At 37.4% G+C, this 144,179-nt stretch overlaps 1 protein-coding gene across 2 annotated transcripts; it reads left to right on the top strand.

Annotated features, from left to right (window-relative positions):
- The first annotated feature begins 30,624 nt into the window (after positions 1–30,624).
- Positions 30,625–120,001, top strand: Macc1 (MET transcriptional regulator MACC1). Of its 2 annotated transcripts, none has more exons than XM_057783052.1 (6): positions 30,625–30,638; positions 61,416–61,480; positions 94,339–94,458; positions 98,205–100,243; positions 103,319–103,507; positions 119,525–120,001. In XM_057783052.1, exons 3-6 carry the CDS (start codon positions 94,347–94,349, stop codon positions 119,735–119,737), a joined length of 2,553 nt encoding a protein of 850 aa, XP_057639035.1. In that variant the 5' UTR covers positions 30,625–30,638; positions 61,416–61,480; positions 94,339–94,346; the 3' UTR covers positions 119,738–120,001. The 2 variants fall into 2 exon arrangements, with proteins under 2 accessions (XP_057639035.1, XP_057639036.1); XM_057783053.1 differs by lacking the exon at positions 30,625–30,638 and adding an exon at positions 46,250–46,263.
- Positions 120,002–144,179: the final 24,178 nt, after the last annotated feature.

Raw genomic sequence — 144,179 nt, 5'->3', positions numbered from 1 at the left:
AGGTGTACTAAGAAGTCTAAACTTACAGAAGTTCAAATTAGAAACTGACAACCAAGTTTTGAAAGACTTGAATTGTGAACAACTTCATTATTTCTTACAATTTCCTTTATATAATGCCCTGAGGTATTACCTGTTTTATTTTGCAGAAGGCGAATCAGAAGAGAAAAGTACCTTCGTTATGCTTTTCATAATTAGCAGTATCGCTCAGTTTCCTGAATACAGCATGTCACTCTAGTAAAGGGCTTTTGAGAAGGGACTGGATCTGGAGGCCTCTGATTTTATCAATGGATCGATCTCTTGGTGGATCACCACTGGAATTTGGTGAAATGTCGGTGGTGTGAACTAAATGGAGGCACTTGAGACATGCCCTGGAAAGACATACCTAGTCCTGCTTCTGATCTACCTTTTGCCTACTCTGATCTCCATGCTTCCTGGCAGCCATGAATTAAACAGCCTCTTCTAACACATGATGCTTCCACTCCATGCAACTTTGACTCACAAGTTCTTAGCAAGAAATCAAATAAATCAAGGACTGAGACCTTGAAAATCATGAGCCAGAAACCTTTCCACTCCGTAAACTGTTTCACTTAATGGCACTGCCCTGAAAAGTGCCATTACTTATCTCATTCCCTTTCCCCCAGAACCCTACCCACAAAACAATCCAAGTCTGATGAGTGTTGTTTTATTATGTGAGACTAATGCTGTTTCCCCCTAAAATTCCACAGTTATTTGCAGAACCTACATCTCCAGGCTAACTTGTACCACATAACTTTGTTATTTATACTGGATTCCACCAGTGCTTTTACTAGAGTCTGTGCTGTGTATATATTTGTATTCTACTTAAGTATTTCTACAGCTGTCAAATATTGTTTCATCCCATAAATATTAAGAAGTTACTATGTCCTAAATATATAGCTGTAAATAAAACAATCAATTTCTATGCTCTCACAGGACTTAAATTCTAGTAGGCGAGTCAGGCAACAATTAAGCTGACAGATCTATAATATGGTTGTACATATTCAAAGCAATGTAATGAAATAAAATATTTTGGATTATAACTATATGTAATATGTGTATTACACTTTAACATGAAGATTATACTGAGATATTAGATATACTGAGATATTAGAATGATGTCTGCATCTGGCTCATTTCACTTGTTATGTTTTCCAGGCACATACATGTTTTGGAAAATTGCAAGAGCTTGTATTTTTTTAAAAGAATGAATAACATTCTGTTGTAACTGTGTGTGTATGTCTGTATTTATACACTATACACATATCATTTTTCTTATTACTCATAAATTTATCTTTAAAAATAACACAAACTCAAAAACAGAGAATGAAACAATGCTTGCCTTGAGTTGGTGAGTCAGGCAGAGAAGAGACTGATAGGAGCTGCTGATGAGAGGAAGCTAAACAGTATGCCTGTAGGATGGACAGCCCCAGGATAGTAATGACATGTGCTGTCTTGATGAAATTTGGGTGTCTTGAGGGTTTTGTTTCATGGAAAGATTTTAGTGGTTCTTGTGGTGCAATGATAAATATGTTAGTTTGCCTCACTATAGAAATCACATTATTATCTCTATGTACCTCACAATGTTATATTACAGACATGAATTGTAGCATATATAATTTGTATTTTTACTTAAATAGTAAGTGTGCTACTTAGATCTCCTGAATGACTTCAGGAAACAATGTCAACATCCCTCTACCTACACCACAAGCTTCTTTAAAATAATTCAGAGTTTTGCCTATAGCTGAAAAAAAGAATTTGGTAATAATAGATAATAACCAAAAATAGGAAGGGTTTATTCTATTCTAGGCACCTGGCTAAGTACTTTGCATAAAAATATTAAATTTTATTTTATTGAATTTCAGTTAATAAAAATACAAATGTAGCTGAACATGTAAGAGGGGGTGAGGATGCAAGTCGAATAATCCCCAGATAACTCCAAAAGATTTCAGTTATTATTCTTTCTTGTAAGGGGAAAACTCACAGAACAGGAACATGAAGTTCAACCTCAGGTGTTTAACGCGGGAACAAGAGAAAGATAGCTGGGCAGGCCGGCGATTTTCTCTGGGTACCCAAAAGGTCACTCCCCAACCTGGTCCAGTTTCTTAAAGGTTATTGGCTGACGGAGGTTCCCCATCATTCAAATACAAACAAAAATATAATGTTTGTATTATGGACAGAAGCCCCAAAGCTGTTAGATGTGTTACTCATGTTTATGAATGTATCAAGGAAGTCAGGAATGGGCTCAGGTCTCATCGCTTAAGTATATCCATCTATGTAAAATGAATAACATTTACATCAGATTTTAAGTGGAAAGCGTGAATTTCAGGGTACAAATCATGAACTGTCCATGTGTGGTCACTGGGGAAGCATTAAATTTCAGGATACAAGTCATTAATTGTCTGAGTGTGCTCAGTGGTCTTAATTAGTTAGAGAGACTAATTGAAGTCCAATTTCTCAAAACCAGAGTTCTTGTGTCTTTCTGCTTTTCTTTGGGCTGTTATGAAAGATCACAACCGAGAAGCAATTGAACACAACAATGTGTGTTGCTACAAACAGTATCTGTGAGAAAGAAGAGATAACTTCTCTGCCAGAGTATTTTGACAGGACACTCAGTGCAATATCTGCCAGATGTTCCTAGAAAGACCAGAGAAAAGGCCTCTTAAATATTATAGACTCAAAAAAGTATTTGTGGTTGGTGGATACTTGGGCCTAAGTTATTAAGGCTTTCTAGTCCTCAATGCTTACCTGTCTTACAACTTTTTGTCTCCTGTGTATGTTAAAAGTAAAATTATTAATGTTTGCTGTTACCTTTGTGATCATCTCTTTATTCATCCAACCAGTATTGATTGAGAATGCCATTTCTGCCAAGTACTGGTTAGCAGGCTGGTATATTAGTCTAATTACCTAGTGCACTCTATTACTGTATGCTTTACTGCAGTTAATATAATCAAAGGCTGAGTAAATTTGTAAAGAAATTTGTTTAGTTCTACAGGCTTAAGGATGAGGTACTGCATCTGGCATTGACCTTGAAAACCAAGCTCTGAAGTGAAATGGGATACAGCATAGCAAGGGTGGAAGCTTGTATGTGCACACATGTGTATATGCACATGTGTCCTGCAGTCAATCTCTCTTCTCCTTTTTATGAATCTTTTCAATGATGGAGGCTACAGCCTGATGGCCTTATTCAGTTATGAGCACTCCCAACAGTCCCAGTTCTGAACACCATACTTAGGTTAAGCATCTATACCTTCTTAATTCCTCATAAGAGGGGTGAAACTTCAATGTTCATTTTGGAGGGAGCAAAACACATTTAAATTGGTATAAGTAAAAATTTTGTGCTTTAAAAGTACTTTCAGATATCCCTTTTTCTTTTCTATAGTTAATGCATATTGTTAGTTTGTGGTACTAAGAATGGAACCTAAGGCCTTACACGTGTCAGGCAAATGCCCTACCACTGAACTGTTTTCTTGCTTCAGTAAGTACGTATTATGATGGAAAATTCTATGTAACATTGTAGATTGTTGGTTTATAAACAAAAACAAGGGTTAATACCCACAGGAGCTTATACAGCCATCCTAAGGCAGACAGAGAGAGAGACAGAGAGACAGAGAGATGAGAGAGGAGAAGGAGAATCTTTGGTGGGTACAAGTACATAATATATATGTTGAGTTGAAAGATGAGATACAGACATTGTAGAAGAAAGGGGAAAAAAGATGAAAATCTGACCTGATAATAAGGGAAGGGAAGGAAAAAAGGAATTTATTATGTGATACTTATTTTAAAGGTATTATTTATAGGGTCAAGAATTAATTAGAGTCTTGAAGTTTTTTCTATGCTTTCTCTTTCTCTTTCTTTTTTTTTTTTGGTTATGATACAGTGAAGTGAACAGTAAGGTAACTGAAGAGCTGTAAGAGATGGACTGGGAATCTACAGAAATTGAGAAGCTCTTTAAGATTACAAAGAATGAATTTTAGTTCTAGGGAATTAATGACTTTCTGTAGAATAATGTAACAAGATAAACATCTTAGGCCATGAAATACAACTGAAAAGAGGGCAGTTTTCAACAGTAAATTAACACACTGGGCACAGATTTATCTGATTTACTCTGAATCTTCAATTAAAAGACTTTATTGAAAGTTTTTGGCATGACATTTATTGCTTTATAAAATTCACTGCTGAGGTCAACAATCAACAAAAAAATTATATGATTTTGTGTCAGGTCAAAAAATGCAGAAACATGCTTTCACTAATGAAAATTTACCTCCTCATTTTGACAAGGGTACTTTTTAAAAACTACTGTCAGTCTAGGGTGCTGACACGCTGACACGTTCTTACTTGGCAAATTTGTATGGTTTTCTGATCTCTGATTCATTCAGTGTAATTATTTCCAGGACTGCTTAAAAGTTAAGTTGTTAGGGAACCACTTCCATGTGACTAAAATTCTGTGGTTGGCAGCGAGGTGAACAGAGATGAGTCTAGCATCTTTTCCAAGACCTCCCCCCCACTTCCAGATCATGTTCTCATTAAAATGGCAATAGCAGAATATTCTTTAGCTATTTAGCCAAGTTTTGTGTCCCTTATTCTGAGCATGAGCATAGCTCCAGTAGGGGAGAAGGAGAGGAAGCCAGAAGCTTAATATCCCTGAATCATGATTATACCAAAAGGATTCTAGGTCAGAATATCATTCTTGGTCTTCAAAGAGCATGCTCCATCACTCTCTGTGGCTGCCTTGCACAGCTGTGCTCATTCCCAGAAGTTAAAGTTGAGTGTTATCTAGGATTTGTTTGTCTGCATCTCAACTCTATAACCCTACCTCTAGGTGAATCAGAATATGTGAATATGTGGGTTTTTTGTTTTTTCTTTTTCTTTTTTTTTTAAGACTTTTATTTATTTATTTTTACCAGAAGTGTAGAGCACCTTTGGTTCTGTGTTTTCCTTATCTTCGAAGGAAAGACTTTCATATGATTAGTATATTCCAATTAATTTTATACCACCCTGAAATATACCCAGAATTCTGGTTTCAGTTCCATCTAGAGGGTACATGTAGGGGCCATTGCCTCTCAGCATTCTTTCCTTTCTACCTTACTCAACAGCCTACCTCTTTTCCTTTTTCTGAGAGGGTGTTAACACTTTTCTGGGCAAGAGCTCATGACTAGGAGAAACCATATAGTCCATCACATTACTTCTGGCCATAGTGACTACTTTCCACAAAGAGATGAGCTTGTCATCACTTGGACAGAATGACAAACAACCAGATTGGTCTGGGATTTCAGGGGAAGAAGATGTTTACTTTTATTTTTAAGGGTTTCAAGATGATAGGTTGTTGGGTTCTGGAGTTCCTCTTGTACTCATTTCCACCTTTTGACCCGGCAGAAGTGACCTGCTGCTCAGTCGTCTCCTCTGGTCATTTTGCTTCTCATTGTTGAAGAACCACCATGGTCATGGGAACAGGTTAGGATGTGCACTTTCAGGCCTCTGTAGTGAACAGGGGAAATTTTAATGATTGTGTGTTCTAAGCTCAGACCTGTAGACTATGTAAGACCCCCTCATTATCCGGATATAACTGGGATGACAGAGAATCAGCCCCCACCCACTATTCATCTTAATAATAATTCAGTTAAAAATTGCCTGTTAGCCATGCCCTACCCACATACACTGAGTTGTTTCCTTCTTTGTGCTTCCTTTCCTTTCCACAAATGTCAATATCTAACCATTATGGTATATTTATTTATTTATTTATTTATTTATTTATTTATTTATTTATGTTTTTTCAAGACAGGGTTTCTCTATAGCTTTGGGACCTGTCCTGGAACTAGCTAGATCAGGCTAGTCTCAGACTCACAGAGATCCATCTGTCTCTGCCTCCTGAGTGCTGGGATTAAAGATATGTGCCACTACCACCCAGCCAGTATTTTGTTTATCCCTTTATTTGTTCATAGCTCCATCTACATTATCCACTCATCAACCCCATGGCACCTACAAAGGACTGATTCCATGATCTCTATAGATACCAAAGTCTGAATGTGGTGCTTATCTCTCATATAACATTCCAAAATATTTGTAGACACCTTGGAGCTATGCTGCTGCATACTTTAAATCATCTCAAAGTTTTTTATAGTACCTTGAAGAAAGTTAGTGATAGTAGTTATATTATTTAGGGGATGATAGTGAGAAATAGAAAAAAATCTTCACATGTTCAGTTAAAATGAAATAAAATGTGTGCTATCTTTGCCTAGTTGAATCCACAACTGAGGAATCCATGGGCAAGAAAGGCTATCTCACTACTGATAAATATTTAATACATACATGAAGGAAAGGCTTTTGAAAAGTTTCTTCCTTTTAATCTTCTACCTGACATTTTGTTCTTTTTGTTTTCTAAAACTCTTAGTTCTCTGAATGAACGGTTTTCCCTTTCCTTTTCTCATCTACTTTTTTGTATTTGCTATAAAATAAGATTTTTATCTTCCTATTTCAGAGATCACTTGAACTTCTAGAAGTTGGCCATTTATTCATTAATGATTTTAAGAATATTTGTCTTTACGAATAACTTAGTGCTTTTCTTGAAAGGGTTCACTAATGTTTAGTTAGTTGTTTTGGTTTCCTTGTCTGTTGGCTTTGTGGGAACCTTACACAACAACGAGAGAGGAAGTAAAGAGGATCAAAGTCTTTGTACATTTTCAAGTAAAGCCTGGTATTTAATTATAGGGAAATTTTCTAACAGCTATGAGTCAGACCTGCTAAATATTTCACTAACACTAGTCATTCCATCTTTTTTTTTTTTTTTTTTTTTTTTTGATTTTTTGAGGCAGGGTTTCTCTGTAGCTTTGGAGTCTGTCCTGGAAGTAGCTCTTGTAGATCAGGCTGGCCTCAAACTCACAGAAACCTGCCTGCCTCTGCCTCCCAAGTGCAGAGCTTAAAGGCGTGCGCCACCACCTGGCCTAGTCGTTCAATCTTAACAAGAGTCTTTCAAGGCAGGTAGATTTGAAATATGTTATCACTTTGCAGAAGAGTCTCATGTAGCTTGGAGAGAGAGAGAGAGAGAGAGAGAGAGAGAGAGAGAGAGAGAGAATTTTGTACTAGCTAGAACCAGACCCAGAGTTTTATCATGCACCCATATCCTTCAACATGAGTAAACCAGAAAGATACATTCATTATGTTTGGCTTTAATAATAAACATTTATTGAAAACTCTGCTTCCCCAACTTTTTCATCCAATTTTCTTCAAAAAAAGTGGGAACTGGAAAAGCCTTACCTTCCTACGTGTATTCAGTAACTGGGGCTTCTAGCATCTTGCATTGCCTCTTTAATAAACTTCTCATAAGAAAACTTTCCTCAAAATTTAGCAATAATACTTTTATTTTGGGGGGTACACTAAAGCATTTTATAAATATAAAGAACAAAAAGACAACTCAGCGAGTAGCACAGATAAAATTTTGTTATGTGACGTATATTGGTCTATATTGGGTTCCACAGCAGCCTTGAAAAGAGGAGAGTCAGAGATTACATCATCATCGTAATTCTTATAGAAGAGAAACCTATGACCTGAGAATAAGGCACACTCCTCTGAAAAAGGCAAAGCCAACTGTGTCTTCAAAGGTAAGTCATTCCATAGGCATTCCAAAGGTTTTCACCTCTGACTAGATAAGATAGTTTTGGTAACTTGTTTCCTTTTAATTTGTGAAAGAAAAATGTAACTGAATTCTTTAGTGAGTTATGACTGGAAATGTCAGGGTGTTTTGCACAATAACAGATTTGAGGGTGCCTGTGTAGGTCTTTGTTGACATATGCATTGTAGAGGAAGTTGTTAGATTGATTGTGCTTTACCAAATGCAAGCTATGCTCATTGCCAAATTTAGATCTGGCTTTCTTCTTCCAAAGAGTTATACATAACTTTTTTATGGATATTTTGGGAATTCTGGAAATTAAGATACTAGGAGTAGAATCTTGACTCCTTGACTAGATGTACCTTGGACAAACTTACTTTGTTCACATGTAGTGGAGGGGTGAGAAGTATTATTTTGTAGGATATGATGAGGATTAAATAAAAATATTCATGTCAAGTGGATAAAGGAATCTCTCCATTGTTTGAGCAGAATTTGTACCCCTGAGGTTGCACTGCCTATAAAATATGAGGTATTTAGGGCTTTGCCATGAGTCACATTTGATAATGGTGAATATATTGACTATTATAATCAATGTAGAGCAAGCCTTTATTAAATATTAACCTTACAATGGAGTAGAGTACAAAGAGAAAGTAACCTGAACCCCATTCATAAGTCCTCATTACATAATTTTGATCTGCATTTTCTTTCTAACTTATTCTTTTTCTGTAATCATAAAGGCTGCCATAATAATTCTCACATTTTTCTTTTAAAACCAGATTTCTATCTTTCCTTAGTGAGGTAAGGTTGTGGCTGAAGGGCTTTTGTGATTAACAGTAGAACCTGCACAACCACTTCATAACTCTCCTACATCAGCTGACTTTCATGGAGAGAGGGTAGAGAGTTCTTACTTCTGAAAAGCAAAGTTAACAGCTTAAACTCAAGCAAATCCTCAAAACAGTAAAGCCAGAATATAATCTAAGAACTGCCTTCTGTGTTGGGAGTTTTCTTTTGATCTGTATGATAACTGATTGCAGTGCTGCTAGGGCTAAAATTTTCCATTAAATGTCCTCCCTGGCTTACTAGGATAACGAACTTAATGGGAGGTATAGTGGTGGTGGAGACTGAGCTTCATGAGAAAGTCTGTATATCAATTCATCTGATGTCTGTTAAGACTTAACAGACAAAATCCCTTACAACCCATCGCCCTATATAATCTGTTTCACAGAATCTTCAAAATTTTTCTGCTATTATTCTAAGAAGATAGTCTTGGTTATTTGTTATAGAGACAAAAAGAAATAGCCATATTTTCCATAAAATGCATTTAATTAAGATCATATCCTTAATGACATTAAATGATTGTGAAAGACAAAGATTCATTCATTTCATTAAAAAAAATGTATCACCAGTAAATGGTTGTATTTAATAGAATGGGTTATGGAACTTAGACATGTTTCAAATTTTGCCTATTCTCTTGTTTAGTTTTGAGATGGATTAAGTCCCAGTTTCTATATCTGTAGCTTTTGGCTAGTAACAAATAGTATCTAAATCATGTATTGGGGTGACATATGTCATGGTCCAGCCTTGAGAGGTTTGTACATTCCAGGGTAGTGGTGTGTGGAATAGAAATGTTGGGCCCAATAAACAGAGTTACAAAAGAAACACAGAGACAGTACTGGGAGGGCAATACAATGACTACTGAATGTGCCCTTGTTTATTTCTTATGATCTTTAGATACCCTAATCCACAAGAGGGGAAGAAAGAAAAATACTTTTTTAATCATGATACAAGCAACAAACAAAGTGATTATCATTTTAATTCTCAAATCTGCAAGTAACCACACCCTAGGTCAAGACATCCTGTTAGTAGCCACACCTTAAGTCAAATCTCCTGTCAATAACTTTGAAGGAGCAAGATTAGGCCAGAACTCTCTGACCTCTAGTCAAGGTGAAACAGGTCCACTTCTGTGGTCTCCCACACAGAACCATGTTGAAGATAGATGCCTGGCACATAGGTGTTAATGTTAATATATTATTGATTGCCTACTGTGTGCCAGGCTGTGTCTTAAGGATGGAAAACAGAGCAATAAACAAAGCAGAAAAAGATTATAATATCATAGGGCCTGCCCTCAATCATTCTCGTGTGGAAGAAAAGTAACTAGTCATCATGACATTGCATACATTGTAGTTTTGTATTATGATATAAATTGTGTGGTAGCTGCATGTATTTATGTGTTCAATAATATAATATATAATTTTAAATGACACTCAACATTTTTCAATTTCATTCTTGTAGACAGGGTTTTACTATGTAGTTCTGGCTGGCCTAGAACTCACTATTCTCCTGCCTCAACCTCCTGGGCGTTGAGATTACAGAGATTACAGATATGTATTAACTATGCCCATCTACCTTCCATATTTCTTTCTTACTTACTTTAGATTTACATTTATGCATATGTGTAACCACATGAGGAAGTCAGAAGACAACTTGTGGGAGTCAGCCCTTTTTTTCCATCATGAAGATCAAATGATCCAATTTAGGTCAACAGACTTGGTAGCAGAAGCTATTACCTGTTAAGCCATCTCATTGGCTATACCATCCATAATATAGCCTGGTTATGAGTTTTTTTTCTATACTTCTCTCCCATCTCTGTACTCCCTCTCTGTCTCTCATTAAAAAAGAACAGGCTTCTAAGAGATAATGATAAAATATAACAAACTAAGCATGAGATAAAATGAAAACTATCATATAGAAGTTGGAGAAGACAAAAAAAAAAAAAAAACCAGAGGCAAAAGAGCCCAAGAGGTGGCAAAAGAAACAGAGACCCATTCATTCACGTATTCACGATCCCATAAAAACACTAAACTGGAAGCCGTAATAAATGTACAAAGGACCCAGTGCTGATCCTCACAGGCCCTATGAACGCTGCTTCTGACTCTATAAGTCCATATGAGCCTTGATCAATTTGACTTAGAGGGACTTGTTATCTTAGCACCATTCATCCCCTCTGACATCTAATTTAGGGCTGAGTGTTCCATGATCTCTCATTCTTTGTGTAAAGTCTGATTGTGCATTTGTTCCCGTGCGCTGCAGGCAGAAGCTTCTCTGGTGATGGCTGGACAAAGCACCAATCTATGAGATTAGCAGAATATAATTAGGAGTCATTTTAACATTTTTTATAATTGGGGCTTTTTATAAGACAAACAATACTAGGTATATATTACTTCAAACGTTCCTTCAAATTGTAAAAGGTTAGAAACAGACACAGAGATTCAATAATATACTGTTATCTAAGGCTATACTTGTTTCACTTTGAAGTTTAAGTCCTTTAACTGCTTGCTCTGTAAGCCTCATAGCCATTAGGTGTGACAAAGCAGATATACACACTGCCAGTCATGGAATGCTTAACTCAGATTAAATGTCATACATAAACATTATGTAGCTTAATATCTGGAAAAACTAGAGTAGGAATCTGGGTGTTTGAATTCTTGCTTCATTTGATTTTCTAACAATGCAATATTGAAAATATTCAAAAGCATTTGAAGAATTGTTAAAAGTATTGACTAAACCCTTAAACTATTTAAACTTTATTATTCATCTGATTATATGACTCAGGTTATATATACTTTTATCTCTATCACCTCTGTGTGTTGGTCGGTTCTTTTGGAAACTAAATGTTGCTTCCCAAAGAAACAGCTGAAGTAGAGATTGGATTCAAGAATAACTAACAAAATTTCCTTAACTCTCACGGCATAGAGATACAGTGCTCACACAAACCACTATATTTAGATACTAATGACCTTGGTTTTGTGGATTTATGTAAGGAAATTTTCTTTTTGGAGCAATCTCAACCAAAGCTCTGTAGAAGTGATGTTATTCTGGAGGAAGAATGAGGCAGGTAAATACAGAGAGGATCACCCTGCTGCTCAGTGGGTTATACATTAGTCCAGGAAGGTGTGATTTTTTTTTTAAATCCTCCTATAATAACGCCTCAGCAACATGAGCACTCAGGTTCCTGAACTTTGTGGGAAACAGTGGCCATATACCCTACTAGATTACCCAGGTACCAGTCTGAATCTAAATCCTGAACACTACAGAGAGTGATTACTTGGAAATCGTCTAATATTTCATTGCATCACTTACGCATAGAATGATGTTGGAAAAATCTGCCAAAAAATTTCACAGGATAAATCACTATCAACAGCATCAATATGAAAGGAAATTGTGTGGTAATACCACAAACTGCCTTTGTAAGAATCTTAAATTTGTGGAGAAATCTTTTATATTGTGTGGCTTGCCTTTTAGCAAAACAAGCACATCCAAACAAGTCCTGTGGCTCTTTTACATTTCAGAATTCTTGTTTTTATCAGCTCAGTAGTAAAAATAAAAGGGACTTTCTCTGTTGAATTTCTTCTTTGAAATCCTAAAACATTTTCTTAAAATATTTTAAATATTTTTATAGTTATACTCCCCACAGTAAGTGGTGTACTTAAGCTATTTTTAAAAATTATTTATTTTAAAATATACAGAATAATTTCTGGGGTGTTGGAATGTTGGGGATTCCGAAAGAAGGTGATATCAAAATCACTATGGTAAAGTAGACAAAATTAGGACTATGATAAACATGTGTCTAGTTCTTTTCATCTGCTGAAAAGATATATTGGGTCCTTTGAGTGGTTCCAGGACAGTGTTGCACATTGTCTCTTTCAGATCTCAGAATACCACACCTCAGGCCCTTGTTGTACTGAGAATGCTGATTGGCAGGAGAAGGAGAGTCTTAAAAGGCAGCTCTCATTGGCCTTCTCTCACCCCTGTTTTCTTTCAGTTTTCTCTCAAGCACACTATAGAAACTATAAGTTCACTCCTCTCATATGGATCACAAAAACTGAAATTCCCTTCCAAAGTTCAATCTATAAAAGCCAGAAAGTTCATGTTCTGACTTTCTCTGCCTTTAAGTGTTATGTATGGTTATAAGAGAATTCACTAACCTTCCCTGCCTGAAAGATTAGCTTCATTCCTGAAGAGTTTTGTATTAGGGAGCGAATGGTACACAGACTAGCCAGAAAGAATCTGAGCAGTAGGTACTGCAGAATTCCTCTGGATCATTACCATGAGGTCATACTTCAGTTGTGTTTAATCGCATTTCTGCATGACTGGATATTCTTTATGGAATTCAAGAAATGTTCTATGAATTTGGGTCTAGAGTTTGGAAAGATTCTGTATCACGCATAAATTTTGTTGTTGTTTTCCTCAATGACATGTGCCAGTCTTGACCTCTGTGATATGAGGAGACATTACTCTTCACTCCTAAATATCAACAAATATATGCTGTTTGGATTTCAAAGATACTCTTCAGTGAAAAAAAGTTCTAGATAACTATTCAATAATAATCTTCTCTTTAGAAAGGAGAAACGTTATGATTAAATCATAATCTCAAAAAGAAAAAATGATGGGCACCAAATAATTAGTTTAAAAATTAGTAATTAAAGGAAATGAATTTTAAAAAGTCTTCCCTTGAAGTCTTTATGTCAGTGTTTCTAAATATCTTCATGATCTTCATGGATATCTGAGAATCACTATGGCACCATTAATAATTCATGATCACAGCAATTCTCAAGAAATCAGTGTTATACAATTATATGGTTTTGTAAGAAAAAGATATGATAAGAGCAATTCTGTTTTCTAGATACAGATAGTGTCTATTTTATAGATACAGATAATGGGAACACATGATTTCCATGTAATAACAACAAAATTAATTCACTAGGTGTCTTCAAATATTTGTCTAACAAAAATTTTGCTACATTTATTAACCCAATATTATTGCAAAAATAAAATAAAAATATGAATTCAAAAAAAAAAGAAGTTAATGCCTTAAAAAGATATGGCATATTGAAAATAATTTGACTACTCAGAAAAATTAATGTGAATAGTACTCTTTTTAGTTTCAGAATTAGACTTTGAAATTGGATCTTTAATACAATGAAACTTTTAGTCAGTCACATTCCTTATAAAAAGCCCCAACTAATCAATATGTGCTTAAAGCATTGACTTTAATCTTTAAAATTTTAAATTGGTACTGGTGAGATGGCTTAGTGGGTAAGAGCACATGCTGCTCTTCCAGAGGATCAGAAGTTGGTTTCTTGCACCCATTTCCATTGACTTACAACCATGTGTAAGTCCAGGACTAAGAAATTGATACCTTTTTCTGGTCTCGTCATGTGCCCAGGTATAAGTGGCATTCACTCACACAGATACAGACAGAATGATCCCATACATGAGAGAAAACTATGTGATGATTTTCTTTCTAAGGTAATATAATTGGTTAATTTATCAAAGTATATTTAATATGCATGCTTTAAAAAGTCATAATTTAAAAAAAAACTCCTTATTTTATAAAACCACTCTAAAAAATTGTGATGGCTAATCTGATTGTCAACTTGATTGATTATATCTGGAATTAATGAAAACTCAAGCAATTGGGTACATCTGTGACAAATTGTTCTTGGTTGGCTTCTTTGGGGTGGGAAGACCTATCCTAAATCTAGGCCACATCTTCTGGTATCAGCTCATATGAAAAGCCTTTGTCTTCTTGCTCTCACTCTTGCTGGCAATTTCATCTATCCTTCTGCGGAAACAGTCCTTCACTGGTATTAGAATTGACTTCTTTAGGATCCCAACATATACTGAAGGCCAGTTGTGACATGTTCACTGAACAACTATCAGTTCTTGGCCTTTCTGTTAGGAGACAGCCATTGTTGGGAATAGCCAGACCACAGACTGTATGCTGTCAACCACTCTAATAAATCCCCACTAATTAGACATATGTTAACCCTATTTTGTTCCTTTAGAAAATCTTGACTGATTTTTAAAAAAAAGGAGACAATAATCAATTTTTCAAAATATGTTAAGAATGAGGCACATAGATAATAAAGTTTACTTGAGAGAAATTTAAAAGTTGACATATGTATAATGGAGGAGGCAGAAGCCATGTGGCAGGGAAGGACTCAGGTGAAAAGAAGATGTACAATGAAAACTGAGCATGTCTAACAAGATGGAAAGGAAACACCTGAGAAGTGCTAACAAAGTTTCTTGGCAATTTTGCCTTACATGTGACCCTTGGTTCTTTCTAAAGATAATCTATTTAGAAAATAAATGATATAAATAAACCTTATATCAAACAATAAAAAACAGTCACAGAGCTTTTATTGTATTTAGGCACAGGATGAACTTTCTTTGCTGTCCCCAACAGTACCTGAAAGCAAAGACAAACTCACTTCCTCTCCATCAGAATGAGAACCACTGCTAGTCAATACTCTGTATGACCACCCTTTTAGCTTTGACATCACCAGTTAAGTCTTACTTGCTACAAGAATCACAGTGTTGAAGATGTATAGAAAATACAAAACATGGAAGCACAGAGTGTTACCCACCATGTTGTGTAATCACTCCAGAAGAACTTCCCTGTGACTAAGGAAATAGCACCTTTTGTCAAAAGAAAGTCCCCTAAAGTCATGTGTTTGTATTTCTTTTCTCTGCTGCAGCAAGCTCCGCTCTTTGAACTGTCCCTGGTACACTGTCAACAGCCGAGAAGTTTTTGTTGAAAACAAAAGTGACAGTTCAGGTTCAATATGTTCTTCCCCTTATAAATAATTGTTCAGTTTTGTCATTCCTGTGACCAGACTATCTCCCATTCTGCTTCATTGCTTTTCTGTGTTGCTGCAAATCACTTATTCCTGCTCTATTTCTTTCTACTCCAACAGTTTCTGGGTATTACTGAAGCTTTTGATGAGTTTGTGGCTTCTTTCATCTTGTTAAGATTTAATCAGGGTTTTTCAGTATTCCCTTGCCTATACCTCTATTAGAATAAATTTATTTGTGTTCCAGAGAGAAGATTTTATTGTTTAATTAGTGGGTTATCACTTAGTAGGAAAACATCCTAACAGGGTATAGATCACATGTTTGATTATTTCATGATGGTACTATCTAACTGTATAGTTTTCCAGTTTCTCCATGAAAAGGCAATAATTATATAATTGATTTAAGATTCTTTTACAAAGTGTACTCAGAGAGTAACACACATGTGCTAACACTTCTGCATGTATTCTGAGATAAAGAGTCCACGGACCAAGACTGACTTTATCTAGGACAGAACAGGCCTGAGGCAGTGATCTCCATGGGAGCTAGACTGAACCATCTACCTAGGCCGAAGTGGGCCTAAGAAAGTGAGCTCCATGGGAATGGGAGTGGATCTAGTCCAGGGACATTTGAGGATGCAGTACTGAGCCAGTGACTTGGACCAGAGCAGACCTGAGACAGTGTACTCCATAGGAACAGGTACAGAGGAGTAACCACTGAGTGAGTAAGCCAGAGACAGAGACTGCTGCAGGTCCAAATGTGAATTTGGGACCTTCAAGGGAGTAGACCTAAGCCAGAACCCTTGTGGGTCTGGGTGTGAGTCTAGGACCTCCTAGGAACCAGGCCTGAGCCAGGACCTCTGTGAATCAGGGCATGAATCTGGCACCTCCAAGAGAGTAGGCATGAACCAGAGACATCTGCAGGTCCAGGAATTGGTCTCGGATATCACAGGGAATAGGAAGAAACCAGAAACATCTGCGGGTCTGAGCATGAGTCTGGGACTTCTGAGGGAGTAAGCCTGACCCAGGTCCTCTGCAGGTCTGGGTATACCCAAGCCTGGGAACTCCAAGGGAGTAGATCAGAGCCAGAGTCCTTTATAGGACCAGCATCAAACCAGGGACCTCTCCAGGAACAAATCCAGACCAGGGACATTTACAGAAACAGATCTGAGCTGACAACTTAGGATAAATCAGGCCTGAGACAGCAAACTCCAAGGGAGTCAAGCAAAGCCTAGGAACACAGAGCCACCTCCAGGAACACAGAGTGACAAAAGGGGTAACTAGAATCATGGCACTGACTGTACCATGAGGAAAAATATCTGTTTCTTGGATTCACTGTCACCTAGAAGATCAATCAACAGAATCACAGCCCCAATCACACCTATTAGAAGAAAAGATGAATAGAAAAGGTAAGAAAACATGCAACACCATAAAGAGCATCATGACACCAGTAAAACCTAAAGACCCTACAACAGTAAGAGTTGAACAACCAAATATAGATTAAACAGAAGAAAATGACCTAGAAAATAATTCCATGATAATGTTTGAAACTCTTAAAGAGGAAATGAGAAATTCCCTCAAAGAAATGAAGGAAAATACAAAAAATTGGGGGACATCAGCAAATACCTTAAAGAAAACCAAGAAAAAGCAAACAAATATATAAAAGAAACTTTTCAGGACTTGAAAACTGAAATAGAGATAATAAAGAAAATACAAGCCTATGGAATATTAGAAACAGAAATCATGAAAAAATGATCAGGAACCACAAACACAAGCATAAAAAGCAGAATACAAGAGATTGAAGAGAGAGTCTCAAGTGCTGAAGATACAATAGAGGAAATAGACTCATCAGTCAAAGAAAACATTAAATTTAACAAAATCTTAACCCAAAATATCCAGGAAGTATGGGACAAAATGAAAGGACCAAACCTAAAAATAATAGATATAGAACAAGTTCAACTCAAAATCACAGATAATATACTTAACAAAATCATAAAAGAAATGTTTCTGAACTTAAAGAAAGATAAGCCTATGAAGATATAAGAAGCTTACAGAACATCAAACATACTGGATAAAACAAAATAAGTTTCCTCACCACATAATCAAAACACTAAACATACAAAGTAAAGAAAGAATATTAAGAGCTGCAAAGGAAAAAAGACAAAGTAACATATAAAGGAAGACCTAACAGAATTATATTTGACTTTTCATTGGAGACAATGAAAGCCAGAAGGTCATGGTCAAGCATTCAAGCATTATGCAGACAGTAAGAGACCATGGATGCCAGCCCAGACTACTATACCCAGCAAAACTTTCGATCACCATAGAAAGACAAAGCAAGATATTCCATGACAAAACAAGATTTAACTAACAACTAGCCACAAACCCAGATCTATACAAAATACTAGAAAGAAAACTCCAACCCAAGAAAGTTGGCTACATCAACAAAAACACAGACAATTGATGATCTCATAGCAGCAAATCTCAAAGAAGGGGAAAATGCACAAATGAACATCACTGACAATAAAAACTAAATTAACAGGAGATAGCAATCACTGGTCATTAATATCCCTTAATATAAATAGACTCAACTCACCTATAAAAAGGCATAGGCTAACAGATTGAATACAAAAACAGAAACCATCCTTCTTCTGCAGACAAGATACATACACTTCAACCTTAAAGACAGACATCATCTCAGAGTAAAGGGTTGGGAAAAATATTCTAATCAAATGGACCTGAGAAACAAGTGGTTGTTGCTTTTCTAATATCTAACAAAATAGACTTCAAACTAAAACCAATCAAAAGAGACAAAAAAAAAATTTTACATTATTCACAGGAAAAATCCATCAAATGGAAATCTCAATACTGAACATCTATGCCCCAAATACAAGGGTAACCTTATATGTAAAAGAAACACTTCTAAAGCTTAAATCATACATTAAACCCCACATATTAATAGTGGGAGACTTCAACACTCTACTCTCACCACTGGATAGGCCAGTCATACAAAAAACGAACAGAGAAATAAGGGAACTAACAGATGTTATCACTCAAATGGACTTAGCAGATATCTACAGAATATTCCATCTAAACATAAAAAATATACCTACTTCTCAGCACCTTTTAGAGAAGGAACCATCTCAAAAATTGACCACATACTCAGTAACAAAACAAATCTCAATTTACAAAAAAAATTGGAATAAGCCCATGTATCTTCTCAGATCACCATTGGTTAAAACTAGAATTCAACAGCAATACTAATTCCAGAAAGCCCACAAACACATGGAAATTAAACAGTGCTCACCTGAATCATCAATGTGTCAAGGAAGAAATAAAGGGAGAAATGAAAGACTTCCTAAAATTCAATGAAAATGACCACACAACATACCCAAATTTATGGAATCCAATAAAAGTAATGTTAAGCGGAAAGTTCATAGCACTAAATGCCTACATAAAAAAGCTGGAAAAATTCCACAATAGAAACAAAGAAAACAATACAAAGAATCAATGACACAAAGAGTTGGTCCTTTGAGAAATCAACAAAATAGACAAACCTTTATCCAAACTAACAAAAAGGCTGAGAGAGAATATCCAAATTAACAAAATCAGAAATGAAAAGGGGGGCATAACAACAGACACGGAGTAAATACAGAAAATCATCAGGTCATATTTTAAAAACCTGTACTCCTCAAAATTGGAAAACTTGAAGAAAATTGACAACTTTCTGGATAAACATCACTTACCAAAATGAAATCAATTCCAGATAAGCAAGTTAAACAGACCTATAATTGCTAAAGAAATAGAAACAGTCAACAAAAGTCTCGTAACCAAAAAAGTACCTGGACCAGATGGTTTCATCTCAGAATTCTACAAGATTTTCAAAGAAGCACTAATACCAATACTCCTCAAATTATTTAACAATAGAAACAGAAGAAAGACTACTAAACTCTTTTGTGAGGCTACAATTACCCTGATATCCAAATCACATAAAGATATTACTAAAAAAGAGAATTGCAGTCCAATCTCACAGTGTAGAAGGTTCTTCTGTTCATGTGTTGCTTTCATTGGTTAATGAATAAAGAAAATACATTGGACCTGATAGGGCAGAACTTAGGTAGGAGGAGTAAGACAGAACTGAATGCTGGGGAAGAAGGGCAGAGAGAGAGAAGCCATGGATCCTCTGTCTGAGATGGATGCCAGTTAGAATCTCCAGTAAGACACAGCCACGTGGTGTACACAGATGAATGGAGATGGGTTAAATTAATATGTAAGAATTAGCCATAAGTAGTTAGAGCTAATGGCCAAGCAGTGTTTTAATTAATACAGTTTCTGTGTGGTTATTTCAGGTATAAGCTAGCTGGGTGGCTGGGATAAGCAAGGAACTCTGCTCCCTCCAACAATCTCCCTCATGAACACTGATGCAAAAATACTAAATAAAATAGTGGCAAATCAAATCCAAAAACACATCAGAACAATCATCCACCATGACCAAGTCAGCTTCATCCTAGAGATGCAGGGATGGTTCAACATATGAAAATTTATCAAAGTAATTGACCATATAAACAAACTGAAAGATAATAAACACATGATCATCTCATTTGATGTCAAAAAAGCTTTTGACAAAATACAACATCCCTTCATGATAAAGGTCTTAGAAGGAACAGGGATACTAGGAATATACTTAAACATAATAAAGACAATATACAGAAAACCAACAGCCAACATCAAACTAAATGGAGAGAAGCTCCCAGTGATGCCACTGAAATCAAGAACAAGACAAGGTTGTCCACTCTCTCTGTATCTATTCTATATAGTTCTTGAAGTCTTAGCTAGAGCAATAAGACAATAAAAGGAGATCAAGAGGATACAAATCAGGAAAGCAAAAGTCAAACTCTCACTATTTGTGATGATATGATAGTTTACATAAATGACCCCACAAATTCTACCAAGGAATTTCTACAACTCATAAACATTTTCAGTAATGTAACAGGATACAAGATTAACTCAAAAAAAAATCAGTAGTCCTCTTGTACACAGATGATAAAATGACTGGGAAATAAATCAGAGAAACAACACCTTTCACAATAGCCACAAATAGCATAAAATATCTCGGAGTAACTCTAACCAAACAAGTGGAAGACTTGTATCATAAGAACTTTAAATCTTTGAAGAAAGAAATTGAAGAAGTCACCAGAAAGTTGGAAAGATCTCCTATGTTCTTGGGTAAGTAAAATTAACATAGTAAACATGGCGATCTTGGTAAGATTTGCTTTTGGTAAAAGCAATCTACAGATTCAATGCAATGACCATCAAAATCTCAGCAAAATTCTTCACATACTTCGAAAAGAATGATACTCGACTTCATATGGAAAAGCAAAAAACCCAGAATAGCTGAAACAACACTGTATAATAAACTTCTGGTGGCATCACAGTCCCTGACTTCAAACTCTACTACAGAGTTACAGTACTGAAAACAGCCTGGTGTTGCCTAAGAACAGATAGGAGGACCAATGGAACAAAGTAAAAGACCCGGATATTAATCCACATACCTTCAAACACCTGATTTTTTTACAAAGAAGCAAAAAAATATCAAATGGAAAAAAGAAAGCATATTTAACAAATGGTGCTGGCATAACTGGATATCAGCATGTAGAAGAGTGAAAATAGTCCCATATCTATCACCATGCACAAAACTTGAGTCCAAATGGATCAAAGATCCCAACATAAAGCCAGCTACACTGAACCTCATAGAAGAGAAAATGGGAAGTACACTTGAGCGCATTGGCACAGAAGACCACTTCCTAAATATGATCCCAGTAGCACAGACAATGGGAGAAAGAATTAATAAATGGAACCTTCTGAAACTGAAAAGCTTCTGTAAAGCAAGGGACATGATCAGCAAGACAAAATGACAACATACAGAATGGGAAAAGATCTTCACTAGCTCCACATCAGACAGAGGTCTGATCTTCCAAATATGCAAAGAACTCAAAAAATTGGTCATCAGAAGAGCAAATAATATAATAAAAAATGAAGTACAGACCTAAACAGAGAACTCTCAACAGAGGAATCTAAAATGGCTGAAAGACATTTAAGGAAAGGTTCAACATCCTTAGTCATCAGAGAAATGCAAATCAAAACAACGCTGAGATTCCATCTTACACCTGTAAGAATGGCCAAGGTAAAAACACTGATGACAACTTATGCTGGAGTAAAGGGAACACTCCTGAATTACTGGTGGGAATACAAGGTGGTACAGCCCCTTTGGATGTCGGTGTGGTGATTTCTCAGAAAATTAGGAAACAACCTTTCTCAAGACCCACTTTTGGGTGTTTATTTGTGTATTAACCACTTTTGGGTATATATCCAAAGGATTCTCAATCATGCCACAAGGACATGTGATCAACTATGCTCATAGCTGCATTGTTTGTCATAGCCAGAACCCGGAAACAACCTACATACCCCTTGACTGAAGAATGGATAAAGAAAATATGGTACATTTACACAATGCAGTACTACAGAGCAGAAAAAAATAACATCTTGAACTTTGCAGGCAAATGGATGGAGCTAGAATATACCATTTTGAGTGTCGTAACCCAGACCCAGAAAAACAATTATCACATGTACTCACTCATAAGTGTTCTTTAAACATAAAACAAAGAAAACCAGCCCACAAATCATAATCCTAGAGTACCTAGACAACAATGAGGATCCTAAGAGAGACATACATACATTTAATCTACATCGGAAGTAGAAAAAGACAAGATCTCCTGAGTAAATGGGGAGCATGGGGATTTTGGGAGAGAGTGGAAGGGGAGGAGAGAGACAGGGAGGGGAGCAGAGGAAAATGCAGAGCTCAATAAAATTTTTTTTAAAAAAGACTGACCTTATTATAACAATAAATTCTCCTCCTAATCAATTTCTTTTATCATGTCTTTTCAGTTCCAAATTATTCATTTTATTTCATTTTATAAAGTTGATATATTGCTTTATATGCCATGCATTTTTTTCTAAAAAAAAAGGAATTTCAATCTAGTCTCTGTGGCCAGTCATGTGAGGAGTCAAGGAAGTAATGTCATATGTTACATGGTCTGAAAACTTTTGTCTGTGGCTAGGTTTTTTCAAATAAGGAAATTGTGGTGTGACAGACAATCCATATAGACTCTCAAGTACAGGCAAACTTCTCTAACTCCATTTAGCCTCACCCATCACCACCTCCAGCTTTGTGCTTTTCATAACCTTACCTCCACCGTAATTTTGCTGAGAATCTGGCAACGGGAACCTCTCTGAGACATATTTCTTTTCTAACATAATATATTTTTAAAAATTACTTTGCTTACTTTTGATAGAAATAACTTTGTGTCTGAATCACAAGTCTATCATGCTTAGATTGTCCAGAGGCAGGTAATACTTTAGATACCTGAAGTCTTTGCTCCTAACATTTCTCCTCTGTAAAAATCAAAATATTTTCTATTAGTGCAAGTGGGAAACCTGTGAAACACCCATCCCCAACCCAAGAGTGCTATGTGGAGAATTTCCCAATTCTAATATAAATAATCCAGTGTGCAAGCTGGAATAATGTCCCCCAAGAAGTTCTAGTCCTAAACCTGACATACAAATGTTTTCATGACACTGGAAAAGGGACTTTGTGGGTATGGCTAAGGGTCTATGCTTTGAGATGGGGGTAATAGGATTAGTCAGAATGTTTGAATGCAATCATAGACCATTTTAAGCCAGGCAGCTTTCCCTCTGGTAACAGAGACTTCATGACAGAAGACAGGCAGAGAAATTTCATAAAAGGCTCCGATCTGATTTTTCTGGCTTTGAAGACAACATACTCCCTTGAGTGAAGGACTGTGAATACATGAGTGGCCTCTAGAAGAGAGAGAGAAAGGAAGGACTCTCCCTTGCAGCATCCATAAATGATTGTGATCCTACAGAAATCTTGACTTTGAATCAATGAGACTTGTACTATTTTCTTGAATTTCAGAAATTATTTTTTAAAAAAATCACATATAGTGGTGTAGAAGGCACATGCATACAGAGGTCAGAGAACAACTTGCAAGATGTACTTCTTTCTTACCATGTGGTCCTCTTGATTGAACTCAGGTCTGCTGGCTTGGTGATAGTTGACTTTACCAGTTGAGCCATCTTACTGATCGAGAAGTTAAAAATTTTAGTTTAAGCCATTAATTTTGAAGTAATTTTATATTGTAATTATTGACAAGGAATATGCTACGGATGAGTATGTGATCACTAAGGGGAGGGACCCTGCTAAGTTAGGCATTCTGCATGGGAATCCTTCAGAGATCTGCATGGGAGATTTATGGCATCCATTGTCTTCTTTTCCACACAACTCTGGGATTTTTACTAGTAAATATGAGTATCTGTAGAGTTCTATCTTATGCCCTCAAATGATATTGTAGAGTTCATTGTGGCTTAATATTAATTAGGAACATGTAATATAAGCGATAGCATTCTAAGGGCATGACAACTTGTGAAAGATTTAAAAATCTGTAAGAAATATACTGTTTCCATTACTCTGGCAAACATCTGAGGTAGTCATCTTATAAAGACAAAAGACTTATGGTTACTCATAGCTTTGTAGATTTTAGTCCGCTATTGGTTGTCCTGTTACTTTTGTATCTACAGAGAGGCAATATATCATGACAGGGTACCAGTATAACATAATGCTCACCTTGTGAACCAGAAATCAAAAAAACGAAGTGTTCCCTTAAAGGGAATATTTCAATAGGCTTAGAACCTCCCACTAGACTACCTTTTAAAAATTCTACTATATCACCACACTGGAAAGTGAGCCTTTGGGGGACAGTTACACTCCGAACAATTGCAGATAGTACCTAAGCTATATACACATAGAAATTAGTGGTGTCCAAAGCGTCTTTCCCTATCTTCCGGACTGTGAGTTTTATAGAACACAATTCTAAGATAAGATGATATTCTCTCTCTCTCTCTCTAAAAAAAAAACAAAAACAAAAACAAACAAACACCTACTATTGATATGCCAGAGATTGAAATTTTCTCTCCCCAATAGTCTCTCTCTCCTCTCTCTTTCTCTCTCTCTATTTTTTTATGGAATGTACAAACTTGTTTTTTCTTAGAACTGACTGATAAAAACAAGCTTTGGAAATCCTACGAAAATCATAAACTCCAAGTTGATGTGAGAACACAGGAAGGACTCTCTCCAAATTGTGATGTTTGTCTGAGAGTGACAATTATTTGAATAAAATAGAGAAGAATCACCACATAAATTTTTACATCAAACATATGAGACAAGGAATCTATAGGCCTTCTAGTGAAAACTGCACAGAGCACTGCATGCTGGAGATTAGCAGCCAAAGAACAGCCTAAAAAGATCCTTTGGTGCAGTCAGTAGTTGACCTCTTTCCTTGAAGAAAATCCTGGAAGCAAATGAAAAGCTGTAGTGTGACTAACAAAACCCGGAGATGGAAATTGGGTTTCAACCTGAAGACCATAAAAGCCAAGCCATTGGAGTAATTTTACCTTTACCAAGGCTGGGTGATCCAGCCAGCAAAGCAAAGCCCCTCTCTCTTTCCATTTTATATTCCCTCTATTGCTGGCATTAAAGTCGTATGACTCCCTAGTACTGAGATTAAAGGTGTGAGCCACCACCACCTAGATCTCTTCCTGCATTGATCTTGTGTAGCCCAGTGTGGCCTTGAACTCACAGAGATCCATCTGACTCTGTCTCCCTAATCCTGGGATTACAGGTGTGTGTCACTATTGCCTGACCTGTAGTGGCTTTAGCTTTGCCTCTGGTCTTTGAGCAAGATCTATCTATCAAAATACAAATAATATACCATTATTTGTATAATTAGAAGGCAACAGTAATGACTTCTAATCTGCTACTTGCTGGGGATCAGTTTATGAATGATTCATCTCATGACTGAGTCTGGACCCAAAAAGATAAAATGAAGAAAAATGTGAACTTGTGAGAACTTGACTCACTTCCTTATTCTAGAAGAATAAGGCCAATTAGGCCTAAATTAACTTTAGTGCTAACATTTTACAATAATTGAGCTATTCTTACAATTAACTAGTGTTAGCCCTCTTAGAAACTGTTTTTGGGAAATGTCTAGTGTGACCATGGCTCAAGGACACAGTGGCCCAGAAATGGAAGATATGGCAAACCAGAGACTGGGAGTCCAACCATACTGAAACAGAACAAAGAAAAACTCCAAGGGGAATTTTTTATAAGCTTTCAAATTTGCCTTCCTCTTTCTAAGATAACCTATTAGGAAAAATGATCATATGGGGGAAAATACTGTTTCCTTCCACTCTGGGGTAGCTTCAGTACAGAGTGACATTTAATATGTCCTAAAGGGACACTTTATTGGACAAAAGCTTGATCATTAAGTAGTAGTGAGCAACATCCTGGACATATTAAAACTCCTCTTTAAATGTCTTTGATTTTCCTTAGGGGTGTAGGGATTCACTAGTTTTTAGACTCACAGAGAGAAGAAATTTCAAATTCTAAGTGATTTTCATTATGAACTGGGCAAAAACATTACCTCTGTATTAATAAATAATTTGACATGGTCTAAGAGTTTTGAGAATTTTTAAGTTAGAAGAATCTTCAAGTAAGGCTTCTTCATTTACTTCTATGTTCACTTTAGGTCAACAAATGTGAATTATAACCAAGCATTTTGGAACTATTAGAGTTCAGCTAGTCTTTGATTTAGTAGTGTCTACACATGGTGGGACATGCAGAGCAGAAGTGATGCCTGTGACAATATGGTAAAAGATGTGTTCAATGTTCATATCAAAATCTCTAGTTTCAACCAAGTAAGAGTAAATAATTAAAGCTGATCTAAATTAAAAGCTAAAATATAAAACTCTGGTCCCAGGTTGCTTAAAAGGGCTGGGCAATCATGCACATGGCTTAAGAAGCCTTAGAAGTAGCCCAAACAATGTGCTTTGATAGGTTTATTATTTTTGCTAAACCTTAAAAGCCACAATTTTCATGACTCCCCAACATCATGAATCCCACCTTTGCCCTCTATTGTGTGGCTACGATCACATTCAGAGCAGGGTGCTGTTTGCACAGCTGCCTCTGTTTACTGAGAGTGGATTGGCTTCTGTGCCTCCTTCTTTGTATTGTCAGTTTTATCCCAGATAGCTGTACCTGACTCTAGCCGGGCGATGGTGGCGCACGCCTTTAATCCCAGCACTCGGGAGGCAGAGGCAGGCGGATCTCTGTGAGTTCGAGACCAGCCTGATCTACAGAGCTAGTTCCAGGACAGGCTCCAAAACCACAGAGAAACCCTGTCTCGAAAAACCAAAAAAAAAAAAAAAAAAAAAAAGAGCATTGTCTCTCTTACACAACCAGACAAGATAGCAAGTCACCAGAAAGTCACTGTCAGTACTGAAGTGTAGAGATGAAGGAAAGGAGTAGAATTTAAGCTTTAATGGAGTGCACCAATATCTTTGGCCTACTATTCTTTGAGGGACTATTGTTTTATTCTTACTCTTTGAGTAGTTCTTTCAATGAATATCTTTGTGTGGGGGGAATCAACATTATGGCGAGGGAAAGAGGACTGAGGTTTATGTGGTGGATATATAGTATATATATATATATATATATATATATATATATATATATATATATATATATATATTGTACCTGGTCTCTTTTGTGAAGAATTAGGCTTCATTGTTGATCAAGAAGTGTTTTTGAGTTCTAAACAGAATGATGTCCTTTGGTGAGTGATACTTACCATTTACTTTGGATGATGAACAAACAGCATAGTCTCTTTGTCCTCCCCTTTACCCTTTGCAGGACCATAAGGCCTCTTGGTACATCATGTCCTACACTGAAGAATGTGAGTATAGTTAGTTTTTAATTGGTCCTTCAAAATACTCCTGCACAGGATGGGTACACACTTTGTAGCTAACCACAGAAGCCCTGCACCTGGCACACCCTACTGTACTGTACATCCCGGTGTGTTTCCAAGAAACCCCCTTAAAGTTCTTTCAACCTCTGATTTCCTCCTCCTATCCACAGGGATGAAAGGGGTGGCTTCCCCTATTCTCAGGAACAAGCCTATGTCTACACTAGGAAGGAACCTTTGTCCATATTCTAAACTTCTTATAAGGACAGGAAATTTTATGGTTGAACATGGTCATGATTTTAGTTGAAAAAATGAAAGAAGCTTAGAGAAACATGCATCAACTCACAAATCCATGTCAGTACAAGGAGTTACATTTAGCACAATTAATAAATTTCAACCTGAAGGCCAGAAAAGCAAAACAGTTAACCACTGACTCTTACCTCTACTCAGTCCATGATGACAATCCTGCCTCCAGGAATCTCAGAATAAGACTGCCTGAGAGTTATCTCCTTCTGTTTTATATTCCTCTCTAAGGCTGGGATTAAAGGCATGTACCATTACTGCCCAGTTCCTATGGGAAATTAGTGTGGCTACTGGGATTAAAGATGTGTGTCACCACTGCCTGGTCTAGAAGGCTGACCAGGGTGGCTGTTTTATTCTCTGATCTTCAGCAAGCTTTATTTATTAAAATACAAATGAATTATCACTACAGTTAGGAAGAGAGCATGGAAGGGGTAAAAGGTAAAAAGAGATTTCCTTACTCCCTGTGTATAGGATGGATGGTGGTCACAAGCAGACCATGAGGCCAACAATTGTACAATGCTATTAGAAACATGGAGGTGAATGCTGTCATTACAGCACTACAGCCAACACTCACCCTTATCAGATCGTCTTTGTGTCTGGTGACCTACAGAAATGTCACTAAGTGAGTCAGCAGCAGGATCTGACTCACTTCCTCTACCACTGTTGATAGCTAGAAGATGGCTGAGCAAATAAAGACTCAGAGACAGAGTGCAGAACTAGCAAGTGCTGAGAGTTCTTTTACCTGGGTGGGGGAGATCAGTGAGTAAGGACTGTTTTAAAGAACCTATAGTGTTTTAGGTTCAGACTCAGGAGATGAGGTTATAGGGGAAAAGAGCCAGAAATGCTGGAGCAAGAATGAAAGATCATAGATGAGGCAGGAGCACTGCTCAGAGAAGCAGCCATAGGGGAGAAGACTTAGAAAGTCAAGTATGTACATTGCAGGAATGGAGCAGGACAAACAGTGGTGATCCACAAGAGCTCAGACAAGCTCAGGGGAAGCGTTACTTTATTAAATATTGGGACTTTTTGCAAACAAGTGTTGTGGAGGCTAGCATGATTATGCATTTCTATTGCCCCAGTAGTCAAGAAACAAAGGTAGAACCAGGATGGCATAGTGAGACCCTTACATTAAAAGTCAAGAGCTAGAGACTGGAAATGTGATTTTGTTGGAGAAAGTGCTTGCTACACAAACTTGGGGATCTGAATTCAATCTCCAGCACCTATGTAAAGGCACAGTTTCAGTGGTGTGCATATATAACCCTAACACTGGAGGACAACACAGAAAGATTCTTGGAGCGGCTGGCCAGCGTCAGGTTCTTGTGCCAGGTACTGTCTCAAAAAAGAAGGTGGCGAACAAGACAAGAAGACACTGACTTTGACTTCTGGTCTCTGTATGTGTACCAGTAAGTGTGCATATATATGTGTACACACACACACACACACACACACGCACACACACACAGGGCTGGGAATGTAGCTCATTGGAAGAGTGTTTGCCTCCCATGTGAAAAAGTCTGAATTTGAACTCTGATATTATGAGGGAAAAAAAGGAAAGAGAAAATTTAAAAAGTGTGGGAGCCACAGTACACAGTCGTCAGTAGAGGATTCTGATAGCAGTATTCCTTGTAGAAACTCACTGGGTGAAACAGAAATGGTAGTGAGCGTTAAAATCCAAAGGTTAATATTGCTATTATTTCCTGCACTGAGTACTTGCTTAACAGAAATCTCTCTCTCTGTGTGTGTGTTACTAAGTCAATGAAGTAAAAATGAAATAAAGTCCAGCCTTCAAATAAAGGTAAGGGTGCTTTGTATATACTTACCTCCATAAAATAAAGAAACATGATATTAGAGTATATTAGGGAATTTACTAAGTGGGAAGGGCTAAATCAGGGGAAGGCAGATGAGAGGTAGAACATTTCTCATCGTCCAGTGAAAGGAAGCATCTTATTTACTTGAGGAAAAGTCAGTGTTGTGGCAATGGAAATTCTCAAGCCATTCCCTGGGAAGCAATACTGATGAAATGGAGGAAAATTAGCTTCTAATCAGGAGTCAGGATTAGCAGATGACTCAAGGAGGAGATTTACCTGGATTGCGGTTGGACCAAGTGACTTCAAAAGCTAGTTACAGAGGCAGGGGTTTGAAGAACTCTGGGACAGAGAAAGGAGAACAGGGAATGGGAGATTCTCTTCTTGGTCTTCCCTCGGCTGCCTGCTTGCTTTGATGAACCCTCATGGTATGTTTTTAAACCCAGACCAAGGGTCATGTCTTCCTCATTTTCTGTGGTGTGTCTCACAGTGAGGAAGGGGCTTAGACAAACAGGCCGTAGGAAGAAAATGAGTAAAACACATTTCTTCTTTTTAGATTCTTAACACTTTCCGGTTAATAATACTACATATGTTTTATTAACCTATACTTTTCCCTGTTCATTTTCTTTCTCCTGAATTCTGAACAACTGTGAATAATGCTGGAATTTGCAGAAGGCTAAATGATTCCCAGAATGGAAACGGAGGTTCATTTCACTTACAGCTTTCAAAGCACTTTGTAAGTGAAGTGTTTAAAGATAGGAAAGTAAGAAAGTTTTGGAAAATAAGGGGTGAAAACATTTCCACACACCTGCAGCATGTCTGGGCAACAGGGGGCGGGTGCTGATGTGGAGCGTTGGGGCTGGCTGGCTTCTCTGCTTCTCGGTTCACCTGCTTCCCTAGGCACAGAGGTGCCCACACTTCTGAATCACCGAAAGAGAATCCAGCCAGGCGGGTTCCACAGCTGCAAGAACATTTGTTTGCACAAAGAATTTTCATTTCCTGTCAATACCGAAGGAGTCTTTGAACTTTTTGGCACACATCAAACCTCTTTAATTTCCTTTTATGGAGAGAGAGAGACATAGGTCCAGTTTGTTTTTAGATGTACCCTCTTCTATCCGTCCCAAACCCTACCCAACCCTCATCCAACCCCTCATTGCTTTTCCAACTTCCATTTTCTTAGAGTGAAACTCTAGCCAGATCCCTGAGTGGACAGTTTTGGGTGTGGAGCATGAATTATGGGTATTGTAGTCATTTTGCCTTCCAGAGTTTCTGGTTGGACAGCATCGGTGTCACATTGGTAGGGATTTGAGTCCCAGGCAGCTGTGTCAGGCTAAGAGCAGGTGATCCCTGAGACAGGCATGTACCTGAGATGAAGACACTTGGACTCGTTTCTGTAGATGTAAGTCTAACTTTTTAAACATATTATTCTGTTCACCACTGTTATGTGCTACACACTGGGAAATTCATACATTTTGGGAGCTTTAACCAGTGGACGGATTCTTCTTTTCTAAACCCTACTTGAAAAAACAGGGAGGAAACTTAATCAACAAACTTGTGGGGGCAGAGTTAGAGCAACATTTTGAGATGGGGTTTTAGGTAGTTTGTTTTAAAAAGAATGAACATGTACAACATGCAAATTAAATTGTAAGAAAAAGGAAGAACTCACTTTAACTTGGCTGGGGGAATATGTGGTTTTAAAAAGATCTGAAAATACTATTTCAGAAGGCCTCCGATGTGTTGTAAAGATTGAACTTTGGAAACTGGTGAAGCTGGATTGACCCAATGTGACAGGGTGTTTCTACTTGTGAAGCGCCAGTTCCCTCATTTGTAAACAGGACTTAGTCACCACACAAAATCATACTGTACTTAGCACGTGCTGGGCAGGACCTGACAGAGGGACTTACCCCCATCTACATTGTCAATTAAGCTTCAGAAACTGATCAAAGAGACAAGTATATACACTTACATGAGGTGACTAAGTCAGTCAGTTTTCACAGAAACAGAAAGTAGAATGGTGGTTGCCAGGGTCTGGGAGAAAGAGGAAGTAGGGGTTGTTTTATGGGTACAGAGTTTTCGTTTTGAACAATGGAACCATTCTGGAGATGGTTTCTGCAACTGTGTAAATTTACTCAGTGCTACTGGACTTTATAAATAGTTAGGATTGTGTCGTTATGATTTTCCACAATAAAATGACCAAAAAGAATGTAGTAAAAAACCATGATGCCTTCTGTTTATTAAGGTACCAGTGATTCCTTAAAGCACATCTGAATCTGTAGTCATTGTGCCCAATTTCAGCTTAATATTGAGTTGCCCATGCCAGGGTCTTCTGTCTACATCGTAATAGTTAGGAATGGACGTTGACATACATTAAGCATGTTTTTAAAGTTGTCTGGATCTTAGTGGTGCTCTTTCCATGCCCACTCTTATATAACTACATGATTAACTCATAATGATGAGTTTTTCAGGATTTCCTAGGTACAGAGTCTACAAATTGTAAAGTTAGTTTTATTAATTGCTACAATGGACTTGGAAGCTTTGATTATAATTCATTCAGAACACTTAAATGCATTAGTTATTACAGTTTCTCACCTTCCCTGTAGCTAATTTTAACTAGAATATTTTAACTGCCTATGTCTTAGAATAATTAGGACTATTAAAGCCAGAGCTTGCTAAAAATCATCTTATGTCTTTATGTGCTATCTAACTTGAAGACAAAATATAGTTTGAAATTATTTTAAACTTGAACATGTCATATTTTAATTTTCAGTAAACCCTTTCTCAAAATCCCAGGTATGTCCTGCTATATGTGAACAGCATTCCTTATGGTATTTGGTGACCACTGAAGGTAAACGAGTATTTTGTATGAGATATGCCATCCACATGTGAACTTTTTAGAAACTATGACAATGCAGAATGAAAATATAGCTGGTGGGATATTTCAGAAGTACTGAATATATGGTGCTTAGTCCCTAATAGCTGAAACTGACCTATAGTCTGGTTTCTGAAAAAAAAAGTGTTGTTATTTGTTTAATAAAGGTTTTGAGCCTTTATTAAAAACACTTTATTCAGTGCCTTCAGTAGGGTTGTAAGAATGCCTCAAGCAAACATATTCTTTTTAATTTTATTGATTTTTATTGAGCTCTACAGTTTTCTCTGCTCTGCTCCCTGCCTTTCCCTCTCCTTCAACCCTCTTCCAAGGTCCCCATGCTCCCAATTTACTCAGGAGATCTTGTCTTTTTCTACTTCCCATGTAGATTAGATCTATGTATGTCTCTCTTAGGGGCCTCATTGTTGTCTAGGTTCTCTGGGATTGTGATTTGTGGGCTGGTTTTCTTTGATTTATGTTTAAAGAATACTTATGAGTGAGCACATGTGATAATTGTATTTCTGGGTCTGGGTTACCACACCCAAAATGATATTTTCTAGCTCCCCCATTTGCCTGGAAAATTATTTTTTTCTGCTGTGTAGTACTCCATTGTGTAAATATACCACATTTTCCTTATCCATACTTTGATCGGGGGGCATTTAGGTTGTTTCCAGGTTCTGGCTATGACAAACAATGCTGCTATGAGCAAATGTCCTTCTGGGGCGATTGCGCATCCTTTGGATATATACCGAAAAGTGGTATTACTGGGTCTTGAGGAAGATCGTTCCCTAATTTTCTGAAAAAATCACCACACCGACATCCGAAGGGGTTGTACCACCTTGCATTCCCACCAGCAATGCAGGAGTGTTCCCTTTACCTTACAGCCTCTCCAACATAAATTGTCATCAGTGTTTTTGATCTTGGCCATTCTTACAGGTGTAAGATGGAATCTCAGAGCTGTTTTGATTTGCATTTCTCTGATCACTAAGGATGTTGAACATTTCCTTCAGTGTCTTTCAGCCATTTTAGATTCCTCTGTTGAGAGTTCTCTGTTTAGGTCTGTACTCCATTTTTTTATTGGATTATTTGCTCTTTTGATTACCAATTTATTGAGTTCTTTGTCTATTTTGGAGATCAGACCTCTGTCTGATGTGGGATTAGTGAAAATCTTTTCCCATTCTGTAGGCTGTCATTTTGTCTTGTTGACCGTGTCCTTTGATTTACAGAAGCTTTTCAGTTTCAGGAGATATCATTGTTTCTTTCAGTGTCTGTGTTGCTGGGGTTATATTTAGGAAGTAGTCTCCTGTGCCAATGCATTCAAGTGTACTTCCCACTTTCTCTTCTATGAGGTTCAGTGTGGCTGGCTTTATGTTAAGGTCTTTGATCCATTTGGACTTGAGTTTGTGCATGGTAATAGATATGGATCTATTTTCATTCTTCTACATGTTGATATCCAGCTATGCAAGCACCACTTGTTAAATATGCTTTCTTTTTTCCATTTGATATTTTTTGCTTCGTTGTCAAAAATCAAGTGTTCGAAGGTGTGTGGATTAATATCTGGGTCTTCAATTTGTTTCCATTAGTCTTCCTGTCTGTTTTTATGCCAGTACCAGGCTGTTTTCAATACTGTAGCTCTGTACTAGAGTTTGATGTCAGGCATTGTGATGGCACCAGAAGTTTTTTATTGTACAGGGTTGTTTCGCTATCCTGGGTTTTTTTTTTTTTTTTTTTTTTTTTTTTTTTTTTTTTTTTTTTTTTTTTATATGAAGTTGAATACTGTTGTTTGGAAGTCTGTGAAGAATTTTACCAGGATTTTGATTGGCATTGCATTGAATTTGTAGATTGTTTTTTGTGAGATCACTATTTTTACTGTTAATTCTGCCTACCCAAGTGCATGGGAGATGTTTCCACTTTCTGGTGTCTTCTTCAATTTCTTTCTTCAAAGATTTCAAGTTCTTATGATACAAGTCTTCCCCTTGTTTGGTTAGAGTTACTCCAAGATATTTTATGCTATTTGTGGCTATTGTGAAAGATGATGTTTCTCTGATTTCTTTCTCAGCCTTTTTATTATCTGTGTACAGGAGGGCTACTGATTTTTTTTTTTTGAGTTAATCTTGTATCTTGTAATCTTGTACATTACTTACAGTGTTTACGAGTTGTCAAAGTTCCTTGGTAGAATTTGTGGGGTTGCTTATATAAATTATTATATCATCAGGAAGTGGTGAGAGTTTGACTTCTTTCCCGATTTGTATCCCCTTCATCTCCTTTTGGCGTCGTATTGCTCTAACTAGGACCTCAAGAACTATACTGAGGGGGGCTGGAGAGATGGCTCAGAGGTTAAGAGCATTGCCTGCTCTTCCAAAGGTCCTGAGTTCAATTCCCAGCAACCACATGGTGGCTCACAACCATCTGTAATGTGGTCTGGTGCCCTCTTCTGGCATGCAGGCATACACACAGACAGAATATTGTGTACATAATAAATATTTTTTTAAAAAGAACTATATTGAATAGATATGGAGAGAGTGGACAGCCTTGTCTTGTTTCTGATTTCAGTGTGATTGCTGGGAGTTTCTCTCCACTTAGTTTGATGTTGGCTCTTAGCTTGCCTTTATTATGTTTAGGTATGTTCCTAGTACCCCTGTTCTCTCTAAGACCGTTATCATGAATGGATGTTGAATTTTGTCGAAAGCATTTTCAGCATCTATTGAGATGATCATATGGTTATTATTTTTCAGTTTGTTTATATGGTCAATTACTTTGACAGATTTTCATATGTTGAACCATCCCTGCATCTCTGACATGAAGCTGACTTCATCATGGTAGATGATGGTTCTGATGTGTTCTTAGATTTTATTTTCCAGTATTTTATTTAGGATTTTTGCATCAATGTTCATGAGTGAGATTGGTCTGTAATTCTCTTTCTTAGTGACATCTTTTTGTGGTTTGGGTATTGTAAGTCCTGGTCTCTGGCCTCCATATTTGGAGGCCCTGTCTCTGTTCCTGCCAAACCTTGACCCCTCCCTGGAAAAGGATCAAGACAACTCTCAGATGGTCCCACCAAGGAGACCATGGGGAAGGGGTTGACCACGATGGGAATTTACTGGGGAGCAGTTAAAATAGACTGGGGGTGTGGTCAAGACTTTGTTGTGATTTGGTTTTATTGGGATTTTTGCGTTGGCAGAGAGCTTGTGCTATGAAAATTCCTAACAGGTATCAGGGTAATTGTAGCCTTATAAGAAGAGTTTGGCAATGTTCCTTCTGTTTCTATTGTGTGGAATAATTTGAGGAGTATTGGTATTAGCTCTTCTTTGAAAGTCTTGTAGAATTCTGAGCTGAAACCATCTGGTCCTGGGCTTTTTTTGGTTGGAAGACTTTTGATGACTGTTTCTATTTCTCCAGCAATATATGTTGTTTAATTTGCTTATCTGGACTTGATTTAATTTTGTTGTGATATTTATTCAGAAAGTTTTCCATTTCCTTTAATGTTTTCCAATTTTGAGGAGTACAGGTTTTTGAAATATGACCTGATGATTCTTTGTATTTTCTCCGTGTCTATTGTTATGTCCCCCTTTTCTAGTTTTTATTTATTTTTTTTTCTTTTCTTTTTTTTTTTTTTTGTTTTTCGAGACAGGGTTTCTCTGTGGTTTTGGAGCCTGTCCTGGAACTAGCTCTTGTAGACCAGGCTGGTCTCGAACTCACAGAGATCCACCTGCCTCTGCCTCCCGAGTGCTGGGATTAAAGGCGTGCGCCACCACCGCCCGGCCTTATTTCTAGTTTTTAATATGGATATTCTCTTTCTATCTTTTGGTTAGTTAGGATAAATGTTTGTCTATTTTGTTGATTTTCTCAAAGGACCAACTCTTCATCTCATTGATTCTTTGTATTGTTTTCTTTGTTTGTATTTTGTTGATTTCAGCCCTCAGTTGGATTGTGTCCCATATTTCCTGAATATTTTGTGTTAAGCTTTTGTTAGATTTAATGATTTTTTTAATTGGTGAGTCTATTTCTTCTATTGTATATTCAGGGCTTGAGATTCTTTCTTCTATCTCTTGTATTCTGCTGTTCATGCTAGTGTTTGTGGTACCTAATTGTTTTCTCATGATTTCTGTTTCTTTAATTCCCTCAGCTTGTGTTTTCTTTATTGTCTCTATTTCATGTTTTAAGTCTTGAACAGTTTTTTTTTTTTTTCGTCATTTGATTGCTTTTTCTTGGTTTTCTTTAAGGGATTTGCTGATGTACCCCATTTTTTTTAAACTGCCATTTCTTTGAGGGAATTTCTCATTTCCTCTATAAAAGTTCCAAACATTCTCCTGAAGTTATTTTTTAGATCATTTTCTTCTGCTTCATTGAAATTGGTTATTCAGTCTTGCTATTGTAGGGTCTCTAGATTTTACTGGTGTCGTGTTGCTCTTTGTGGTTTTGCATGTGTTCTTACCTTGTCTAATCATCTTTTCCTCTAATAGGTGTGGGTGGGGCTGTCTTTGATTCTGCTGATTAATCTTCTAGGTGCCAGTGAATCCAAGGCTCAGATGGTTGATCTTCGTGGCACAGTGCCACGGTTCTTGTTACCCCATTGGTTACTCTGTGTTCCTGGAGGTCACTCAGCACTTACTTCCAGGCTTTACTCTGCTCCCATGGAGTTTACTGTCTCAGGCCTGCTCTGGCCCAGGTGGTCAGCTCAGACCTGTTTCTGTAAATGTCCCTGGTCCTGCAGAGGTCCCTGTCTTGTGGTTGGTCCTGCAAAGGTCTCTGGCTTTGATCTACTCCCTCAGATGTCCCAGACTTGGGTGCACCCAGACCCGCACAGAACCTGGCTCAGGCTTACTCCCTCAGAGGTCCCAGACTCTCACCTGGAACTGTAGTTGTTTTTGGTTTCTGCCTGTTCCTTTGGTTTTTCAAGACAGAGTTTCTCTGTAGCTTTCTCTAGGAGCCTGTCCTAGCCAAGGTTGGCCTCGAACTCACAGAGATCTGCCTGCCTCTGCTTCCGAGTGCTGGGATTAAAGGCGTGTGCCACCACTGCCTGACTTTGTTGTTGTTAAAGTTTTATCTTTTATTTATTTTTTTACATATATAGTGCTCTGCCTGTAGGTATGCTGGTAGGCCAGAGGAGGGCACCAGATCTCATTTTAGGTAGTTGTGATTTACTATGTCCTTGCTGGGACTTGAACTCAGAACACCTGGAAGAACAGTCAGTATCTTATCTTAACCACTGAGCCATCTCTCCAGTTCTCTGCCTATACCTTTTTATTACGTCTAATTTTTTTAATTAAAAATTTCAGCTTCCTCCCCGCCTCCCTTTTCCCTCCCCCTCCCCCCACTATTCTCCCCCCTTCCCCTCCCCCTCCCTCTCCAGTCCAAAGAGCAGTCAGGGTTCCCTGCCCTGAGGGAAGTCCAAGGTCCTCCCCGCTCCATCCAAGTCTAGGAAGGTGAGCCTCATACCTTTTGAGGTCCTAGACCGATGCCCAGACCCACAAAGGTCCAGGCTCAGGCCTACTCCCTCAGAGGTCCCAGACTCAGGCCTGGACCTGCAGAGATCTCTGGTTCTTGCCTATTCCTTCAAAGGTCCCAGACTCATGCCTAGACCCACAGAGGTCCTGGCTCCGGCCTAGTTCCTCGGAAGTCTTGACTCACTCCCAGATCCACAGGGGTTCTGGTTTAGGTCTACTCCCTCGAAGGTCCCAGATTCACATTCGGACCTGCACCCCTCTCTGGCTCTGGCCCACTGGGTCAGCAGTTACTCCCCTCTACCTGCTCCTGTGGAATTTGCTGTCTCAAGTCTGCTCTGGCCTATTTCGCTCACTCAGTCCTGCCTCCACAAATGTCCCTGATCTGGATCCATTCTGGTGGAGCTCAGGACTGCTCTGGCTTGGTCCTGCTCCCATGCAGCTTGTTGCTGGCCCAGTCCTGCTTCCGCCAATGACCCCGGTCTTGATCTGCTCCTGCTCCCGAGGAGTTCATTGTCCCAGGCCTGCTCCAGCTCAGGTCTCTGGCTCAGCCCTGTTCTTTTCAAGCAAACGTTTTCTATCCCAGAAGATAAATACTCAAAATAGTTAGCAGGAGGAAGGGCTCATTAATTGGTCACCGAGGGGCAGCTCAGGGAGTCACTACTGCTAATCTCACAGTTTAGAAAGTGTGATGGTCAGAATGGCAGTGATGGGTTTAAGAAGCAGCTTGTCTAAGTCTTTATTTTGAATTGAAGGCACTGGGGGTTAGAAAAGTGAATGTGTAGGAGTCATTCATAAGCAAAACAGAAAGATGAGTCCCCAGGATGCTGGCAAAAGGGGCAGTGACAGTGTGATGAATTTCCAGAGGGAAATGAGCGAAGTAGTGGACCTTTAGCTGGGCCCAGAGCAATGGACAAAGCTGGGCTCGGGAGAAAGTTGGGGAGATTATCGGGTGCACTGCAGCAGTTTCTAGACTTCGTAGCCTAAGAGAGTGACAGCAACACCTTGGGCCACTGGAAACAGAAGTGGATCTGTAAGCAGAAAGGGAAACTACATTGTTCATCAGGGCAGCCAGAAGCATAGCAAGGAGAGCAAGTGCTGTTCACAACAGTAAGACCTAACAGGACCTTCAGCCTGTCCCACTCATTCTCGGGAGGAGTAAAACTAGGAGTCTCCAGGCATGGAGGGGTAAAGGAAGCCAGTGGAAAGATGCCCACTTTATGAAGTGGCTTTCTCTTGGGGTTTTCTCTTGATTACTAACTAGGACCATCTTTCTCAGATGTATACATCAGGGATAAAATAAAGATTCATTTCTGAGAACAAACAGAAATGTTCTCATATCTAACCAAGACATGAGATGGATTTTTGTTTTTTTTTTGCTGCTGTTATTTGTTTGCTCAGGAATAAGAGAGAAAGTTTGTACATTTAGTTTTGCTAATATAGAAATAAATTTTTTCAAATGTTTCTCTAAAATATAGGATAATTGAAGATAGTTATCACACAAATTTGTGTATTTGTCTCAAATTCAGGAAAGAATAGCATTAAAGATAAAGAAAAAAGTATTCTTTAAGTCAATTCATCTCCAAGCTTAAGGATCGTGTCAGAGTATATTTTTGTTTTACAATTTTTTAAAGTATCCATCTATCTATCTATCTATCTATCTATCTATCTATCTATCTATCTCTCATCTATCTATCTATCTATCTATCTATCTATCTATCTATCTATCTATCTATTCCACTGCTGTGTGAGTATATCTACAGGCAATGTATAGCATTGCCTTGGATATGTAGGCATTTTATGTAGACATTAAGGTATACATTATTCATTTGTAACTCCATCTTTTCTCTCAACATATTTTTGAGATTAATCTTTGTCGATTCTACAGAATGACCCATTAATTCCCACAACTTCCTTTTGTTATAATGAATAAAACTGTGAGATTCTCCATCACATTCTCTTACAAACTTCAGAATAATCCTAGAGAATTTTTCTAGGAGTGAGTTTGCTTATCTAGAGGTATATTTGTCTTGTTTTATAAAATACTGAAGAACTGTGTTCCAACATGTTTATACTATACTGTTTTCCCAGACAAAATCAGACTTCCTATTTATTCCCATTATGGGCAAGTTTGTTTGTAAAATTGGTATCAAATAATATTCCTGGATATAAAGGAAAGTGGGGGTACTCCTGTCATTTTGGAGATTTTGGTATTATTGAAACATTATAATCTCTAAAGTATGATGAACAATTTTATTTTAAATTATCTCCTTTCTTTCTTAGTTGACACTTTAAGAGATTGACTGACTTTTCCTTTAAATGCCATTTAGTTTTGTTATAATTAAATTAATAGCAATAATAATAATTAATAGTAATGCCTAACATTACTAGAATACTTTCATATGTCAAATACTGTATTAAATATTTTACCTCCTTTAGCTATTTTTGAGAGCCATATATAGTTTTTACTTAGATAACATGAAAGAGGCATTCTTCAAGGATTAAAATAAGTGCTATTTTTTTTAGCTGGAGCACTCTTCAGTTTAAACTTGCCTAATAAGTATCAAATTTCTTGCTTACAATGTGACCAAATGTTACAAATCTTTGTACACTTGAGAGAAGAAATTAAAGAGGTAAACTTGGAGGGAACAGCTTTTAGATAATATGGAAGTGGGGACTGTATCTGGAAAAGTTAAGCAATTTATTCAAACATTAATTCAACAAATAATTTCTGAGTATATAGTATACGAAAACAGATCTATTTTGAAATACAGCAGTGATTAGGAAAAACGACACCACTCCTCACTACTGACTAAGCTTGGGATGGGATTTTGGGGGAGAACAGAGCAAAAGCACAATAAAATGAGAAAAAAGGTGGGGAGCCTGTAAATGTAAAGGTTTTCAAATGTCAGCCTAAGGCGTGTGCACTTTTTCCTGAAATCAGGGAAGAATCCCTGTAAGTCAACATGAGGCAAATGGCAGCAGATATTACTTATTCATTAAATATTTGTTCTATCTGCAGTTTGCTTAGCACTGTGGACAGAGGAAGTAAGGCAGTTTGTATTAGAAGTGACATGTAAAGTATAGAAATTATAATGGAGTATGAGAATGAAGTCATGTGATATATCAGGTAAATGCCTACTTCTAAGTGTGGTAGTGTGGCCAGCAGAGAGAGAGGACCAGGTAGAAGATATACCAAGGTATTTTGGAATGGTTGGATATTATTTTTATTTTTAAGTTTAGTATAGAAATACACTGGGCTTCGTTTATTTAGTGTTAATTGCATGTGTATGATTTCAGACTGACCACTTAGGCACTCGTCTCTGGGGAAAAAACTTTCTTCAGCCCTCAGCATTCCTTAGTTGTAGTTCTTTACGGGAAACTTTTTTTTTTTTTTTTTTTTTTGGTTTTTTGAGACAGAGTTTCTCTGTGGTTTTGGAGCCTGTCCTGGAACTAGCTCTTGTAGACCAGGCTGGTCTCGAACTCACAGAGATCCGCCTGCCTCTGCCTCCCGAGTGCTGGGATTAAAGGCGTGCGCCACCACCGCCCAGCCTACGGGAAACTTCTTATGTTTCCGTATTAACCTGTTTATCAATGATTTCCTCGCTCAGGACTTGTTTAAGCAGTTAGATTGCTAAGGTATTGTGGATGAAGTCTCCATGTCATTTTTAGGAGGCCCAATTTTACAGCAGATTTCCTACCCCCTCTTTTCTGAAATGTTCCCTGAACCTTGGGTACAGGCGTTTTGTGTTGTTGATGTATCAATTGGGGTGGGATACCCCATGTTCATTTGTGCTCTGCATTTTAGACAGTTATGGCTTTCTGAATCGTCTCCATCTGTAGCCAAGAGAAGTTGTTTTTTTTTTTTTTTTTTGTTTTGTTTTTTTTTTTTTTTTTTGAGGATGAGAGGTCCACTTATTTATGCATCCATGAATAAGTATTGGAATGCAGTTAGGAAGCACACTGGTTTAGTAAAGTGGTGATAATATGTTCTCCTCTAAAATCAGTGACCTCAGGAGACCAGGTAGTTGGCTAGGTTCACAGTACCTGCCACGGTTTTTCTCCTGTTGAGAGAGATTTAAATCCAATTAGAGAACTGTTGGTTACTGTCAAGACATGAGGACCACTATAGTACCCTTAGAGAAATCTTGCAATGCTGGTCTTTGTGTCGTTCACAGGCATCACACCTGCATGGTTCTGTTGGTTGCATTCCTCCCTTAGAAGCTTGCATGGAAACTCAATGTACTATAAAAGCTGGTCCTCAAAAAGGGGATTTTCAGGTCAGATCCATCTCAGATTCTCACGTCCTGTGTCCAAAGTATCTTCAGAAAAATAGCATTTATCTTCAATATCTTGGAGGTAACCAAAAGCAACATTAATTGCCTATGTTGTTTTAGAAGTTTCATGGACTCTCCTAATCAGAGTGTTAAATATTCTTTAAGAAGATAGACTAAGCATTTTATAAAAGTAATACATGTTTTTTTATTGCAAAAGCATTGTCTGGTTACTGTAATAAGTTTAAGAATCATAATCATATCACCACGAATGAACATTTTTATGTTTGGGTGTGTGTATATTAGTCTGTTTGTACCTAAAATAGATATCCAGAATGCTAAGTGACAAAAAAGTGTATGGCCTTTTCATCTCACTTTACTACACATTACTAATTGTAATATCACCATTACATACTATTTTTCAATAAAGGTTTAGATTAAGGGCAATGAGTGGTGCATTTATTGCAACAATCCCTTGAGAAAAATATAGGACATTCACAAAAGAAGTGAAACTAGTGATGGAGAGTCATGGGAGAGATACTAGCTGCATAGAATGAGCTTGTTGAGGTGTATGCCTGAAGAGCAGGGAGGGTCAGATTGATTCTGGGTGATCTCACACTTGCTCATATTAGTAGCTTATGGGTGGGTAATAGTGTATTTGTTCCTTTAGATAGGAAGACAGGAGCAACAGGTTTTGAGAGAAGGTGATTTGAGTTGAGCCTGGTGGACTTTGACATGTTTTGGCATTCCATACAAGGAAGTAACTGGGCAAGTTTTGAGTTACAGTGTAAATGGATTAGATATGGATATGGAAGGTGCAGCTGCCCTCATTTGTGTGGTTGTCCCTTCTAATTGGTGCCTCTGACAGAGCAACAGCCCAAGTCAAGAATGAATAGGAAAGGACAAAGAAATGGGGGAAATCCCACTTAGAACAGAGTCAGTGAACAAAAAATGAGAATTTTTCAAGAATGGAGAAGTTGGAAGTGTGTGTCACAGAGAGGTCAATGAAAAGTGATGTTCTGTAAGTTTCATTACGACTCTTGTCCAGAGGGATTTCTCCAACTTTTGCAGGGACAGGCTTATGTTTCAGGAAAATTACATTTGCGGTACTGGGTAGAATGTCTTACAGAAGAAAAGATAAAAGAACAACAAGAGGAGGATTGGAAGACGATTCTAGAAGGGATAATAAAGACTAAACCAGAGCAGAGGTCACAGCATCAATAGAAAAAGGCTGGGTCAGTTGGATTTGTTGCCTTGATCGCTGTGGGATATGAGCAAAGAGGCTGAGCGTAAGAGGGATCTAAGATTTTAGTGGAAAACGAATGAGAAAACTGGAAGCAGTCAACGAAGGCAGAGTGACATGAAAGTGTGATTGGGAGAGCTGGGGTTGAAGGTTATTTGGATGTGCACACACGTGTCAGGAGCATTCTCGGAGACATCTGGAGGTGAACGTCAAGGTTCTGCATCTCAGGGGAAGGATTTACACAAGACTCAAATATCAATTAACTTTTTCTTTAAAAACTGGTATTTTGAATGAGGAAAAAAACTAGGGCCCTTCAAAAAGATTAATGAATGTGAGAAGAAAATAAATAAGACAAACTTTAGAAATAGTTAAATAAATATGTACTAGAGGAAACACTGCAGGGAACATGGAAGGAAATGGTCAAGTTACTTCAGGAAAATCACTGGGACCTGAGCTCAAGAGAGCAGATGAGAGATCATTAGACAGCCAAGGTCAAGGCCTAAATGGACAACAATCCCAGAGAAGCAGGAAATAAACAAAGCAGATAATCTGGACTTCTTCCAGTTTTTATCTCCTCTTGGGAATGCTCTGTGATATTGTGATTTACATCTTCTCCAAGCAAATTTTTCCAATTTCTTCCTTTTTTTGTGCATACTATTAAATATTTACAGTGAAGTCTGTAAAGTGGATTTTAAATAATTTTCTTAATAAATGGATTCATAGGAAATATTTTATGATTTGACTACAATGCTCAAAGTTACTTGCTTTGACACCATGCACATTTATGACAGGTAAAGTATATGTGCCTTATAAAACTTTATATCCTTGCACATTTTCTCTTCTTTGTAATTTTTAAGGAAATAAACTATTTTTAATGTCAGAAGTGGTATTGGGGCATATAAATGTATTTGAGGAAAAATTTCCCCTTGAAAAGCTTATCATATATTTAATTCTAGATCTATATATTGGGGTCATGGGGAGAACCTCTTAAGACTTTGATAGTTAGAAGTAGGGAGTTTTCATCAGTGTTTGCAGAGTTACTAAGTTGGTTATTCTCTTTTTGGATAGTTCTAATAAACAGGGGAAAGAAACGGTTATTATTTCCTATCAATATAACTAAACCAATCCAGTTTTTTTTAAATAAAATGACTAAATCTTTCTTATTGTCACATTACTTATGAACTTACATGATGTGTTAGGATACTGCTGCTTCAACTCGTTTTCTGTCATCTTGTGTATAAAGAAAATCTTACAAATCTTCTGTTTACTGGAAAACACAAACACCCTTGTTTACTCATGATTTTAGAGGTTGGTCTTATTAAATAATTGGTTGATTCTGTGTTTTCTGCTTAGAGTTGGGTTGAAGTTACAATGTCTTAGGCTGTCAAAATTGAAAAACAGATGCTGGGAATATTGTGAGAAGTGAAGGACTTAAAATGCACTAAAAATACAAGCAAGAAATGCATGCTTCAATATATTTCCTAATATCCATGTATGGATAAACAAAATTATGTTGTTGAGCCAGTGAGATGGCTGAGCAGGTCAGAGAGCTTGGTGCTGTCAAGCCTCAAGCTTGAGATCAATTCTCAGGACCTATGTGGAGAAAGAATGAAACAGCTCAGGAAATTATCTTCTGAACATGGGCAGTGGGGTGCATAAATTCATATGTGTATACACATACCACATTACCACACAGACCCACAGATACACAAAATAAATAATAAAATGTAAAAAATGCTTAATATTGTTTTGTACTTTTGGGTGTCAAACCATACTAGACAGGTACCACTCATCAGTGTACCCAAAGTCATTTTTACATACAAAACAGGTTATCGAAGCACATACATATGTTTATTTTATGTTTCATTTGGCAAATATAGCATATCTCATTTCCACTACTTTACTACTTATATTTAATGATGGAATCCTATTGTGTATGAAGGTATACTAATGCATTTACATTAATTGTTCTAATAGTAATAAAAACTCAGGAGTCAGAAATTGAGATAAAAATCTGATAAACCCAAAGAACATTGGAATAATAAACATCTGACCCCACTCTCCACATTTTCCAGATGGAAAAGCCCACAAAATCATCCCAAGCTCCTCTTAATTTCTTCCTGCTCCCTCTATCTATCTTCCTCGCTCCTCCAACAGATCTTTGGCTAATTCTTGTCAGTCAATCGCTGACTCTGCCCTTCTATTCAAGGTTTAACTTTATTAGCATAGCAGAGTGGCAGTGTGAACAATCCTCCCAAAACAGTACGTCTTTCTTTAACCGTGGTGGTCCTGCATTTTCCAGTATCTGATAATTACCAGAAAGCCAATTTTGAACAGTTTTAATCATTTTTGCACAAGAACACAATGTAAAAAGGGGAAAATTAGCTCAGAGTCTAGAACAATTGATTTCAGATACCTTAAAGTGATCTGGCAAAATTTCTATCTGGAAACATTTTCATAGCACTTAAAATGAATTCCATCTGCAACTAAGCTCAAAGTGGGAACAGACATGCTGAATTTATGAGAATGATTTCAGAAGGTTATCCCAGTCCTGAGAGGTAGAGAGGTTCTTTGATGCAAGTTTAGAGGATGTGCCTGCCCCTGTAAGGCTAATATGTTTCTCTGCTAGCTATCAGAGCTCTAAGAGGCATGGCTAACTTAAAAACTGGATGCCTCACCTATGTCACAAACATTGCTGAAAGCTTCTGTGCATCTCTTAAATTGTGGGCATGGTGACACACACACATGACACATTAACAACAGCAGTTATAAACATCAGCCAGGTCCATAAAAGGACCCAACATAATGTTGTTTTTTGTTTGTTTGAAAGAAGGTCTCTCTACATAGCCCTGAGTGTTCTGAAACTCACTGTGGAGACCAGCCTGACCTTCAACTCTTAGAGATCCACCTGTCTATGGCTTGTGATTGAATTAAAACCATGGGCCACCACGTCTGGCCTCAAAGACAATTTGAAATCATTCAAGTAGAATACAAACGTTCTGTTCCACTTCTTCCTTGTCCTCAGGCTGTGGAGTCACCAATACTCCAGCATCTTGAGGCCAGGTGGCGGGAGAAGTACTGTAGCAAAGGGTAGAAGCAGGCTGTGTCTCCTTCTGAACTCCCAAAGACACTAATGTTGGGGAGGTCGATCTACACCAGGAGCTTGGCATGCTGGTGGGAATGACAGACACATAGAGGTAAAGAATCTACTTTAATCTATTTAAAATTTTCAAAAGAATGTACTTTTTGATCTATAAGTTTCTAATTTGTTTACATATATCATAGTAATGAGAAATCCATCCTGTCCACTATCTAATAATTCTGGTCTCAGAAACATACTATAGGTCCAGTGTATAGTCAGGTAGGCATGGCCATCTTCATTACCAGTTTAATTAACTTTGGAATTCCTTGGAAGCTGCTATTTTCAGTAAAGACTTTTTGGCTTGTTTGTTTCAGAGAGCAGTGTGATAAGAAAACACTTTTTTCTCCACTTGTTTTGGTCAGAGCAATTTATCATAACAATAGAAAAAGAAACAAGGCAGTTGTCTTTTACAAATGAAAATAAATGAGATTCATCATGAAAATTACTGCTTTGTATTAAATATCTCACACTATGAAGCAAACGTCTTTATTTTATGGGGGAGGGAAAGTAGTACAAGAGTCAATGAGAAGAAAATAAAAGGTAGGCATGAGGATGCAGCCCTAAGATCCCAGCACTAGGGAAGCTGAGGCAGGAGGAAGTGAGTGTGTCAGTCCTGGCTACATACTGGGTTCAAGGTTAGATTTGGTGAGATTCTGTCATAAGAAAAGGTGGTTAATTTACTGTAAATAGGATGTGAAATCTGCTTCCTTTCCAAGAGGACAAGCTGAGTCTACCTAATTAATTTCCCCCACCATATGAGTCTATAGAATTTTTGGAGTTGAGAAGAAGTGGGTATGACCTGATTCATCTCTTGCTTACAACATCTCTCCTATTACTCAGTTTCTAATTGATGGACTATTGATAACTCCAAAGTCTGAGGATAAGGATAAGGATAAGGTGAAGGAAAACAGAATATTTTTATCCTACTTGAATGATTGGAAGTAACCTTTAGTCATTAGTCAGGTAGGTTGGCATTTTTGGATGCAGAATGTTACTGAAAATATTCAGCTATTGCCCTCAACCTCAGAGGATCTCTGAAACACAGGCTGCAAATATACAGAGAGGACCAAGCATGGGCTGTGACTGCACAGGGTAGACCAAGAGAAAGAACCAAGAGAGCACAAAAAGAGAGCAGGCCAAGACAGACCTCAGTGACACCCTGAATCACAGACAGCAACAGTACAGATCAAACCAAGAACAGTTCCCAAAGACATAAATAACATCAAGGATTGGACCAATGGGTAAAAACTTGCTGATACCAATTCGAGGAAGAGATAGGTAAGCACCAATGCAAGAATTTGTTCTACAACCAAAAAAGCAAAATGGTAACCCAGTGGTCATATAACAGGAGGACTTGATCATCCTAACCCAGAAGAAGCAGAAGAAAATAATTTTAAATCTAACTTTATGAGGATGATGGAGACCTTTAAAGAGGAAATGAAAAATTACATTATAGAAATGAAGGAAAAGACAAAAGAAAAATGGAAGACATCAGTAAATCTCTTAAAGAAACCAATGAAAATGAAGAAAAAATCACCAAACACGTGAAACAAACTGTTCAAATAGTTCAAGACTTGAAAACTGAAATAGAGGCAATAAAGAAAACACAAACTGAGGGAATTCTAGAAAGGAAAATCTGGGTAAATGAATGGGAACTACAAAGGGAAGTATAACCAACAGAATATAAGAAATGGAAGAGAGAATCTCAGGGGTTGAAGATACTATAGAGGAAATAGATTCATTGAGCACAGGAAACATTAAATTTCTCAACCTAAAGAAGGATCTCCTTATGAAGGGACAAGAAGCTTACAATACACCAAACAGATTGGACCAAAAAAAGAAAAAGTTTCCTCCCCAATCCTGAACATCTATGCCCCAAATACAAGAGCACCCACATATGTAAAAGAAGAATTACTAAAGTTTAAATTGCAATCAAACCCCACATATTAATAGTAGTAGAATTCAACACCCCACTCTCCCCAATGGACAGGTCAACCAGAGAGAAAGTTAACAGAGAAATAAGAGAAATAACAAGTGTCATGATTCAAATGGACTTAACAGACATCTACAGAACATTTCACCCAAACATAAAAGAATATACCTTCTTCTCAGCACCTCAAGAAAGCTCCTCTGAAACTGACCACATACTTGGTAACAAAGCAGAACTAAACAGATACAAAAGAATTGTAATAAGTCCCTATATCTTATCGGATTACCACGGTTTAAAGTTACAATTTAATAACAACACTAATTGCAGAAAGCTTATAAACTCATAGAAATTGAACAGTGCTCAACTGAACCACCCTTGGATCAAGGAGGAAATAAAGAAAGAAATTAAAGACTTCATAGAATTCAACTAAAATGAAGACACAACATACCCAAACCTATGGGACACTATGAGAGCAGTGCTAAGAGGAAAGTTTATAGCACTAAGTGCCTACATAAAGAAAGTGGAAAAATTTCACACTAGAGATTTAACAGCACACTTCAAAGCTCTAGAACAAAAAGAAGCAAACTCACCTAGGAGGAGTAGTCAATAGGAAATAATCAAATTGAAGGCTGAAATCAATAAAATAGAAACAAAGAGGACAAGATAAAGAATCAATGAAACAAAGAGCTGGTTCTTTGAGAAAGTCAATAAGATATACAAATCCTTATTCAAACTACTCAAAAAGCAGGGAGATAACATCCAAATTAACAAAATCAGAAATGAAAAGGGAAACATAAAACCAGACATCCAGGAACTCTAAAGACTCATTAGGTCATAACTAGTTCCAGGACAGGCTCCAAAACCACAGAGAAACCTTGTCTCGAAAAACCAAAAAACAACAACAACAACAACAAAAAACTTGTACTCTACAAAATTGGAAAAAAAAAAAAGAAATGAACAAAACTCAAGTCCAAATGGATCAAAGACCTCAATATAATCAAATCATACTGAACCTCATAGAAGAAACAGTGGGAATTAACCTTTAGTACATAAGCACAGGAGACTGCTTCCTAAATTTAACCCCAGTAGCACAGACACTGAGAGCAACAATAAATAAATGGGACCTCCTGAAACAAAGAAGCTTCTGTAAAGCAAAGAACATGGTAAACAAAACAAAATGGCAGCCTGCAGAATGGGAAAAGATCGTCACCAACCACACATCAGACAGATAACTGATCTTCAAAATATATGAAGAACTCAATAAATTAGACATCAAAATACAAATACTCCAATCAAAAAATGGGATGCAAATATAAATAGAGAATTTTCAACAGAAGAATCTCAAATGGCCAAAAGACACTTAAGAAAATGTTCAACATCCTCAGCTGTCAGGAAAATGCAAATCAAAATGACTCTGAGATACCATCCTACACCAGTCAGAATGGCTAAGATCAAACACAGATGATAGCTTATGTTGGAGAGGATATGGAGTAAAGGGAACACTCTTCCCTTTGCTGGTGGGAATGCAATCTTGTACAACCACTCTGAAAATCAGTATGACAGTACCTCAGAAAATTGGGATTTAACTTACCTCAGGACCCAACAATACCACTCTTGGGAATATACCCAAAAGATATTCAATCATACTACAAGGACATTTGTTCAATTATGTTCATAGCAGCATTTGTAATAGCAGAACCTAGAAACAACCTAGATGGCCCTCAACTGAAGAATTGATAAAGGAAAGGTGACACATTTACACAATAGAGTACTGCTCAGTGGTAAAAAAAAATGACATCTTGAAATTTGCATACAAAAGGATGGAACTAGAAGAAAGCCATTTTGAGTGAGTTAACCCAGACTCAGAAAGATGAACATGGCATGAACTCACTCATAAGTGGAAACTAGCTATAAACAAAGTACATTGAGCCTTAAAGTTCATGATCCTAGAGAAGCTAAGTAACACAGTGAACCCTAAGAGAAACATGGGAAGGGGAAATAGACAAGATCCGACAAAATTGGGACATGGTGGGAGAATGGAGGGCAGAAGGGGAAGAGGGGGTCAAGGGGAAGGGGAGGATAACTTGAGGAAATGGGTCATTCAAGATGGGGGAAGGACAGAGACGGGGAGCAAGAAAAGATATTTTGTTTGATGGAGCCATTATGTGGCTAACAAGAAAGCTATCACTAGAGAAATTCCCAGGAATCTACAAGGATGACCCCAGCTAAAACTCTAAGCAATAGGGAAGTGTGTAATCGAACTGGTCTTGCCCTGTAGTCAGACTGATGACTATCTTAAATGTCACCTTAGAACCATCCAACAACTGATGGAAACAGAGGCAGAGACCCTCATTGAAGCACTGGACTGAGCTCCCAAAGTCCAGTTGAAGAGTGGAAGGAGTGAGAATATGAGTGAAGAGATTAAGACCATGATGGGGACACCCACTGAAACAGCTTCCCTGAGCTAACGGGAGCTCACCAACTCCAGCTGGACAGGAAAGGAACCAGCATAAGACCAAGCTAGACTCTCTGAATGTGGGTTTTAGTTGTATAGTTGGGGCAGACTGCGGGGACACTGGCAGTGGCACCAGGATTTGTCCCTGATTCTCGTACTGACTTTTTGTAACTTATTTTCTTTCATTCTCTTTGAAGGATTCTCTTTGAATCCTTGCTTAGGCTGGATGTAATGGGGAGGGCCTTCGTCCTTCCTAAGAGCAATGTGCCTTATCCTCTCTGAGGAGTGGATGGGGAGGTGGAAGGGGGGAGAAATTGGAGAGATGGGAGGAGAGGAGGGAATGGGAACTGGAATTGGTATGTAAAATGAAAAAAGGTAGTTTGTTCTCTTCCTTAAAAGAGAAAATATGATTAAAAAATAAAATATTAATCAATGATGTGGAAATGACCTCTGGGCCCGTCAGAATGGATGCTGGCTAGAATATGGCACATACCTACTCCTACTGAAACTCCTTGCCTGGAAACAGAAAAAAAAAAAAAAAAAAAAAAAAAAAAAAAAAAAAAAAAAAAAAGGAAAGTATTTCCTGGTCCTTGTGAAATTTCATTAGTGTATTGCACCATGTTTCTAGGCTGGAGTGGCTTGAGGTGGCTTAGGAATCTGATTGCTGTTGCTCTCATGGAAATGTTTCCCCAGGATTGAGCAAAATGCAAATTCAGTACTGAGTGTTGATACATTGCTTCAGGGGCCATTTTAGGCAAACAGCACTGCGTGATTTGTTACATGTTGGGCTAAATGTGGCTGTTTGCTAAACTCCTAATTCCCTGTGATTAACCTATGCATGCTTGCCTGTTGCAATTTGACAATTTCCTTTTCTTCCAGGATTTGTTCTTGTGAGCTGCATGTCGTTAAGATGACTAACACAAAAGGTCTTTCAGTAACTTCTTATTTCTTTGGTGTCGTGGGGTTGTTTTCTTCAGTGTTTATTATTTACAACTGTAACTTCATACTGTTTGCTAACAAAAGAGGTGTTTTCTTCTGTAGCTATTTCTTATTAGTTTTTAGATGAGCACATAAGGGTGTACCTGTATGCATGTTTGTGTGTGGAGGATATGGGCACTGGCTTTTTTTTTTTGTTGTTGTTGTTGTTGTTGTTCTTTTTGTTGTAGTTCTTGCCTGCACAGGCAAACTCATTGGATCTTTAAAGCTAAGTTTTCATGGGTCTCTTTCTTTTATGAAAATATGTACAACTCATTACTTTCTACTTGATTTATCTTCTAGAACATTTAGTTTGAGTTATATTTATCTTATAAAGTTTAAAAACTCCTGTCCAGACTCATGGAGAAAGTAGGTACCACCAGAGCAACAATCCAAAACGAAGGGTTAAACTGTATGTAAAGGGCATGTGGGAGAATATGAGCAGTACTCGAGGCAGCTCAACCTAGGTTATGGCAGGGAGAATATTTAGTTTGAGTTATATTTGTATAATAAAATCTACTTTATCTTTTTTATGCAAAGTGAACCAGATTGAAAGCAGATTCCCTGATATTCTTTGAGTGGTGGTGTATGCTTTGTCTCTTCTGTGTGAGTAATGTCTCTTCATCAGTGCTGGAGTTCAGTTTTTATTGTAGGAATGGTTCACTTTCTCCCGGTGATTTACTTCTTAATTTGAGCAATTTAATGTGTATCATTTTCAGAGCACGGCTATGAAGAAATTGTTTCTTGATAATTATGGGATGGTCATTCTGCTGTTGTCATATGGTGTGGGTAGAGCAAGTGGTGCAGGAATGGAAGACTGACATCAGACCAAGTGGATGCCAAAGTATCCATTTCTCCAAGCATGGCCCAGTGCTGCTTCTGACATCTCCCTGGCATCACCTATGTTGAACTGGCTCAAATACTGCTCATATTCTCCCACGTGCCCTTTGGATTTAGTTAACCCTTTGTTTTGGATAGTTGCTCTGGTGGTAACTACTCTCTCTGTGAGACTGGACAGAAAAAGGTCACATTTTGCTAGTTGTTTATATGTTAACCTATTCTCCCCTTTAGCAACTAATTTCCCCTTTTACTCAGTTTTCTTATACAAGCCTTATGTGAGCTGTTTCTCATTTGTGTCTTAGCTGCATATGGTGCAAATAACATTAGCTATTTCTTTTCTAAGACATTCCTAAGTATTACTATGTGTTAGATGGCAGACCCTCCATGAGTTCAAATTACTATGGTTAGCCATCCTTCCATTATACTGCCACTCAGAGGATTCAGCATTGATAGTAAGTAAGCTTTACATTTTAAGAAGTGTTTTATAGTGCCTGTTTATTTAGATAGTTTCTGTTTCTGCACAGTCTCAGGATAACAGTTATGTGGAGCATTTATTAAATGTCCTTGGTAGTATTTGCTTTTCTATTAACTCTTCATTGTTTGTCTGTTCAAACTATTTTTTTTTTACCCTCATTTATGTCTTCAATTTGAAGGGTTTGTCCTGTGTCCAGTCTATTAGGGTTCATGGGATTTATTGTTTTGAGTGAATTAGTTGGATATTATGTATGTAATTTATCTATATATTAATAATATCTTAAAATAAAGTCAGGACTGGAGACAGGTTGAAGTCTGGAGAGAGAGCCCGAGAGTGAAACCTAACCTGGGAGGCAGCTTTAGGAGCTTATCAAGACACAATTGGGTGATCAAAGTATGGAGCCTATACAGAATGTTTACTGGTCTCGATAAACCTGAAATATATTTACATTGGCCAATGTCTCACCCTTCATCCCGTTTAGCCACTTTTAAGTTCTTTTCCTTGGCTGTGTCACTCTCTTCATTGTTTACACCGTGAGCAAGCATGATTGGCTTGGTTTTTTATCCTTTTGAGATCTCCCATGCTGCCTTGTATTTGATGCCTTCCTAGAGCTGTTCCAAAATCCCTTGGGACTTTACTCAAACACTGGCTTAATTAGTGTCAAGTTTCTCCACCCCAGAGTAAAAGACTCAGACATTACTTTGATAGGTACCTTTAGAGTAGTGTTTTAACTTCTGTTCTTCCTACTCCACCCTTCCCTGGGGAATCAGCTCTTCTCAGGACATTCAGGTGTGGTGATCTTCCTGAGACATCTAGCTCACGTCTATACCAGGCCTCACCCCTATTTTCTTCTTCACCTGGATTAGCCAGGATCTTGACCAGGAGGCACCCCAGGACTTTGCTGCTTAAGAGTTTCACCGCTAGAGGGTGGCATCTTCTTCTTATAGTCTTGGAGGCTGTTGAAATCACACTAATCTTTCCCCAGTGAAACAGGTATGTTTCCAGAGAATTTAATAAACTATATTATAAGGAATAAAAATAAAAACATCAGTGGTAGCTTTAGGAACATTCTTTCAGAAAGCTGTGGTGTTAAAGCTACTATTAAATGCCAAAGAATCCTTTACAATTTACTGTTCTATTTAAAACTCAGTATGCAGAGTTAAGACTTGGAACTTTTATTAAAATTTATTTATTTATTAATTAATTTATTTTTTATTGAAAATTTCTACCTTCTTCCCTCTTCCCACTTCCCTCCCTTTCCTCCCCTCCCCCTCCCCCTCCCTCTCCAGTCCAAGGAGCAGTCAAGTTTCCCTACCCTATAGGAAGTCCAAGGTTCTCCCTGCTCCCCCCAGGTCCAGGAAGGTGAGCATCCAAACAGACTAGGCTCCCACAAAGCCCGTCCATGCAGTAGAATCATAACCCAGCGCCATTGTCCTTGGATTTTCTATCAGCCTCTACCATCAGCCACATTCAGAGAGTCCGGTTTGATCACATGCTCCATCATTTCCAGTCCAACTGGCCTTGGTGATCTCCCATTAGATTAGTCCCTCCGTCTCAGTTATTTGCAGATGATATGATAGTGTACATAAGAGACCCCAAAAACTCTACCAAAGAACTCCTAGAGCTGATAAATACCTTTAGTAATGTGGCAGGATACAAGATCAACTCCAAAAAATCAGTTGCCCTCCTATACACAAAGAACAAAGAAGCAGAGAGGGAAATCAGAGAAACATCCCCTTTCACGATAGCAACATAGCATAAAGTATCTTGGGCTAACTCTAACCAAGAAAGTGAAAGATCTATTTGACAAGAACTTTGAGTCTTGAAGAAAAAAATTGAAGAGCATACCAGAAAATGGAAGGATCTCCGATGCTCTTGGATTGGGAGGATCAACATAGTAAAAATGGCAATTCTATCAAAAGCAATCTATAGATTCAATGCAATCCCCATCAAAATCCCAACAAAATTCTTCACAGACCTTGAGAGAAAAATAATCAACTTTATATGGAAAAACAAAAAACCCAAGATAGCCAAAACAGTCCTAAACAATAAAAGTACCTCCGGAGGTATTACCATCTAGGAGTTGAACTTTTAAAATGATGTGTCTTAAGTTTTCTTTGACCTGCTTAAACCTTGTCAGGAACATCTGTGCATCATCCACAGATGTTTTCATGTTTATATTTATAAAGTGAAACATGCCCCCAGGCTATTTCAATAGCAGTTTATTTGCAATAGGACCTTGGCAAAATGCTTAACTTTCAGTCAATGAATAGAGAACTTCCCATGCATGTGTCAAAAACCAAAGGCAAGCCAGCATTTGCGAATGCTTGTGGATGAGACAAGTGAGATGGTTCAGTAGGTAAAAGTGCTTGTTACAAAGCTGAAGGCCCTGCTTTGATTCTGGACACACATGGGAGAAAGAGAGAACTGACTCCAATACATTGTTCTCTGACTGCCAAACACATTCTGTGGCAAATTAACTTAATGCACAAGTACATTAATACGTAAATGTAGTTTTACAGTTCAGTTTATTTTTACTTCTATGTATGTGTGTACCTATGTGTGTATATAATCAGTGTGTGTAATTGCCCATAGAGACCAAAGCAGATGTTGGATCCTTTGGATGTTGGAATTTATAGGCAGTGTCGACCCACTAGATATGGGTGCTAAAAAAAAATCATATCCTCTAGAAGAGCAGTAAGTGAGCTTAACTATTGAGACGCCTCTAGTTCCATATAAATACAATTTAAAATCAACATGTGCCACAGACGAGTGAATGACTCCAAGGCCCTGCTCTAGTGGAGCTACAAACAGTCCAGGGGTTCTGGGGGAAGCACAAAAGTAACAACAAAAACCCTATCTGAACTGAAAACAGAGATGCACAAATGTACATCAATATTTGAAAATGTCATGCTAAGACCACCTGGATCCAGAGACTGCACTAAGTGAATACTGAACATAGAAGCATGAACATAACTACCACCTGTTGGGCCAGTTTTAATCTGAGGTGAATATTGGAATGTCAACAAAAATGTATACTTGGTAATAAAGGGGTCTGGTTTTGGAGAAGACCTGGATGCTAGATAGGCAAGTACTTACAGATAAGTCACAGTAGTTCTGTGCTTCATTTTTCATACTGCAAGAGACTGCAGACAAGTTAGTATTCACATGTATGCCTTGGGAACCTTTAAGTCCTTCAGATTACTCCAGAACTCCCACTGCAGCAAAACAGAAGGGTTCAGGTAACAAGAATAAGTTTTTCTCCTCCTGCTTTTCTTATTTGTTTATTTTTTCAATGTATTTTTTAATTTTTTAAATATTAAATTTGAAGAAACAGATACTCCACACATGATAGTTGCATATTTAAATCATTCAATTAAATTATTAAGCCCTTTTCAATCTTGAAGATAGACATTTCTATGAAAATTAACAATTATATATATTTTATATAATGCAAATACACATGTCTGAATATACCTAAACACGTTGGTTTACATATATGTACTATTTTCTCAAATATGCTTGATGTATATATTCACAAAAATATATAATCAATAGAACTGGTCTTATTATAAACAAAAATTGATCCTCACATAATAATAACAAAGGATAGCAGATTGAGGAATGTAATTACATATATTTTTACAAACCAGGGATATAGAAAATTATTTATGTGAATAGAAACGTAGGCTGAGTTGCCTTTTTAGCCAGAGTAAACTTTGAACATAAAGGCATATTAGATTTTTATTAAGAGCAAGGATTAAGATTAGGAGGAAAAATTTTTTTCCTGTCCAAATCCTGAAAGTAATTGGTTATACATAATTCTATGGAAGGAAAACTATATGGGGCAAATTCCTTGATAAGAGTTTTGTAAAAGTAGAACAAATTCCATATATGGTCAACTCATCTTCAAGATGCAGTTTCAAGCCTTCATGCTGTAAAGATAATTTTGATATTAAAGCTGAAGCAATATACTAGACTTTTATAATGAATATTTGATTGAAATTGACTTAGATAAGACTAGGCATATGTCATGTCATGAATGGTGAACTGGCTCTTTAGAAAATGCATGTAGACAATTTTGAATTCATACTGTGAGTGTGTATGAGAGCTGTAGACCCAACTATCACTGCCTGAAAATAGCAACATAGATGTTTATGTGAAAAATAAAATTTCTGCATGGTTTTTGTTGTCCATGTGATTACTCTAAGGTAGGATCTGAAATCAAGCTGGATTTTGTTTTGGAATGAGTTAGGTTTTAAGGATACAATGAAAAAAAATGAAACATACTAAGCAAGACTCTTCATACCCCTGTCATGCAAGCAGCAATGAATGCTTTCCCTAAGTCTCCCTATTTTTCCAAATTTAAAAGCTTTTTTATTTGATTTCTTTCACATACAACATTTCTATTGATTCATTGAAAATTTCATAAAATGTATTTTGATTATATTTATCTCCCACTTTCCCCCTAATTCCTCCCAGCTAAACCCCTAGCTCCCCATCCCCTCCCAACTTTGTGACCCTTTCTTTTAATAACCTACCAAGTCTAATTTATGCTCCCATATATATTCATGGACATAGAATCTTCCCCTCGAACATGGCTGGCCTATCAGAAGGTACACCTTTAATGAAAACTGACCTGTTTTCCTTCAGAAGCCATCAGCTATCAACAGCTCCTCATTTGGGGATAAAGTCCTGTGATCTCCTTCCTTCCTTCTTTTTGTTAGAATGTTGATAGGCTTCATCTTGTTCAGATCTTATGTGATCAACCACAGCTCTTGTGAGTTCTTGAATGTGGAAAAAGCCACTGTATTTTTTTTTCTGATCCTTTCTGACCTCTGACTCTTACAATCTTTCCATTTCTTCCTCTAAGATGACTGTCTGATCCTTGGAAGATGATGAAGATGTTCTGCTTGTACTTGAGAGCTCCATTTATGCTTATTTTCTGTACTTTGATCAGTTGTGAGTTTCTGCATTCATTTTCTGATGAGGATTACCTATATATACTCATCTATAGACACAGAGATAATAGTAGTAGGTTCACCTCCAGAGCCCATGAGCTGCCCAACCGTGAGTTCTTGGTCCAATTTATGGTACCATGCATGTTTCCTCCAATGTAGCAGATCTTGAATACTTTCAGAAAGTGGTATTTGTGCCACTATTATACCCATGACATAACTTGTTATGCTGGTCATTATTATACTTCACAGGTTTTTTTAGCAATTGATGATCCACCACCACAATCAAGCCAGCAACATACATAGCACCTTCCAGTATTCTGAAAGCTAGCGAACAGGGAGGAACTCTCTGATCAGCATTAATTTGACTTTTTTATGTCCCATGGCAAAAAGCGTATGGTGTCTTCAACAATTTGTCTTATCAATTGTGCTCTGTTGAGAAACTTAGAGTAGTGATAATAGCCTGTATTCACACTCCTGATCAAGAGCAAGTAGCTTATTCCAGGCACTAGGTTTTTCATTTGGCAACTTATGCCTTCAGGGAGACCATTTTCTTCTCTTTAGGGGGATTCCAATTAAACTCCTTTATATGAACATATTTGTGTGTATGTTTGTATATATATATAATTTGAAGCTTATAAGGCAGTAGATTTTCATATGGTGTTTTCAAACATCTTTAATGTTAGCTGTCTGTCCTCTGGAATATGAGCAATCATTGCCACTTTGCTGTGCCATTGTCTTCATTTGGAAAAAAGAATAAAAGCTCAGTTCCATTCCTCTGGCACCACTAAGCTATACATCAGAATGTAGCCTACCTAGCAACTATTTTATCTACATTTATTTCTATCACTTAAAATGTTATCTTCTAAGACTTAGTGTTTTAAAATTGGAATATAAACAAGATTAAAGAGGTTTAATATTACTCAGAAAAGTGTTATTTCACATTTAAAATTTTTCTTTTGACAGGTCTCTATCATTATGTAGCCCAGCCTGGCCTGGAGCTCTCACTGCTCCAGCCTCCCATGTGCTATGATTGGAAGTGTATGCTGCCATGTGTGGCAACTGTATTCTCTTGTTTCTAAATGAAACTACAGAGAGTGAGCATCACATGAATGAGAACTCCTTATTGCACAGATGGAAACGTGACTCTCAATAGTCAAGAAGTGGCTGTAGGTATTGGGAACCACTTTTTAAAAACCCAACTAGACTCTGACCCTGCTGTTCTACTATTCCATAAATATCCCAAATTTCATCTGAAATCATGCATTTTTCCTTTAGAAATATCTATTGGAGCTTTATGTGAGTGAGTGAATGAGAGAGAGAGAGAAGTGAGAAAATGGGAGTGAGAGTGAGAACAAGCACATATGCATGTCTCTTTCTGTGAAAATGGTTAAGTAAGAGAAAAGAGATTTTTTTTTTTTATTTACTGGCTCCTAATGGCCTTATTTTGCCACTGGGAACAGAAAGGGCCAGACTTCCCCCAGATCCTGAGTTTACCTTCCTAATGAGTATTCTGTGGTTCCGTTGGTCTAGATGCATCTTTTTCAGAATGTATCTTGTAAACATCAGGAACTGGCTTCTGAGAGTTTTGGCATCACTCTAGCACCACATTGCTGGAATAGGGAGTAAATAGAAGAGAAATAAGAATTAGGAAGAAGTTGAGGGCGAAGTTGTACCTTCTGACCATTGCCTCAACCTAACAGTTTCATTTCTCCAAATTTCCATCCAGTTTTTGTCTGTAATTTATGCATTGTATGCTTGCAACTGTGCATCATGTAGACTTTCAGTATGATATTTTCTATTAGACTTTATACAATTTCTCACATAGTTAAGGACTTTGTGACTTCTTTTTAAAAGATGACATTATGCCATAAATTAATAACTTACAATTCATTTAATTATTCCTCTGTTGTAGAACATTTGCATCATTTTCAGCTTAATTTTCAATCATATATAAAATGTTCTGACAAAGAGATTTATAAAAACACAGCTGTCCCTCTTCTGAATTATGTTTTTGGAGAAATGACTGATTACTGAGAATATTCAAAAGCATAATTTTGAATATTGATGTGTATTTTCCAGCAATAGATTTTATATGAAGTCTGAAATTTATACAGTATGATGAGTGGCTCTCTTTGGAAGAACATAAAATTGCAAACATAGACTTCTAGGTAACCTCCTACTTTGAGGTGACTCCACAGTGAAAAACCATAATCTCAGACTGTATCCAGTTTGTATTGTTAGACAGAGGCTTCTGGATATTGTAACAGTTGTACTTTATCAGTAGGAAATGAACATTTCTTCTCTCTGAGGATTAATGAATACTCTGTGTTGTATTTTTAATATACCAGTTAATTCAGCCATATTTAGAGAATCTGCTTTTGTGTATATCTTTTGGTTGGGACAGCACATTTTACTATTTGTTATTACTCCATAGCAAAATATTCCAAAGTTCACTGTTCAAAATAACGAAATTTGGTGTCTAAGACTAGATGAGGATTGGCTGTCTTGTTCTTCTGTTTGGCTTTCTATTTGGAGCTATTATTTCCATCTTCTGCAGGATACAGATGGTCTCACCTCCATGTCTGATATTTAGAGGGGAATAAATAGAAGCCAGTATTCAGTTAAGATTGGCCATCAGATCATCTTTATGAGCTTTCTCCTACATGGTGCTCTTGGAACAATTCGATCTATTACTTGGCAGCTACTAGACAGCTATTTCTGAGTAGGCCAAAGTTTCAAGAATCTTTGAGCAGAAGATACAGACTTTTTTTTTACCGTTCTGGATTTGGAAACCCCTACATTCTTTCTTTTTATCTAATATACTTTTATTTGTCTCATGAACAATGCAGATACAAAGGAAATCTCAATAAGAAAAGTAAATAATCAAAGGCCATCTGTAACCTACTACAGGCTGGTAGTGTTTCCCTGGATGTTTACAATTTATATAAATTATCCATTTCATAACATGTACTAGAACTGGAAGAGAATAATATCCATGAAGAATGTTAATGAGTTTTTATGAGAACAAGGAAAATAGATATGGTATCAATCTGTAACTTGCATGAAATTATTACACATGCTTTTAACAAAGTATAAAATATTCTATAACAGTAAGCTTAAATAACATCACTAGTTCATTGTTATATTTTACATTGTTCTCTATTGTATATTTAAGTAGCTTATTTATCTTTCTGTTAAGATTTTTATGAAATTTATTTTGCGTCTGTTGGGGGTGCACATGTTACAGTGCACACATGGAAGCCAGAGGACAACTTTTGGAAGCTGCTTCTCTCATTTCATCATGTGGGTTTTTGAAATAGAATTCAGACTGTCAGGATTGGGAACAAGCACTTTTTTATGCTAAGCCACCTTGCCAGCTGAAGAAATAAAAATAACAAAAATTTTTAATAATTGTCATTACTGCAAAAACAAATAAACAAAAACTGCATAAAAGTTACGACTGCAGATAATGTTACATGATGCCCCAACATCCACTTTCTTCCTTTGTGTTCTTCTATGTATTGTAGGCTTCAGATACCCTCCAATTTACTCTTCCAAATTTCTATTGTAGGATTTCAGTTGGATTTTGCCCAGAAGAGGTCCTGAAAAGAGACTGAGAAATTTAGAAGGGAGAAAGTGAGTCACCTGTTTTTCCTGCTTCTGAGCCTTCTTGGGTGGCAACAGAGAGCTATGGACCCCAGTGCCCTTAACTCAAAAGTCTTCCTGGTACATAGTCAGTGATGCTCCCCTTACCTAACTGAGGACCTATATGTAGAGGCCGTGTATCAACTCCCATGAAGTAGAATGTCTGTTCTAGAAGCAGATAGCTCGGCCAGGCTATATTTCTAGATTGGCCTGAAGCATACATCACTCTTGACTCTCCCAGCACCTCACCCATGTTTCCAATGCTTTTAGGGGACCAGCTTTCTTTGAGTTTCCAAGATCTCTTGAATCACCTTTTAATAACATTAATAAGTGGCCCTAGGAATTTCCCATGTACAGACTCTCACATCAAAATGTGGGTTATTGTTAAGGGAAGACATTGCAGTGAAAACACTTCCATTTTTCTTGATTTGAAAAATTAGAAATAGAATTCTATGAGTTGCCCCTTTGAAGCCATGAACTGTTCCAGAATTTTCATTCTTATAATTAGCTGTGCAAGAGAAAAAGGTAGTCACTAATTTCTTTGAACAGAAAAATTAGCAAAGAGAATTCTTTCTTCTTATGCCTTGGCACTTACATTAATTTTCTAATTCTACAAAATTTATATTAAAAAAAATTTATATTAAAAATTATCTCATATTATCAGATAATAATCTATTAAGTAATATCTGTATATCGAATATTATGAAAATACTTAAATGATTAAAATAATAAAATGTTTTAACTAAAGAAGAAACTGCTTAAAATTAAATATTTATTTATGAAAGATAACAATAATTGTTTTTATATTGAGCAGATAAAAGTAGCATAGTATATGTGAACAAAAATATAAAAACAGGTTTCTTTTTATGCCTGATCCTGAGGTTCTAATAGATATATTCTTATGCTAGATTTGATCATTTTCTTTTTATCTTTGTAGGACCACTTACTAATAATCAATTATTTCTTAAGCCCCCCCCCTTTATTGTTAAATAAATATTGTATTTTAAAGATTGGTCTTAGAGAAAGTAGAAGTTTATCCATTGACGTCAGTGCTACTGATTTTTTAAAATGCTATTTCATGTGACTGCCTTTGTAAGCTGAGGTCAAGTGCTGGGACTTGATTTGCAAGCTAGGTCAAGAATAGACTCTTACATTTGTTAGAGTGGGCCTTATGTAAAATGAAAGGGCTAGAAAACCATGTTACCAAACACTGAGTCTCAAAATCATTTAGGCAAGAAAGTGCCTGTGGTTTTCATCTCTTAGCACTTTCAACACAAATATCACTGTTCATCTCAGAGTTAAGTAGCACAAACTTTATACACTATGTACATCAGAAACAAACCTATCATGGTTTTCATTTTATTTTGATATTACGTTACCCATGTTATCTTTGGTGACCAACCATTTGAGGATGTGATAGTTTAGTGAACATTCACATATATGTAATTATATAGCTCTGTCTCAGAGCAAAATAATAGGACAGGGTTACTCAGTCACAAAAGAATGTATCTGAGTCATATAAATGTTAAATAATGTCACAATGGATTACAAAAGGAACATATCAGTAGGGGATTTATTGTAGGATTGTGTGGGAAAATGACTCATGGCATTTTCTATAGCTATTTATATGTTGAGTCAAAATACACTGAGTTATGTTGATACTCCATTTATGATCTAGGATTAGTTTAGTTACAGCAATCAATATTCTCCACGACATTGAATTAATGTATTTACTTTGAAAATTATTTTGTAACTTTCAAATTTGTGTTTTTGCCTGGTGAAAGTTACCATAATGTATACATATAATCTCATCATTTTATACCTCAAAATTGTATAGTATTTAAAGTTGAGAAATCTGAAGAACAAGGGCAGGCAATGGAGTACAGTTCTGCCACCCAGGCTTTTATACTATATGAAAATCAATTCCTTATAAATCTGTGACTTTGTTTATTGCTGCTTTGCTTCACTTTTTGTTGCTTTTATTGGGAGGCATGGTGAGAGAACTTGTCTTTGACACCTCTAAGAGCCAAGAATGATTATATAGCATGAATTTTAAATGTTAGCCATTTCAGGACAAAATATCAACCAACCAGCCTGTCTCAATGACAATTACGTGCTCCTTTAGTATAACAAACCTTACATCTACTCATATGTTCTTGGCTAGAGATAATCACGAAGTCCTACCAGGCTGCTAGAGTAGATAGAACGTTTGTCCTTGTCAAAAAAGGCAAAGAGGTAAAAATGTTTGCTGGAAGGCATGAATGACTGCCTTCGACAAGTTTAGACACACAGTTATCTGGATGTGTACATCTTCATGTAAATTAAAAATATTCTTTAAGATATCTTCCCTGAGGAATCTGCACTAAACTCATTCTTCCTTTTTTTCATTCAAAAATAACAATTCAAGTTCCTCAAACCAATTATTTAACATTTTTATTTTTGTTGTATGAATTCTCCGTAAGTTTCCACATAGTACTTAAATAATACTCCCAGTGGAATTAAGTATAATGAATGACTCATCTTCCATTTTCAGTATCTTTGACTCTTATTTATTATTTTGCCTTTTTATTCAATATGATGCTGCAGTTTACATACATATATATGTTCCCTCATGACCACAGCCATAACTTCAGTCAATCTGACTGTTGTTGGGTTGATTAAAATAATAATTTATTTTAACTTTTAATTATTTGGCATTATTTAGTAAATGTCTTATATTTTTGACCAATTTTCCTATTGAAGGTTCCCTAGACCCTTTATGGTGCTGCTGGTATTATATTTATCATACTTTATTGAAAGTTTCACAACACATATAAACTATTCTTTCCTACATCATACCAATCAAAATGTTCTCAGTCTATGAGAGTTTATGGAAAGGCCACACAGGACGAAAGGAAAATAAACAATGTGAGAAGTCCGAAAACTGGGCTTTACTGACCTGGAACAATTACATCCTGTGTTCTGCAGTGGCTGAGGTGATTGAAGGTAACTCAGGTGTCATTCCTTCCGAAGACTCAGGGCTCTCTACATGAGGATCCAAAGACTCACAAGTGATTCTCTGTGTGTCATTGAGAATGTGGACTGGGGGCAGGGATATTAGGATTTGGCTGCACTTCTGTTCTTTCTCAGAAGTATGATGTTGAGTAAGTAACTGGTCTTTGTGCACTGCAGCTCCTAAACTAGAAAGTATTCACAGCTGTGTCTCTGATCGGTCCCACAGTGCTGCTGGGACAGTGAGAGGTACAATTGCAGTCAACCTTTTCTTGAAGAGCTGTTGTGAGATACTGCTCAAAGGAAGTAGTCTACCTTAAACAGCCCCTTCCTTTCTTTTGTTGGATTGCTCTTATTTACAGTTCAATACCTCTTATCTCAGTTTACTAACTGCTTTAAAACTCTAATTGTTTTAGTTTTTACTTTGTTCTCTACTTCATCCTACACCCTCAACACGGAAACAGACCCCGTTTCATGTTTCGTCATAGATTAAAGACGGTAGAAGAAACATTTCTGCTTCCATCTGAAAATTCCAGAAACACAATTTGTTCTCAGCTAGGGTAATCCAAACCAGTTGAAGAGGCTTTCTTAGTTCTTCCTTTTTTTTTTTCCAGTTACCTGACATTTTCCCTTAGCTTGTTTCCTTAATTGAGTTTAATTTGAGGTGTTTCTTTTGGATATGATTCAAATGCCGGAAGCTGTATATTTGAGAATATCAATTATAATATGATCTCTTAAGGCTTATAGTGGGTAGTTCCCTAGGATACTGATAGAATTGTAATAAGTGACTTTCTTCTGTTCTTACAATAGCAAGTGGTAAACCTTTACTCAAACAATCATTTCTTGGTGACTCAGATTTAGTTTTTCCTACTTTTAAAATATCAATACTAATAAATTATCATTAATAATCTTGACAGAAGTCTGAAAATTATATTGTTGTATAGACAACTAGTGAAGAAAAAGTCTGCTGATCATATTTGAAAGGCCTTACCCTGCTGAATGCCTAAATTCAAATTGATGGCGTTTTGGTCTCAAGACTAACATTTAAATGTGCAGCCAAATATTAGCCATCATTATTATAATGCTGCTGCTGATGATAAAGTTTTGAAGAGAATAAAAAAGAAGGTCAAGTATTAGTTAAAATATTTAATTTTCTTTTTTTGACTAGTTTTCTTTGATTGACCTTGATCCTCATTCAAAAAGTAATTTGTTGCTTTAGGAGGGAAAGTAATATAATTTTTTCAGAATTTAGTTTATGTTTTTGGAAACTACACTCCATATGAAATTTTTTTTTATTAAGAGAAAGCATGATGATGAACCTGTAAATATATAAGCCACAGATGTCTTGTATGCCTCAAGTATCTCTAATATGTGAGGAAAAGATCTATTTTCTTCCTCTACTGATGATTTTTGTGAGCAATTATTCAGGAAATGTCATGGGAATAATTTTTACAAACAGAATGACATAAGCCAGGCAGATGGAGTTAGAAGCTCATAAGCTCTCTTTGCTAGTTCCTATCCTATCTTTTTAAGCAAAGTAAGTGTCAAGGGCTTTATCTAGAAGTAGAAAAAAAAAGATGTGTGGTAAGTAGAATGAAAAGTAGATAAAAAATTGCTTCAGAGAATAAAGACATAGTTAGGTTGAAAGATAAGTGATTTGTTATGATCTTCCTAGAGCATAATGAAAGGTTATGGTCACATAAAGCTATAGTCAACTTTAGTGTTAGGTAAAGGGCTAGGTGCTGTCAAATTTAGATTTCTTTTTATTAGATCAGTATGCTAAAGTGAGTTTGGGATTTGCAATCAGATACACATGATGCTTAGTGATTAAATGAAAGCTGAAAAGGGGCAGGTGAGGACATTGGAGATATAAAACAGTGTTGAAAGTTAGAATCAAGTATTTAAAGTCCCGGACTTAAGTAATTGTTGGCACTGGAATATTACAAGGAGATAGGGTTGGGGTGAGGTTAAATGGAGCCTAAAAAGGAGATGTAGAGAATTTCTCTTCTGTATGAATTTTATAGTCGTTTATTACTCCAAGATAAATTGCTACCAACCTAGATACCTAAGATGAACAACCACCTCTCAGTTCACTGTTCTATATGGCAAGTGTAGCACAATTAGGTGGGTCTCTTCTTTCAAAGGCATCCTAAAACTTACATAAAAGTTTCACTTGGACTAAATTCTCCTGATAGTTTTAGCGAAAACACTCTAAACTTATTTATGGACTGTACAGAGTTAGTTTGCAGGAGTGGAAGGATGACTGGAATATTTATTTTCTTGATGTTTAGTTTTAGAGTTGAGTTATTTATATATTCTACATATCAATCCTCTGTTTAACATGACTGGCAAAACTTCCTTTATTTTGTAGGCTGCCTTTTCATTTGATTGACCTCAATATGAAATGATAGTTGTAATCATGAACACACACACACAGTTGCTTTGACTGCCAGCATGGGCCTTGAAGACAATAAAAGGAAAACAAGGACATGAGTGGGAAAGCGGACTAGCTAGGAGGAAGAATGGGGTAAACAAGGGTGTTGTTGTGTGTTTGTGTAGTATGGTAGTGAGTGACCATGAAAATGATGCCTTGTATAAAAGTGCAACACTCAGAAATAAAAGTAAGAAAATTTGCCAGTTATAGCAAGGGGTCATGCACAGTTACAAAAGCCTACCTACATCCTTCGATTTAAGGCCCCCTCAATTCTGCTGCCAGCATTTTGCTTTGCAAGGGCTTACTTGAGTCACACACACCCATAAGGATTTGCTTTGGTCACATAATATAACGGTTATGCATATTCTTACAAGAACAGAAGACAAATTCTCAATCAAGGGAAGATATCCCAGATTGGTGAAAGTCACTGGAATGAGACCATCTTAGAACTCAGCTTCTTATACTAGTCATACTCAGTTAAATATTTTTTTCTCTAGTATATACAAGCTGACAATTTTACCAAGTACAAACTTTACAATAGCTATGCGCAATTTGTTTCTTAGATTTGTAGCATCTGCCTTCACAGGTACTCTATTGTTGATGGATGCTATAAAGTGGTACCATACTAGCTCAGACCTGAGTATAATAAAGGGTTATTTATTTAGGGGTAGACTAACAGATCACAGTCCTCTGCATGAGTAGGGAACAGGAACTGAATCTAGCAGGAGAGAGAGAGATCAAGCTTTACAGCTGTATTTATAGTATAAGAGACCATGCCCAATTGGGTTGGTATCTTAAAGGCTATTGGCTGATGTAGTTTTCATAGCACCTCCCCCTTTTGTCTAAATAAGAGAGTTCTAAGCATAATACAAAACTATATACAATAAAAATATCAAATATAAAAATTAGAATTACAACCAGTATAAACAATATCAAGCAAGAAACATATGCTAAATGTTTCAATAATTATGCTATCCTAGGAACCTATGTCTTGTATTACAAATGACTTGGCTAAGTCATGAGAGGAAAGTAACTATGACTACCTAGTCTTCAACCCCATCAAAGACCTGAGGAAGAAAATAATGTACTTGAGTAAACAGGAAGTGCAATCAAGCAACATCCAAAATGTGCAATAAATGATAGAGACAACTGACTATCCGGGCAATCACCCGAAGTCTCATTTGCAACGTTGAAGCAACCAACTTTGGATAAGGCCTAGAGTAACTGAAAGACCATTTTCAGAGGCAGGAAAAATTTCAAAACCATCTTACACTGTCTTGGCAAGGGTTGACAGCCTTTTTTTCTTATATCCTGCTTATCCTATCGGGACACCATGCATTTTGTCAGCGATCAAGGCAAGGGCAGTTCTTTGCAAAAGGCCAGTTTTGCCAAAAAGAAAACAAGTTTCAAGTGGAGTGTCTTCTGTGCTCATCATTCTCTCAGAAATAGATGAGTGCTGTCAAGAGCAATAGTGTCTCACATCAACAGAACCCTAAGTTATTTAAATGCCATGTTCTACAGTTCTTTGAAGTGGTTGTTGATTACCTGTCTATGTAGAATACAATCTCTATGTATCTAAAGAGCCTGATTAGCCTAACTATAAGTATGACAAATGTGAATGACTATTGACTTATAGTTCTTAATACCTATATAGCTTAAAGATTAAGACTTCATATTAATATTAAACCATCTTTAAACAACTGTGTAGCAAATGAGGACAATGACCTCAAAATGTAAACAATGTATAAGTATCTTGTTCAAAGGGAGAAATGTATAGTGCAATATGATAAATATATCCTAAAATTGTATCAATATATAAAATGTGTTAAGCAGAGGTAGAAAAATACAGGTATACAATATGACAAAATAACTTTGCATGGGTGCACAAATATTTTAAACAAAAAGAGGAGCATATTCAATATAACAAATATAATTTGAATTTGTATCAATATACAAGAATTTATTCCAATGTAGCTCACTGTCCTTATTAGTTTGAGTAAGCTCACACTAATATGCCTATTATCCCATCTAATATCTCCCCCCCATTTTTTTAAAAAGAAGATTCCTGAGCCTATATAATTTCGACCCCAGCCCCCAGTCCTATACCAGTTACTATCACCTGTAATTGATGTTGCTAACCCTGAGGACAAACTTTGTTGGGAGAGGAGATGTAATTTTTTAGAATCACTTTCAGCTGTCATGGGGGCAATGTTCTTTCTGTGAGATCCTGTAAATCTAAAATTATGGTTAAGTTTCAAGATTATTTTCTGGTATAATTGCAGATAGTTTCTGAGTAGGTTTTTCTGAAGATGTTATTTGAAGTTCTTGCCAGAACATGTAAAAAGGTACACCATTTTAGCTAACCAAGTTGGAATCATTTTGAGCATCTGGTACCCAAATCTGATCTTAAAGTAGCACTATCAGCATCATGATGTCATAACAACCAGGTGAAATCATTGGTGTAAGACCCCATCTTCTTCCTGAAAATTTCAAAGATTACTGCAGGAAAATCTACTGTTCAGTGTGGAAAATTTAAACATTATTCATATAGATATAAATTCAAAGAAAGCTATGATAGAGACAAAAATAGGTATGTAGAGAAGTAAAATTTTGCTTAAATATTTTCTTCTTTCTGTCCCATCTAGTATGAAAAAACTCTGAGCTATATACATGTTCAGGAAATGAAATTTTACCTTGCAGATGATACAGCACCATAAATCAAATTTCTTTTTGCTTGGTAATTTTTTTTCTAGATAGTTATCTTTTCTTCTTTAGGCACCTAAAAGTCCAAGGCCTCTCAATATTTTGAAGATGAGTATTTTCCTGCAAACATGCCCCAACCCTTATAAGATTTCCTTACCACCTATATAATTATCACCTCTGTGGATAAGCTGTTATTTCTGTCTCAAGAGGATTCTCTTTTTCAAACCAAATCTTTATTAATTTTGATGGTATCCATAGCTTTTTTTCTCCTGTGGAAACAAGAATGAAACCCCTTCCCCAACATAACACATCTCTTTGTTTTCATTGTAAGGTCAACACATCCTTGAAATACACCAGCTGATTTATTTCAGAAGTTTTTCCCATTATCCAATGCCTCTCTGCTGCCATTGTTCTTTTCTCATCAGCATTAAGAAAATTCAAGATTAATAAAACACTGTGTAATCTATTTATAGGGGTATTTTCCATACCTTTCTGTTTGGTCAACATAGCCTTTATAGTTCAATTTGATCTTTCTATAACTGCCTGACCTGTAGGATTGTTTGGTATACTTATAATACATTTTATATTATAATAAACAATAAAATGTTTCTTTTTTTAGATACATATACTAGACCATTAACTGTCTTTATTTGTGCATGTATACCCATGATGGACATAACTTCTAATAAATGCATGATTACTGAATCGGCCTTTTCTGAGCTCAAAGCAGTTGACCAGTAAAAATCTGAATAGGTGTCAATGGTGTGGTGTACATATTTTAATTTTTAAAAATCTGCAAAGTGGAACACATCCATATGCCAGATTTCACTCTTTGAATACCCTTTGAGTTACTCCCTGCAGATAGCGGTGTTTAGTTATAGAAAGAACAAGTAGGACATCTCTTTATTATCTTCTTAGCTCGTTGCCATGTAATAAAAGAATCTTTTAAACCTTTGCCTCAAGAACAATGGCAATGGGTTTTTGATCCTACTGCACGTACTGGCTTTGTGGGAGCCTAGGCAGTTTGGATGCTCACCTTATTAGACCTGGATGGAGGTGGGTGGTCCTTGGACTTCCCACAGGGCAGGGAATCCTGATTGCTCTTAGGGCTGACGAGGGAGGGGGACTTAATTGGGGGAGGGGAAGGGAAATGGGAGGCGGTGGCGGGGAGGAAGCAGAAATCTTTAATAAATAAATAAATAAATAAATTTAAAAATAATAAAAATAAAAAAAAAGATTTGGTTCTACTGAGCTGGGCAGTGGTGGCTCAAACCTTTAATCCCAGCACTCAGGAGGCAGAGGAAGGCTGATCTGTGAGTTCGAGGCCAGTCTGGTCTACAAGAGCTAGGAACAGGACAGTCTTCAAAGCTACAGAGAAATCCTGTCTTGAAAAACAAAAAAACAAACAAAAAACCAAAAAACAAACAAACAAACAAACAAACAAACAAAAGACTTGGATCTACCAGATCCAAATGTGTCTTCTGTAATTTCTCTTGAACCAAATTATTTCTCAGCTTCAGCTGTTAATTCCCTGGGAATATGATATATGATATAAACATACACATACATTTCTGCTAATTGTAGTATAAGTAACAGCCCATCATATGTTTAAAATAAAGACATAGACTAAGATAATGGTTGATAAATATCTTACTTATTTTAAGATGTAAGTCATTTTAAGATACCATTGTTTCGGATAACAGCAAGAAGAGGAGGAGGAGGAAGAGGAAGCACTACACTGACAAACACCAAGCCCTGATATCAATTGCCTGGGTTTTTTTATTTTATAATTTTTTTCAAAGTACTTGAGCCATGAGAAGGAAAGTGTCATAGAATTATGAGCTGTAAAACTCAAGCAACATTGGCATGTTAGTGTCACTGTCACATAAAATATAAGTTGCTTTAGATTTATGTCAGAGGAAAAAAGTACTAGAGAGAAAAGTACATGTGCACAAAGGGCCCTTGTTTCTAAGCAGTTTTGAGTTGGAGCATGCAGGGTTTACAGTTGGATATGATCATTGATGATGGCTTTTTTTCTGAAATGTGTTGAAGCCATGATCACACTGCCTCTCTGCTGACTGGTGCCTGGAAAACAAAAGTGAGGAACATGAAAATGGGAGAAAGGATAGAGGGCAGTGAGTACATATGATTGCAGTGCATTGTATATAATACTGTCAAAAGTAAAACAGCTTGATACTTCAAAATTATGTTAAAAATTCACTCTACCTCCAACAAACATAAATTACACAGGTATAACATAACTGATAAGTGCTTTTGCAAAGCATAGTTTTCAAACCTGACAGTAGAGCCACAAATGGACAAAAATGTCCTGTTGTATGTTAATAACTTGTTGCTTAGTTCTGGATATTCTCTGTTTGCATTTTTATAATATTTAAACCATTTTATATAAAAATAATGAGATAGTCACAGAGAGTTGCAAAGATAGTAAAGGTCTTTTTCAATTTTTATGGGAGAAAGTTAGAATGACTATATAATATCTGATTCAGGATGCTGATTTTGGTACAATGCAGACACATGGATGTAGTCAGAGACTGCATATTTGTTTCCTGGCCACCCAGACCCGAATAATCACACAGAAACTATATTAATTACAACACTGTTTGGCCTAGGGCACAGACTTTTTATTAACTGATTCTTACATCTTAAATTAACCCATTGCTGTTCATCTACGTAGTGCCATGAGACTGTGGCCTACCGGTAAGGTTCCAGTGTCTGTCACCTTAGGCATCTACATGACATCTTCCTGACATTGCCTTCTTTCTACCCAAATTCCTTCTAGCCTGGCTAGATTCTACCATGCCATAGTTCAAGGCAACTTCTTTATTAGGTAATGGCAGAAGGCATATTCACAGCATACAGAGGGTAATCCCACATCATCTCCCCTTTCCTGTCTAAATAAAAAGGAAGATTTTAACTTTAACATAATATATATATATATATATATATATATATATATATATGTAACAATTATCAAACAAGAATTATAGTTACAATATTTGGCAAATTAAGGAAAGTATTCTATCATCTATCCTATTTTTGTGAGTCTAAAGTTTTACTCCTTTTTTATCTTTTATCACAACTGAGAAAAACTATAAATATACTTATCTGTCTTCAACTCCACCAAAGACCCCAGAAGGATATATCATTACCAAAGTAAACAGGAAGTTCATTGTAAACAACTTCCACAACTCTAGAATTGACAAAGACATCTCACTGCCTGGACAGTCACCCAAAGTTCTCTTGTAACTCTGGGGCATCTACCTTTATCCTACAGGTCCATAGCATCTGGCAGACTTTTCCATGAATCAGGAAATTTGAAAGGCTGTTTTGACTTTATTGATGGTTTGTTAGTCACTTTCTTTTGTGTCCTGCAGAATGTCTGGCAGATTCTAATATGAGGCAGGAAACCTTGAAGGACAGTCCCATCTTTAGGCAAGCTCAGCAGTCATTTTTCCTGCATGTCTAGTTCATACAGCATACCATCAAGCAGTACAGAGAACAGCAGTTTCTTGCCCAAACGGCTAGCCTTGTCACATTGAAGGCAAATTTCATAATGATGTTTTTCAATGCCCATCAACCTCCCTGAAGTATTTAGTGCTGCCAGAAGCAGACATGTCTCACTGTTGAGAAAAGTCTATGTTCTTAAAACATTTTAAATGCCATATTCTGTAGGTCTTTGAAAGGTTTGAAGAATACCTATCCATCTGAAATATATCTTTGTACACATCTAAAAAACCTAACTAATAATGACTACAAGTTGGACTATTATAAGTGAATATTTATTAATCTGTAATTCTGAGTTATACATTATATTTTTAAATAAGATGTATAAGCATAATACCTTAAACTAGAGTAGAAATAAATATACCTACTGTAACAAAATAGACCTCAAATTTATATCAAGAGATCAAGATCCATACCAATGTAAAGTATTCATTTCTATATCATATCCCTTCTTTTCTTCTTTAGAAAGACCTTGATTGTGACCACTAACAATTTATAATCAACCTCCTTCAAATGAAAACAAACATTTATAAACAATCATTTTGGGAATTTGGTTGTAGCTTTCTCCAAACTGCTTCCTGCTGTTTGTTGGGCAAAGTATTTTTGGGGTTCATAGAGACTTTTCAGGGGTCTTCTTCCCTCAAACCACATTAGTCTAGAAGGAGCCCATAGGTTCTTATCTTCTGTGGAAGCAAAAGCAGAACCTCTTTTTTAAAGTAACCTATCCTTTGTCACAAATTTTGAAGTCAAGATCACTTTGAAGTATGTATGTTGGTTTAGCTCAGCAGTCCCAGAACCAAATGTGTCTCCGCAGTCAAAAAATTCAAAGAAAACACAATAATATACATAATGCAGCCTTGCTGTGTATATTCCATTTTTATGTGGCTTATTTTTCTTTAATTCTTTAATCTATGACTGTTATATTACTTTTACTCTCTCATTTTGTTTTATTTGTAAAACTATTTCTTTTTATAAATGTCTATACTCTTTTTCTTCTCTCTCCCAAGCCTATGTACATTTATCCAACTGTGCCCTATTCAGAGGTCTTTTTCATCTGAATCTGTCTTTATTGAGTGTCTGTAATCATTTTCTGGCCATGAGTGCTTTTTTATGCTAAGTGGACCTGGTAGGATCAACTTTGTGGCCCTGCTTTTGTTCAGCCAAGTCCAACATGGTAGAGGCATGTTCACTGCCTCTTCAAGCCATATTCACTGCCCCAGCTCCGGGGATGTGGTGTGTCTATGTTGCCATTAAGCAATTTGTAACATGCTTTTCACAGACCCCATTTAAGTGCTCTGTACTACACCAGCATGAATTAGGAAACTGTCTATATGGCCCTGCAGTTTGTTCTGCTAATGCTGAATCAAGAAGCCTTCTCTTAAAGGAATCACACCTCTGCTGGCCATCAGCAAACAAATCCTATCTGAAAACAACAAGAAAAAACCAAATAAACAAAAACAAAACAAACAAAACTAAAAACATATGGCTACCAAGAAGCTGTAATTGATTCCCAATTTTGTAGGTTTAGAAGCCTTTTTTTTAAAAAAGCATTTTTAGGTCTTATGTGGATCCATGCCCCAGGCAGTGGGCCCCTTGTAGTCAGAGACTGCACGTTTGTTTCTCAGCTGCCTAAGCCTATATTAATTACAGCAGTTTTTGGCCTATTATTTCAGGCTTCTTATTAACGAACTCTTACATTTTAAATTAAGCTACTTCTATTAAGCTGTATATTGCATGGCGCTGTGGCCTACCAGTAAGGTTCCAGTGTTGGTCTCCTTTAGCAGCTACATGGCATCTCCCTGACTCCACCTTCTTTCTCCCTGTATATCTTATAACCTGACTATATTTTGCGCTGCCATAGGCCAAAGCAACTTCTTTATTAGCCAATGGTAGTAAAATATATTCATAACATACAAAGGGGAATTCTACATCATGTGGCCTCTGTGATTGTAACCTATGCACAGATTTGTGAAACTGCCAAGAATAGCATGAATCCTCAAGAGTCTGGCAAAGGTTCTTAAGAATTTATTTAGGTATAAAATAGGGGTAAACACTCGCTGACACAGAACAGGTTAGACACCGCTATTGACCAGTGACCTTGAAGATGCACCCATATTAACCTTCCTGCTCCACTCTGATCACCCAAGTAAGCATGAATGAGACCTCCCCTTAGATTTTAACCAGAAAAGACCATACCCTAAGGTTCATAATCCCCCAAAATCATTGGATAAATGGATCAAAATCCCACAACAACCAAGACCCAAAGCTATTCCATCATCACAGAACTCTTATTGATATAAAAAGAACTCTTCTTTTTGTAGTTCCATGTGTTTCTCTTCCCTGCACCTTTCTTATTCCCTGGCAAGCAGTAATTTGTCATTTAAAGTATGTCCTGTGAAATAAATCACAAATTGTGTGGCTTTGAGTGACCATCTTGCATGATATAAAATTATTGAGATATATACAAGTTGGTGTATGTATCAATAGTGTTACTTTTTTTGCTAAGTAACATTTTATTATAGTTCAATTGCTTACTTATCAAAGGGTTTTTTCACTGTTTCCAAATTGAGGTAGTTATTGAAAACAAACTTGCCATAACAATTGTGTCAAATTTTTGCGTAAAGATAAGTTTTCATTTGTGTGGGATAAATATCTAGGAATATCACCATTGGGCTACATAGTAGGTGTATATTTGGCTTTATAAGTAAAATTAATAATTTTCCCTCATTTGAAAATTAATAAAAATTACAGTGGTCACAATCTGGGATTTGGAAATAAATGGAAATTGTGTTAAATATGCCACTACCATTTTCAGTTGTATGATTTAGCAAATCACTATAGTTTTATGCTGTTTTATTTCATATGGACTTCTCTAACACTTCTTTTTTAAGTTTAACTTCTATTTCCCTAGTTCTATTAAGTTGTAATTGGCAAAAATTCTCCACCCTTAATCCATGCAATCTATTATCATATATGAATGCATGATGAAATGAAATAATGATGTTTTATACAGTAGGACAATACTCTCCATACAAATACAATGATAAGCTTAAATCTTGTTTTTAAAGAGAAAATACTTGACATTTATAATTTTCTTTATACTTTATGATCACTGTTATATTTGACATCTGATTTTATTTCTGAACCTGTTTTGTGAGATGTGTGCTTATGACCATGACACACATGATCCTCTATCCTAAATGAATAAGTGGAAAAAAGAAATATTTTTAATCAATGCGGTAATAAGTTGTTCTTGATACACAAAATGAAAAATCTATATGGATAGATATTAGTGCTTTGGTGGTTTGAATGAGATACTCACCATACTCTGGGACATAAATGAATAAATGGAAGAAAGAAATATTTTTAATCAGTGGGGTAATAAGTTGTTCTTGATACACAAAATGAAAAGTCTATATGGATGGATATTAGTACTGTGGTAGTTTGAATGAGATACTCACCATAGCCTGGAACATTGCAACACTTGATCTTATTGGAGAAGGTACTTGCGGGAAGGGGGTTTAGGAGGTGCAGCTTTGCTAGAGAAAGTATGTCATTGAGAGTTAGCTTTGAAATTAAAAGACCAGTTCAATTTATTCTCTTTGCATTGTGCTTATGGTTCAAGGTATGAACTCTTAGCATTCTGCTCTGGAACAATAAGTCCAAATAAACTCTTCTTTAAATTGTCTTGGCAAAGATATTTTATTACAGCAACAAAAATGTCACTAGTACAGAAGTTATAATTGACGATTCATGCAAGGAATGGGAATAGCAATTCACATTTGGAGATAAAACATTTAATTTTAATGTTAATGTTCTTGTGCTGAGATCACAAGCATTCATCAGGGTGTCTGGCTATGTACATTCTTTTAATACAAGATTTAAATTAATTTTATTTTACAAAAATATTTTATATGAATAAATAAGAAAGAATTATTTGGAATTATGTATATTAAATGTCAAAAGTGTTTTTTGGAGGGATGAGAACTTTATTTTTGCAGTTTTATGTTAAAATTCTAGCTTTAATGTATTTGTGTACATATAAGACATCAATCAGATTATAATATATATTGCATTTATTTCATTTTATTATATTTAATTGTGTGTATTATGCATGTGTGTACATACCTATGTACACAAGCATGTAGGTGCCAGAAGAGGCCAGAGGTGTTGCGTCCCTCTGGAGCTGAAGTTACAGGTAATCGTGAACTTCCTGACGCATGAGAACTGAAAATTGAACTCAAGTCCTCTGGAAGTGCTTTACATTTCTCCAAACCATTTATCTTTCTCCCAAGTGAGTTCTAGCAGGCAGTTTCACTGTCTTTTAACCTCAATGTTTCTTACATTTCTTTCTTGAGATACATAGAGCTTTGTGCTTTTTTAGATAGGTGAGTTCTCCACATGATAATTACAGATGAGCAGCCATCTAGCTCTCTGGCAAGTCCTGTCTAATCTTCTTATGTCATTTGACATACATTCCGTGTTTGTATTATTTAATTTGAACCATTCCATCAATATTGCTAAGTACTTACTATCATGAGTCCTGGCAAGTGCTGGGACATAAAGTGACTCAGGCAGTCCCTGCTCTTCAGGAAGTCACACTACAGTGTTCAGTCTGTGGTGCTCTTTCATTCACCTCACTATGTGTCTACTTACCCACTTCCTTGAGTCTGTAGGTTCCTAAAATTCGCATTTGCACTCATGGATTCAAAGGGAGGTAATCATTAATTTTACACATGCTTGTGTGACCTAATCACTCTTTAAAATATAATAGAGTTCCTTCAGCCCCCATCCAGAACTAATTTCTTAAATAAAACAGTGTTAATCTCAGCTGTCCTTGTCAGTTCTAAAACAGACTAATAGCAAGGTTTCTGGTATTACCTGGAATGACAACATGGGCTAAGATGACATGTAGCTGGGTGAATCAGATTGCCTGTGTGCCATGGACTTTGCATCAAGTAATGGTGGGCAAACACACATTTTTGTGGGTGCCTGATCTCAGACTCCACCCTCAATTTACTTTGGTGCTGGGATAGAAAATTCTACCTGAACCACAAGAAATAATTTTGCCTAAATTACAGGCCGAACAAATAGATGGTTGTGAGCCACCTCGTGGTTGCTAAGAATTGAACTCTGGAAGAGCATCCTGTGCTCTCCAACCCCCAAAACACCATTCTTAAGTTTTAAATAATTATCTCTAAAGCTTAAAGCAAAAATTATGTTCCAATATGCTCATGCTATTCAGAGTCAAGATTTTCCTTTACATCATTAGAAGGCTATAACTGGAAGACTCTCCCTCTAAGTATCTTGGCTTGTGAACTATTGTCTCCAAAGAATGTACTTTTTGAACTGCCATTTACTTTATATATGCAGCAGTGTGCTTGTATAAAACAGAACAAAATGAAACATCCACATTCTTATCACTTCATATTGTTTGGTGCCCCTCAGTATTGTTTGTGTATCAGAGTATCAGAACTTCCTGGGAGATTATTTATATGTGTGTATAATAAATATAACACAAATATATAATATATAACTAAAATAATATTTATAATTTTAATAAATGAAATGTGATATCTTTCCTACATGGCAAATTCCACATCAGCCTGGACTATAAAGAGGCTAAAGCTAAACACACAATAAGAATTGGCACATTTTTTAGATGTGCTAAAAAAGAAAAAGAAAATTGTCTTTATTTCTTTTTTCTTTTTCTTTTTTTTTCAGAGAGAGGATTTTTCTATACCCTTGGGGCCTATCCTGGAACTAGCTCTTATAGACTAGACTGGCCTCGAACTCATAGAGATTTGCCTGCCTCTGCCTCCTGAGTACTGGAATTAAAGGTGTGCAGTAATGCAACCCAGCTAAGAAAATCATCTAAAGCAGTGCCCAATTTTTATTGAAAGTTCATAATATTTAATTTTTATTTAAAAATTTTAGGATGTAATTTAAAGTATTAATATTATTTTATCTTTCCTTTGTAGATGAGAAAATTGGTGCTCAAACTAGTGTTTATTTCTAGGTTTTGATTCAACATTTTGCCTTTAATTTTGATGACAACCTTCTTTCTAATGCAGCCCACTGTATACACCTTTGTCATCATGAGTTCAGGTCTTTGCTTTGGCAGAAATAATGCAAGCAAATGATAACATTATATGTTGATGTAGGAGTGTCATCTGTCTATGTGTTACTTTCATTGGTTAAAAAAAAGTGCTTGGCCTGATAGGTCAGAACATAGGTGGGTGGAGTAGACAGAACAGAATGCTGGGAAGAAGACAGTGAGGCAGACTCCATGATTCTTTGACCCTAGACAGATATAGGCTATAATCTTTCCCGGTAAACCTCCACTTCATGGTGCTACACACATTATTAGAAATGGGTTGATCAAGATGTGAGAATTAGCCAATAAGAGGCTAGAACTAATGGACCAGGTAGTGTTTAAAAAAATACAGTTTCTGTGTAATTATTTTGGGTAAAGCTAGCAGGGAGCTGGGTGGTGGGAAGCAGCCCACTGCTCCTTATCACTACAATATGTGAGTTTATAAAAGAGAATATAATATAGGATTCCAAGATACAGCCAGTTGGTAGGGATTTCTGGTTCCTAGGGAGGGAAGGAGGGAGGCAGCAGTGAGGGAACCTGAATTCTCAAGGCCCCTATGTCAGAAACCACAGCTGCAGCTGAACACTTGATCAAGTTAGTTCTAACTTTTCCCTCTGAATAATTCCAAGATGCACAGGATGAGAAGAAGGATCTCCTTGCCTGGGTTTTTTTTTTTTTTTTTTTTTTTTGTAACAATTCATTTAATCCTTGACGTAGCAAGACAAAGACTGTGAAATTATTAAAAATTAATAAAAGTAATATTTCACTTTTATATACCTAGAAATACTTAGTTTCCCAAGTTTATATGTAAAGATCTGAAACAATAGAATTCTGACTCCAAAGCCTTTGTGCCTTGCTGAAATGGGTTTCTCTGTAAGAAAAGAACACCAAAAATATGCATCAGAGATAAACAGGAAGTACTTCCTTTATTGGCAAGGATGTTTTGGAAAAAATAAGAAATAAGAAAACAAACTCTGATGCAGGTTTAGGTCCTTGGAATTTGAAGGCCTGAAGCTTCATCATTACTGTAAATGCCACTTTCAGTTCAGCCCTTTTCAGTTAGGAGTTGATCTGTATGCCTTTAGAAAAACACAACCCAAAATATTTCCCTTGCATACTAAGATGTGGGGGTTGGGTGGTGGAGGGGGAATGTGCCTTAAAATCAACAATTATGACAGCTGACATCTCAAATGGCAACTCAAGTCACCAGTTCTGGCCTAATTCATCCCCAAAAGTGTGTTAGGAACATCTACTACTTAAAGTTAGTGTTGGACAATAAATAGGGTGCTTGTAATGCCCTATGTTGACAATGGTAACAAATTTATTAACACTTTCCATAAAGTACTAATGCTCACTGAGTAGCCTAGAAACTCTATCCCAGCACAGTAGACAGATACAGTTATCTTCTGCTCAAGCCTGTGTTTTAGCTCCTTGAGAGGTGAGTGTCTTTTACACAGTCAACTGTTGCTCAGGATATGGGAGTCAGAACTTGTCTGTTTAACCTGCCAACAGAAATTCAGATGAGAAATGTTGTGTCCACTAGGCCTCACTAGGCAGGTTCATTGTATTCTTTGTCATTTTGGGACTAGCCAGATACATGTTGATATGCTAGTATCTGGGACAGAAAGCCAACTGGCTGAATCCACAGTTCTCATTTGATCTGACAGAACTGGCTTTGGGTATGACACTAAATGTACCAAGAGAGTTCAGGGAAGGAGATTTGTTGACCTACCCATGGGAAGTTATTATCAGTAGATTAACATGATACTCTTCACTCCTCTTCATCCACAACAATGCTGCACCTCTGGTAATTGGCTGCTTTACAAAACATGCTTACTGGGAAGCTTGGACATCATAGTATTTTCTAATGTGGTCACTTTTACAAAGAAAGAGTCCCATTTATGCATCATTGCAGCTAAGTAATCTGGAGCCTGCAGCACAGTGTTTGAAAATATTTTTTATTTTGATCTTCCCACCAACTGCCTGCAAATGTCACCCTAATTTATTCTTTTACTTTTTTGATTTTAACATTTTTACCCAAAACTAATATACACTTCTCTGTTTAAACTTGTGTTACTTGAATATTGGTAAGTATTCTCAAATTCTTTTGGAAACTAAGAATGATGTTTGAATATATGTATATTTTATGGCCCTATATAAAATGAACCTACTTGAAAATAGATAAAATTAAAATAGTATATATTAATTGACAGTTAGATTGCTGTGATAGGCAGGTAATGGTGATGCTCACCATTAATCCCAGCACTTGGCAGACAGAGGCAGGTGAACCTCTCTGAGTTCCAGGCCAGCTTGGTCTACAAAGTAAATTCTAGTACAATCAAGACTACACAGAGAAACCTTGTCTCAATACCAAAAGAAAAATTTGCTGTTTTTATAAAAATACATTTTATCAGAGTTCTACAGTACTACACTGAACATTCCTTTCTTCATGAACCAAGCTCTTAACTTTCAAGACAGGCTGTATTTTACTAATTTGTTTGTTTGTCTCAACAAACCTCTGATACTTCTACCTTGATATTTTAAAACTTTAAGCTGTGGTAAAGCTCACAGTGAGTGAGGAGTCCATCCTCTAAACCTGCTTAAACCTTTTTTAGTTCCCTAACAAACTTTTTTTTTCTTTGTCCTTGCCATGTTTGGAACTTACTTTAAACAATAAAGTCAAGACATCTTTTGCTAGCATCTACCAATCTGTTTTCTACACTGGTGGGTTTAATGAAGGTCAGCAGTGCCTTTCCCACAGCTTCTTACTGTGGATGTCACAGCCATTCAGTGACTACTTTATTCACAAACTTACTTAGTGATAAACCTTAACCATCCTCATACTTGACTTCTCTGCAACTTAATTTTTTTGATAGTAAAACAGTTTTTTTTTCATTCAAGTCAATGCTTCCCCCTTCCCATTTCATGGTTACTTGTAATTTCAGCTATATGTTTGGTTCTGAAGGATAAAAACACTGCCTGCATTGTGAACCAGGATAATTACATAATTGATAGTTTTCAATGAAAATATAGAAACTTGTTATGTCAAAAACTTCCCCAAAGGCTCATGTGTTAAATAAAGATTTGGTTGCCAGTTGAGGGACTTTTGACATGATTAGATCATGAGAGTTCTGTGTTCCAAACTAAACTACTAAAAGATAGGAATAATTTGAGGAAATAAGCCATCGAGAATGTGTCTTTGAAGACTATGTTTTGTCCGAGAGTCTTCTCTTTATCTTTTGTCTGCTTCCTGGATGCTTCAATGTGAGAAGCTCTCCTCCACCATGCCCTTCCACCATGATGCTTCTTCCTGCCACAGACCTGAGAGCAAGGGAACCAGATAACCAGGCATCAATGGTCCTAAAGTCATGAGATAAAATAAATCTTTCTTCTTGTGTTTTTCTCAGATCTTTAGTCACTGTCGTGATCTGAGAGCAGGGTCTGATGTGCTAGACAAGAGATTACACACCCATGAGGAAGATGCTAGTGAACTTGATGAGCATCTTCTAAGACCACATCCAGGACAGCTCTCTACCACCCAGGGTACAAAAATACACAAAGCTCTCTAAATTAACAGCTGTTATGATCATTGTCCAATTTTTTTGAGGTATTTCTATCTTTTCAAAGTCCTTGAAATTTGCCTTCAAAATGAAGATTTTGGTGCTCTTGCTTTGAAACGTGGTTAAGCTGCAGGCACAGAACAGTCTGGCCTGTCAGAGTCTGCTTCTGACATAGCTAATGTGATATATGGTGCAGAATTTTTATAATTTCCCTGACCTTAAGTTCTGCCAGTAAATGGAGGCTAATATAATGTAAACAAGTGATCCACACCATGCCTTGCATAGTGATACTAACAAGATAATGTATTAATGAAGTGACTTGAGCTACCAATGTTAGAGGCATCATAGAAATTACTTTGTGTAGAAGGTTTTCTGCTCATGTTTTCCTTTCATTGGTTAATGAATAAAAACACTGCTTTGGGCCTGATAGGACATCACTTAGGTCGACAGAGAAGACAACTGAATTCTGGGAGGAAGAAAGAGTCAGAGACCCGCCTGGTCAGGCATGTCAAATCCTTCCCAGTAAGCCACGACCTCAGGGCGATATACAGATAAATAGAAATGGGTTAAATTAATATGTAAGATTAGCCAATAAGAAACTAGAGTTAATGGGCCAAGCAGTGTTTCTGAGTACAGTTTGTGATTATTTCAGGTGTAAGCTAGCTGGGCGGCAGGGAAAAACAAGCGGGCCTCTCTCCTTGCAACAATTACTAACCATTATTAACCACTAAAGACAGGCTTTCTGCTACCCTCCCTGGAGAATCATCTAAAGTGACTGCTAGAATTTTGTATAAGGCTGTCAAACCTATTAAACATTTGCTTAGAATGATCAGAGATAACAAACACTGGAGCTACTCCATAGCTGGTATTAGGGTACGTGCATCTCCATCAGAAGGTCCCACAGAGGTGACATCCAAGAAGGCCACATATTCACCAGCATATAGACCATTAACATGCTGGTGAGTGTCTTCAGTGACAATGATTCTTTTGTGAGCCAGTCAGGTCTTCTATACCAATTGCATTTGCATGGTAATGTAATATTATTTGGGCAGGTTTGACATTCAGAAGTAAAATAAAATTTCATTAGTGCATCAGTTTCTTTCCTGACATTTTAGTGTTTGTAGTCATCTATAAGAGTGGTAGCTGACATAAAACTATTTATGTTTTAAAGTCACATGACATACCATGGGAAGAACTAAATACCATACAGACCTTTAGAGATCCCAGGGATCTGAAACATTCAAAGACTGAGATATCTTGAATCCCTGGTTTCTACAGCACTGATTGATTTTCAAGTATAAAGACCACTGTAAACATTTCAAAGGACTGGGGATAGTTTAGTGCTAGAGTCCTTGCTTAGAATGTGCAAGGCCTCTGGTTTCATCCCAGCATTGGGAAGACAGAAAGACACCTTTTAAAGAAAGAAATCTTTTAAAGTGCATTGTTTGTATTGTTTTCAGGTTTTCTTTCTTCTTCCTTCCTTCCTTCCTTCCTTCCTTCCTTCCTTCCTTCCTTCCTTCCTTCCTTCCTTCCTCTCTTTCTTTTAAATCAAATTCCACACCCCTTCCCACCTTTTTCTCCCCTCAAAAAACTCTTGGAACATTTAAGTAGTATATTAGGTCAGTTTTTCCAGTTGCTTAAGGGCTGGTGTAGTATTAGCAAAATAACTCAATGACAAAACTTTGCTCATCAGTTTTTTAAGAAAAAGGTGGGGGGTTTAAAAATTGAGAATAAGTAAAAGACACACCAGGAAGCTTATGTTCTAAATTAAACGAATAGTTGATGGATTTTCAGACATCTGCTCTTTCCAGAACAATGTTTGAAAGCAAATGCTGTTTTTGATAAGGGCTGCCCTTGAGTAAAAGTGCAAGAAAACACAAGAGGAGTGATTAAGAGCTGCTGTCCTCTTTGCCACCATGGGTAAACAAGCCTTCTTCTCTACAGTAGGCACACTCTTCCCTCTGCCACTCTAATCCAGATTGTTTCCCTATCCCATCTCTCCCCTTGTCTATATGCTGATCCAGACTTAGTACCTAGTCTTTTGGTGAAGTTTATATACTGAAAGACTGGTACAGGAAGAATTACAGGCTTGTTGAGAGCAGCATGGATGCCAGTTGGGAAAGCACAGGAGTTTCTGGAGTGTAGCTCTCACCATGAGCCTCCCACAAACACAACATCATTGGGCAACTTTGTTTTGAATTCTTGGCCATGACCCAAGACTTTCTACAGCAGAAACACTGAGGTGAGCCCAGCAGGCTGTATTTGATTTGACCTGCAGAAGAATCCAGTATACAGGTTTAAAACAACCAGATTGAGGGACATTGGATGACTGGGGTGACTGGACTGAAGGATGAATCTACTTAGAACTACAAGCAATAGCGTTTTGCTTGTGTTCCCTAGATGCTCTGATCTTTCAGCAAGGCACTTGCACTGGCCTTCCTGAAGTATTATGGTCCTTAGGTAATATCAATAAAACTACCCAAGACCCTTGGAGGTACTTTCCCTGTGAGTAAGGGCTTCTTGTTTATTTCAATGGATTAGAATTTTTTTTTTTAACTTGGAAGGTTATTCATTTCAAAGGAATCTTGGAATGTAAATTGTTCTTTGTTATTCTGTTTCCTCCATAAGAAAAGAAAGAGCTCAGACAGATGGTTAAATTGGATTCCATTAAAATGTACTTACCTTTCTGAAAACAGTTTTTCATGGAAAGACCTGAGGTTTTTGTTTGTTTGTTAATTAGAGTTTGCTAAATTTTGATGAAAGATTGAACGCTGTCAGTCTATAGTGTGCTTGGACATGATACTTGGTAAAATCCAACCACAGAGTTTTTAAAGGACTGCCAGGAAACCTGAGAATTCAAAGAAATTTGCATATTACATAATTCAATTTCTTTTTACTCGGTTTTCTATGTAATTTACCCTATAAGAGGAAAGTTTATTATTGGACCATTTAGGTTTTTAAGTATGCTACCTTTTAAGATACTTTTTCCCATGTCTTGGAAAATGCTACTCCTTTATTTCCTTCTTTTTTCTCTTTTCTTTCTTCCTTTGTTACTCATTATAAAGTCAGAAAAGTCTTTTAGGTTTTTTTAAAATGTCTTTTTATGTGAATCATATCTTTCTTGGTACCTTACTCTAGCTTGGAACTTACTGTGTAGTACAGTCCAGCCTTGACCACACAGAAATTTCACTGCCTCAGCTTCCAAAGAGTCGTATTAAGAGCACAAATTACCTCTTTCAGGAAAACAACAACAAAAACCAAAAATCTTCTTTTAAAATGAAGTCAATAACTTAAAAGAATTATGTCAAATAGGAAGTTTAGCTTGGAGGAGTTATATCCAATATGCTATTAAGAACAAGCAACAACTGCTGGTATGTGAGCTGGAAGACTGGCCAGTTTAGGACACAACACTGGGGACATTAAGGTAGAGAAAATGAAATCTTGTGTGACCAGCTGTGTGTGCTGGCTCTAACATTAGGAAGAATGTTTTTCTGTCAGTCACTTGCTTTTCAAATTAGTCATGTCCTGTTACTTAGGCTTGAAAAAATATTTCTTTTGCATATATTTTTCTTTTACACTAGTCTGACCTGCATATGTCTTTACACCATATGCATGCAGTGCCTTCAGAGGCCAGAAGATGGTGTTTGATGGTCTGGAACTAAAGTTCCATTGGCAGGGAACCACTATAAAAATGCTGGGAATTGAACCCCATTTCTTCTGGAAGAGTAGCAAGTGCTTCAAACTCAACCATATCTCCAGCCCCTTGAGTCACATAGGAGGTCCTTCTGTATTTGTGTTGCTTTTATTGGTTAATCAATAAAGAAACTGCTTGGCCTGATAGGGCAGAACATAGGTAGGCAGAGAAGAGAGAACTGAATTTTGGGAGGAAGGAAGCAGAGTCAGATAGACACCTTGGAGCCGCTAGAGACAGAAGTGCCGACTCTTTCCTGGTAGGCCACTGCCACGTGGTGATACAGATTAATAGAAATGGGTTAAATTAAGATGTGAGAGTTAGGCAATAAGAGGCTAGAGATAATGGGCTAAGCAGTAATTTAATTAATATAATTTCTGTGTGGTTATTTTGGATGTAAGATAGCTGGACGGCCAGGACAAACAGCGGCCGCTCCTCCTATAACACTTGAGGCTTATTGTTTTTCCACTGAAAATCATATTTTTAAAAATATGGTTTTAACTCTCAAGGACCAAAGAGAAATCTGTATGTAACATTAACTGAATCTGACTCAGGAAATGAAAAACCTAAATATCATGTATACACTTTTAACGGTAATTCATCTGTCTTCACTGTTGAATAGTATTCTGTTATATTAAAACACCACAATTTATGTATCCATTTATGTGATAAAAGACATTTGTTTATATTCAGTTTGTATTTGGAAAATTAATAAGCATTCACATGTAATTTCCTTTTTAAATTATTTCTTTTACTTTTGAGATTAATATAATTACATTTCTCTCTTTCCTTTCCTCACTTCAAGCACTCACACATATCCCTCCTTGCTCTCTTTCAAATTCATAGTTGTTAGGAAATGAATTACATTTGTAATTATTTTCTCATTAATTATTGCTACATACATATGCATTTACATATATATTCCTAAATTGCTTAGTCTGTATAATTTTACTTGTATGTAGTTTTCACGGTTGACCATTCAATACTGGCTAACCAATTGGTGTTCTCTGGAGAAGATTATTTTGTCAGAATTTATCATTCTTTAGTTGCCTGTATAGTTTTAGAAATCAACGAAATGAAATTGGAATCCCTGGGTACCAGGCTGTGAAGTTCGTCAAAAAACTTGCCAGATGGACTTCCAAGTAGTTGTATCTATGAATACTTCCACTAGAGTATATACAATTTCCCTTTTTGCTAGGTTTCCTGTTTTAGGCTACATTATTGGTGAGATTTCACAGGTCAAGTTTTCCTGGCATATACAAAAGACCCTATCATAAATCATATTTCCTGGTCCTCTGGGTCTTCCAATTTTCCTACCCATTCTCCTGAAAGGTTTCCTGTGCCTCAGGTATAGGGGTTGTGTTTTAGATATCTGTTGCTGAAGGGCACTCCATGGTCAGTTGTTCTCTGCATTTGGACCAGTTGTGACTTTCTGCAATCATCCAGCTGCTACAGCTTTAGTGAAGAGTGAGTGCTATACCTATATGTGGGTATAAGGATTCATATTTAGAATGCAGTTAGAATATTTTTATATTGCATTTTACTTTTTAAAAAAATATTTATTTATTTATAAGTATACAATATTCTGTCTGTGTGTCAGCCTGCAGGACAGAAGAGGGCATCAGATCTCATTTCAGATGGTTGTGGGCCACCATGTGGTTGCTGGGATTTGAACTCAGGACCTTTAGAAGAGCAGGCAATGCTCTTAGCCACTGAGCCACCTCGCCAGCCCTGCATTTTACATTTTTACATACTAATCCAAGCCCTCCACTCCTGCTTCGTGCACCTTCCCCTCACTCTTCCCCTCCATCTATTTCTCAGAGAGTATAAGGCCTTGCATGTGGAGTCAACAAATTCGATCACAACACCATGTTGAGGTAGAACCAAGGTCCTCCCCCTTGTGTCTAAGTGGAGCAAGGTTTCTCTTTAAAGGATATGGGCTCCAAAATGTCTGATCATTCATTAGCGAGTACTCCTGATCCCACAGCCAGTGGCTCCACAACTGGTAAAGGTACCCACTGTCACTGGCTTTCAGGGGCCTGGATAGATCTTATGCAGGTTTCCTAGTTGTCAGTCCAGAGTCAGTGATCTCTCACTAATTCCGGGTAGCTTTTTCTGTGAGTTTTTTCGTCAGAGTCTTGAACCCTTTGCTCATGTTATTACTCCTTCCTCTCTTTGACAGGAGTCCAGGAGCTATATCCAGTAGTTAGTTCCACAACTAACCACTCTGCATCTACCTCTCTGCATCTGCTTCCATCAGTTATCAGATGAAGGTTTTAGGAAATACTGTCTATAGTATTCTCCTTCCTAGGCAGATCCATGTATTATTTCTCTTAGGCTCCTCTTTGCTACCTAGCTTCTCTGGGGTTGTAGATTGTAAGCTGGCCATCCTTTCTTTTTGCCCAATATTTACTTATATGAGTGAGTACATGCCATATTTGTCATTCGGGTTCTGGGTTACCACAGTCACGATGATTTTCCCCACTTCTGTCCATTTGACTGCAAATTTCAAGATGCTCTTGTTTTGTATTGCTGAGTAGTACTCCATTGTGTAAATGTACCACATTTTCTTTATCCATTCTATGGTTGAGAGGCATCTGGGTTGTTTCCAGGTACTGGCTATTACGAATAATGCTGTTATGAACAAAGTTGAGCAAGTGTCCTTATGGTATAAGTGTGCCTTCTTTGGCTATATATCCAAAAGTGGTATTTCTGGGTCATGAGGTAGACTGATTCCTAATTTTCTGAGAAACTGCCATAGTGATTTCCAAAGTGGCTGTACAAGTTTGCACTCCCACTAGCAGAGGAGGAGTGTTCTCCTTTCTTCACGTCCTCCACATAAGCTGCCATTCTGACAGGTGTATGATGGTATCTCAAAGGTGTTTTGATTTGCATTTCCCTGATAGCTAGGATGCTGAACAATTTATTAAATGTTGTTCAGGCGTTCACAGTTTTTTTTTTCTGTTGAGAATTCTCTGTTTAGATCAGACTCCATTTTTTAATTGGATTATTTGGTATTTTGGTATTTAGTTTCTTAAGTTCTTTTTATATTTTGGAGATCAGCCCTCTGTCAGATGTTGGGCTGGTGAAGATCTTTTCACATTCCAAAGGCTTCCATTTTGTCTTGTTGACCATGTCATTTGCCTTACAGAAGCTTTTCAGTTTTAGGACTTTCCGTTAATTAATTATTTCTCTCAGTCCCCGAGGTACTGGGTTATATTTAGGAAGTGGTCCCTTGTGCCAATGCGTTCAAGTATACTTTCTCTTCTATGACGTTTAGTATGGTTGGATTTATGTTGAGCTGTTTGATCCACTTGGACGTCCTTTTTGCGCATGGTATACAAATAGATATGGATCTATTTGCACTCTTCTACATGTTGACGTCCAATTATACTAGCACCATTTGTTGAAAATGTTTTCCTTTTTTTTTAGCTTATAGTTTCAGAGTTTCTGTAAAAAATCAGGTGTTCATAGGTATGTGGATGGATATCCAGGTCTTTGATTTGATTCCATAGATCAACCTGTCTGGTTTTATGCCAATACCAAAGTGTTTTCATTACTGTAGCTCTGTAATCGAGCTTGAAGTCAGGGATGGTGATACCTCCAGAAGTTCCTTTATTGTACAGGAATATTGTTTTGGCTCTCCTGGGTTTTTTGTTTTTCCATATGAAGTTGAGTATTGTTCTTTTGAGGTCTGTGAGGAACTGTGTTGGGATTTTGATGGGGATTGCATTGAATCTGTAGATTGCTTTTGGTAAGATTAGCAATTTTACTGTGTTAATCCTATCTATACAAGAGCATGGGAGATCTTTCCATTTTCTGGTACCCTTTTCAATTTCTTTCTTGAAAGACTTAAAGTTCTTGTCATGAAGGTCTTTTACTTGTTTGGTTAGTATTACCCCAAGATATTTTATGTTGTTTGTGGCTATTGTGAAGGGTGATGTTTCTCTGATTTCTTTCTCAGCCCATTTATCATCTATATATAGGATGGCTACTGATTTCTTTGAGTTAATCTTGTGTCCTGCCATATTATTAAAGGTGTTTATCAGCTGTAGAAGTTTCCTCATAGAATTTTGGGGGTCACTAATGTGTACTATGATATCATCTGTAAATAGCAAAAATTTGACTTCTTCCCTTCTAAATTGCATCCCCTTGATCTCCTATTGTTGTCTTATTGATCAAGCTAGCACCTCAAGTACTATAATGAATAGATATGGAAAGAATGGACAGCATTATTTTGTTCTTGATTTTCGTGGGATTGCTTTGAGTTTCTCTCCATTAAGTTTGATGTTATCTATTGGCTTTCTATATATTGTCTTTATTATATTTAGGAATGTTTCTGGTATTCCTTGTTGTTCTTTCTGCGGGGTTGGAAAGGAAACACGAGACACACGGCGGTCCCACAAGGGTAAACTTTAATGGGGGGGGTGACTACAAGTGAGGGACAGGGGTGAAGAGAAAAGGGGGGCATGAGTTTTAAGGGGGATCCAGGTGCGTCTGAGAAAAATGTCCTGCGCATGTGTGGCTTTTTGTCGAACACTTGAATGCTTCTGGGAATTGTAGTCCGGCGGGATGCTGTATACTCTGCGCATGCGCGATCTTCTCGTTGCACCCTGAATTCTTCTGGGAATTGTAGTCTGGAGATTTTCTGCGCATGTGCGGTCTTTTCGTCCCCAAAAGGAACAACATTCCTGATCTCTCCAAGACCTTTATCATGAAGGGGTTTTGGATTTTGTCAAAGGCTTTTCATCGTCTAATGAGATTATTATGTGTTTTTTTCTATTTGTTTATGTTACTGATTACTAAAAGCTTAAACTGAACATTACTAAAGCTTAAATTGTTCCTCAAATCCCATATACTAATAGTGGGACATTTCAACACTCTACTCTCACCATGGGACAGGTCTACCAAACAGAGACTTGATAGAAACAAAGGAACTAACAGATGTCATTTCTCAAATGAGCTTAATAGACATCTATAGAACATTACACTCAACCCTAAGAGTCCACCTTTTTCTCAGTACCCCATGGAGCCTACTCTAAAATTGACCTCAAATTCAATAACAAACAAACCTTAACAGATACAAAAAAAAAATTGGAATAACCCCCTGTATCTTATCAGATCACCATGACTTAAAAGTTACAATTCAACAACACTAATTGCAGAAAACCCACAAACTCATAGAAATTGAGCAATGTTCAAGTGAACCACCACTGGGTCAAAGAAGAAATAAAGAAAGACATTAAAGACTTCCTAAAGTTATGGGATAAAATGAAAGCATTCCACAGAAGAAAGTTCATAGCACTAAATGACTACATAAAGAAGTTGGAGAAAATCTCATACTAGTGAAATAACAGAACATCTGAAACCCCTAGAACAAAAAGAAGCAAATTCACCCAGGAGCAGATGACAGCAAATAATCAAACCGAGGGCTGAAGTCAATAAAATAGAAACAAAGAAAACAATAGAAAGATTCAATGAGACAAAGAGCTGGTTCTTCAAAAAAAAAAAAAAAATCAACAAGATAGACAAACCTTTATCCAAACTAACCAAAGGCAGAGAGGAATACACAAATTAGCAAAATCAGAAATGAAAAGGGGAATATAACAACAGATACAGAGGAAATGCAGAGAATCATCAGGCCATACTTCAAAAACTTACTCCACTAAATTGGAAAATTTAAAGGAAATGGACAATTTCCTGGATATGTTCCACACACCAAAATTAAATCAAGACCTGATAAACAAATTAAATAGACCTATAACCCCTAAGGAAATAGAACCTGTCATCAAAAGCCTCCCCCACCCAAAAAGCCCAGGACCAGATGATTTCAGTGCAAAATTCTATCAGAATTTCAAAACAGAGTTACTACAAATACTCATCAAATTGTTCTACACAATAGAAACTGAAGCAATATTACCAAATGCTTTTTACAGTCACCCTGTCAACCAAATCACAGAAAGACACAACTAAGAAAGAGAATTACAGACCAATTTCCCTCATGAACATTGACGCAAAAATACTCAACAAAACACTGGCAAACTGAATCCAAGAATACATCAGAAAAATTATCCACCGTGGTCAAGTAGGCTTCCTCCCAGAGATACAGGGATAGTTCAACATACAAAATATGTCAGTGTAATCCACCACATAAGCAGTTAGAAATTATACAGGTTTAGGAAAGTTGTGGTCACACATTGTCCTCTGGGGTCACAGGCCTCAGTAGGATCGGTTTATAGTGTCTGGCATGAACTCCCTTCTGTTAAGCAGGCCTTAAATCCAGTTAGATGACTGTTGCTTATCCTCAGTACCAATATTACACCTTGATTGCTTTTTTCCTTGGGCAGCTTACATAGCTCCTTGTAGTATTATGAGAATGAGAATTAGTATTTAGGAAGGAGGCTTCCAAGTCAGATTTAACTGATTTCTCCTGTATCTTAAGTGTCTGGTGTCTTTAGCAATAGGATTTTACCTTCAATTTCTAGGAGGCAATCAAGGGCAATGGTATTAACTTAGGGTGCTTTTGGGACTCCTTTGACCAACAACTCAAAAAAAAAAAAAGTTTCCCAGTCCTGGCACTGAAGTTTTCTTTGATGTTTATGGCTTTTGGGGGGGGGGCAATTATCATCCTAAGTGCTATAAGTTCATTTAAACTACATACATGTGTAATTTATATATACACAATTTTATAGTAAACATTATAGCCTTTTCAAAGATTTTGTGTTATTTATCCCTCCTCTCTGAATTACCTTCACTCCCCCCTCTTCTGGTCAGTCCCCCCTCCATTTTTTTTTCTGTTTCTCCTTCATAGCATCTTCGATGCAGCAGTGCTTGGAGGCAAAGGCAGGTGGACCTCTGAGTTTAAGTCCAGTCTGGTTTACACAGAGAGTTACAGGACATCGAGGGTTACATAGGAAGATATTGGACAGGGGGAAGGGATATTATTGCTTTTGACATAGACAACCAATGATTCATGATACCCACATGGCTGCCTCAGTCAGGTAGATATCAAGATTTCATATGAGTGTGAGATTCCTTCTGGGGTGTCCATTCTGTATCTTTGGCATATTTCTGTTCTGATTTCACATTATATTCCTTAGTGCACATTTATAATAAATGCTGATAGCTAACAGGCAGTGAGCACTATCTGAATTATTATCTTTAGCATTTGTCTTAAGCATTTTCAATGACAAAACATGTTTTAAAACAACATGCTTCAAAAACAGCATATTTTGTATGATAACTATTAACAATTTTGACTTCAATTAAAAATAAAAGAGAGAAATTACAAATATACTCATAGACATATAATATATATCTAATGTAATTTTTCTTGGGATTGCATTGGACACGTAGAAGAATTTGGGATTTTTCAGATTAGTTTTATTTAATTTTCTAGTCATCAGAGATTATCCATTTATTAACATGTCAGCTTACTATTCTTTCTCTTATCTCAGGCTTTTATTGGTTGTTTTATATTGACTTACTAATGAAGGTATTTCCACAGTAAATTCATTGTTTGGGGTTAATCTAGAATTGACAGTTTTCAAAATAGCAATAACATTCATTTCAGGACATTTAGTAGAAGCAGAGACCTCTGCTCCGTGTAACAGCTCTGGCTGTCCTGGGATTTGCTTTATTAGACCAGGCTGGCCTTGAACTCACAGAGATCCTTTTGCCTCTGCCTACTGAGTGCTGGGAAAAGGCATGAGTGACCACTGCCTATCTCTGTATAGATACTCACATGACGCTTTTTGTTTAAATAAGAATAACCATGTTTTAGGTTGTTCCCTTTGCCAACCTGCTTACATATTCACACAATAAATATGTCCTCTAATTGCTTTGTAGATGGCAAAATGGTAATCAGTGAAGGAGCCTATTGCTGGCCAAGAGGAATTGCTCAAAATAGATCTGAAGGACATTTGGTTGACATGGAAGTCTCAAAACTCTCAAAAAATCATATTACAGGTACAAGAATTTATAATATGGTAATGTTGCTGTGTAATTAAGTCAAATGATTTCCTATATATATGGAATGTTTGCCTCTAAAAATTGCTATAGAAGATTTACAAAATTCTCAAGTACAAGTGCTATCAGAAATAGAATAACATTAAAGATAAATGCTTTCTTTTTAAATTGATTTTATTGAGATTTGCTCCCCTCCCTGTCTCTCCTCTCCCTTTTAATCCTCTCCCATGGTCCACATGCTCCCAATTAATAAGGAGATCTTGCTTTTTTCTACTTCCCATGATAATTAGATTCATGTATGTCTCTCTTTGGGACATTCATTGTTGTCTAGGTTCTCTGGAATCGTGGTTTGTAAGCTAGCTTTCTTTGCTTTATGTTTAAAAACCACTTATGAGTGAGTAGCTATAAAAATTGTCTTTTTGGTTCTAGCTTACCTCACTCAATATGATGTTTTCTAGCTCCATCCATTTGCCGGCAAATTTTGAGGCGTTGCTATTTTTTTTTCTGCTGTGTAGGACTCCATTGTGTAAATGTAGCACATTTTCCTTATCCATTCTTCAGTTAAGGGGCATTTAGATTGTTTCCATGTTCAGGCTATGACAAGCAATGCTGCTATGAACATAGTTGAGTACATGTCCTTGTGACACGATGGGGCATCCTTTGGCTATATACCCAAAAGTGGTATTACTGGGTCTTGAAGAAGGTTGTTTCCAAATTTTCCGAGAAATCGCCACACTGATGTCCAAAGGGGCTGTACCAGTTTGCACTCCAGCAGAAATTCAGAAGTGTTTCTTTATCCCACATCCTCTATAGTATAAGTCATCCATAGCACAAGTTGTCATAACATGGCCATTCTTACAGGTGTAAGATGGAATCTCAGAGTTGTTTTGATTTGCATTTCTCTGATGACTAAGGATGTTGAGCATTTCCTTAAGTGTCTTTCAGCCATTTCAGACTCTTCTGTTGAGAGTTCTTTGTTTAGGTCTGTACTCCATTTTTTATTGGATTATTTGTTCTTTTGATGACCAATTTCTTGAGTTCTTTGTATATTTTGGAGATCAGACCTCTGTCTGATGTGGGGTTGGTAAAGATCTTTTCCCATTCTGTGGGCTGTCATTTTGTCTCATTGATCTTGTCCTTTGTTTTACAGAAGCGTCTCGCTTTCAGGAAGTCCCATTTATTAATTGTTTCTCTCAGTATCTGTGTTGCTGGTATTATATTTAGGAAGTGGTCTTCTGTACCAATGCATTCAAGTGTACTTCTCACTTTCTCTTCTATAAGGTTCAGTGTGGTTGGCTTTATGTTGAGGTATTTGATCCATTTGGACTTGAGCTTTGTTCATGGAGTGAGATATGGATCTATTTTCATTCTTCTACATCTTGATATCCAGTTATGCCAAAACCATTTGTTAAATATGTTTTGTTTTTTCCATTTAATATTTTTTGCTTCTTTGTCAAAAATCAGGTGTTCAAAGGTTTGTAGATTAATATCCAGGTCTTCGATTCAGTTCCATTGGTCCTTCTGTCTATTTTTATGCCAATACCAGGCTGTTTTCAGTACTGTAGCTCTGTAGTAGAGTTTGAAGTCAGGAATTGTGATACCTCCAGCCATTCTTTTATTATAGGATTGTTTTAGCTATTTTGGGTTTCTTGCTTTTCCATATAAAGTGGAGTATTGTTCTTTTAAGGTCTGTGAAGAATTTTACTGGGATTTTGATGGGCATTGCATTGAATCTGTAGATTGCTTTTGATAAGATTGCCATTTTTACTATGGTAATTTTACCTACCCAAGAGCATGGGAGATCTTTCCACTTATGGCATCTTCTTCAATTTCTTTCTTCAAAGATTTAAAGTTCTTGTCATACAAGTCTTCCCCTTGTTTGGTTAGAATTACTCCGAGATATTTTATGCTATTTGTGGCTATTTTGACAGTTTCTCTGATTTCTATCTTGGCCTATTGATAAGTACTTTCTTTATAAAGTACACTTATTAGTGTGCTAGGGCTAGAGAGATGCCTTTGTGTATGAAATGCTTGCAATTTAAGCATGAAGACAAGACTTTATTTTGCCTTATTACAGTAAATACCAGGCATGGGTGTTCATCTGTAGTCCCAGTGCTAGGGAATCAGAGACAGGAAGTTATCTGGAGCTTACTGCCCAGCATATGTAGCTAATCAGTGAGCTCTAGGTTCAATGAGAGACCCTGTCTCAAAATATAAGGTGAACCTTGATAGAGGGAAACACCTGATGTTGACATCTGTTCTCCACATATAGGTGTAATTGTATGCATACCTCCCCCACAGACACTGTGCACATGTGTGCGTGTATGCACGCGCACACACACACATGTACCACATACACACGCCACACACATATGCCCCTTATACACATGCACACACATAAACCACATGCACACGCACCCACATACATGCATCACACACATGCCCACAGACACATGCACACACATATCACACACACTCACACACACAATTATAGCATATTGACATATTACAATAAATATCATTAATTCATAAATTCATTAATAAACAAATAGTATGTCCTGCAAATGTTGTGAACTTGAGGGTAGTGGTGACAAGCAGGGACTGATGCAGCCTAGTAATTTTCATGGAGCAGAATCCAATTGACCTGATCCTCATAGTAGAAAATGAGTTTTGAGAGAGTTGGGGTAGATGAATAGAGGATGTGTGATAACAAGAGAAATACCCTTTCTGTTTTTCAAAATTCATCTTATGCCTTTTAATAAGCAACATAACTTACTTAAAGCAAAATAAAAGCTTCCTTAGGAAAAAGGTAACAGTTTTCTGAAACTCTTGTTTCTAGAAAACTTCGGATGACTCAGTTGTCCGTGTGGCTTTCATTGTCCCTAAAGCTGTATCAACTGCGCATTTCTTCATGTTTGTGACTGGTCATTAGACTAGTAGAAAGAGGCAAACAAAAGCCACTCTAAACATAAAATGACCTTGATTACATTGTTTTTATGTGTTCTTCAAGCCCTTTCTAGAGAAACAGTGAAGTGTTTCTGTTTCTAGTGGCATCCCATATTTTACCATTACAATTTTTCAGAAGTTCGGTTTATTCCTGCAGGCAGTAATTTCACTGTCAATCTGGGTTTTCAATGTGTCTTTCACACACATTCAAAAAGTAATGTTGTTTATTAATGCAATGTTGCCAGAAATGAATAATTAATGATAATTTTAACTTACAAGGTTGTTTTGAAAACTACTCAAGTTCATAAGGGTATGTTTGACATTCCTTAGATTTTATTTGAAAAGAAAGACTTCAAATTAATTTTTTGGAGACCAACAGCTCAATGTTTAGAAAAATTATGGATGTTGGCTACTTTTTTCAGTGTTTCCTTAGGTAAATGAAACATAAAATACTAAGAAATAACTTTATGTAAGTATAAGTAAATGTGTTAAATGCTTTATTAACGTGTTGTTATAAATAATTATATGCTGTACTCAACATACATTTACTTTATATTTCATGATCCTTTAAGATAGAATTAATGTATCTGTACTTACAATAACTTGGTATAAACTTCCCCTTTCCTCATTTTTAAATAAGTGGATATGGTTTTACTACTAAGCTTGTAGTGGAGAGCAGCATCAAAAATCAAAGGCTAAAGTAAGTTTTGAATTTGTAACCTATGAGTAAATTAATCATGGTTTTATCTCAGATTCCCACTTATTTTTTTTCTTTGCATTGTTTTTGCTTAAATAACAAGCATGCCAGGAGTTAGACTTGTCTCACAACTGGACAGATGCTTCTACTCACCATGGTGATAGTGTTGCCAAAGCTGCAAATCCATTCTGGAATGAACTATCTGCTTCGAACCCATTTCTGGAGGACATCACTAAGCTAAGAAATAAGCAAAAGAGAGATAATATGTCCATTTTGAAGGAAGATCCTTTTCTTTTTTTAAAACAAATTGAAACAGGGAATTCTTTTGATTCCTCTGAAGATGAACTTGACCTGGATCAGGTGCTTAGGCCATCTTCCTCGAGGAAGTCGGAAAGGTCTAAGAGTGTTTCAGAACTCCTGGACATCTTACGTGATACATCACATGCTCATCAGAGTATACACCACTCTGACCAGATCCTAATACAAGACTTAGAGTGGCTTCAAAATGACCGAGAAGCATACAAAATGGCTTGGTTAAGTCAACGTCAGCTAGCGCGCTCTTGTATGGATCTGAATATAATTAATCAAAGTCCTGGATGGGCTCAAACACAAATTGCAGAGACCACTACAGTTTGTAAATTAAACCACCAAGGAGGGTCAGTTCAGTTACCTGACTCAGACATCATTGTTCATGTACCCCAGGGAAACATAGCCATAGGAGAATTCCAGGAGATATCTCTGAGAGCGTTTCTGGATCCTCCACCAAAGCTGAACCATAATCTCTCCTGTACTGTAAGCCCTCTTTTGGAAATAAGGATAAGCAACCCTAAAACTATAAGAGCTATTTTGCTGGAGATGAAAATTGGAGCAGAAGTAAAAATAGATCCCCTGAGCCAAGTCATGACAAAAATGGTGTGTTTACACAGCCTGGACAGAGAAGGCCCTTTCCAAGCACTGAACAACTGCTATGTCTACAAAGACACCATCCAAGCAAAGTTTCTTGATCTGAGCCACGTAATGTACATAGTCATAGCTGTACAAGCTGAGGCCATTCAGCCACCAGCTGCTACTATGTGGAATTATATTCACAAAACCACTTCCATTGGAATTTATGGGCCCAAATATATCCATCAAAATTTTACTGCTGTTTTTGTAGTTTGTGGGCACAACTATGTGCCAGGAAAATTTGCAGTCTCTGACATTAGGACGGGTGGAAAAAATACATCTCCAGTAGTATTTTATCTCTGGGGAAGGCATTCATGGTTACTTGACAAACCACAAGATTTAATTATTTCGGCTTTTTCATGTGATGCTAATTTTGAAGTAAAGATAGAGAGAGAAAGGCAAATAATTGCACAAAGGCAATTGGAAGCAGGTGCAGTCATCCATCAAAAAGTTTTCTTTTCTTCAGTTGACCACAGAGAGATGCACTCATTTGTTTTCCGGGTTCATGTGGGGTCTCCGGATGGAAAAACAATCACACAATTCTTTGTCACTTCACCTGATCCAGCCCCAAACCTCAAAAGGCTCTTAGATCTGCAGAGCTACTTCCAGGAGAGAGAAAGCAAGAGAGTGCCTTTGTTATTGACAGGGTTTATCAACTACCCCACTTTCCAAGTTAAAAAAGTGAAATTCACCAATTATGGAATCACAGTGAAGACGGTACTGAGGCAAAGTAAAATTGACTACTTACTTGAGTATTTAAAGGGGGATATAATTGCCCTTCTTGGAGAAAGCCCAGTAAGAGCCATCGGACAGTCCAAAGTGAAAGAGTGGTATGTAGGTGTCCTTCGAGGTAAGATTGGGCTTGTACATTGCAAAAATGTCAAGGTGATTTGCAAAGAACAAGTAATGTCTATATCTGATAGTATTTTGACAACCAAGAATCTTTTGGAGCAAATTGCCTTGCCATTTAAAAATCTGACTTATATATACTCTGTTGTATTGACTCTGGTGTCAGAAAACATTCATGATTGGAAAGTTTTAGCTAACGTCCTGGACTACTCACATCTGGCACAGGAAGATTTTGATCAAATTAAAGCAGACAACGAACCAGAAAGGGTTTCTTATATTGTCAAGAAATTAAAGGAAGATTGCCATAAAGACAGAAGTACCAGGAAGTTTCTTTATGAACTGATTGTGGTGAGTATTTGTTGATAATAATAATTTATTTTAGAGAACTTCAATAACTTGATGATAATTACAGCAAGCATTAGATGTGAAATGAAAAACTAGTAGTCTCAAATCCATTGAAGTCCTGAACAACTTTTCCTGCAAGGTCATAGCATTGGAGTTAATCGTGATTTTCTCAGAAAATAGGTCTATAAGGATCATCTTTTAAGAGACTTTAATGGTTGTGTTTTTGTTGGACCTTTTGTTTTAAATTTAAGAGATTAACTCTTTTTTTTCTCAAATATTTGGACAACCCTAAAAGTATCATATAAACTCCATAACATGAACGTAAAGAAAACCATAGCATAAAAGTAAAGAAAACAAACAAAAATACTTGATCTTATAGAGGCTTATTTTTCAATGTTTCTTTCCTTCAAATACATGAGTATTATCCATTATTTCATCAGATTAATGTTCTTTTGTATGGAATGCTGCATGCTCCAGCAATGCTTCTACCAACACTGTATTTCATATGCTAATAGAATTCTCAAGGGTCAACTCTTTTGAGCATGTACTTTCTCAGTTAAAAACCTTGTGGAGATTATAAATATTTGAATTTAAAACAGAAATCAATGTTATAGTAACAAAGTATCAGGATGACATTTCTAAAGAAGATAAAAATATGAATGTAGCTAATTCTTCCTAAATGCCAAATTCTAATACTGTCTTCAAATAGCATGTGAGTGTGTATGTGGGGGGCGGCATAAAATGTTTTTGTAAGTAAATGTTAGTAAGTGTACTGAGTAGTATAAATATGGAAACGGTACTCATATGTCTGAAAATGATGAATAAGACAGTGGGTAGAGACACATTAAAAAGTAAGTTTTAGTAAAGCTGGAAGCAACAAAGAGAAAATGATGGATGAATTCAATATATAGCATTAATAATAATTTGCATGTTAAGAAAATTATTCTACAATGACACCAAGAACAGTAAAACTTGAGAGTTATAATGTCTAGTTGGTGAGTGGACAGTTTTATTATGATATGTTCTGTCCTTAGTGAGTATGGGCTCCGGTGACTGAATACTAGAAGTTTTCCTGCTCAGTATAAGCTACACATTGATTTTGTGATTGTTTCTTTGTGTAACTCAGATGTACAGTAGAGATGTTCAAAAAACTACAAACAAAATGTTACTTTCTTTTCTTACTAGCTCAAAATAGGTTATTTTAGCCTCATAATCTGAAAGTTCAGGTCGTACCATACCAGTAGTTTGGGGAGGGCATAATAAATCATAGAATGCCTTGATTAGACAATGTTGATAGAGACCTACTCAAAAGAGTGGCCCTTAATGGACCCCAAAACTATTATTAACCCTCAGTGATGCCCTTAAGACTCCCTTCTAAAAGAGGCTTAGGCCCGGCCCTCTGTTAGCAAAGCAATTGATCCTTCTGTGATGTAGAGTTGTGTCTTCAAACACCCTTTGCATTAAGTGAAAGTTTTTCTTGCTCTGTGTCTTGATATGTGAAGTCGAAAAGTAAAAATAGATTGCTTTTGTCTCCTAATATGTGACATTTCTGAAAACCCTTTAGCATGTGATTTTATATTAGTTCTAAAAGATTAGGCACAATGATATTGTCTCCATATTCATTATACAAAACATTACAATAGTATATCAAATACTTCTTATGAAATTGTACTTTGACATGGTAAAGCCATGCCACAAAAACTCAAGTGTACTTTGAAGACCTGCTGCCCTCGTATTGCTTCTCACTGTGGCCACCTTTGATCAGTATAAAAAGAGGGATCAACAGAATTTGTGTTTAGAGTCCAAACTGTTCTTTTAACTGTAGATTTCAGAAGAATAAATATGGTAAATTTTTATTGGTGCCTTTTAAAATTAATTTAACTTTACTTATTCTTTTTCATGGGTAAATAAAACTTCTAGGTACCATTACATAATAAACAACTGCCAAACATCTTTACAAACTTATTTACATATATATGTATATATTCATATATTTTAAAAATATACTCAAAGCAACAAAAAAGCTCTTAGGCTTGCCTGAAATGAATAGTAAGAGAGAAAGTTTAAGGGTGCAATAAATGAAGAAAGGGAGTCTGGTAGCATCCCACTTTCACATTGTAGGAGAATATTTGCCTTTATTACTTTGTCATTTATGTGTTGTTGGGGTTTCTGTCTTGCCCAGGTCCCACAATTGTTAAATCCCAAAGAAATCACACAGAGGTCTACATTAACTATAAACTGATTGACCCATTAGCTCAGGCTTCTTATTAACTCTTATAACTTATATTAGCCCATTATTCTTATCTGTGTTAGCCATGTGGCTCAGTACCTTATTCATCGGGGCAGTCACCTCTTGCTTTTTCTGTGGCTGGGGTCACATTGCCAACCAGGAGTTTCTTCTTCCCAGAATTCTCCTGTTCTCATTGACCAGCCTCTACTTCCTGACTGGTTGCCCCACCTGTACTTCTTTCCTGGCTACTGGCCAATCAGCATTTATTTAAAATATAATTGACAGAATATAAACCATTGTCCCACATCATTTATGTTAACAGAATCACATTAGAGGTGAGGGAGGCAGGTTATTTAAATTCAGAAATGTCTGTAACTTAGTTTAAAATTAAAGGAATATCTTGTGTTTACTCAATAAGCATGATTCTAAGAAAAATTTCAACCACATTTTGCTGAAATAGATCTGTGTTAATCCTCTGGTAAGACAGGGAATAAGCTTGAGGTGAGTGAGTAATTACCTCTAGGTTCAGAGATTATCAATTGCTGAAGCCTTAGGTACTGATAAAAGGGTTGATAGTGTTCCATTAGCAGTTAAAGTCATATATTAGTAATGTGATTTACCCATGATCCCATAGCTATACTAAAGCTCCTCTATTTCTAGTATATATGTTCACTGTGTTTGTTTGTTGAATTTTCCTAAATATAAACCACTGTTCTGAGTTTAAAAACCTTAACTATATGTGTGGTGTGAAAAGGTATTTTAATTTCTAGAACACATAATGCAAATTATAGTTTCAAGGAAAAAGTCAATGAGTTGTTTCTAAGCATGATGGATACTCGCTGCCACAGGCTCTGCTAAAGATGGATCACCAAGCATTAGTCGCACGTCTTCTCCAAGAGGCTGTTATTCTAACCTCAGCTGTTAAGCTCGGAAGAAGCTGGAGGGAACTTGCTGAGAAATCTGCAGGACTCACTAAGCATCAGATGCAGGCGTATGAAATTCCTTACCGAGGAAAATCTGGAGATGTTTCAGCCGAGGTGAGATTTTCACATGTTCTATTCAGTGGTGACAAACTGTAGCCAAGTAGAGAAAATGTAATTTAGTCTTTTTGATGTTTATGAATTAATTGAAGGAACATTCGAGAACACTTGGTCCCTACTAACTGAAGTTATTATCTGGTAACCCTGTTGGAAATGTCTGAAATATATATCATACTTCTAAAAAACATATTTATATTTCTCTTGTTAGATTTTATATTTACATGGCTTTTGAGCAAATTAATCCATTAAATTGGAGCAGTGAGAACACAAGGCTACAAGAATTTAAGGCACAGAGCAGGTACATTTTTGAGTTAATAAATACTCAAGTCAACTCAGAGAAGATATTCTTAATCATTTATGACAAGTGATAGTACTTGATGATGAATCCTAGGAGGGGAATAATATGAAGCCACTGAAAATGACTTACAGAGATATCAAAGAGTCATTTCATCTTTTTTAATTCTATGTACAGTAAGAATTATTAATATCATATACAGAAAGAAAGCATTTAGTGCAAAGATATTCATCACAAAACCTGCTTGTTTCAGCAGTATTATTACATGGATTCTGTTATGCACATTGCATATATGTATTTCTTCAGATTACTATAATAGCAATGTGATCTAATTGTTTCATATAAATTACAATGTTTTCCATTAATGAGTATATGGTAGATGCCCTGTATCTTTCAGCAAGTTAAAACTTTTTCAAGATGTTTAAGTTAAGGTCAATATTCTCTGAGATGGTGACATTATAAGCACAATCTGTATGTTCTGTGTCATTTTGGGTCCTAAAGACAGATGGATGGAAGGATGGATACACACACACACACACACACACACACACACACACATGTTTTTCAAGAGAGGGTTTCTATGCGTAACTAGCTCTCCTGGAACTCACAGACATTCGACTGCCTCCCTCTCTCAAGTGCTGGGATTGAAGGCCTTTTGACCTTTTCTACAATGCCTGGCCATAGAGATGGATGTTTGCTTTTCAGATTCCTCTTCTTACTTTGCATTCTGTTAGGTGATCAGGTTGCAGACTTTCTAAGAGGAGTTCAGTAGGTCAAGTCAGTTGACTCCTTCCAGCTGCAACAGGTGTCAGATGGACAGTTGCTGAATCCCTGAAACCCAGCTCACAAGAAAGGACTTCTAAACAAAATCTGTCCAGGAGCAGTTAGGGACTGGACACATATGTACCACTTATCTGCTACACTTATCTTCGTAAACCGTGAGGGGAACTGAAGCCTATCAATGAGCGGAATGCAGAGTGAGCACAGCATACAAGATGGACACAAGTGTTTTCTGAGGGAGCTGGAAAGTCAGGAACTTTGAGGGAGAAGAGAGTACTGCAAGAACTGTGCTGCTGTGCTGCTGACATTTCAGTGAACTAGTTAAAAAGCTGTCCAGTCCAAAACTGCTATTCTTTTATCACGATAGGGCCTTGCTTTTGTGAGTTTTCTTTAGATTTACTGGAGAGCTGTTTGTCCTGCCAGCCTTGCTAAGCATCTGGATTCTTTCTATTTGTGTTTATTGCTTGCCTTCCCTCCAATCTTGATGCAGGCTAACTAACCCACAGCCTGTTTGTCCATTATTTACTTTCACACAGCCCCAATCCTAAGTGTCTGTGTGCGAGGCTGATAAAATCTCAGAAACCTAAAGGAAACCCCTAGATGTTTTCTAGCGGCAACAATTCAATTCATTGCAACTAACACTACAGCCAGAGTCTGATTCATGTTATCACTTAGGAAAACAAAGGCATTTGGGCCTGAAGCCATTCTAAATGTCCTATAGGAATTTTACCTGTTTGGCCACTCACAAGGACAATGCATGTAATTTCCACATCCCCAAATATTGATGTAGAGTGTTGTTTCGTTTTGGGAAAAGAGCCATCTTAAACGAGATGGGTTTGACAAGTCAGGTAGTTGATGTGTAACTACTTCTGTTTGGAGTGTAGTGGTTAGGAACTGGCTTTGGGGTGAGGGAACACGAATTTAACGTTCCTTTACTGTGCTGTCTTTGTTTCTTTCATGTCATTTACTCTGACATATGATCTATGGGCCCTGTGTCCCTGGTACAATATTTTCTTCTGCAACACAGGAACCTGGGCATCTCAACAGGTTCTCTCAGGACGCAGCTTGACAACTATGACATTATCTTGCTTCCAAAATAAGCCTGATCTTCTTCGTCAAACCTCAGGCTGACTGAAGAATGGGGATACTGAAAGTACCTTTCCTATATATTTTAGTACTTTTGACCATTTAGTGTTCTTTTTGAAGTGAAGGGAAATTCTTTTGAGAATTCTGAGAATGTCACTTTTTAAAATAAACACCTCCTCAATTTATATTTTAAGTTAATACAAATACTACATTAAAGCTACTACATATAATGTTTAGAACCAATCATATGCATATACACATTTTAAAAATTATTTTTGTAGGTTTTTAAAAGATCTGTTAATTTTTATTTTTTATAATATATAAACACATTGCCTGTATGTCTGTCTAGGCAGCACATGCGTGGTTGGTGCCCATGAAGGCTGGATTAGGTGTCACATTCCCTGGGACTGCAATTACAAAGAGTTGTCAATGTCCATTTGGGTGCCAAGCATTGAAACTGGGTCCACTGTGAGCGAAGTCAGTGAACTACTTCACTGCTGAACTGCCTCTTCAGCCCATGCAAAACACGTTTTAATAAAGATGTTTTTATCAGAAAATATGTTTATAAAATATAAAGATGTAAGTGATGTCTTTTTTTTTTTTAACAAGAACACAAATCCACTTTTATTTATTTACTTCTCATTAACTGAAATTCGGAAAGGGTACAGCATCACACAGAACAGAGTCTGTGTCCAGTGGCCTTTGCAGGAAGGTTGCTTCGGAATTTGGCACGAACCCTGCTACTGGTTCCATGGGCCCCAGGAACCCCCCCCCCATAACTCTGGTTTTATTTAGCTTGCCTCCAGGGGGGGTCGCTGTATTGTTGTTGTTGTTGTTTTTTTTGCTTTATACACATAAGCGCATCTCTTACCCAAGTAGAATTCAGTTTCATCTCAGGCATAAACACCTTCAATTTTAAGAAGAGCTGTGTGCTTTCTCCGGTTCCAGAGACCTTGTTGTTGCCAGCAAAAATGTCCTTGTACCACAGCCTTCCAGCCATGTTTGGCTTTCAGATGTCCTCTTCCCAGCAGGTTCCGGGAATCTGCCCCCAAAGTTCGCAACAGGAACTTCCCTCACCTCCCCCCAGCACTTTGTTTTGTTTTTCATTCGTTTGTTTGTTTTTTCTGTGAACGTTAATATAAATTCTGTGTAGTTTTTCTGAAGATATTTAAAGATTTCATTTAAAAATTTAAGAAGCCATTAAATACCAGAAAGACAGCACAATTTTTAAAGTCTGATTTTACAGAGAAAAGCTGCAGTTTTCAAATCTAACACTTTTCTAGGCCGGAGGCTGGGCCTCAGTCAATCTTCTACAGATTACTGGCAAATATGACATTAATTTCTCTGTGACTCTCTTCCATGGAATCTTTCTAACAATAAAGATTAGGTTTCTCCTTTCTTATTTGCTAAAGACCCTAACGGTTCCTCTCACACTTTAAATTTCCTCTGCCCACTCACCTCCCATCTAGTACAGGCACCAGAAGGCTTAGTTCCTTTGGCATGTCACACAGGGCCACACTGTCTCCATGGAGACACAATGAAGCTAAGATTTTTAATCCCCATGTGTTTTTCATCTCTGACACTATTCAAGTGTAGAACAGTGCAGTAAGCCAGGTGTCCCAAGTCTAATTCTCTTTTGGATCCTCTAGAAGCAGTCCTTGTTTCCCCTTTTCTGATTTACAACTAGAGTGCTCGAAGCATTTCATCCTATATATAAATTAAAAATGAGAACGTAGAACTGTTGTGATTTCATCTTAGATAACTTACTTCTTATGCAGGCATAAGGACCCTGATTTGTTCTTGTTAGATTTCTTGTACTTCTTATGCAGACATAAATCTAATGTTCACATTAGTTTGAAATTAGAATGAACTATTAGTTTTTAAATAAAAATTTTTTTGAAGAAGCTCCACTACAGAACTATATCTCCATCAAGAAGCACATAATGACATAAAAATAAAAATAGTTGTGTGTCAGTTGCCATGAGAATCTTCACACATCTCATTAATTTCAGCGAACAGTAAGCAGGGCGTTAGAATCATCCTCTTTCTAACACACAGGTACCTACCCTGAGTATCAATGCATTTATGTAGCACCCAGAGTGACATGGTGAGTGATAGAACTTGGGTTTGGAATTCTTTTAGTCTTACTCGTGCTTCTAACTGCTAATCTTTACAGAACTGACTAATTCAGCAAAGATCAAAAAAAAAAAAAAAAGAAAATCAGGAAAATGCAGGAGATGCCACCTAAAACCTATGGTATTTTAGTTACTGAGAGTCCCTGCAGTGGACTCTTGTTAGCAGTGAGGTCTAGAACTGACAAGAAGTCATGTGTGGAGGAGGAAGACATGACATTTTGTTGTAACAAGAGTGGCAGGGCTGCTTCCCACCGCCACCCGGCTAGCTTTACCTGAAATAATTACATGGAAACTGTATTATTTTAATCACTGCCTGGCCCATTAGCTCCAGCCTCTTATTGGCTAGCTCTTACATATTGATCTAACCCATTTCTAATATTCTGTGTAGTACCATGAGCTGGCTTACCAGGAAAGATCTTAACCTGTGTCTGTCTGGAGTGGGAGAATCATGGCGACTCCCTGACTCGGCTTCTTTCTCCCAGCATTCTGTCTGTTTACTCCACCCACCTAAGGGCTGGCCTATAAATGGGCCAAGGCGGTTTCTTTATTAAATGAAAGTAACTCCTCCATCATTTCCCCTTTTTTTGTTTAAACAAAAAAGAAAGGCTTTAACTTTAACATAGTAAAATTACATATAACAAAATGGTTATCAAGCAAGAATTACAGTTACAATATTTATATCTATTTTATCTCTTATCATAACTAAGGAAAACTATCTATCCATTCTTCAACTCCATCAAAGACTCCAGAGGATATAATATTACCTAAGCAAACAAGAAATCCAAAACTCTAGAAATGACAGAGACATCTCGCTGCCTGTACAGTCACCCAAAGTTCTTTTGTACCGTTGGGGCATCTGTCTTCGGCCTTCAGGCCCATAGTAACCAGCAGACATTTTTCATCAAGCAGGAAATTCCAAGGACAGTTCAGTCACTTTTTGCTGTGTCCTGCAGAATGTCTCGCAGACTCTTTTATGAGTCAGGAACCCCGAAAGATCATCTCACCTTTAGGAAAGTTCAGCAGTCCTCTCTCTGTAGGTTCTTTGTGTCCAGTTTATGCAACAGTCCAGGCAAGAACAGTTTCTTGCCCAAATGGCTATCAAACTCCATAAGGATCCTCTTCGATGCCCATCTTCAAAGTAGATTGGTGCTGCCAGGAGCAGACATGTCTCATTGTCATGAAAAGCCCTAAGTTATTAAAACATTAAATGCTATGTTCTGTAGTCTTTGAAAGATATGAAGAATGCCTAATTGAAATATATCTCTATATATCTAGAAAATCTAACTAACGTGACTACAAGCTTGACTATTATTTATGATTATCCATTAGCAACCTATATTTCCTAATTATACATTACATTTTTAAATGAACTACACAATCACAATACCTTAATCAAGATCAGAAATACATATACATATAACAAAATTGACCTTAAAATCCATACCAATGTAAATTATTCATATCTATATCATTTCCCCCTTTAAATGTAAAAGAACATTTATAAACCATATTTGGGAACATGGGCGCAGTTTTTTCTCTCCAACTGCTTCCTGCTGAATGGGGGTGTCGTTAATTAGGTCTTTCATGGTATAATCTCTGTGCCAGGGTCATCACAGTTGGCAGTTGAGTGAAGTAAATTTTTGAGGGTGTTCACAGTAACCTTTCAGGAGGATGTGGTCTATCATACCATATTGGGATAGAAGAAATCCACAGGGTCGCATCCTCTGTGAAAACAAAAGAAGACCCTCTCCAAAGCATCATATCCTTAGACCCATATTCTGAAATCATAATACCCTTATATCCATTCTGGTTTAGCTTGGCTGCCCATATAATGAAATGTCTCTCTGTACTTAGCTCCTTCACAGTCAAAAATTTTAAAAAAAACACAATAATACAAAGAATCCAGACTCTCTGTGAATTTTCCATTTTTACGTGGCTTATTTTTCTTTATTTCTTTTAATCTATAACTATCTGTACTCTGTCTCTTTAAGGACTTTATCCCCCTTTTTTAAGGGCATTAACTTTATTCTCTCTCTATATATATTTTTTCTCTCTCAAGCCTACGTACATTCATCCAACACTGTGACCCATAGAGGTCTTTTATGTCTGAATCTGTTTTATTGTGAATCTGTAAATTTTTTTTCCAGGAGCATTTCTTAAAATGTTAAGCAGTTCTTAAAAACTTAAGTTGCACCATGTAGGGGTAATACGGTACCACCTGTGTTCAGCTCAGTTTAAACCTTAACTGCACTGTTATTATAATAATTACGGTAGTTCCTGCCTGAGACCAGCATAGTTCAGCATGGTAAAGCTGAGCTGCTCCTGCCTCAGAGCCATTTGGTGCCCCTGAGCAACAGCATGCAATGACTTCCTTTTAGGCACACAGAGAGTCTAGTTGCCATCAAACAAATCGTAGCACTTTATTCCAAATGCTCCATTCAAAGACTCTTTCTCCCTCAGGAGCCAGACAGAGATCGCAATGGCGGCACAGTGCAGAAAGCCGGCATTTTAAAACAGCCAGTTTTTTCCTGCTGCTGAGTCAGGACAATTTATTTGCCGCACGCAACCCACAAACAGCAAAAAGCTGTCTTAAATTCTCTCTGTGTCCTTTTTAAGCCCTCTCAGGTTTTACGTGGAGTTCATTAGCACGTTGAGAGCCACTCTGTTGTAACAAAAGTGGCAGGGCTGCTTCCCACCGCCACCCGGCTAGCTTTACCTGAAATAATTACATGGAAAACTGTATTATTTTAATCACTGCCTGGCCCATTAGCTCCAGCCTCTTATTGGCTAGCTCTTACATATTGATCTAACCCATTTCTAATATTCTGTGTAGTACCATGAGCTGGCTTACCAGGAAAGATCTTAACCTGCGTCTGTCTGGAGTGGGAGAATCATGGCGACTCCCTGACTCGGCTTCTTTCTCCCAGCATTCTGTCTGTTTACTCCACCCACCTAAGGGCTGGCCTATAAATGGGCCAAGGCAGTTTCTTTATCAAATGAAAGTAACTCCTCCATCAACATTTCATTTCATTTGCTGGAATCCAGAAGCAAGACTGTTCAGGCAAAGCTCCCTTGCCTGGATTCCAGTTCCATTAGTCCATTCATTAACTCCCATGACTTTGGACACGTTGCTTGGCTCTTCTAAGAATTTTTTTTAACTGAGTTGTATAACACAACCTTTTCAGGCATTTAGACGGTCAGATAAAAGAACATGTATAAATAACATGTATAAAATATTTTTGATAGTTGATGTCAGTTGTCATTATAAAACACAAAGTACCTATTATTTTGTTGGATTTGACAAATCTACGACCTTGAGTGATTTTCTGGAAAATGGAATAAAATGCAACCATTTTTAGTGATGTGAATGAAAAAGAATGTAGGTAAGAAAAAACGTCGACAGTATTTCAAGGTTTCTGTGCTGAGAAACTAGCAAGATGTTAACATATAGGAAAAAATGAGAAAAGGTCTTGGCCAATCAACTTTTCCTCGTGGGCTTAAAATTTAATCGTTCTTGGAAAATATCTATGACAAAAGGTAGAAAAGATGGCTTTGGACTATGAGAGTGATCCTGCTCACAGTACACATAGGTCTTTGTTTATATGGGTACTCTATTGTCTCCTTATTTATCTGAGCCTTGCCCTGTTGCAAAGGTATGTAAACCTTTATTGTTTTGCAGTAAGATCTAAACTTATTCTTTCATAAAGGGAAAAGTATTCTGTGGAAAATCACGAACTTGTGGCAGAATGTACCCTCTCACACCCTTAGTGTTGGAACTAGAGATGGCACAGTTATATTTTTTACCATGTTTTAGAGATGGGGTCACATAGAGGTTGGTCATGAGCTCACTGTGCAGTTTAGAATGACCCTGAACTACTGCTCTTCCAGCCTCCATCTGAAGGCATGGGCCCCATACATGTTTACGTGATGGTGGTGATTGAATTCATCTTTATGGTTGATAGTCGAACATTCTATCAATTAAGGTACATTTCCCAGGACTTATTTTAAATTTTCTTTATCAAGTCTGTTTTGAAGAGGGAAACAGGTCTGTGATTTTAGAAAAGCAGCTAAGCATATAACCAAACAGCGGTGTTTGTAAAAGTCACTTGGTAATAAAATAACTGTGTGATGATCCTTTAGTGAAATGATGCTTAATTAGGGACTCAGTGACCTGGATTCAAACTCAACAAACTCAACAGTAGTTACCTATGACCGAGGACCTAACGTGTGAGGAAATATTTATATCTGTCGCTTCACGTACTTAGTGGTGCTTTGATGACATTTTATACACTTCAGTTTACTTCACAGCAGGAAAACAAAAATCTCAGAGAAAAATTTGACCAAGATTTCTCTCTTTTGTCACATTTAACCAAACACTGTGTCTCTTTTGAGAAAGTAGGATGGCTCAGAGGAGTTAGCGTTTTTCTTTTCTGAAGACAACAACCACCTGTTTTAAACATTATTTACGTATTTACTAATTAGAGATGGTATAAAATAACCTAGATATTGTAAATGATGTGCTGAATACAGAACACATATAATAACCATTAGGAAGCCTAACTTGCCTCAATACTTCTGCAGCTAATGGCACTTAAAATGAAATGCTGCTTCTATAATTTTATGAGATTATTACTCCTCTAATATGGAAAAAGGCAATTATCCAAAAGTAATTAAAGTCAATTAAATTCTTTATGTTATTTCTATTTTATGAGTTAAAAAAGATAGACTGGGATGCCAGTACTGATCTTACTGCCTTTTGTCATATACTGCAAAGTCTAATGAGTTGTATTGGCTTCCAGGATGAAGAACGCTAAAACTGTAAAACTTTATTATTCTTGTCTCTATTTTTATTTCAGTTCATTTGGCATTGCATATTTCATCATCTTTGCTCCCTTACTTTTACTATGTCTGCTAATACTGGAAAGGTAAATGGAGGGAAAGATGTATTTCTCCTATATATATACTAGGACCCTGGAAAATCACTTTACTTATTAGACTAAATGCTTTGCTACTTCTCTGTGTATAAACAGAGGGGAGCACACGGATGAAAAATTCAGAGTGCTATCCTCCATTAGCATCATGTTTCCTATTCCAGGATTAGATCATACTGCCAGGAAGGTAGCATTAAGAAATCTAAAGGGATGGGAAATGGCTTAGTGGGTAAGGACTTTGACCATAAACCTGAGAACCTGAGTTCTTAGCTGAATCTCAGCTTTCATGTAAATGCCAGGTGGGCATGGCAGCTCCCTAAAATCTTAACAGTTACAAAGTAGAAAAAGGGAATCTCTGGAGCAAGCTGATTAGGTAGACTGGATGAGAAAACTCTGTCTTGATAAACAAAGTTGGAGCCCCTGATCTCAACTTCTGGCTTCCATAAATAAGTGCACACATACACGCATATCCCACTCAGGTGAACACATTTACACAAATGCACACCACATATACATATACCCAGAGAACGAAATCTGACAGCAGAGATGTAAGGATGGAGCTCTGCATCAAATGTTTGTGACAGAGTTGAAAAGGCTGGGGGAATTTGTTCTGTGGTTCAGAATAACTCACTTTTCCTAATTTTCTGAGAAATCACAACACTGACATCCAAAGAGGCTGTGCAAGCTTGCACTCCCACCAGCAATGCAGAAGTGTTCACTTTTCCCTACAATCTCTCCAACATAAATTGTCATCAGTATTTTTAATCTTGGCCATTCTTACAGGGGTAAGATGGAATCTCAGAGTTGTTTTGATTTGCATTTCTCTGATGACTAAGAATTTTGAACATTTCCTTAAGTGTCTTTCAGCCACTTTAGATTCTTCTTTTGAGAGTTCTCTGTTTAGGTCTGTACTCCATTTTTATTTTATTGAATTATTTGTTCTTTTGATGACCAATTTCTTGAATTTTTTGTATATTTTGGAGATCAGACCTCTGTCTGATGAGGGGTTAGTGAAGATCTTTTTCCATTCTGTATGCTGTCATTTAGTCATGCTGATTGTGTCCTTTGCTTTACAGAAGATAGACCCAGTAATACCACTTTGGGGTATATATCATCCCTAAGAGTAATCCAGGTTCCCTGCTCTGTGGGAAGTCCAAGGACCACCCACCTCCATCCAGGTCTATTAAGGTGAGCATCCAAACTGCCTAGGCTCCCACAAAGCCAGTACGTGCAGTAGGATCAAAAACCCATTGCCATTGTTCTTGAGTTCTCAGTAGTCCTCATTGTCCATTATGTTCAGCAAGTCCGGTTTTATCCCATGCTTTTTCGGACCCAGGCCAGCTGGCCTTGGTGAGTTCCTGATAGAACATCCCCATTGTCTCAGTGTGTGGGTGCACCCCTCGTGGTCCTGAGTTCCTTGCTCGTGCTCTGTCTCCTGCTCTTGATTTGTAAAATGAGATTTCTTTCGTGAACTACTTGGATCTGTATTATATTTTAATACAGAATCCCACACAATTGATACAAGCAAGTTATCTTCTGTGTTTTTGTCATTGTTATATTCTCATTTTAGGGAGGCAAGTATAAATAAAATATAAATTCTGAAAATTAAATATGGACATGTTAAAGAATTTGAATCCAAATATCATATATGTTCTCCATAAAGGACAAAAACTGATTGGACCATTTATTGCATTGAGGAAATCTGGCTTTGTGAAGAAAAGCTTAATATAAAAAAGTTATGTTTACCTCATCTGATATTTGTTTACTGAAGAATAACATATTTCTTAAATTTCAGTATTCCTTCACTGTATGCAGTTTATAGCTGTTGGCAGAACTGTGAGTTTTCTTAGCTTCAGTATTATTTGTCCCTTTAATTATTGTAGTGGTTTAAGTGGGGAACTTCTCCAAACGGCTCATGCATTTGTTCACTTTGGTCCTCAGTTTGTTGGTGCTGGTTAGGAGTGTGAATGGAACTTTTACGACATGGAGCCTTCATGAAGTTTGTCACTGGAGGTGGGCTTCAAGAGCATATAGCTTGCTCACTTCAAGCTTCTTTCTTTTACTTCCTATGTGAGGTTTAACTGTGGTGTCTCAGCTTCTTGTTCCAGGTGCTTGCTGCTTACCTCCCCAGCTATTATTGACATCTAGCCCTCTGAATACTTAGTTAAAATCAACTCTTTCTCCTATAGGTTGGTTTTGGTCATTCATTTTTGACACACCAACAGAAAAGCAACTAATCTACTTTTCAAAAACAATTAAAACATTCTTTTGTCTTTATTCTTCTGGCTAATGAAAGCTAGCCTTTCTTTTGAATGTTTTAAATGGGCTATCTCTTCAGTCCTCAATAATCTTAAATTATCTATCTGGAAACATTAGAATTTAACCCACAAATTATTTTTCTTTATAGAATGTTCATTTTTGTATTTTTTCCTTCCTTTAAAAATTCGCTCATTTTTTGATGTTTATATTTCTTGATGTTTATATTTCTCTTCTTCCTGCACTCAAATTCTGTATGTGATCCATTTGTTGGGTGGCTTCTGTTTATTTGCACTTGTCTTTCTGTAGGCACTTCACACTGACGTTTTTAGGGTGGAGTCCATATTCTTGTTTGCCTTGGTACATGCATCATTGAATCACTTGGTGTTATAAGATATGAGGGAGGCAACAGAAAAAGATGCCCTTTGTGGTGTGATGGTGAAATTTTAATAGCTGGTTCTGCAAGAGGGGAAATTCCTCAATCATTGCCTTTGCTAACTTCCATGATATAAATACTCCCAACCTTGATGGATTTAATCCATCAATACTAAACACACACTCATACAATACCAGCTATGTGGGGCTGTAGAACTGCCTCCAGTTAAGTTACTAGATAGATATCCTTTTGAGTCAGCTGGGTACCACCGTTTTTTGTAACATGAATACAATTCTGTACTCTAACTCTACCCTCTCTCCATCCTTTGCTTCTGTATCTTACTTGTGTCTACAATAGTACATTTAACTGAAGTTTAAATTTCCATCCACTTTTCTCTTCTTTGACACAGTAGAAGACTCACATATTTTTCTTCATCACTGTGACATAAATAATGTTCAATCCTTGACTGCTTTCAGGTCATTTGACCATTTTAAGTTTTCATCAGATAGCTCCTGTCCATTATCTCATACTCCGTATGGTTAAAAATAAAGCTTCCTTATCTTGCTCCTATTAAAAGTTTACAATTTTCTATGTATACTACTAACAAGCATTGAATGCAAACTGTCGTATAAGTTCTTCTTAGGGTGCCTTATTGAAGAAAGAAGACTAAAAATTATTATACATACTTTATAGCTTAAAAATTCAAAGCTCAAACGGAACTATCAAAAAAGCAATGGAACCTGGATGTGAGCATAGGACTACTGCCAGTAAAACCCAGTTTCCTTTTTTTGCAGCATATGAGTCCTCATCGAATGACAAGATCATGTCATATGGCAGGAGAGGTGGCTCATCAGTTAAGAATATTGGTTGCTATTGAGGAGTACTGGGTTTGGTTCCCAGCACCCATGTAGTGGCTCACAACTTGCATCTCCAATTTCAGCAAATCCAAAACCCTCTTCTGTCTTCTGAAGGTGCCAGTCACACACATAGTCCACATATATTATATGCACATAAGACAAAATAAAACTTTAATAGTTCCTGTCTTTCTCATATTGATTCATATAGGTTAATCTATAGGTACTTTTTGTAATTGTTATTACCATGTCCTGTCTGTTTACTCATTGTTTGTCCAAATGATTGCCTTATTCCTATATCTAAGCACCATGCTTTTCCCTCATGACCTTGCTGTAATAGAAATTCTTGTAGGGATATGTATTCAGTGAATTTTGACTTAGCAAGTAAAATAATTAGTGGAAAAGCATGTATTTACCATATTTAAACTATGTGTGATAGTTTTTTTTTTTTGCCATATGGGTTGAAAGTCACAGGTGATTTTGTATATGGCAAATTAGATTTTATACTGAAGAAATATGCAGGCTTTGTTGTATTGAAGAGAAAAAACCTGGATGGCAAATCCCATTCATATTTTAGTTCAAGTCAGGAAGGTAATCTCTGTCCTGTGATTCCACCCTAACACTCTCATACCCATGTCAGGGGTCATCAAATAAGTTTAAGGCAATATCCTCCCTTGCATTTCTGATTAATTTAGCTACTCCTTTCTTTGTACTTTCGGAAGACTTACATAGAGATCAGACCTCAACAGTCAATCCATGTTTCTCTGAATTCCAGTGCTGACTGCACTATTCTGTGCTGTCCAAACTGTCTAATGTGAGGGAGTTATGTAGTACTCAGTGTAAGTGTATGGAGGGATGTAGGCTATAAAGTATACCGTCACCTGAGTATATCTCTAGTCTCCGAAGTCTCCGAGCAGCACAGAGAAGTCGACTCACTTCTAAACACTCCTGCAAGCTTTTCTGTAAATGCTAAATTTCCTTGCTGCAGCAAGACATGCCATGCAGAGCTTAACTGCCTGGGTAAGACAGTGGGGTGGTTTTACTGTCCATGAGTATAAAAGTACTTGTATGTAAGCATATAAAAGAACTCTGAAACCACCCATTTGAAATGCCCAAATGTTCTCTGGTATTTTATGCTAATTTTTTGTGCTATATTACCTTTTACTCACTGCTGTCAGTCACTGCCTATTGTAAATATTTCCAAATATATTTCTGTTTCCTACTCAGTCACAAAGGGACTTAGAACAGTCTGGGGAGGCTGTTGAATATACATAACATTATGTTAAACAGTACACAACAATTTGAAAATTATTATACCAGCTAGCTGAATATTGGTGACTGAGTGGATTCAGTATAGAATATAAGTTTGGAGCATGGACAAGCAGTTTTCTGTTTTTTAAATCCACAGAAATTAATCAGCCATTTTAGTGTAGCACTGCATCTAAGTACTGACAGCTGAGATAGAGCCTGACATAAGCTTCTATTAATGTGGCCTAATTTGGTTTTCTTGGTGAATTGCTATTTAATCACTGGTAGTGTGAATAGTTTGCATCAACAGAACCCTTCAGAAAAGAGGACACCCCACTGCCCTTATTTCAGTAGCAGAAGATACAATTTCCCCGTAAACCAGATCAGTGATGACAAAGCTTGTATACAAACTCTAAGGCAGTGGTTGTCAACCCTTCTAATGCTGTAGCACTTTAACACAGTTCCTCATGCTGTGGTGACCCCAACCATGAAATATTTTCATTGCTGCCTTAAAACTGTAATTTTTTTAACTGTTATAAATCTCTATTTTCTAATGGACTTTTGGGAGGTTGTAAGCCATGGGTTGAAAGCAGCTACTCTAAGGTGACTTCCGCTTCTATGTCACATACCTTAGCATGATATAACTTTGATAATTATTTTATTCTCTATTTTGCAGAATCAGTCTGTGTAAGAGAGGCGAGGGAATAAGTGTTTATGTCCTCTCTGAAATGCCAACTAGAACAAATAACATCTCACCCTTTGAACATTTTTATATGGACTGAAGCAAACTATAATGGCATCAGAGATTTATTTCTGCCCACTTCAGTAATTAGACTATATGGGTAGTAGTGGTGGCAAATTGAAAAATTATATCCAATTACATGGAATGCTGATATTAATTGAGGTACTATTTTAAGAAAGCAATTACGTTCAATATTAAGCTCAAACTCGGTGCTTTTAACATTTTATAAATGGTAGAATTACAAATAAATCAACTTGGTAAGCCCAAATAAGCAATTACTACTAAAGTTTATATTTCAAATATTCTAATCATGAGTATATGCCTTGTTATTTTCTTAGAATAAATTCATGTTAACTTGTGTATATGTCTGTATTCTTCCATTTGCTTTGTCTCATTCCCTCCATTTGGGTTGCCTTTGTCTCATTCCCTCTGGGCCTGTTGCCTTGGTAACCATCATGTACTTGCTTGTATGTGAAATTCTCCTTTGGCATGCATTTATTTCTATGGGAACAGTGATGTCATTGGTGTGGACCTCAGGGGAAGAAAAGTGCAGAAACATAGAATGTTCATCTTTCTTTGCATCATAAAATGTACCATAAAAGTAAGTTTTTGAGTTAAAGAACTATATTTTTGTTTTTATTTTGATTTGATTATCAAGCTACAGTTTTACTTACGTATAGATTTGCTGAATAGAATGAGTTAAAAGTGCAAAATGTATTTGATATCATTGTTATGATATGTAGTATTATAAAACAACACAAATACTTATATGTAACAAACCTTATTCTTAAAAGTCAGATAATTAAAAGTTTATCTTAATAGTATTTGTTATTATTAAAAATATGGTGCTGAAAAGATAATTCTGTAGATAAAGAGGCTTGTCATGAAGCTTGACAACTGAGTATCACTTTGGGGACCCACATGGTATGACATAATTTACTCCATCAAGTTATCCCTTGACTTCCACATATATGTATGACATACATTCACTCTCACACACTAAATAAATAAATACATGAATAATAAAATGTAAATTTTAAATTATGCAAGGAATTTTATATTGACATCAAGGCAATATAAACTAAACAGTGGATCAAGAAAAAAGTCCATATTTATAACTATTTTATTTTTGAAAAACACTCTAGTTTTAGAAACACAGGGATATAAAAAATGATAGTGATTATCAAAAAGTTCACGTAATGAGCATTCCATTTTATTTTAAGTCCTTTACAGTTTAAAATTTTTCTATGTTTCTATCTCTGTCTGTTATTTGTCTGATATTCACATCAAGCTATTTTCTTTTCTTTATAGATGATGTGGAAACCTGCCTATGATTTTCTCTATGCATGGAGCAGTCACTATGGAAACAGCTGTAGAGATGTGTTACAAGACCTTCAATCAGCTTTGGACAGAATGAAAAACCCTATCACCAAACGGTGGAGAGACTTAACTGGAACTCTAATACTAGTAAATTCTTTAGAGGTTCTGAGAGCAGCTGCTTTCACTACTTCTCAGGAAACATAGACTGAAACAAGTTTGGGGATGAAGGAAAATGGTAAGCGGGAAAGTGTGTTTGTGTGTATGTATGTATGTATGCGTGAGAGAGAGAAAGAGAGAGACAGAAAGACAGACAGAAAGAGACAGAGAGGGAGGGTGAACTCATAAAGATGTCTTACTTTCACTGTGTTTGAAAAGCCATATTTTACCTTGAGAAACAAATCCTGGAACTCTTACAAAGGTTGGATTTTGTAATCAAATTTCTTTTTGTATGGGGTAAAACAGTAAACAGTAAAATGCTCTGGAACCGAGAAGGAAGGGAAAGCCTTTTTCTCTTATACAACATTCATTCAGTTTTCTAAAGTTAAAACAGATGAGTGTTTAAATAATATCAAGCAGATAGTTCAATAAACCAGAGTCTTTAATCCAGGTAGTTATCATGAGGCAGAGAAGTAGGAGGAGAGAGGGCACTTTGGGCCTTCAAAGGCTCCATGCCTTCTGTACATATGTGCATTCGTTAGTGGAGTCAGCCAGCATTGCTCCCTGCTCCATGCCTTCTGTACATATGTGCATTCGTTAGTGGAGTCAGCCAGCATTGCTCCCTGCTCCATGCCTTCTGTACATATGTGCATTCGTTAGTGGAGTCAGCAAGCATTGCTCCCTGCTCCATGTGCAGAAATTCAGGTGGAAGAGGATGCACGAGACCAGTGCAGAGTAGGTTTTCTGCCTTGAAAGACTGATTTGAATTTTTGAAAAGTCATGCCACATAGCAGAAGAGTGAAGAGGACAAAAAATAAAAACGTGTCCTGAGAGATGAAGCATGCTCCTCTTCTTCAGCATCTCCTGATTAGTTATCAGAAAACAAGACACTGTCTAAAAAACTAGCTTTAAACATGAACTAAAAATTTTCATCAGCTTCCTTCAGTATCTTTGGAATATATATGCCTAATTTGAAGTTTTTCCCCATGATCAGCATGAAAACATAATCCTTTAGCCATCAGGAGTATTTAATACTGAGTTATTACAAACAATCACCATCACCAAAGCACTTTCAGTCCTAAAATACTAACATCTGTGGGTATGCTCACATGAAGAGAGGGGAGAGAGAGAGAGAGAACAGAGACACAGAGAGAGAGAGAGAGAGCGGAGAGAGAGAGAGAGACAACACATCCTCTCTCGAGCTTATTACAAAGCTTGTGGAAGACAAAGTTAATGCAAGACAGTGTAGATGTTTGTGATTGGCAGAGTTGACAAAAGTGGTCTCTATCCATTAATCCCATGGCTGCCAAATTTTATGTGCTTAGACCTTCCTTTACTAATTTCTCTTAAGGGAGAATGAATCTAATGATAGGCACACAGGTGCTTGAGATGCAAGGCAATAATGAGGAAGAATGCAAAATATCTGGTTTCAGTGCTTTAATGATAAGGATGAACAAGAAAAATGCCATTATTAAACGTGAAATGGCATCTCCATTGAGAGCTGCAGAGGAGAAACTGTGATGCTGGACTCAAGGCTGTCATATGAATAGGGAAGAGAGTAGATTCAGCAAGATTGAAAAACAAATAATAAGACAAGCACTGCATCTGATGTTGACCAGGTAGGAGGCATGGAAGCTAGAAATCAGTAGGTACTTCAGACTGAGGACAGCGCAAGTTCTAAGAAGACAGAGGGTCAGGGTACTGAGTAAAAGGATGGGGAAAGGTTAAAGACGAGAGTGAGGGTGGAGGGAGGAGACTGCGCTCAGGCAACGAAAATCTTTAGGACTTAGGAAGGAATAATACACCTCAAGGTAAACTGAATGAAATTTTGTTTGTGGATTTCTGAATAAACCATATCCATTTGTTTACAAACTAAAGGCACCATCATTTTAGAGCTTTTAAGACTCCCACCCTAACGTATTTAAGACGTTCAAAAGTCATCTGAACCAGTGCTTAGAGCAATCTTAAAGGTTTTTCCCTATTTATTGTCCAAGGGCTTACAGATGCATGTTCAATGACAGAATTTGTTTTAGTTAAAAATAAATTCAAGGAGAGAAAAGGAAAAAAACAGCCATTTTGTTAGATTAGGGCACATGACTTTAAGTGGTGGCTTTGCTTTCTTTAGAACATTGCTGCTATCTTATTAATGTGCCGCACACTTGAGCATTTCTGCTCGGGGTAGCAAGGATTTAATTACTCAGGTTTTACCGACACCACAGCCCAAGAAGACAAGAGAACTTGTTAGCTGATCAGGGAAGTAAGATTAAAAGCAATATGTGTAACAGTTGTGTAGATAGGCCTTCTTTTGGGACTTCCCAGAGCTGTCTCAGACTCTTTTTCTAGCTTTTAGGATCCTACTCCTTGTACTGGGTGGGTCACCTTGTCCATCCTTAACACAGGGGAAGGTGTTTAGACTTACTACAACTTCCTGTGCCGTGCTTTGTTGATATACGTGGCAGGCCTGCCCTTATCTAAATAGAAACAGAGGAGAGGTTTAGGGTGGAGCTCAGAGGGGAGGTGTGGCTGGGGCAGGGGCTGGAAGGACAGGAGAGAGGGGAAACTGCAGTCAGGCTGTCAAATAAATAAATAAATAGAAATAAATAAATATTGAAAAGGAAAACAAAACACTTTAAGTTTGTACTTCGTTGTACTTTGAGATGGTAGTTGGGAATTTTAAGTAGAGTTTTAAAAAGTGGAAACCATCTCAGTAATTTAAGGATAGAACAGTGGTTTAAATATTAACATACACATAAAACTAATCATCTCCTGTATTTTCCCATGAGAATTTTAAACCCATTTCCAATCTGTCATTTTGAATTTGTTCTTATGCATTTTTATAAATTGTTCCTACTTTTCTCCATTTTACAATTTCCTTGCTGTGATGAATTTTTCCAATCAAGATAAATTTATTCAGTAATCACAAATTGCCTTTCCTACTTGGCAAGAAGTCAGTGGAATTAATAAGGCTCTTACAGCCTTCTTTGACATCATTAAAGTATCAAAAGCTATTAATCTAAAACTTCTCCAAGCATTAAGAAAATGGGAAGAGATTAGATAATCCTTTCAGTTCCTGTGGCTTTTCATTTAAGGATAAACAAATTAGCCTGGGATTTTAGATCAGTTCCTCGCTTGGAATGTGGTGATTGTTCTTTGTAATTCCCAGATTCTTGACTTCTTTCTTCAGAGTCCTTTGCCTGAGTCCGCAAGGGCGACTGCTTCAATAATGTGCAACTAACTGTTTACATTAATTACAGAAACAGCACACTTTTCTGTCTTGTAGCTAATACTTTGTAAGCCGTGTACTTGCGGACAGCTAAGTCTGTAGAATAATGAATCAATGGATGCTACTGAACTGAGAAAAGACACTTGTAGTAAACAGCTGTGAGTATGTGACCCGAGTGTCTGCGGTAGTTTGAGTAAATATGGCCCGCATAGACTCATGTGTTCAAATGCTTGCCCCAGACAGAGCGGCACTATTAGGAGGTATGGCCTTGTTGGAGTAGGTGTGGCCTTGTTGCAGGAAGTGTGTCACTATGGGGGTCAGGTTGTGAGGTCTTAGATGCTCAAGCTAAGTCCAGTGTGGCACACAGTCTCCTTCTGCTGCCTGCGGATCATGATGTAGAACTCTCACCTCCTTCTCCAGCACCATGTCTGCCTGCCTGCGTGCTGCCATGCTTCCTGCTATGACGCTAATGGAGTAAACCTCTGAAACTGAAAGCCAGCCCCTATTAAATGTTTAGTTTTATAAGTACAAGAGAGGGAGGAGTGGTAAAATGAACAAAGGGGTCTTGACCATAATGGAGATATCCACAGAAACAGCTGACCTGAGCTGGTGAGAGCTCACTGACTCTGTACTGATAGCAGGGGAACCTGCATAAGACCAAACTAGGTACTCTGAATGTGGGTGACAGCTGTGTGGCTAGGGCCGTCTGTGGGGACACTGACAGTGGGACCAGGACTTATCCTTAGTGCTTGAACTTTCATTCTGAAGCCCATTGTCTTTGGAGGAATACCTTGCTCAGCGTAAATATAGGCAGGAAAGCCTCAGCCCTGCCTCAAAGTGATGTGTCTTTGTTGACTCCCTTTGGGAAGCCTTACCCTCTCTGAGGAGTAGATGGGGGGCTGGGGTGGAGAAAAGCTGAAGGGAGTAGAAGGAAGGGAGGAGTGGGAACTGGGATAGGTATGTACAATGAGGAAAGATTGTTTTAAAAAAAATTAATAAAAAAAAGAGTTGCTGTGGTCATGGTGACTCTTCACAGTAAGAGGAACCTAACTGGACTGTTTTCGAACTTGAATTTTCAGACCATACTGCTGTACATAAAATATTTGGTGACTTTTTGATGCCTAAGGATATTTGAATATAAGAAAATAGTCAAAATGTAGGTCTGGATACAGTTTTGAAATTAAAATGGAGTTTCTACTGTTTGTACAAACATAATTAGATCCTCTTCCTGTATAAGCCATGTGCTCTGTATGGAACATAAGGAAATGATGCCTTGTAACACATTATCATCATGCTGAGTGGGAGAATACAGATACTTTTCAGAATAAAATAACACACCAAAGTTTGGTTTCTTGCATGCATGCTTCTGGTTCACAGAACATGAAGTTACTACTTATGCACAAAATTTGTGCAGGTCTAGTATCTGATACATACTCGATAACTAATGTGTTAATATTGATTTCAGGATTTTACTTGACTATGCTGCAGAATACAATAAACAGTACATTTTACCTTGATTATGTATGTATATATATAGAGAGAAAAATTTTCATTTAATGAATAGTTTTTCAATTTTGAGTAATAGAGTTAGTTTATGCAGAGAAATACAGTGAAAGATAACACTGAATAATAATTAGTAAAAATCAAAAAGAAAACTTTTAATGGCATAGAAAGCTTTCTCTTCAAGTTGATAGAGCAGAAAAAGAGGGATATGGCATCTAATCTTTGCCCATTAGTCTAAATGAGCCTTTAGGGCTATCACTCAGACTTTGGTTACTTGGTAGTAAAAGAAGCTAAAACAGGGTATCCGCTAAAACTCTCCCTGCAGTTAAGTGTTTATAAGTTTATAAGTGTATAATAAGTGGCTTTGCTTGGTTAGGAGGGAAAACATGAAGAACAATAATTTGAATACAAAGTATCCATATCAAAATGATAACCACTATGCATGATGGATAGCATATTTATAAAACACTGTATTGGACTTTTCATCACTGAAATAAATAATTAATAGGGAAATACTGAGAAAGGATAAATCTATTTCGGCTCATAGTATGTAAGTTTCAGTCCTGCATTGCTTGGATTTGGGTTACTAGGCCTATGGTGAGGCAGAGCATCGTGGTGGGTGATTGTGGTGATGGAAAATGCCTCACTGAATAGAAACCAGAGAAAAAAGTAGAGGTAGGATGCCAGGTATATCCTCCAAAGGTACAGCCCTAGTATCTTAATTCATCCATGCATTAAGTCCCTAGGTTAATCTCAGAACCACAAAAATGAATTGCTCATAATTTATTTTGTATTTACATTGTATAGCCCATCATTTCTTATTTATTATTTTTTTTTAAAAAATTCTTTAAATGAATTTTGATCACATTCTTCCACAAGAATGCCTGAACATTGAGGGGAATGGGTATGGTATATATATGATGTCCCAATTAGGGCTGAACATTCTATAGTCTGTTATTCTCTGCACCTTGACTAATTGTAGGTCTCTGTATAAAACACCATATACTTTAAGAAGACGCTTCTCTTATGAGGTTTAATAAATGCACTGATATTTAGGAATAATAATAAGTTATTAGAACTCAATTTAATACTATGTCCACTTAGTGAAATAATAATCATAGTTTTACTTCACTGCTAGGACTTGTTTATCCACAGGTTCTTGGCACAACAATGGTGCAACATAACAGGTTTCATCTTGTGAAGTCGGACTTAAATACAAACAAAAAGTGATTGTTTACTACCATGATATTTGTGCCACTATTACACTAATTTGACATGGATTTGCAGAGTTACTATCTGGGTAAAAGTAATGATTAATTTTTCTCCTCTGCTGGTGTGCATAGCACCTATCAGCTTTATGATAGCTACCCAATAAGGTTGGCACTACTAAGTAGCTCTATGCTCTATGACTCTATGACATGAGTTCATAGTGTCTTTAGTAATAGGATCTCACTTTCAGGCTCTGGAGAGTAACCAAAAACATTGGCAAAATAGCCTCTAACACTTGCCAGCCAACAATTTGACACCAAAATGGTAATTCATTCCATGGACTGAGTTTTTTATTTGTTACCCTCTGGGATCTGGTAGGGACATTGTTGCCCCATTATAAGGTAATTCCATTTTAACTCTTGGTATGTGTATGTGTGTGTGCCTAAGAAATTTCTACAGCAATAGGTTTCCATCTGACTTTTTCAAAATATCTTTAATGTGAGTTTTTCTTCCCCATATTTCCTTTACTATTCTTTTCTTCTACCCCTCATCCTATTTAACTTTTCTTATTTCATTATCCACCTTTAGTCCATTATACTATTGTATTCTGTCTTCCTTCCCTGAAAGCCCAACTTGTCATGGCCCCATCTTAGTTATTATTTTATTGCTGTGAAAAGACATCTTATAAAACATTTAATTGGGGGCTTATTGCAGTTTCAGGTGGTTTATCCATTACCGTCATTGTGGGGAGCATGGTTGCAGGCAGTCAGGAATGTTACTAGAGAAAAAGTAGCTAAGAACTTATATTTTTATCAATAGAAAAGAGAGATTTAGAGTGTGAGAATGGACCTGATTTGTGGGCTCTCAGAACCCCAATGTTCACCCTCCCAGTGACACACATCTTTCAACAAGTCACACTCCCTAATACTTTCTAAGTAGTCCCCCATCTGGAAACCAAACACTCAAATGTATGAGCCTATTCTAATTGGAACCATTACATTATACACCTAGTACTGATGTCTTCCATATTTCTGCAAATAATAGCAAGGTTAGGTCTCAGTTCTTGGTACCAACTTCTGTTTTAATTACTGTTCTATTGCTGTGAGGAGACAGCATGACCGAGGCAATTTATTATAAATGAAAGCATTTAATTGGGGGGCTTGCTTACAGTTTCAGAGAATTAGTCCATGATTCTTATGGTGGGGACTGGGGAGCAAGCAGGCACCCATGGCACTGAAGCAGTAGCTAGTGAAGTACTCACATTCTTCTAATCCACAGGAAGCAGGCACACAGAGAGAGCAAGAATTGGCCTGTCTTAGGCTTTTGGACCCTCACAGCCTGCATTTCCAGTGACACAACTCCTTCAACAAGGCCACACCTCCTAATCCTTCCTAAACAGTTCCACCAAGTGGGCCCTAAGCATTCAATTATATGAGCTTATAAGAGCCATTCTCATCCAAATCACCACAGCACCATACTAGTTTCCTGACCTCTATGGGTATTCCAAGTGAAATATGCAAATCTGAAGATTCAAAGCTAACATCCTAAAATGAAAGAAAATATGACATTTGTTTTTCTGAGTTTGTGCTACCTCACTCAGAACAATTGTCTCCAGATTCATCCTTTTACTTGTTAATTTTTCTTAAAAGTTGAGCAATATTCCATTGTGTAAATTTACCACATTTCCATTATCTATTCATCAGTTGATAGACATCTATATTGTTTTCATTTCCTGGCTATTGTGAATAGAGCAGAAATGAATATGAATGACTAGATATCTCCATAGTAGAAAACAGAGCCCTTTGAGTTCAACAGTGTTATAACTGGACCAGCTGGAAGACATATTTCTAGCTTTATCAGGAGCATCTACATTGTTTGGAACAGTTCTATGCTCACCCTTAAGTGCCTTCTTGTAAACAGCACCCTCATATTTAAATTTCGGTTTCAAGGTGCTCTGGTCTTGCAGTGTGCCAACCTGATTACACTAAACAATGTTTTCCAGTATCTCTTGCTCTGACTGGTCTGGCAACAAGAGAAATCTGGCTTACATTTAAAAGGTAAGAGTAGTGCCCTAGATAATGTTATTTTAAAGAGTGGAGACGGGTCAGGCCATATTCCAGTCTTTGCTTCAGCTTGCTGATTGAGAGCAGCAGAATAACCTGTAATTAACATTTTTCCAGGACCCCTTGCTTCTCATTACTCAAACCCCAGTTGGCAGTGATGACTGCAGCTATTTTTCCTGCAAGTTTTTCACAGCAACAAGGCTCAATGAGAGACTAACTTAAGTGCTGGTGCCCAGCAACTCTCAACAAATTCGTAACCACTTTTCTCTTTTAATTTGACCTGTGGCTGGAACTGGAAGGGCCAGAGGGGACTCTGACCAGCATTCACAAGCATGTCAGTGGATGAACCATTTAGGTTTAGCACCCATTCCTCAGCCAGTCTCTGGGGCCTGTAATTAGTTGTTTTCGTTGATAGATCTGACTTCAATTACCTGCTAATTCATTGGTATCCAATCCTTATCTTCGACCAGAGAGTAGAAATCATTGGTCACCAAGTAGAAATAGGATCATTTCCTAGAAATTCAAAGAAGTAGATGGTAAGGCAGTCAGTGTTTCTACTAAAATTTCTTCCAGAAATGTGATGTGAGATTAATTTTGGCAACCTTTCTCCTTCAAATCTAATTTTAAAAGCTCATATTTTGAGTTCTGTACCTGAGACTGGGCAATAGACCTGCTTCTGTCAAGTTCTTTGCTAAGTCATTGCCAAGTAAGCAGAATTCCACAGACCCTTTCTACCCTCTGTATGCCAATTTATAAACTGCACATTATAAAAGCAGAGTCACCTGAAACCTCCTGGAGGTTACAGGTATCTTCAAGTCAGAAGATAAGGAGTAAATTTCCTATTACTTTTTAGGCTCTATCACCATATAGAAACACTTAACCTGTTGTTAATAAGAAACTGCTAGGCACATAGGGAAAGGAAGATGCTCCCAGAATACCATCTCAGAAAAGAGCAATGATAGGATCAAACATCTTGACAGCAGTTAGAACAACACCTCACAGATCCGATGGAGCATTTTCTAAAGAAAATTAGGAAGCAAGGCCAAGGCTAATTGTTTATTTCACTGTTCTCACCCATCTGAGATTTCTCTGGACATGATTACCACCCCTTATGAATATGTAGTAACTCTAAATGCCACTCAAATAGCAAGTAAAATAGGAATAATGACGGAAATTAATTAGATGGCTTTAAAACATCTTTGAAAATTAGAACAAAATGAAAGGACTATTACAGGCAAAAAGACCATTTATTTTAAATGTATGTCAACTTTATTAAGATGTAATTCACATATCATTTAATTCATCCAGCTGTTCAGTTTTTAAAGCCCCCAGTAATTTTCCTTTACTTTTAGTTCTCATTAAATGTTTGTTTAAATATAGTCTTAATTTACTCTGCACAGATCAAAGCTGTTTAGGAAGGAGACATATACATTTTAAGGGTGAACTGAATGCTTTAAAATATTAGAAGTTGAACAAGGTCATTCATGAGAGGAAGAGAAGTAGATATTCCTGTGTTTTTAAAGATATTTTCAAGTAATCTCTTGTTTGCTTTTTATTAGTTTTCTCTTTTGGGGTCTGCCACCCAGCTCCCAAATAAAGTCACACAGAGGCTTATTATTACTTATTAATGTCTGGCCTTAGTTTATCTTGTTTCTAGCCAGTTTTTCTTACTTGAATTATCTGGTCTACTTTTTGCCTCTGTGCTTTTTCCTTTTTTATTTCTGTATATCTTACTTTCATTCTTACTCTGTGGTGACTGCGTGGCTGGGTGACTGGCCCCCAGCACTCTTCTCTTCTTCCTTTGCTCCTTCTTCTGTCCCAGATTTCTCCTTCTATTTACTCTGCCTGCCAGCCACTTATCTTTTCTCCTGCCTTGCTATCAGCCATTCAGCTCTTTATTAGACTATCAGGTGTTTTAGAGAGGCAACGTAACACACTTTCACAGAATAAAACAAATGCAACATAAAAGAATGAAACACATCTTTGCATCAATAAACAGATACTCCACTGTATAAACAAATGTAATACATCTTTAAATAATATTCCACAACAGACCTCCAATCCACACTCTTAGACAACCTTAGTTTTATGATATTTAAAAAATGCTGGTTGGTCCTGAGCAGCTGGCAGCAGATCCCAGGAGAGTGACTTGCAGCGGGGCTTAAAAATGCTGCAAGATCCCCAGGCAGTTCCTGAGTGGTTGCTCATCCTGGGCAGGCTGGTCCTGCCATGCGACGGGTGTGAGCAGGCGGTAGGTAGAAGGAAGGCACATGGGCAGACACATAGTACAGAATAGAATTGGATATTTATTACTTAGGGGGGAAGGGGAAGAGAAGAAGAGTAAAGAGACAGAGAAGGGCTTGAGAGAGACATGCATGGGTGCCAAGAGGAGACAGACAGAATCTAAGATGACAGAGGAAGGGCAGGGGTATCCGGGAGTGGATATGGCTTGCCTCTTAATGAGACAAAAACCATAACATTTCCATCTCTTTTTTATAATAAAAAGCAGGAGATTAGACACCACAATTTGACGAAATTGGGGCTGTGGATTCTCAAAACTGATTCTGGCTTATTTGTTGGCATTGTCTTTGGGGAGGAGGAGAACCTGAGAGAAGGCTGGGTGCTGACCAAATCCTGGCATAGCTGGTCTATTTGCTTCTGACAAGTGTCTGTGGCATGGAAATGTCTGATGTCTCTTATCCTGTTTAAGCTATTGGCAGAACAAAGAACAAAGTTAAATTAAGGGGAAAAAATTTTAGGACCAGGGAAATGAGGGGGTATCTGACCTGATTAAGGTGGATCCTTTAAAATTCGGCTTCCTGGAACTCACAAGAATTCCTTGGTTTTGTGAAAACAGAAGTTTTAGACACATAATGACTGTGGCATATTTCTGTACAATGAAAAGTATTTTTTTAAGACTATGGAAGGCAGTATAAGAGAGAAATTTGATTTGAAATTTGGTGAGGTAACCTGGCAAAACCTCTCAGCTATCAAACTGTTGGAGATTTTTGAGAAGGATAAGATTTTATTTGCATTACTGATTAAAAATGACAGTGAACTTACTTGGTTGGCACCCAGAGCTACTCTTTTTGGGTCCTCCATGGTCGCTGAAGGTTGCACTTGACCTTTGCTGTTTAGCACAGGGCCTGCCAGGGTCCAGAAGACCCTGTGGACTAAGAAATCTGGAGGAAGACACGCCTACCTTGACCTGAGCAGCTAGGCTATCGATTCCAACGATTCTGTCCACGTCTGGAGATCTTTAGTTTAGATGAAAGGCAGTTTTCCGAATGGTCAGCACTTGGCAGTCAAAGCCAACTGCAGAAGGATGTTGTTCTGTGTACCCATTTGTCTTGTTTCTTCTTTGGAGGATGCAGAGAGCTGCTGGTAGAAGCCAGCCTGTCTCTTTTTGTTATGAAAAGGTTTTTTTAATAACTAAATATTTAAATATCACATTCCCCATATCTCTGAGCAGTTGAGGGCTGTTTATTAGGTATAGCTGCAGTATAGAATCTGTCCGGTGTCAGGAGCCATGTCCCCCCCCCCCAAATTATTATAGGGATCACCGCCCTGAGGAGTTTTGCAGAGAGCTCTACTTCCCAATTGTATTGAATTGTTTTATTGACAAAGCCTATCCCACACCCAAATTGTCTGTTAATAGAGAGCTATCTGTTGGTGGAACCTGCCTCACATTCCAAACTATCTAGAGAACTAGGTGTGTCAACTCTTGACTTCCTGACCAAGGAATCGTGACCTGACCGATCGTAACCTCCTGGCCAATGACCTCGTGACCGGCTTGGACCACCTGGCAAGATTCCGTGCCCCAGACCCCCAAGCTCCTCATCCAGGGGCTATATAAGCTGCAACCATGACTCTAATAAATGGAGGCTTCGACAAATCTGCCTAGCCTCCTTCCTCTCATCAGCTCATGTCTTTCAGGTGGTACCTCTCCGTGACCCTGGAATAACTGACCAGCCAGGCAGGTTACAGACCCTAGACAGAGTAACTTGCCAAGGCGGTCTACAGTCTGGAAGGTTGTGTCTGAGCTTGACTGTACTGGCTCTTAACAGGTAGGATTTACACTTGTAAAAAGGCAGAAAGAAGAAAAAAACTGCTTGTAATATAAGGTTAATGATAGAACTGACAATAGTGGAGAACAGCTTAATATATTTTAAAAGACTTAAAGGTTCATACCAGTTTAAAACATAAGACTTATAATTTTGTAGTCTGAAATGAGTTGTAATGAACAATTATCATACACAGAAGGAGTGAACAGGAATTGGGTGATGTGGATGCTTTTGATGGGTCCTATCAAAGGCATGCCACTGTGCAAAAACACATGTAACAGAGTTAACAAGAGGATTTTAGTGAAAACTGGGGGACAAGTCAGGGTATACTTAAGTAAAAGAGGGAGAGCTTTGTCACCGGACCTGGCTCTCAGCCAAGATGGTGGTAAGGTCACCCATGTCATAAAGTTAACACTGGGGAACCCAGCAGGTAATATCTCAGTAAAGATGGCAGAATTTGGTCACCTGACCTGGCTCTCAGTCAAAATGACAATAAAGTCACCTGACCCCAGTCAAAATGGTAGCATCCATGTGTTGTATGAAAAAAGTTACAATTTTTGAGCTGTAAGGATTTTAAACTTAATGAGAGGGACCTAAAGGTGTGATCTGCCCTGTTGCTGAGCCGCTATGCCACACCATAAGCCACAGAAGGGGGGCAAAAGGCTGGAACCAAAAAAACTGCACCATGCCATGCCTGGAATTGAAAAGCCAGCTGGAATTTTAAAAAAGCCAGGAAGCCAGTTGCTATCCAGAGCCAAAATCATGAAAACCCGTGAAGCCGCAGCACCCAAGGCCTATAACAGAACATCTTCCGGAAATAGACAGGATGCAAATCAGCATGAACACTCAGGACTCGTGGACGAGGCCCACAAGTGGAGTGTTATGGCCTAGCTGGATCTGGTCTGGTGACCCAGAAACCAGAGAGGCCGGGGCTGCTCTGAGCAGTGGTTATGGCAAGAGAAGAGAAAAAGGAAAGAGAAGAAATGAAAAAGGATAAAAAAGCTGGGGGACCCCAGGTCCCCAGTCGAATGCACTGTATGGGGCGTGTGCAGTGCTAACGAGAGTGTGGACTGACCACTGGGGTCAGTCCAAACACGATTCTGGTTAAAAAAAAAAAAAAAAAAGCAACTGTAGCAGACTGGGGAGATTCACTGATTGAAGCTAGGACGCTGGTGGTTGGAGTGGAAAAACAACCTGGTTCAGAATATCCGAGTCACACAGCACGAACTTTATGATTTTTAAAAATGCTGGCAAGTCCCGAGCAGCTGACGGCAGTGCCCAGGAGAATGGCTTGCAGAGGGGCCTAAAAATGCTGCAAGATCCCTGGGCGGTTCCCAAGAGGTGGCTGGCCCTGGGCGGGCTGGTCCCGCCATGCAGTGGTGTGAGCAGGCGGCGGGTAGAAGGAAGGCACATGAGCAGACACATTGTACAGAATAGAATTGGATATTTATTACTTAGAGGAGAGAGAGTGTGGGGGGGAAGAAGGAGAAGAGAAGAAGAGGAAAGAGACAGTGAAGGGCCCTAGAGAGACACGTGTGGGCGCCAAGAGGGGACAGACAGAATCTAAGATGGCAGGGGAAGGGCAAGGGTCACCAGGAGTGGCTTGCCTCTTAAAGAGATGAAAACCATAACGTTTTGTGTTAAGAAAAATCTTAAGATGAGCTGCTCTGTGCCCACACAAAAGAACTACAAGCAGACCAGATCAAACCAAATTAAATGTCTGTGTTTAATAGACAGCACAGTTCTGGATGGCCCAGAAAGCATGGTGAGGGAAAGACAGAGGGAGAACACAAGAAAACCTAAAACCACGTGTTTCTCTTTTCAGCTGAGCTTACATACCCTGTGGGGTCAGATTTTGGAAGGCTGGGAGTTGCAGTCCAATCTCAAAGCACTTGGCAGGCTGGAGTGATACGTCCAACTCAATATTACACTTAGTATTTCTTTTCACTTGGATTTCAGAGAACTTACTGTGTGCTATAATCAAGTTCTGATCCCACTGTTATATTCCCACTGAAAGTAGCAAATCTGCTCACCCTTGTTTTCTGCCTCTAGATAGGTTTTAAAATTCATTCTACAGACCAATTAGTAAATTTAATGTTTATTTAAGAAAATATTGTGCTTTTCTGGTAAGACTACCATACAGAAATACTATGGGTTGATCAAACAACAGAAATTTACATCTTCCACATCCTCAGAGAACTGAGATGAAGGCTATGTGTGTCAAGGCTTGCTCTTTGTGAGGGTGTGGGAAGAATTTGCTCTGGGCCATTCTCCTCAGATGCCATCTTCTCCCTTTGTTTTTCCAAGATTGTGCCAGGACTTAAACCTCTTTTAAAAAGGACTCCTTTGTGCAGAATTAACATTGGCTTGGTGTTTATCCTGATCTAATTATCTAATCAAAGTCTGTCCTTTATCTCTAAGATTATCTATGGATCAAACAACCACACCATGTGAATAATGCAGAGCACAATTCAGCCCCAAGGAAGAATGAATTGGCAAGATTTTTGCTTGTTTGTTTTAGTTATTGTAGTTAACTTTGGTCAAATGAGTTTTACTGCAATTAAGCACTACACTGCTGCTGCTGCTGCTTTTATCACCAAAAGTCAACAATGGCTGAAGAAGGAAGGGTTACTCAGAACCCCAAATAGCAGAGCTGACTGATGCAGCAGCCGGGCCTGTCTCTGCACCAGCTGCTCATCTCCAACATGCTGTCTAACTGGACTCTGCTCATTAGAACTGATGGCATTCACAGAGGATGTATATTCTAGGTGGTGACTCATACCTCTTTTTGTCTCTTTGTTGTTCTGTTAATGATTTTTTTCTTTTTTCTTTATTTTAAGATGGTATTGCTATACTGCCCAGGCTGTCCTCAAACCCCAGCCTTTAGTGTGGAGTGTTGTTTTGGCAAGCAGAGAAAGAAGACAGTTTGAAAAGAGACTGGGTGTCATGAGATGCCTTGGGAAATTCTATCTATTGAGCAAGCTGAGCCCACTGTGGTGGAGCCGGTGAGGTGGCTTAAATGTCTTAGAAATAGCAATGAGCAATGAAAAGGCATCTTGGTCTTAGAGAGAAAGTGATTTATAAAAGGCTTTAAGAACCTTGGGAGCTCCAACCATCGCGAGATGAAGGTTCTATGGTGATATGCAAGATATTCATCAGTATGGCTATAGGATAGGGCCAATTCAGGTTCCCTCTCCTCAGCTGCCCAAGGAACTAACTGGGGACATCTCCCTGGACACCTGGGAGCCCCTCTAGAGTCAAGTCTCTTGCCAACCCTAAGATGGCTCCCTTAATTAGGATATCTACCTCCCTGTTCCCATATCCACCCTTCCTTTATCCCAATCATCCCATTCCCCCAAGCTCTCCCCATCCTCCCCTTCTCACTTTTCGCTCCCCATTTCCCCTTACTCCCATCCCACCGCACCCCCAAGATCCCCATTTTGCCCGGCAATCTTGTCTACTTCCAATATCCAGGAGGATGACTATATGTTTTTCTTTGGGTTCACCTTCTTATTTAGCTTTTCTAGGATCACAAATTATAGGCTCAATGTCCTTTATTTATGGCTAGAAACCAATTATGAGTGAGTACACCCCATGTTCATCTTTTTGGGTCTGGGTTACCTCACTCAGGATAGTGTTTTCTATTTCCATCCATTTGCATGCCAAATGAGGAGCAGAAGGAGGGAGAACATGAACAAGGAAGTCAGGACCACGAGGGGTGCACCCACCCACTGAGACAGTGGGGCTGATCTATTGGGAGCTCACCAAGGCCAGCTTGACTGGGACTGAAAAAGCATGGATAAAACCGGACTCTCTGAACATGGCAGACAATGAGAGCTGATGAGAAGCCAAGGACAATGGCACACTGGGTTTTGATCCTATGGCATGAACTGGCTTTGTGGGAGCCTAGCCTGTTTGGATGCTCACCTTCCTAGACCTGGATGGAGGGGGGAGGACCTTGGACTTCCCACAGGGCAGGGAACCCTAACTGCTCTTCGGACTGGAGAGGGAGGGGGAAAGTAGTGGGAGAAGAGGGAGAGGAGTGGGAGGAGGGGGAGAGGTATGGGGGGAGGGGGAAGGAAATGGGAGGCGGGGAGGAGGTGGATATTTTTTCAAAAAAAATAAATAAAAAAGAGAGAAAAAAGAAAAAAAGGCTTTAAGAAATTCTTTTCTGTATTATGTAGGTTTTGATAGTGACTTAACAAATATTTTATACTTACTGTGATGGTTATTTTCAATTTGACAGAATCTAGAATCACCTGAGAATTGGGCCTCTGAGTTATCTTGATTCAGGTTATTGAGGTGAGGTGAGAAGATCCACCCAGTGTAAGTGCTGCCATTCCCTGGCAGGAATCCCAAGTGTATGAAAAGGAGAAGGGACTTTGAGCTTGCATCCGTCCTTTTCTCGCTCCCCAGTGGTGGATGTGATGCGACCAGTCCTGCCTTCTCAATCATGATGGTCTGTCCTAGAGTTGTGAACTAAACATACTCTTTCTCTTCAACTTGCTTCTGTCTGAGTATTTTAACACAGAGGCAGGAAAAGGAACTAAGATGACAAATGCTATAGTTATGATTTATGGAACAGGATTTGTTCCAAGTTAGATCCACATGTGTGACTAGTTATTCAAATAAACTGAAATATGAAGTGTAGTAAGATGTTATATGTATGTATGCATACTATTGAAAGAGAGTTTCTCGTAATACAGGGAGCCTGTAAGGTAGCTAATATTCCTGAACTCCTGACCCTCCCGACTATATCTGTCTCCACAGTGCTATGTCCTCAGCTTTTGCTTTCTTCCTCTTTCTCTACTCATTTCTCCTTCTCTGCTTCTTCCTTTACTTGTTTCTTGGTAGTGTGAAAACCTGGCAGTAGACACACTGTCATTAGAACAACATTTGAAGTTATTTTTCATTATCAAATACTTCCTTAGACCAATCATGTTTGAAGCACAATGCATGCTTTGAGACATGACAAAAAAATCTATTTTTAAGATATTTTCACTTTGGTAGAGCAACTAAGATTGAATAAATTGTTAAAGATATGATAAAAAGAGGAATTCGTCAGCAGTGGTATGTATAATTTACATACAGAGGGGCCCCGACAATGTTCTATCTCAAAGGCTTTATAAAACACACTAACCATGAAATGTGTTAAGATCTGTTATCATTATTTTGGTTCAGTTCTGTTCCTGCCTTGTGGTTTTGTGGCATAACAGTAAATATGGTCAGGTTACAGATAAGTCGTTATTTTATATTGCCATTTAGATAGATTAAATATTCATTTGGCAATTAGTTCTAGTGTTTCAGTAAGTACAAAAAGCAAACTTGACATTTTTCCTTCCCTCTGGGCTTCTTAAATTCCATTTTCCTATGTCCTGGGAATCCAGTGTCAGCACAATTTCCAAGCCTCACTTCCTTCTCAACCCTATTTGTTTATTCATATCTTCTGTACTATTTAGGAACAGAACATACTTTCAAATAGAAAGTTTCTAAAATCCTATGCAAGATTGCTTATTAAGTATTACGAGAGCTGTACTAGCTCACTCATTGATTTCCCTGGGATCAAAGGGCACTTGGAATACAACATTAAAGCTCTGTATAAATTCAGGAATCTACCAGTAAGTACTGACTCAACAGGGACAGCCCCAGTTTATGGGAAAAGCTTTTACATTCATAAAGGATATTATATTTCCAAAGCATTCCAGTGTTTGAAGCAGTCTTAAAAATCACTCCAGTCTTAGGTAAACAGACATCAAGAACTAATTCTACCATTGAGCATTTCAAGGTAGAAAACAACCTTGAAAGAAACCCAGTTAAGACTACTTGTCAGGCTGTAACTTTGACAAGGCTGCTTCTGTGTTATTAAAATAATAGATGTCTCAGTAACTGAAGAGAGAAAAATCTAGGCATTAGATAAGATGATGGGGAAAAAAATCTTGGAGCACTATAGATTTTAGCAGAATTCTGTCTCCTAAAACACACCAACCCATAAATCTGTAGGTTATGTTGTCTAAATTAGGGCTTTGTGGGATTCTTTCCAATCAATCCTCAACTTCAACTTTTCTAAAGAAAAATCTAAAATACAAGAGGCTTTTTATGTTTTTGTTTATTTTTTACAAGCATCTTGTTCAAAGCAAAAACATTAAAGGCATTTTATGTAAAGTGTAATAGAATGCCTAATGTGAGTCCTGTGGTCATTGTGACTTTCTTTTACAGTAATGACAGATGAACATAGCCAATTTGTTTTTCTTTTCTGGTTTCCCTATATCAATATCACCATTACCAAGACTATTAGATAAATTCCCTGGTGAAGCAATTCGTAACATTCATGTTGGATATATTTTTTATAACTAAAAGACCCATAAAGTAAAAATTCCTCACAAATCCATTTTATAATAGAAATATTTTATGATTATGAAATATATCTGATAGTTATCTTGATTTTATTTAATACCTTACATAATACAAGCCAGACATCAGTTGTATGCCTTTATTCACAGCCCTTGGGAAGCAGATACAAATGGATCTTCAAGTTTGAGGCCAGCCTGGTCTATAGAATAAGTAGTTCCAGGACAGTCAGGAAAACACAGAAAAATAGTGTCTCACAAAACCAAAAAAAAACAAACAAACAAAAGTCCAAAACCAAACAAACAAAACAAAGCAAAAACCACCAACAAAAACTCCAAAGAACAGCTTACATGTTACAGAACCCATTTTCTTAAAACAGTCACTCAAGTTTTGAACATTTTTCCTTTGATACAAATCTGCTGGTACCTTAGCCAAAATCTGCCCTTTTTGAGCCCATTCATTCAGGAATTCATCATTTAACATATACCAATGAATGTATAATCTGCACCATACAGAAGTGAATGATATAAGAAGGTAAGTTCCCTATTTTCACGGGAATTTCCCTATTTTTGAAGTTAGTGAAAAGAAACTGCTGTTGAGTGTGCTTCCTTCAGACATTTGGAGGTAATTATTGTCTCAAATGTTTAAATATTTCCTCATTATGATGCCCATCCAAAAGGTCTCTTTATTTCAAATAGAGTTTTCTGATTCTCTACTGCCTACACGACTTTTCCTGTGCCTTGTTGATACGTCTCTTGGGTGTATGTCCAGAACTAAACTCCACCTCACCTGAAACGCACTCATCTACCCAGTTAATTACTTAGAAAGCTTATTTAGTCTTTATTGCATGTTACTCAAGGATGAATCCAGTCATGTTTTAGAGGAGATTTTCTTTGCCATGACAAATACTTGAGAAAAATAGTTTAGAGAGAAGGAAAGATTGTTCCATAGTGTCCAAGGTTACTCATAATGATCTATGCCCATGATAAAGCTGAACATCCTGGTGTTTCTCTATCACCTCCCAGTAATGACATCAAATTATGATTTCATCAATGGATGAAGTCATACTCACATGACCCTGTTAACTTCAAAAAGCCTATCACCTGGCAAACAAAATTTTAATACACGGCTCTTTGGGGACATGTTTTCATTCAAAGAAAACACCATCACTTTGGAATTGAGAGGCTCATGTTCCAAGGGAAGTTTCAGAATGTCTGAACAAGATGATTGCTTCCCTAATTGTGGTAAAATACTTCCATTTTTAGCCTGTGTTCTGCAAATAAAGAAATGGATCACCATAGGTTTGTGACTTAACTTTGTCTTTTAAGTAAACAGATTGTTGCCCCAGACATAGGTCAAATGTGGCAAGTTCATTGAGGCAATCAAGGAGTGTGTAATGGAAAAATGTAAGATGCAGCACAAGATGCAGCAAAATTGGTTTTTAGAACAGGAGAAATGGAGCTAGGTGTGGTGGCATATGCTTCTAAGCCAAGCACATGGGAAGCAGGAGCAGGTGGATCTCTGTAGCTGTGAGGCCAGCCTGGGTTACACAGCAGTTCCAGGACAGCCTGAGTTCTATACTGAGGCTTTGTCTCAAAACCCCAAACAAACAAACACTCCAAAATGATTGCAACACAATCCTTTATAAGACAGATACAAGCTAGAACAAACTAACATGTTTCTAATCACTATCAGTTTGAAAGGATGCAAATGTTTGTGGCACAAGCAAGTAGATTTACATGTTGTCAACGTTATAAAATAGGAGCATTTTGTCTTTGTTTCTTCCACTTTCTCCTCACAGGAGTGTTAGCTTCTGAGCCTGTGGCCTCATTTTCTCAGCAATGTCTTAGATTCAAACATCACTTCTCTGTCATTTTAATCTCCTTGATCTGGGGGAAGTCTCCTTCCCTCTGTACTCTGCCCTAGAGCATTTTATTTTGAGAATAGCTTGCATTTATTCTGCAAAGGTATTGTAACTTACATGGGAAAAGTTTTCCCAAAGCCTTATGTATTTGATTCCCTTTGGTGACAGTGCTTGAGATGATGATGTCGTCTATATGAAGGAGAGCTTTGATGGTGAAAGTGCATTACCAAAGGACAGTTTGCAGGGTTGAGAGCCTCACTTCACTTGCTTTATTCTCTCTTCTAGTTTCTGTGTTGGAATGAAAACGTTATCAGCCAGCTTCTTGTTTCTGCTACCATGCCATGGTTTCATGGACTTGATCCCTCTAGCATCTTAATCCAAATTAAATCCTTCCTTTTTGAAGCTGCTTTTGTTCAAGGTTATCAGAGCAGGGAAAAAGTGACTACTACCAAAGGGAATTAATGATGGAATAGATTTAGTAGTTTGCTTGCTCATATATCCATTAATTTGAATTATTCATTAAACTTTTAAAATAAATTTAGTGCTTAACGCACCCTTGGAGTAAACTTTTGTAGATTGAATGAATAAATAGGTACTCATCAACCAATCACACTTCTCCATAGACTAGGTTATTTATTCATTGCTTCATAGGCAGGAAGATGACTGGGATAACTACAGCCGGATGAGCTTGTGATAGACAGATACTTCTAACATTGTGGGAGGGTTGACATTAAATACTCTATTTTTACAGCATCCTTATTGTGATTCCGGCCTCTCAAGTGGTTCTGAGTACGTCAGTGATGCTATATTCAGAAAGCTGGGCCTGTGTAGGATATTTGGTAAATTTCAGTGTCCTTTGGAGTCTATTTTTGTGGTCATTTTGAAGATGGTTCATTACTACTACTTATTAATGGTTATCAGATATTTTAAATATAAGCCCTACCTCCCAGAAATCTTCCTTCAGCTCACTTCTCTTTTCAGAATGTCTTTTCCTGATGAACATTTATCTTGATCCTTCTGTCTTCCCACATGATGGGCAAAAAAGTCACAGGTGTATAGGTTGGTGAACAATGTAATCAAATGAATCAGGTGCCATTTCCTGGGTGATAACAAGCAGATTGCCTGCTTTGTAAGATGAAAAATTCTCATAGAGAATATGCTAAATATTATTGAATATATTCTGTGGAGCTTCATAAGCAGAGGTTGAGAAGGCTGAAACAGGGAAGTGATCAGTCTCCAGAGGAAATGCAGTGTGGAAAACAGAAACTAAAGGAGGAAGAATACAGGGAGGACTTAGGGGAATCTTGACCAGCTATCTATAGTGCCTTGGTGAGGCAGAACAGGAAGTCAGGGTCATCTCAGAACTTGATAGAAGATTTCTCTGTCAAATTGAACTTCATGGTACTGTGAAGGTGACAGGTGGAAGTGTCTCAGTTTTCTTGAAGAAACTGCAACTTAAATGTGTTGTGTGTCAAAGTACAAATAACTAGAGAGTTATTCTATACATACAAGGCAGTGAGGAGTTTAGAATAAGCACAGGAAACAAGGAAACATTGAAGATCTTATAAAAGAAAGTGAACTTCTGTGTTGAATGTTGGAAAACCCTGTAGATATTGTGGCTTCAGAGAAGCCCAGGAGCTACTTTTCTATTGCTGAAATAAGATATTCTGACAGAAATTATGTAAGGATGGGCTTTGAACAACAGTTCTACATTCTACAAAGAAACAAAACTTCCAATGAACCTTCTGTGGGACTGCCGACCTGATTCTTGAGAGGTTGGAATAATGCAAGACTAGAGATTAATAATAGTTCATATTGGGCTATTTTAGCTTCCTTAATAGGTATTCATTGTTTATCTCTGTGTCTGACCTAACATTTTGTGACTAACAGGTAAATCCTTTTAGAACCTATTAGTAGACCATTAGCTTCTACCAACTAAAAGGTTAAGAGGGTCTTTAGACAGAAGAGTGCCTCACATATGTGAGAGTCTTCTTAGGTGCCAGTCTGTACCTACAATCGAGAGAGATAGCATTTACTATGGGCCATCTCATATATCACTCCTCTCAATAAATTGTGCCTAGGATTATAGCAGCACTGCCAGTCCCAAGTATGGCTTATGACAGACTTAACCTTCTTTTTTATTTCATATGCTTTCTGAATTACAAACTTTTCTAGATAGCATTATAAATATCTGGGTTGATTGACCCTAATTTGAATACTTCGTAAAAATATCAGTATCTAGTTATATTACATTAAATGGTGAACATTTCCCTGGATAGAAGGCTATTCCTATGGGGCATAATGTCTTTCAGAGTGTTGAGAAGTGTTACTCTATTCTTGGCACTCTGAAAGACAGGCTTCTGTGTAGGGTTTTGTCTTTGTCTCCTATAATGGTTGCTGCAGGTGAAGAGGGGAGACAACTGAGGACAGCTGTCTGTAGCTTTAAATATGGGAACACTTCTAACTTTTCATTCTTAGGAACATCAAAGAGCTAATACAAATAAAATTATAAAATCATTAAGTGATACACACATGTAAATCATTCCTTTGTAGTGAGTGCATTTAGCCTTGAAGGTGCCTTAGGAACACCTGAAATTTAGATAGGGATCAGGATTGTCTCCAGTCCATCTTAGAATTTGAAGTTAATCTTTCAATTTGAAAGATTAATGTAGCAGATATTTTTTATATGGGATATCAGTAGAGACCTGAAGAAACACCATAGAAGAAGCCAAGGAAATGTTAAAATTTCTTATGATTGCTTATATTGAAGTGTGATCCTATTTAGTCTGGATCAATAAAAACTCAGAGTCAGATATTAGGGGTGAAAACCAAGAGATCAGAGAAGCAGAGTAGTGAGTCACTTGAGCTCTAAACTCTATGAACTGAATGGTGAGATCCCATCTCCACCAGCCTTATATTCCTGTCTTCACCCGTCTAGTGCTGGGTTGAAAGTTGTGAGCCACCACTGCCTGGCCTCTAGGATTAGTAGCTGGGTCTGCCCTCTGCTCTCCAGGCAAGCTTTATTTGTCAGAGCACAAACAAAATATCACACAACATTATATTCTGATCATACAAAATAGAAAAGGAGAAACTTGTGTCAAAAGGAATAATCTGCCTTGGGAGTTAGTTTCTCAGACTAAAGGCATGAATAATCCAGCTAATCAAAAGTGTCTTTAAAGGTGGAGTGTTTTGCAAATCGAGCTTCTGAGGTAGGTGGGACTTTGTGAGGACTATTTGTGGACTGAGGCATTTCAGGGGACCAGATGCCAGAAATCCAGCAGAACTCCAACCACAGAAGGCTGGGCAAGGGTTATTATGAAGCAGGGGAAGGGCAGTGGTAGTGGCTGAACAGGATCAGGGGCTGAGGATGTTTGGAGTTCTTTCTCTGGTAAGAAAATGAGCAAAAAACTGTCTTGTTCCCTTGTCCCAGATTCTCCTGATATTTTGCATCCTCGTGCTCAGGTACGTGGCATTGATGCAATATATGACATTATAACTCCACTTATTTAATTTTGTCAGTTTTCATCTTTACGTGAGAAACATGTCAACAACATTAAAGATGATAAAACAGATGTCTTAAGATACACAAAAGATTGCTTCCATAAAATCTGTTACTTATGTATTCTTTCCTTTGTTGTTGTATCTTATGTTCAAAGTTATCACAGGTCTTAAGAACTTGAGGATATAACTGAAAATGTACACAAAGACAGCAATTCATAACTAAAAATGACAACAAGGGCATAATGTTGAGTAAGAATGTCAGGTAAACATGGGTTCATGTAATAGGTAATCCTTCATGAATCTTTATAAATATTTAAAATACAAAATTATTATATATTGTAGTGATATTTCAATTGTATTTTAATAAATAAAGCCCCACTGGTCAACCTTACAGACAAGGCAGTGGTATGTCCCAGTAGCCACACTAGTTTGCCATAGAAACTGGGCAGTAGTGGTATATGCCTTTAATCCCAGCCCTAGAGATGATTATAAAATGGGAGGAGACAGCTCTCAGACACAGTCTCATTCTGAGATTGCTGGAGGCAGAATTGCCATTTCAGAATGAGATAGAGGTAAGAGCCAGGGACTACTTTTGCTATTCTGACCTTCAAGTTGAACCCCAATATCTATCACTGGGTTTTTATTAATAATTATACAACATATTATCAATGATAAAAAACATACATATGTGGTAAAGAATGCAGGATGCATGCTC

The sequence above is a fragment of the Chionomys nivalis genome, chromosome 10, assembly GCF_950005125.1.
Source record: "Chionomys nivalis chromosome 10, mChiNiv1.1, whole genome shotgun sequence".
NCBI lineage: Eukaryota > Metazoa > Chordata > Mammalia > Rodentia > Cricetidae > Chionomys > Chionomys nivalis.
Note: the sequence above shows the minus strand (reverse complement) of the source record. Positions and strands in the feature narration are given on the sequence as shown.

Excerpts from the sequence above, each read along its gene's own strand:
- Macc1 (XM_057783052.1), top strand. The coding sequence starts at position 94,347 with ATGGTAATCAGTGAAGGAGCCTATTGCTGGCCAAGAGGAATTGCTCAA. Across the intron at positions 100,244-103,318 it reads TTCTTTATGAACTGATTGTG|GCTCTGCTAAAGATGGATCA; the intron begins GTGAGTATTTGT and ends TCGCTGCCACAG. Across the intron at positions 103,508-119,524 it reads CTGGAGATGTTTCAGCCGAG|ATGATGTGGAAACCTGCCTA; the intron begins GTGAGATTTTCA and ends TTTTCTTTATAG.